The sequence below is a fragment of the Mytilus edulis genome, chromosome 3 (assembly GCF_963676685.1).
Source record: "Mytilus edulis chromosome 3, xbMytEdul2.2, whole genome shotgun sequence".
Classification (NCBI taxonomy): domain Eukaryota; kingdom Metazoa; phylum Mollusca; class Bivalvia; order Mytilida; family Mytilidae; genus Mytilus; species Mytilus edulis.
In genome coordinates this window covers 29,147,722-29,291,900 of record NC_092346.1, presented here as the reverse complement: position 1 = coordinate 29,291,900, position 144,179 = coordinate 29,147,722, and the positions used below count along the sequence as shown (strand labels likewise).

Sequence of the window (144,179 nt, the reverse complement as noted above, 5' to 3'; positions counted from 1 at the left end):
GTACGCATTATACTACTAACCTTTTTTTACTTCTAATTAGGAACAGAGAATGACTTTAACTATTTAATGAGTCGCATGACAAAGTTAGGCCATTCAAAATAGTATTTTTTACATCACCGTCTTAAAACGTCGTAACAATCCTTGGATTACAGAGTATAGCTTATTGCTGTATATCGTTGTGCCATGAACAAAAGGATTCAAATAACTAGAAAAGCAGGAACATTTTACACTTTTGGAACACCTGGGGTCCCCATTTGTTTTTTTTTAGGGTTTGTGTACCTAAATTATTAGCTGTGTGAAGTATTATCGTTATAAGTATGTTGTCCATCTTTCCTAATTTCCCTTCCCCATGGAAACTTTTCCTGTTTATGTCTGTTATAATTTGAATTTAATAGTTTTTTGTGCAAAATGTCACAGAAGAACAAAAATAAAGCCGGTCTCTTATTTTGGTTCGAATCACAACATAAATATGTAACAAATATCAAATAATACATAAAGATAAAACTATTTGATATCTTCTATTTATAAATCTTTGATAAAAATATGATAAACTCGAAACTGAACTTGTATTTTATCAAACATTTCACATACAAATCAAAAGCAATAACAGTGTTTTATTAACAGCACAATGTTAGCGTTTTATTTTCTTTTGTTGGCATCAGCTTACAGCTTTCTTCTAGATCATCCACAAGGAAATGGAGGGACTGCGATCACCAATCAGTACCTTACAATATCTAAATTTTATGAGGAGATGAAGCTCCAGCAAGCAGACACAGCAAACGTGCATCGAGAAACACTGAAACTTCGACATGATACGGACAACTCTCTTACGTTGCTTACTACTCAACTGCAACAGAAGTTTGATCTTCTTGATAAGAAGTTGGCAGAAATTGCAAGACAAAACGATTCTAATTCAGATTTTGTTAATTTGGAACAAAAGTTTATTCAGTTAGAAAAAAAGTATTCGAATCTTGAACAGAATTATATCACCCAGGGACACGAGTTATCGATGTTAAGGAATAAATCGCGCTTGCTTGAAAAGAATATTGAAGATCTTCAACATTTAGGAAGTATCAAACCACTACATGAAATCACAACTTTGCAACAAGTTGTAAAATCGATCTCTGCTCAAACGAGTATGTTAAATATGAAGGAACAAGCGCGAAGCCAGGACTTAATCGCATTATATAGTAAGGTACAGGAACATGAGGTTACCAATAATAGGTCAATAACAGTTTTAAGCACCCAGATGAACACTTTACAAGCGAATCACAATACGTCAATTAAAGATTTAGGCACACAAATTCAGACTTTACAGACGAATCACAATGCGTCAATCACAGATCTAGGTACTGAACTAAGAAATGTTGAGAAGAATCAAAGTATTCATTTCGTTGATGTTGAGTCGAAGATGCGTGCAGCAACTATTATGAATAATCAAACTTTTATACATTTACAGCAACAGATAGACAATAGCACGGAACAAGGTAATTATTGTAACAATTAAGAAATTAAAACTTTTTTCTGGATAATTTTGAATATATCAAACAGTCAAGTAATTTTATATCAAACTTAAGACAACTAAAACTGAGTTCTTTTTTTTTGTAGTAAACACAATGATCTGGGTTTTTTTTAAATGTTTGAGCATCTTTTAAAACTGAATAAATAACAACCGCCGTTAATTGACCTTTAAACACACAATATTTTGATTGGAAAATACCTAATTTCATCACAAAAAAACATATAAGCTATAAATCGAATTCTCTAATCTAATTCAATAGATCGATCGTATATTTTCAACCATAAATCAAAATTATTAACTAGAAAGAAACACAGGTGTGCTCAATTGTTTATTAATTAATGTCTCAAACGACATATGACAAACATTGAAAATGTTATTTACGAATGAGGACTTTCCTTTATATACATGGACTTTTCATGATGATAATTAGATTGAACATGTCCTTTTTCATAACTATGACCAATTTACTCAAATGTAGAACTTTGAAATACAGACGTTTTAAAAAATCACTAACAACTGAAAAATATTTCCCTGAACTATGTGACAAATAACCCAGGCCAAAAAATACACCTAGCTAGCCTTTAAGGAAAAGATGGCGATATTGGTGATGAAAGCTGCTTCCTCTTTTATTTCAATTTTTTCATCAAAAAGAAAGGAATGCTTTTACTCGATGAAATAAACTTTAAGGATCAGTGAATTCATGAATACATCCGAAAGATTAAACATTAATTTTATAAAAATTGATGAAGTAGATTCTTTAAAATAACTTGCTCTCCATTCGTCATATGTATAGGCCTTCCATTTATTATCAACTGTATCCATAAGGTTTATCAGAATACAATACAAAGATTTGTTTTAAACTAACAAATATAAGAGACGTAATGTTATGATAATCATTTCACATAGGTTTCCCATAATAATGAATTTCACTTATTTGGTATTTTATTTCAGTTGCAATGACTGCACATCCTTCATCTTCTTCGAACAAGAATGGTATAATAAAGTTTGACAACGTCGCATTCAGCGTTGGTATCAACAACCTACCAACGTTTAAAAGTAGCGGGAAGTTTGTATGTGAGAAGGAGGGACTTTACCTTTTTTCTGCATCAATCGACTCCTTTACCAATGATGCTCATTTCTACATGTACCTAAATGGTAATTTGATTTCGTACACACGGATTGGTTATAACAGCCACAGTCCTGCTATGGAAAACACAGGCTCTGTTGTTCATACATTACAGTTACGCCTTAATGATAAAGTGTGGGTGCATAATCCAGCTACCTATAATATTAGAGGCAGCTTATGGTCAACATTCACGATTGTGAAAATCAAATAAAATGAACTTTAAAGCAATTTGAGAATTGATGTGATTTTATATGAACAAATATATACAAATATAATAAAACCTTGAAATCTTATAATGAATATCTAAAATCAAATTAATTTAAGTCTACACGAATAAACGTTGGAATACATGTACAACTAATATTTGATCACTGACACGAGATGTGATAACAGTCAGACAAGCTGCGATATGAACTGTAATAATCTTGAATAGTATATATAGATGATATCTATGATTTATATGATATGTATGAGTATGAAAAAAAAACCTGAGTTGACAATTTAGTATGTGTAATCGATGAATAGTTAAATTTCAAACTGCCAACAAAAAGGAAGTGGATGTACTGCAGATCTAAAAGATGTGTTGAAACGACATAAAAATCCTCAAAGCGGAACGAAACAGAAACTTGTTCTGTTACTTATCATGGTAGACTCACATATCGAAAATCAGCGCAAAATCGGAAGGCGTATAAAAAAGTTTGATTTTCAACAATTTTCAAAGCCCAAATCCCGTAATTTAGACACTGTCAGTAGAGAGGAACGAAACTTAAACTTAATCTGCAACTCATAATGGTTAACACACAAGCTAAAAAGCAGTCCAATACCTGAAGGCGTATAATGGTTTGTTGAGGAATGACGGACAAGAGTAAAACTATATTGCCGACAACTTTGTTGCGGGCCATAAAAACAAGTAACGAGTGTCGATTGTAATTGAAATTTCTGGAGGAATCAGTTAAATATACTTTAAAGTTAAAAACCTTGTTTATTTTATTGACTCTTTACTATAAAATAATATAAGCTACAGTAATAAGTACAAAAACTAGCTTATCAAGTCAAGCAAGAAATTCAATTCATAGCAGTAAAGATGTTTTTTTACAGAATTGAATTAATTCAAATGGCTTAAATTCTTATCAAATTAAGCAATCCATTGATTATAAATATAAGTAAAAGGCACATTATTTGTGATATAAATATCCAATTATTAAGGTAAAATAAAGTATACTTTATTAAAAATATGGTATACCAGTTGATACATCAACCTGAAGAGTGGATTTTCAAAATCTATAAAATTCCATGAAAAATTTGGCACGGACTACTAGCTTTTCTAGCTAGTCTAATAGTTGAATTTTACAATAATAATGATTTTAATACTCAAAATTTTGTCACTTAAAATTTAAAGGATTATTTTTTACAGAATTTCTGTCAAGATTTTTGGTATACTTTTTCTGTAGAATATTTTCTAAATTCTAGGCAGTACTGTACTGTTCAGTACAGAAACATACGATTGGCTGAATGGCTTTTTATTTTGAAGAAATTTCAAACTATTGGTCCCACTTTTTAGAATATAAAATGTAAATAATCGGTACTTTTTACTATTTTTATAATATCAAGATGTTTATTTAAATTGGATAAAGTATGTTTTTTTGCATTAAACATTGTAAGAAAAGGAGTATTCAAAAACATTCTACTATGAGTGATCTAGAAAAAAATGTAAAGTAAATTGGATTGACATCTAATTTACATCAATTCAGCTAGGTTTATAAGTGATATTTCTTGATTTTTACCTTTTTTTGTGTCTTTTAATTTGTACTTCTCTGAAAAGTAGGAAAATATCTGTTCTTAATTTTATAATAACATAGTGTAAATCGAATTTCATTTATTTTCTTCTTGATTTTGGTAAAGTAAACTTCTTTTTATTCATTTTGCTGGGTTTTTATTTTCGACTTGTGATTTCGAGGGAGATAACCACTTGCATAAATCGGCAAAAAAAAACCGCTTCCGTGTTGAAAACTGAAAATTACTTGACGTTTGCTTTCCAAAATTCTATTGACTAGATATTCATATCGAGTGTTTGTCTAAATGAGATACTTTAAAAAATTTAAATTCAGCCCATCATTTTTAGTTTCTTCAAAAATATTTAGATTTTTCTATCAGGAGACTCGACAATTTTCACACAAACTTCCAGTTTGAAGATAAAATGAAGAACCAAGGACTTTGAGTTGATGTGTAAGTTTTGACGAGATGAAACTTTGTATATTCAAGATTCTTTTGATCAATAATTTTTTATCACGAAAGAGGTATTTTAGTGAGTGAAAATGAAGTTAGTCTCATCCATAGTTTTACTTAATTTTCAAGGTCACGTGACTCTATTGTTGCTGATAGACTTGGGGTCAAACCGTCACCTCCTGTCCTTACCTTTCATGAGCACCTGATATCACCCCTAGTTTTTGATGGGTTGTTTATTCTTTAGTTTTCAATGCTGTGTCATGTGTACTATTGTTTGTCTTTTTCATTTTTAGCCATGGCGTTGTCAGTTTATTTTCGATTGATGAGTTTGACTGTCCCTTTTGTATTTTACGTCCCTCTTCCAACTCTATGTACGCTTAAAATTTTTACAAAAAGAAGATGTTCTGGTGAAAAGTGTGAGTGTCGGGTATATTTTAAAGAACTTTCTTATGCCGGTTTCTAATGACGAAATGTACATCGTCTCAACCTTTAAACTTAATCAATGACCTATTGAAATGTCGCAATATCGTCTCCTGGTGCTGAATAAACCAATCAAATTAACTCATATTTTCATATCACTTTTTGTATCACACTTCGTAGAAACAAAGAAATAGATAACAGGCCAAAACCATAAATGATTAAAATCTACTGCTCTTTTTAACGCTTATAAGTGATTTTAGATAACAGAAAAGATATATAATTCAAAATCAGAAGGGAGAGATGAGAATGGTGTATGACGCACGGTGCATGATGAAATTATGTGTGGTAAAATCTAATCAGAACGTTCTGCGTTCTGCGTTTGTATTTTATTAGGTTCAAAATATTCAAAAGAGGATGCATTTATTTAGAGTAATCTAAGTCATTTTGTAAAAAAAAGCTGCACAATTAACAAGAAAACACGAAATTAAAATAATGTGTTTGCATACATGACTTAGTAAAGTAATACGTATTTACAGGAAAACACAAACATACAGTTTGTAAAATTTTGTACAGGGTTATCAGTATTTTTATCTAATCATTGTATATGTTTCATAGTTCCCGTAGCATGTGTTTCTGTTCTACATAATGTCCGTTCCATATCTATACAAGGGTTTCTGGTGTAAACAATGATTACGACACCAACCCAATAAACACAAAAAACTTAATGTCATCTAGGTCAAGATACAGTTAGGTGCTTGTACACTATTTTTTTGTTTATCTTTTTCACAATCGCACCGAGTGCGAACAAATCAAACAGAGCCTATACATGCAAAAGTTTCTACCAACACCAATTATGTTGTTACCTTAGGAGAAAGGCTTTCATCTTGATAACCGGAAACTGCTAATCTGTAAATTGTATTATCATTTTTTTCGAAGTTATAGCATGATGTAAGCATTATTTCCTCACTTTTGAACTTCTCATTAGGAATTGAACTTAACTATTTGATCAGACTGAGGCTAGTTAACATCGCATGAAAAAAATGATACCCTTCAAAAATGTAATTTTTTCATTACACTCGACAAAGGGCGTACAAATCCAATAAAATCAGTTCATTATATAACCGAGTAAAGCTAGATATATGACTGTGTGCCATGAACAAAACGATTAAAAGCTACTTGTAAAGCAGAAGCAATTTACACTTTCGGAACACCTGGGGTACCCATTTGATATTTTCATGGTTCTTGTAGCTAAATTATTAGTTGTGTGAAGTGTTATTATTAATAGTATGTTGATAATCTTTCTTCCCCTGATATTTTGCTTATCCCGTGCCATTTTTCCACTTTATTTCTGTTATAGTTTGATTTAATTTGTTTTTGTTCAAAATGTTCGAAGAGATTTTAATCTATGAGTCACAAAGTAAGAACAAAATTAAAGCAGGTCTGAGAGTGACTATTGTTGAATCGATTGGTTTTTGTCGAATCATAACATAAATGTATAACCATTATCAAATAGTACTTAAAGATCAAAGTTATTTGAAAATTTCTCTTTATAAATAGTTGATAATTGTTTTTGTTAAATTCAAAACTGTACTCGTATTTTATCTATCATTTTGTGTACAGTTCACAAATCAAAAGTAATAACAACGTTTTATCAACAGCACAATGTTGGTGTTTTATTTTCTTATGATGGCATCAGCTTACAGCTTTCTTCTAGATAAGCCCCAAGGAAATGGAGGGACAACGACCACCAATCAATACCTTACTGTATCTAAATTTTATGAGGAGACGAAGCTACAGCAAGCAGACACCGTCTGTTTGATATCGTACACACGGATTGGTTCTAACGGCAACAATCTTTCTATGACAAATTCTGGCACTGCTGTTCATGCGATACATTTACGTCTTAATGACAGTCTGTGGGTATCTAATCCTAGTACCTATCAAGTTGAAGGCAGCTTGTGGTCAACATTAACGATTGCAAACATAAAATAAGATAATCCAGAGAATAATTTTACGATCGCTGTGATTTTATGTGAACATATATACACAAATACAATCTTTACTTGAAATCTGATGATAAATATTTACAATCAATCTACTTTATAACATAAGTCAAAATGTAAACATTGGAATGTATGTATAACTCTTATTCTGCCACTGACACAAGACATCTGAGATAACAGTCGGAAAAGAAACATATAATACTGCGATATGAACTGTTTTTTCCTTTAATTTCATACATGATATCTATGATTTTATTATATATATGAAAAAATACCCTTTGTTTCTCTAAATGACAATCGAAACGTATTTTACCAGCAAAAGGATGATTCAGATAATATTTTCATTTTCATCTTGTTTAACATCAGACTCAAACTGTAGGTCTTGAGTTTTTATACTACCGTTTATGGGAATTTATTATGGTATACTGTCCGTCTGTACGTCCGTTGTCGTCATGACGGATAATAACTCAAAAACGCTTTAACCAATTTGCATGGAACTTTGTTGATCTGTTCCTATGTATTGACATGAATAGTTATCAAAGGTTCCAGAATTATAATTTAATCCGCCAGACGCGCGTTTCGTCTACATAAGACTCATCAGTTATGGTAAGATCAAAATAGTTATAAAGCAAACGTGACCTCCTTTTCGATTTTTATTAATTTTATATTTAACGTTTCCGGGTTATTGGGTATCAATCTATTGAAAACATGGTGACATTGAGCAGTTATGAAACTTTGTTGTAAGAAAAAAGTGACAGTCATATCATATGCTCACTGCGCAGTTTTACATTATATCACGTTGAAGATGTAATTTTCTAATAGTTGGATAGCATGAATTCATTTTACATGTTTTATTATTGTCGTCTTTGATTTTTCATTGTATCTTGTTTATTCATTTTATCCGGTACGCTTCCGTAAGTTGTCCGTTTTATGCGTTACTCGTCCGTTGTATGTAACGTGACGGTACCCAAATTGCACCTATTTTGACAGTTTTTTCACCTACGTTTTGTTATGATCAAGAAATAAATGTCATTAATGTGTCTATTTTGTAGCCCTATCCTTCTTTATTGTATAGTTATACCAATTTAGTTTTTAATCCCATTTTGAGTTATAAAAAAATGGGTTTGAATCAACCTCCAAACTTCATGATTCTGTAATGAGGAGTACCCAAATTGCATCCATGCTTGAATTCACATCGTCAGAAGTCTAATAACCGAGCTTTTGTTTAATTTCTTCAAATATTTTGAACAATTGGATATTAGTCTATGCTTACTCTTCATATTTTACGAAATGGATACTTATAATATATTGTATTTGCTAATTTTAAAAAGATGACGTTTTGATGACGTCGCATGATGACGTTTTCGTACATTTTGTTTTTTTTCAGTAAACAGTTCATCTGTTGATACATACTGTGAACGTTTTGTGTATATCTCAATATGTTTACATATCTTGAAAGACGTGCATAATATCAAATCATAAAAATACAAATTGTTAAGTCTCTAGGAAATCTTGTAAGATTTCTGTGGCTATTTTTTCTAAATAGGTGCAATTTGGGTACTCGGTGCAATTTGGGTACCCTTACGTTACGTTCGACATACGTTCTGTCCGGTACGTGTCCGTTTCTCGTACGTTGTATATCCGGTGTGTGTCCGTTATGCATACGTTACACGTCCGTTTTATTCGGTCAGTACATCAACGAACTCCCAACGGATAACAATTTTGTTAACGGGCAACTTTTCATCAGTTAGACGTCCGTTCGTGCTATCCAGTAAGGTGTGACCGAGGTTATATACATTTATATTGATTATTGTCTGTTAAGTAACTTGTGCGAAATATTGCATGCATGCTCAGGACGACAACAAATTAGCAAAAAAGGCATGTTCTTACCATAGTAATAAAAAGTTAAAATTGGAAGTCTGACAAAATGAGGGTATATGGGATAGGGATCATATTTAAGCCTTTCAATAAGTCACCTATGGACCCTCTAAAAGTCATTCCAAGCGTTCTCAACGTCCAGAAAGCGTTACACTCTCTTAATAAGAATTAACAATTTTTATTTTGGCCGAACGTGGCTGCGTATTTATACTTTCCACACAGCAAAAACGAAGGCCTCATTTTGGCAAAGGACCAAAAATAAAATATAAATATATGTTCCGGAGTCAACCTTCAGGTTAATACAAATTATATCTTTCAATCATTTAGTATAAGTCATAAGAGAACATATCTAATCACAATTGATAAGATTATAGTGGAGCGGTTGAGAGTCATTATTTTGAACCTAACAGACCTAAATATCTCATCGTAGACGCTCATTGGAAAGCTTAAATTGTGTCCTTTTTCAAAAATGCGTTAAATATTTAACATGGCGTGATACCTATGTTAGCTTACATTTCATGTATTTCTTAAACAAATAATTGAAATAGTCCGGTTCAGTCGATTTCGGCATAGTTTGAAAGTCAAAATGTTATAAAAATTGACTGCACGAATAACTAAAAAAAAGCTTTACCAAATAGGAAAAACTTGGATGGTCAATTTTGAAAACTTGGTCAAGGTTACTTTTCTTATTTATCTAGCGTATTAATCATTTGCGCTTAGTGTTTTGCAAATAGCAATGAAACAAAACAAAAATGGAGTTTTAGCGAAAACAAACCACAATATGATAAAAGTGGGAATTCCAGAATACCCTGTGACATATAGTAATGTGTTTAATTTTTGTCTTGTGCCGGTCGGCAGTGAAACATTTGCCAAATTGGGACGTCCGTTTGCACGTTAAAGAACCATTACAACAACTCTTACTGGGGATCTAAATATAATTCAACATGAAAATCTCCAAAAGGTGATTTCTCATGGTCCTAAGTTTAGAGAACCCCAACACATCAATTGGAACCATAACTTCAAAATAATTATGGATTCTATTGAGGACTACGCCAGAGCATGGGCTAAGCGAGAGGAAGTTGAACTGGACATTTTGTCAGAATGGGTTAAAACTATCAGGTCTCTGATAAAACGTCGCATTCACAAGTTGAAAAACTGTGTGAACGATCGACCAAAGTCCGTTTTCAGAGACAAAGAGGTCATGAAATGTCTATCAACTCTTCATGATAAGTATGTTGTTGTTCCTGCGGACAAAGCTTCAAATAATATTGTCTTTGTATGTAAATCGTATTACTACGAATGTCTTGTAAAAGAATTGGGTATAACGGAGCACTCAGGTAATCCCACATACAAAGACATATTATTTGACAAGGATGAGTTTTTAGCAAATCATAAGTCCTTCATGGCTTCAATAAACATTACATTGAACACCAAATCGGAGGACTTACCTTGTTTGTATTGGATATCAAAGCTTCATAAAATTCCGTACAAACAACGGTATATTGTTGGCTCATCTTCATGTTCCACTAAAGAATTGTCTATTAGATTGACTAAAATTCTGTCCGCAGTGAAAGAGGGTCTTCAGAAATACTGTGAAACTGTTTACTCGCGTAGTGGTATTAACCATATGTGGATTCTTAAAAATTCTAAAGAACTTCTAGACAATTTCAAATCTCGGTCTCTTTCTGAAATAAGTTCCATCAAAACTTTTGATTTTTCAACCCTGTATACCACCATTCCCCATGTAAAATTGAAAAATCGCCTAAAAGAAATTATCCACAATGCCTTTCAACATAAAAATGGTAGCATACGCTATAAATTTATTACTTTGGGATTTCATAAAGCATATTTCGTTAATAGTGACAAACAAAAAGGTAAATCATGCTACACAGAAGAACAAGTAGTCAGTATGCTGGAGTTTCTTATCGACAACATATTTGTTGAGTTTGGAGGTAGACTTTTCCAACAAGTTGTCGGCATTCCTATGGGAACAAACTGTGCGCCTCTTCTTGCCGACCTCTTCTTATTTTCATATGAATCGGAGTTCCTCCAGACACTTGTCAAAAACAAGAGGATCAAAGAAGCCAGATTATTTAATTTCACTTTCAGATATATTGATGATGTTCTTTCCTTAAACAATCCGAACTTTTCTAATTGGGTTCCATTAATATATCCCCCAGAACTCGAGATTAAAGAAACAACAGACACGGCTTCCTCCGCCTCATTTTTAGACTTATATCTCGAATTTGACTTACACAGTCATCTCAGTACCAGAATCTATGACAAACGAGACGATTTTAATTTCGAAATTATAAATTTCCCCCACCTTAGTAGCAATATACCAACTTCACCTGCATATGGGATATATATTTCCCAACTTATTCGATATTCAAGAGCTTGCAGCTCCTTCTCAGACTTTGTAAAACGTCATCAGTGTCTGAGTAGAAAGTTGATGAACCAGGGGTATGTCAAAGAACGTCTCGTCCTTTTTCTAAAAAAGTTCATCGGAAGGTACCAAGACCTTGTTGATAAATATTCCGTATCAACTTCTCAAATAATACACGATGGTCTTGATGTATAGATTCTGCGTACTGATGTTGTGTATCATCTTAACAACATGTTTTATTGTTCTTTTATTTGTTTTTGTTCTATTATTAAGATTACTTTTACTGTTGAATGGTTTTATGTGATATCCGTTTGACGTGGCTCGGTACTTATACATCTCGTCAATGTGTTTGTATTGGCTTTCATTTTTTGGTGATTTGTTTTGTATATGTGACTCTTTGTATTTCTTTTGTGCTTATAACGTGACTCTGTATTTTAAAAGATCCCGTCAGTATGATATTTGTCTATAATATGTCATTATGATATATTTCTATTATGAATTACTATATACGTTGAACCACAAACGTCAAAATCAATCAATGGCGTAGTGGAATTGACAATTTTTGGATTCTCATAAATTCTATGTATAACTTTTGAACTAGTTTGAATCTCGGTCTATTTCTGTAATTTATTCTTACATACTTTTGATTTTTTAACTCTGTATGCGTACATTGCCTATGAAAAAAATTTAAAATTGTTTGTATGCACATTGAACAACAAATTTATGTGACGTATATAATTTTTCTAACGTCAGACACTCTAATCAATCCATGTGTTCTTAGACAGTAGATGTTATTGTGTCCTGTTAAATTGTCCCCTTTAAAAAGTTTTGGATTCTCATATATTCTATGTATAATTTTTGGACTAGTTTGAATCTCGGTCTATTTCTGTAATTTATTCTTACATACTTTTGATTTTTTAACTCTGTATGCGTACATTGCCTATGTAAATTTTAAAATTGTTTGTATGCACATTGAACGACAAATTTATGTGACGTATATAATTTTTCTGACGTCGGACACTCAAGTAGATCCATGTGTTCGTGGATAGGTTTTTGTGTCCTGTTAAATTGTTCCTTTTAAAAGTTTTGGATTCTCATAAATTCTATGTATAACTTTTGGACTAGTTTGATTTCTGTAATTTATTCTTACATCCTTTTGATTTTTTAACCCTGTCTGCGCTCATTGCCTATGTAAAATTTAAAATTGTTTATAATCCAGGTACTTTTGATAACTATTGTATGCACATTGAACGACAAATTTATGTGACGTATATAATTTTTCTGACGTCAGACACTCAAATCAATCCATGTGTTCGTAGATAGTAGATGTTGTTGTGTCCTGTTAAATTGTTATACGATGATGACTGATGTTCCCATATTTTGACTATTTTATTGATTGTGACTGTTTTTTTTAACGCATCATGTAAATGTAACGGAATTTGATGAGACTGTTATTAAAGTGAGAGGGTTAGCGCTATAGAACCAGGTTTAATCCACCATTTTCTACATTTGAAAATGCCTGTACCAAGTCAGGAATATGACAGTTCTTGTCCATTCGTTTTTGATGCGTTTTGTTTTTTGATTTTGCCATGTGATTATGGACTTTCCAAATTGATTTTCCTCTGAGTTCAGTATTTTTGTGATTTTACTTTTTGATAGTTCATATATGACTTATTGCAAGGAAAAAAATCTAATTTCTATTCAAGATATCATTGTTTTCAGGTGACAGATGTCCAAATTATCTACCCTTCGTCCCTGTCGTTAAATTTTGCTGAAGGTACCTATTCACCCGAATGTGTAAATATCTTGTGGTTTTAAATATAAGATCGATCTACTGAATATCTATTTAAAAAATGTACAGCTCTTTTAAACTTTTGTGAGTAATCTAAGATAAAAGAAAAGATATAATTCAAATTGGGAAGGCAAAGATGGGAATGGTGTATGATGCACCGTGCATGGTGTAATTATATATGGTAAAATCTAATGAGAACGTCCAAAATATTCCAAAAAGGATGCATTTATTTGGAGCGATCTTAGTCATTTTGTTTTATAAAAACGCACAATTAATGAGAAATGACAAAAGGTAATGTATAAAAAGAGGATGTGGTATGATTGCCAATGAGACAACTATCCACAAAAGACCAAAATGACACAAACATTAACAAATATAGGTCACCGTACGGTCTTTAACAATGAGGAAAGCCCATACCGCATATAGTCAGCTATAAAAGGCCCCGATAAGACAATTCAAACGAAAAAACTAACGGCCTTATTTTTGTAAAAAAAAATGAACGAAAAACAAATATGTAACACATAAACAAACGACAACCACTGAATTACAGGCTCCTGACTTGGAACAGGCACATACATAAATAATGTGGCGGGGTTAAACATATTAGCGGGATCCAAACCCTCCCCTAACCTGGGACAGTGGTATTACAGTACAACATAAGAACGAACTATAAAAATCAGTTGAAAAAGGCTAAATTCAAGATAAGAATTCAATTTTGACTGTTGTATCCCTAATTTTTTTACATGTGATTATGATAATTGTTTGTTTTGCTCACACATCGTTAACAATATAATGGAATTTATGCGACTGTCATTAACGTGAGTGGTTTAGCTATCTATAAAACCAGGTTTTATCCGTTATTTTCTACATAAGAAAAGCCTGTACCAAGTCAAGAATATGACTGTGGTTTCCACTCGTGTGATGCGTTTGAGCTTTTGATTTGCCATTTGATTACGTACTTTCGGTTGAAAATTTTTCTCGGAGTTCGATATTTTTGGTATTTTACCTTTTGCATACATGACTTAATGTAATAAGTATTTACAGAGTTGGACATACATGCAGTTTGTAAAATATTGTACTGATTTATCAGTATTTTTATCAAATAATTTTATATGTATCATAGTTCACGTATCAGTTGCAAGTCATGTGTCTCCGTTCTACATAATGTCCGTTTTATATCTATAAAAGGGCATATGGTGTAAACGATGATAACAGTATTAGCCCGCTAAAACACAAACACCTAAAGGCCATCTAGGCTAAGATACCGTAAACGATGACTACGACAACAACCCGCTAAAACACAAACAGCTAAATGTCATCTAGGTCAAGATACTGTAAATTATGATTACGACAACAATCCGATAAAACACCGACAGCTAAATGCCATCTAGTTCAAAATACAGTTAGGTGTCTGAACAATATGTTTATCTTTTTTTCAAAATCGCAGCGAGTAAAAAAAATGTCAATTCATTAAATTAAGACTATGGCACATTTGCTCCCAACACCAAATGTGTTGTTATCTTATGTAAATGGCTTACATCTCGATAATCGAAAGCATGGATAACCAAAAACTGCAAATTGAAATGCCATTTTTGTCAAAGGCGCACTATGATGTACGCATTATACTACTAACCTTTTTTTACTTCTCATTAGGAACAGAGAATGAATTAAATTATTTAATCAGTCGCATGACAAAGTTAGACCATTAATTGTATTTTTTACATCACCGTCTTAAAACGGCGTAACAATGCTTGGATTACAGAGTATAGCTCATTACTGTATATCGTTGTGCCAGAAACAAAAGGATTCAAACAACTAGTACTGCAGGAACATTTTACACCTTGGAACACCTGGGGTCCCCATTTATTTTTTTAGGGTTTGTGTATTTAAATTATTAGCTGTGTGAAGTATTATCATTATAAGTATGTTGTCCATCTTTCCTGATTTTCCTTCCCCATGGAATCTTTTCCTGTTTATGTCTGGTATAATTTGAATTAAATAATTTTTGTGCAGAATGTCACAGCAGAACAAAAATAAAGCCAGTCTTTCAGTTTGGTTCGAATCACAACATAAATATGTAATAAATATCAAATAGTACATAAAGATAAAATTATTTGATAACTTCTATTTATAAATCTCTGATAATAAAAATGATAAACTCGAAACTGAACTTTTATCAAACATTTCACATTACAGTTCAAGAATCAAAAGTAATAACATTGTTTAATTAACAGCACAATGTTGGCGTTTTATTTTCTTTTATTGGCATCAGCGTACAGCTTTCTTTTAGATAATCCCCAAGGAAATGGAGGGACAACAATTACCAATCAGTACCTTACTGTATCTAAATTTTATGAGGAGATGAAGCTCCAGCAAGCAGATACATCGAACATGCGCCAAGAAGCACTAAAACTACGGCATGATACGGATACCTCTCTTACCTTGCTTACTTCTCAATTGCAACAGAAATTTGATCTTCTTGATAAGAAGTTGGCAGAAATTGAAAGACCAAACAATTCTAATTCGGATTTTGTTAATTTGGAACACAAATATATTCAGTTGGAACAAAAGTATTTTAATCTTGAACAGAATTATATCACCCAGGGACATGAATTAGCGATGTTAAAGAATAAATCACGCTTACTTGACACGAGTATTGAAGATCTTAAGCATTTGGGAAGTATCAAACCACTACATGAAATCACAACTTTACAACAAAAAGTAAAATCGATCTCCGCTCAAACGAGTATGTTAAATATGAAGGAACAAGCGCGTAGCCAGGACTTAATTGCATTATATAGTAAGGTACAGAAACTGGAGGTTACCAATAACAGGTCAATAACTGTTTTAAGCACTCAGTTGAACACATTACAGACAAATCACAATGCGTCTATCAAGGATTTAGGCACGGAAATTAAGACTTTACAGACGAATCACAATACGTCAATAAAGGATTTAAGCATAAAAATTAGGACTTTACAGACAAATCACAATGAGTCAATTAAAGATTTAGGCACCCAAATTAAGACTTTACAGACAAATCACAATGAGTCAATTAAGGATTTAAGCACGCAAATTAACACTTTACAGACGAAATACAATACGTCAATCAAAGATCTAGGTATTGAACTGAAAAATGTTGAGAAGAATCAAAGTATAAATTTCGTTGAACTCGAATCGAAGATGCGTGTAGTAACTATTCAGAATAACCACATACTTATACAGTTACAGAAACGGAAAGACAATAGCACGGAACAAGGTAATAACTAATTATTGGTGATTATAAATTTAAATAAATTTCTGAACATAGTTGCAAATCAAACAGTCACATAATTTTATCAAACTCAGAAGAACTTATAACTTATAGAACCTGCATTTTTCTGTGCGCTTAAAAAAACTGACTCATACAAAAAAACATGATATTCCTTTTTTTTAATCGACCTGATATTTTCTGAAATATGTTGGAGCAACTTTTAAATTTATAAAAATTAACAGATGCATTTTAATTACCCTTTATTCACATTCAACATTTACGATATGAAAATACTTAATTTCAACACAAAAACAATAGGTACCAATTTAAGCTAAACATCTTATTCTAGATTTATTGATATTTGAATAAGAGTGTTGTTGTAAGGGACTTAAAATTGTCAATCGGAAGAGAAAAAATTGCGACATTATTTATAAATCAAGGACTGAAAGTGACACGGCACATGAAAATATGTAGGTATATATTTAAAAGAAAATCCAGAAAAACAGACCTAATATGATGCTGATATTGCAAATTCCTCACAACAGAAAGAAAATAATACTTTTAGCGTGCTGGCTGAAATTTTTTTTCTTAAGTTCAGTGAATTTATGAATACACCAAAATATAATTAGCTTCAACATTTATATAGGTCAATTCTATTTGTAAACGATGAAGTTGTTTCTTTCAAATGAATTGCTCTCCATTTAAACCATTTTATTTTTAATATATTGTGAAAATTTCAAAAAAGTAAAAATACATGTGTGTCTTAAAAGTACTTATTATCTATTTCTACAAAAAAGGTACCTTTGTACTTTATTAAGTATCATTTCTATAGATAAAAGAAGATGTGGTATGAGTGCCAATGAGACAATTCTAAATCAAAGTCAAAGTTTTAAAAGTACGGTCTTCAACATAGAGGCTTGGCAAATACCGAATAGCAAACTTTAAAGGTCTCCAAATAAATATTCTGAAACCATTCAAATAGGAAAACCAACGGTATAATCTATATTAAAACCGAGATATATTATTTTGTGTACATGCACCATTGTATCTACAGTGGTAAATAAAACGGTTTTTAATTATTATTATTATATTTCAGTTGCAATGACTGCACATCCTATGTCTTACTCGACAAAAATTGGAATTATCAAGTTTGACAACATCTCGTTCAGCGCTGGCATTAATAACCTATTAACATATAAAAGTAGCGGGAAGTTTGTATGTGAGAAGGAGGGAATTTACCTTTTTTCTGTATCAGTCTACTCCCATACTAATAATGCTTTCTTCTACGTGTTCCTAAATGGTAATGTGATATCGTCCACATTGATTAGTAGTTATAACAGCAACAACAATCCTTCATCAGTGGCAAATACCGGTTCTGTATTCCTTGCACTACAGTTACGTCTTAATGATAGTGTGTGGGTACATAATCCAGGTGACTTTGATGTTAGAGGAGGGTTATGGTCGACATTAACGATTGTAAAAATTAAAAAAGATTAATATAAAGCAACTTTACTATCGCTGTTTTTTTTATTTGAACAAATATATACGAATATAGCAATACCTTGAAATTTTATAATGAATATTTACAATCAATTTACGTTTACTCTAGATGAATAGACGTTTAAGTGCATGTACAACTTGTATGTTATCACTGACACGAAATGAATTTACAGTCGAACATTTAATATATTATACAGGAAGATTGAGAAATGTACCATGAAATGAGAGATATTGTCCTCTTTGTAAAGCTGGTCTTGGGGATGTATACCACTATATATGTAAATGTACCAATTGTGAAGTTAATGATTTAAGGGGGAAGTTCATACCTCCATATTATTTAAAATATCCAAACGAAAAAAAGTACTTGGCATGCTTAAATATAGTAATAGTAATGTGCTGTTAACGTTTAAGCTGTCAATTTTTATTGAAAAGGTAAAACAGATGCTTGTCTATTTAAAACTGTAACTAGCTCAGACTTATTACTGAAGATGTATAGTTTAGAAATGTATACTGTTTGTATCATGAACTATGTTGTAATTAATATTGTGTATAATATGCTCCTGTTACGCAGTCTTTTGCGGCTGAGTTTTCTTTAATAAACTATGAAACTATGAAACTACAGCGATATGAAATGTACTTACATTTTGGATATATGATATTTATTATTTATCTGATATGTATGAATATGTAAAAAAAAAAAACCCACCTGAGCTGACAATGCATCATGTGTACCCCTTCGTTTCTTCTAATAGTTGAGATGTATTTTACCAAAAAATATGCATTATTTTTTTTTCGTCCTGTTTTTCATTTGGCTAACTGCTTAGCTGCTAAACCGTAGCTCTTATGTCCTTATGTTATTTTTTTACTATTTGCGAACCATACCTTGTGTTATTTTTTGACTATTTTCGGACCATATCTATGGTCCGAAAATAGTCGAATATTAACAAAAGGATTTAAGAGCTACGGTTCCGCAGCTAGGTTACTGCTTTGCTGAGTGTGAATTCGCATTAGTATAAGACGTATCACGGTATTTGTGATATTCTTGTACACGTAATGGTATCAAGGTTAATAAATTGTTTATTTCTGTGTCATTTTGGTCTCTTGTGGAAAGTTGTCTTCTTGGCAATCAGAAGTCATGTTGACAATCTGACATATTGATTGATTGTGGTATTCAAAAGCTTGTGTGATGTATTGCATACATGCTCTGGACGATAACAAATAAGTAAATAATGCAGGGTCTTCTCATAGAAAGCAATGGGGGGGGGGGGGGGGAATGAAAATGCCACTAAAAAATAAGGATATATTGGATAGGAATAGAATTTTAGTCTTTCGACAAGTCACCTACGGAACTGAACATGGGTGCGTATTTAATCTTTCCAATGGTTTTCAATATAAGATCGACCTACTGAATATGTATTAAAATGTACAGCTCCTTTTAGCTTTTGTGAGTAATCTAAGATAATAGAAAAATATAATTCGAATTGGGAAGGCAAAGATGGGAATGGTGTATGATGCACCGTGCATGGTGTAATTATATATGGTAAAATCTAATGAGAACATCCTGCTTTTGTATTTTTTTCGGTCCAAAATATTCCAAAGAGGATGCAATTATTCAGAGTGATCTTAGTAATTTTGTTTTATAAAAATGCACAATTAAACAAGAAATCACAAAAGATAATGTGTTTGATTAAGATTAGAATTCAATTTTGACTGCTGTATCCCTATTTTTTTACTTGTTACTAATTATTTTTGTTTGTTTTGCTCACACATCGTTGTCAATATAATGGAATTATGCGACTGTCATTTACGTAAGAGGTATTATAGCTATCTTTAAAACCAGGTTTTATCCGTCATTTTCTACATAAGAAAAGCCTATACTAAGTCAAATATATATGAAAGTTGTTATCCACTCGTGTGATGCGTTTGAGCTTTTGATTTGCCATTTGATTACGTACTTCGGTTGTGAATTTTTCTCGGAGTTCGATATTTTTGTTATTTTTCTTTTTGCATACATGACTTAATGTAATAAGTATTTACAAAGTTGAACATAAATGCAGTTAATAAAATATTGTACTGTTTAATAAGTATTTTTGTCAAATCGTTTTATATGTATCATAGTTTATATATCAGTTGCAAGTCATGTGTCTCCGTTCTACATAATGTCCGTTTTATATCTATAAAAGGGCATATGGTGTAAACGATGATTACAGTATCAGCCCGCTAAAACACAAACACCTAAAGGCCATCTAGGCTAAGATACCGTAATCGATGACTACGACAACAACCCGCTAAAACACAAACAGCTAAATGTCATCTAGGTCAAGATACTGTAAATTATGATTACGACAACAATCCGATAAAACACCTACAGCAAAATGCCATCTAGTTCAAAATACAGTTAGGTGTCTGAACAAAATGTTTTTCTTTTTTTCAAAATCGCAGCGAGTAAAAAAAATGTGAATACATTCAAAAAAGACTATGGCACATTTGCTCCCAACACCAAATGTGTTGTTATCTTATGGGAATAACCAAAAACTACTAATTGAAATACCATTTTTTTCAAAGGCGTACTATGATGTACGCTTTATACTACTAACTGTTTTCTACTTCTTATTAAGAACAGAGAATGACTTTACCTATTTAATGAGTCGCATGACAAAGTTAGGCCATTCAAAATAATATGTTTTACATCACCGTCTTAAAACGGCGTAACAATCCTTAGATTACCGAGTATAGCTTATAGGAATATGACAGTTCTTGTCCATTCGTTTTTGATGCGTTTTGTTTTTTGATTTTGCCATGTGATTATGGACTTTCCAAATTGATTTTCCTCTGAGTTCAGTATTTTTGTGATTTTACTTTTTATTGCTGTATATCGTTGTGCCAGGAACAAAAGGATTCAAACAACTAGTGAAGCAGGAACATTTTACACTTTTGGAACACCTGGGTCCCCATTTTTTTTTTTAGGGTTTGTGTACCTAAATTATTAGCTGTGTGAAGTATTATCATTATAAGTATGTTGTCCATCTTTCCTAATTTTCCTTCCCCATGGCATCTTTTCCACTTTATTTCTGTTATAATTTGAGTTGATTTGTTTTTGTTCAAAATGTTGGGTAAAAAATATTGGTAAAGAAGTAAGAACAAAATAAAAGCAGATCTCGTTGAATCTATTAGTTTTTGTCGAATCATGTCATAAATGTGTAACCAATATCAAATAGTTCATAAAGATAAAAGTTGTTTGATTATTTCTATTTATAATTCTTTGATAAAAGAATATGATAAAATCGAACCTGTACTCGCATTTTATCAAACATTTTACATTTAAATCCATAAATCAAAAGTAGTAACAACGTTCTATTAGCAGCACAATGTTGGCGTTTTATTTTCTTCTGTTGACATCAGCGTACAGCTTTCTTTTAGATAATCCCCAAGGAAATGGAGGGACAAAGATCACCAATCAGTACCTTACTGTGTCTAAATTTTATGAGGAGATGAAGCTCCAGCAAGCAGACACAGAAAACGTGCATCGAGAAACTTTAAAACTTCGGCATGATACGGATAATTCCCTTACTCTGCTTACTTCTCAACTGCAACAAAAATTTGATCTTCTTGATAAGAAGTTGGCAGAAATTGGAAGACAAAACGAATCCAATTCGGACTTTGTTAATTTGGAACACAAGTATATTAAGTTAGAACAAAAGTATTTAAATCTTGAACAGAATTATATCACCCAGGAATATGAATTAGCAGTGTTAAAGAACAAATCACGCTTGCTCGACAAGCATATTGAAGATCTTCAGCATTTGGAAAGTATCAAACCACTACCTGAAATCACAACTTTACAACAAGTTGTAAAATCGATTTCTGCTCAAACGAATGCTTTGGGTATGAAGGAACAAGCGCATAGCCAGGACATTACCGATTTATACAATAAGATAAAGGAACAAGGAGTTGCCACTAATGTGTCAATAACAGATCTAGGGACCCGAATAAACACTTTACAAACGAATCACAATACATCAGTTAAGGATATAGGCAAGGATATTAAGGCTTTACAGAATAAGTATAATACGTCAATTAAGGATTTAGGCACGCAAATAAATACTTTACAGACGAATCACAATGCGTCAATCATAGATTTACGTATAGAACTGAAAAATGTTCAGAAGAATCAAAGTATAGTTTTCTTTGATATCGAGTCGAAGCTGCGTGCAGCAACTATTTGGAGTAATCAAACATTAATACATTTACAGCAACAGATAGATAATAGTACGGAACAGGGTAATTATTGGTAAATTTGAATTTAAATGATTTCTGAACACAATTGCAAATCAAACAGTCACATAATAAACTCGGGAAAAGTTATATCTTATAGAGCCTGTAATTAACACAAACTCAGTTCTACCTTTGGTAGTTCAGACAATATTTTTTCTTTAGGTCGATCAAATCTTTTTTTAAATCAGTCTGATATATTCTGTAATATGTTGGACCACCTTTAAAAATTAAAAGATTTAACAGATCCGTTAATTGACCTTTAAACACGGGCAACTTGTATGATTGGAAAGTACTTAATTTTAGCACAAAACAACGGGTACCAATTTACGTTCTAAATTTAATTCTATGTATATTGATATCTAAACAACAATGAAATACCGACCATTTAAAAGTATTTCGAATGAACTAGCGCAATAAATAACGAAAAAAACGGACATAGCCTTTAAGATCTAACTAGAGGAGATGGCGATATTTGTGATGCGTACCGCTATTACTCCCACTGCATTTTTAACACCAAAATAGAAAGAATTACTTTTAAGGAAGTGGATGACAAATATTTGAAAGTTGTAATTTTCTCAAGTTCAGTGAATTAAGGAATGCATACAAAAGATTAAACATTTATAAGGTGCATTATATTTATAATCTATGAAGTGGATTATTCCAAACAACTTTCCTTTCCTTCCTCATATGTAAAGACCTTCCATTCAATATATATTGTAAGTATGAGGTTTATCAGAATATAGTATATAAAATTATTTAAACTATCAAATTTTAAAGACAGTTCACATAGTTTTTTGCAGGATTCTGAATTTCACATATTCGGTATTTGATTTCAGTGGCAATGACTGCACATCCTTCATCTATTCCGCCCAAGTCTGGTGTTATAAAGTTTGACAAAGTCGCATTCAGCGTTGGAATCAATAACATACCAGCGTTTAAAAATAACGGAAAGTTTGTATGTGAGAAGGAGGGACTTTATCTTTTTTCTGTTTCAATGGAATCCTTTACCAATAATGCTGTATTTCTCATTTACCTGAATGATAATGTGATATCGTACACAATGATTGGTTATAACAGCAACATTCCTTCAGCAATGACAAATACCGGTACTGCTGTTCATGCATTACAGTTACGCCTTAATGACAGTGTGTGGGTACAATATTCAAATTCCTATTATACTACAACCGGCGATGGAAGTTCATTTACGATTGTAAAAATTAAATAGGTGAACTAGGTGAAAGATGTACAATCAATGGGATTTTAAACGAAAATATATATATATATTCAAATATAAACATAACCCGAAAACTTATACCTGATGAAAATTTACAATCAATTTACATTTTTATCACTGACACAAGATGAGATTGTAGTCGAACATTTAACACATTTTACTGCGATATGACCTGTATCTATTTGGAATAGTATGTATGATATATATGATAAATCTTATATATGTATAAATGTACCAACAAAAAACACTTGAACTAACAACAAATAATTTGTTTCTCTTACAAATAGCTATATATATAGTTCAGATATACTTAACCAGCAAAATATGCATGAAATATTTTTTATTCGTCTTGTTTTACATCTCGCGTACCAAATTCTTATTTTATAACCTTGAATGGTGTAATCTTTATTTGATGGATATCATGAATTCATGCGATGAAAAGAATACTTGTAAAACTTACCTAAATCATTTGACATTTGATTTGGTTGAATTGATGTTATAATTGGTAATTTGGAATTCATGAGAATAAGATAATGCGAAATTTATATTTGCTTTGATATTTACGCAATCTTTTTATTTTACAAAAATCGGTCTTGATATTTTGCCTTGGTTAATTGCTAATGTTCTTTTAGCCTGGAATCGTTGATACACATCTCTTCATTCCAAGCAGTTAGCCAGTATTACAGGCCAAGCTACATACGTTTTTTTCAATAGAATGAGAAAAAAAATGGGAACACATTCCGGATAGGGGACAGTATAACATATAGAAGAAACAGTACAGTATCAACAATTATTACAAAATGTTTACGCAAATTTAGGATACTGTGAAGCACTGCGTACATTCTGGAAAGTTTTAACTGGTTTATAATGTAAAAATTAACAAAATATGGCGATAATTTTTTCGTTGCACCTATATGGACATTTCACTATATAAATCGTTGTGAAATAATAGATTTCAGTAATTTAGAAGAGAGTCAAAATGTACCGATTATCAGGTTATCTGCATGTTGATATCGTAAAATATTTGCTGCGAGACATAATATGAAGCATTTTGTTGAGTGAGCGTAGCGAACGAGATCAAAAAGCCTTCATATAATGTCAAGCAGCTGATATTTTACAATATCAATATGCAGATAATCTTGATAAGTTCGGGTCAAAGTTATTAACGTCGGTTCAAATATTATGGCGTCGCTGATATACCCGGGTCAAAGTTATTAAGGCCGGGTCAACGTATTTGACGTCACAAAGACAAGATACGGAATAATATTAAGAGCTAAACATAATGATATAGACAGTGGGACGACCGATAAACCATTAATCACGTTTATGGTTAGTCCGAGATTACTCTGACGTCCAACGGCTGTTTTGCCAGACAAGCTGGGGCCGTGGGACGTCAGAGCTCGTCCCATAACAAAAAGTGGATATTTGCCCACCCAAAATATATTAGCTGCTGTGTCGTTTCTGGTGCCAACTGACAGCCTTGGAATTATATAAAATGGGGCTAGAATCTGTTCATTTTTCATTTATCTCTTCATTTATGTAAGTTTTACCTACCTGTCAACCTTTCATTTTTCCATATTTCAATTGTTTTCACAGAGACTCATCGATTTCATCATTTTGACTTTCACCTTCAAATGGATGTCACAATTATCACGTGACCACGAGATAAAAGTGATGAATTATGCAAATGACCTCGTTCGCAAGTAAGCTAAATGCCCGAGAACTTCCGATTGCTGTTGTGGTTGGCACTCAAAGCTTAATATCGATCTCCTGTAAAGGAGGTGAAAATTGTGGTTGTCTAGTTAAACATTGATCTCCTATAAAGAAGGTGAAAAAGAATAAATATTTGCATATTTGAGTCTCGAGGTCGGGAAATCTCTCGTAACCTGAAGTCCATTTTAAAATAAAATAAAAATGTCTGTATCGATGGGTCTCTGTGAAAACTGTTAAAATATGGAAAAATGAAGGTTGGCAGGTCGGTGTAACTTAAATAAATGAAGAGATAAATAGAAAATGACCAGATTGATGCCCGAATTATATAATTCCAAGGCCTTCAGTTGGCACCAGAAACGACAAAGCGCATCTATTTTGGGTGGGTAAATATCCACTTTTTGATATAAGACGAGCTCTGACGTCCCATGGTCCCAGCTTGCCTGTCAAGACAGCCGTTGGACGTCATAGTAATTTCAGACTAGTTTATAGTGATCATAATGAGTGTAGGATGTCCTTTTACAGGTAATGGTATCATGTGTGTAAATAAATGAGTTGTTGATATCTGTGTCATTTTGTATCTTGTAGCAAGTTGTCTCATTGGCAATGATACCATATACATATAGATTGATTACTGTCTGTAAAGTATCTTATGCGAAATATTGCATGCATGCTCAGGACGACAACAAATAAGAAAAAATATCCATGTTCTGATCATAGTTATAAATGGTGAAAAATTGCAAATACCACTTAAAAATGAGGGAATTTGGGATAGGGATAGAACTTGAGTATTTCAACAAGTCATCTATGAACCCTTTTAAAGTCATTTCAAGCGTTCTCAACATCCAGAAAGCGTTGCACTCTCTTATTAGGAATTAATCATTTTTATTTACGACGAACGTGGCTGCGTATCTATACTTTCCTCACAGTAAAAACGACGGCCCCATTTCGGCAATAGACAAAAAAAATAAAATATAAATATATGGTCTGGAGTCAACATTCAGGTTGATTCAAATTATATCTTTTAATTATTTATAATTCGTCCTGAGAGAACATATCTTATCACAATTGATAAAAATATAGTTGAGCGGTTGAGAGTCAATTATGAACGTAACAAACCAAAATATCTCATGGTAGACGCTTATTGGAAAGCATAATTTGTGTCCATTTTTAGAAAATGAGTTTAATTGATTAACATTGCGTGCTACAATTCATGTGTTTCTTAAACAAATAATGGAAACAGTCCGGTTCAGTCGTTATAGTTTGAAAGTCAAAATGTTTTTCTTATTTATCTGACAAATTTATCATTTATGCATAGTGTTTGAAAATAAGAATGAACAAAATAACAATGGAGTTTTTGCGAGGAAAAAAAACACAATATGTTAAAAGCGGGAATTCCAGAATATCCTTTGATTTCTTAGTTGTATTAAAGACCAATGGTAACTGGGGTATTTTAAAGTGTTTTATTTTTGTCTTGTACCGGTCGGCAGTGAAACATTTGCCAAAATGGGACGTCCGTTTGCACATTAAAGAACCGTACAATAACTCTTTGATAGTTCATATGTGACTTATTGCAAGGGAAAAAATATAATTTGTATTTAACATATCATTGTTTTTAAGGTGACAGATGTTCAAATTATCCGTCCTTCGACCCTGTCGTTCCATCTAGCTGAAGGTACTTATTCACCCGAAGGTGTAAATACCGTATGGTTTTAAATATAAGATCAATCTACTGAAAATATATTAAAATGTATACAGGTAAAAAAAAATTATGAGCAGTTTAAGGTCGATGCCACTGTTGGTCAACGTTTCGTCCCCGAGGGTAATTAAAGATAGTAGAAAGGACGATCATACAAATTGGAAAGGCAAAGATAATTAGGATTAAGCTTACATGTATGACCGTAACTGCATTCACGGTCATCCCAAGATGTCGGATTCACACGGAAATCTTAAATTACTACCGACAAATGTGTATAAAACAGGAAATTGAATTTGAAAAATCGCTTAGCTGACCGTAATTCGTCATCAAAATATTTTCAAGATGACCGTAAAATATAACAAGGATGACCGTGATTGTTAAAACGATGAACGTAATTTGTATAGCATGACCGTAATTTATAAAGGATGGCCGTAACATTTAAAGAATGGCCATCAATTCTAAGAAATATTTGTATTTGTATTACTTTTTTGTATCAAATAGTTAATAGTATTTGTATAAACGTATTTATAAGACAGCATTATCTTACCGGTAGAAAAAAATAAGACGTGCTTCAAATACATAGTTCTCTATACGTGGCCTCCCACTGCAGGCTAAATATTTTTTATTTTTTATTTCTCGGATTCTTTTTCGATTTGAAACGAGTAACTGGTGAAAAATAATGTGTATCCAAATGATTTCTTGAAGCAATGCGTGTAAATATCAATTTGACATAAACTTAGTCATCTGTGCACGAAATTTATAATTTTTGTAGGCAAACGTATCGTAATATCGTCATTTTTTTTTTTTTATCTCTGTCTGTTATTGTGTGAAAAGATGGCAGCTTATTATTTGTCGTATTTTGAATCCGTAGTTAACCGATTTTCACCTTATAGAAAACAAAAAAACATGGATATCGACTGCGTGTTAAACACATGTAGAACCAGATAATAGTTTATTTTAATGACAGATTCATGCGTATTGCAATCATCAGCTTTGTACGAGTAGGGTCATGCTAAGGTCACTTTGCATACGGAAAATATGTCGGCGAATTACTTCCTTGAATCAAGCAATTAAAAAAACGGTAACTCTTCGTATGTATAACGTGCATGTAGTGTACAGGTATACGCTAGACACACGCTTGAGCTGGATGAAAATTTTATGCTGCATGAACATTTTTCCACGAGTTGTGGCGTACACCAAAAGTATACCTAAGTATTTCGACGAACCTCAAACTTATGCAGCGCGCGTCTAACGATTGCTAAGCGTTCCTCTGGCGTGCAACACACGTATACCGACTTTATCTATTTTCTCTGTACCTTTGTTGAACGCCAATGTGTGACGTCGGCATAACATTTTACCGATTATGTATATTATATATATTTATTTTGCTCACACATCGTTGTCATTATAATTGTTTTTTTGGCGACAGTCATAAAAGTTAGAGATTTAGCTATCAAATAAAAAACAGGCGTTGTCCAATATTTTCTACATAAAAAATGGCTATACAAAGTTTGAGTTTTTGATTATACTATTCGATTACGGACTTTCCGTTGTGGATGCTCTACTAAGTTCGGTATTTTTGTTATTTTACTTTTTGTTTACATGGCTAAGAGTGATAAGTTTTTACAAAGTTACTTATTAAATCAGTTTGTAAACTATTGTACTGATTTATCAGTAATTTTATCAAATCATTTTAAAATATGTATCATAGTTCACGTATCAGGTGCAAGTCATGCGTCTCCGTTCTACATAATGTCCGTTTTATATCTAAAAAAAGGGTATATGGTGAGAACGATGATTATAAAAATAACCGCTAAAACACAAGCAGCTAGAAAAGAGGGACGAAAGATACCAAAGGGACAGTCAAACTCATAAATCCAAAATAAACTGACAACACTATGGCTAAAAATGAAAAGACAAACAGACAAACAATAGTATACATGACACAACATAGAACATTAAAGAATAAACAACACGAACCCCACCAAAACTAGGGGTGATCTCATGTGCTCCAGGGTAGGCAGATCCTGCTCCACATGTCGAAACCGTCGTGTTGCTTATGTGATAACAAATCAGTAAAATAGTATAATTCGGTAGGTCACTTAATGAAAGGGAAAGGATTGTAGTTGCGACGTAAGGAACATATCTGATATCATTTGTGAAACGGTTATTTCATAACGGTCAACCAACTCGTGATGGCGTCCGTAAAATTTACGAATGGATGATTTCAACTTCAACATTTGGAACTCCTGGTTTAACAGCTACCTTTTAAGCAGCAACCCTCTATCAAGAAAATCATGATAGGAAATGCAAGCACGGGAATATTGTATCATTTGTGAGATATATACCCCGTATGCAGGTGTCATATAGGTAAAGATACCGTAAACGATGATTACGACAAAACCTACTTAAACACAGACAGCTGAATGTCTTTAAGGTCAAGATACCATAAACGATGATTACATAAACAACCCTCTAAAACACAGACAGCTAAATGTCATCTAGGCCACGATACCGTAAACGATAACTACGACAACAACCCGCTAAAACACAGACAGCTCAATACAATCAAGGCCAAGATACAGATAGGTGTCTGTACAATATTTTATCTTTTTTTCAAAACCGATCCGAGTGTTAACAATTGTGAATTAACTGAACAGAACATATGAAAGATTTGCTACCAACACCAAGTATATTGTAATCTTATGAAAATGACTTTTGTCTTAATAATAGATAATAGAAAGCATAGATAACCCAAACTGATAATCTGTAAATTGTATTACCTATTTCTTCGAAGGTATACCATGATGTAAGCATTATTATCCTCACTTTTAAACTTATTATTAGGAACAGAAAATGAAATGATTTGGTTGATCAGACTGAGGCTAGTATAAATTGCATGATAATACAGCTGATTTGTATATAACTGAGGTAAGCTTATCGCTTGATGGCTTAGTGTCATGAAAAATGAAAAAAAAAAAGACTTAATGCTACTAGTAAAGCAATGCATTTTACCCTTTTCGGAACACCTTGCGTCCCTTTAAGATTTTTTTTAGGGTTTATGTAGCTTAATCATTAGTTTTGTTTAGTCTTGTTATTACTAGTATGTGGTCTATCTTTCTTCTTCTGATGTTTTTACTTTCCATATATGGCATCTTTTCTACTTTAAGTTTGTACTAATTTGTAATAAAAAGTAACAAAATTAAAGCACATCTTGTTGATCCATAAGTTTTTGTTGAGTCACAACATAAATGTGTAATCAATATCAAATAGTACATAATGGTAAAATTATTTGATAATTTATCTATTAAAAAAAATTTATAAAAGAAAATGATAACTTCAAATCTGCACTGTATTTATCAAACATTTTACATTAAAGTCCACATATCAAAAGTAAAAACAACGTTTTATTATCAGGCCAATGTTGGCGTTTCATTTTATTTTGTTGGCATCAGCTTACAGCTTTCTTCTAGATACTCCCCAAGGAAATGGAGGGACTGCGATCACCAATCAGTACCTTACATTATCTAAATTTTATGAGGAGATGAAGCTTCAGCAAGCAGACACAGCAAACGTGCATCGAGAAACACTAAAACTTCGGCATGATATGGATAACTCTCTTACGTTGCTTACTACTCAACTGCAACAGAAATTTGATCTTCTTGATAGGAAATTGGTAGAAATTGCAAAACAAAACGATTCTAATTCGGATTTTGTTAAATTGGAACAAAAGTATATTCAGTTAGAACAAAAGTATTCGAATCTTGAACAGAATTATATCAGCCAGGGACATGAATTAGCGATGTTAAAGAATAGATCCAGCTTGCTCGACAAAAATATTAAAGATCTGCAGCATTTGGGAAGTATCAAACCACTACATGAAATCACAACTTTACAACAAGTAGTAAACTCGATCTCAGCTCAAACGAGTATGTTAAATATGAAGGAACAAGCGCGTAGCCAGGACTTAATTGCATTATACAGTAAGGTACAGGAACATGAGGTTACCAATAATAGATCAATAACAGATCTAAGCACCCAGATGAACACCTTACAAGCGAATCATAATGTGTCCATTAAGAATTTGGGCACGGAAATTACGAATCACAATACGTCAATTAAAGATTTAGGCACACAAATCAAGACTTTACAGACGAATCACAATGCGTCAATCACAGATCTAGGTACTGAACTAAGAAATGTTGAGAAGAATCAAAGTATTCATTTCGTTGATGTCGAGTCGAAGATGCGCGCATCAATTATTGTGAATAATCAAACTTTTACAAATTTACAGCAACAGATAGACAATAGCACGGAACAAGGTAACTATTGTGATAATTTAGAAATTAAAACTTGTTTCTGAATATAATTGAATATCAAACAGTCGCGTAATTTTATATCAAACTCAAGATAACTCAAAATATGGTTCTTTTGTATTTCACACAATGATATTTCTTTTAGTGGATGAAATATTTCTTAAATGGATTTGAGCTGGGTTTTTTAAATGTTGGAGCATCTTTTAAAACTAAAGAAGTATCAGTCGCCGCTAATTGACCTTTAAACACACACAATATTTGATTAGAAAAAACTTATTTTCCACACAAATACAACAGGTATCAATTTAAGCTATAAATCTAATTTTCTAATCTAATTCAATAGATAGATCTTTATTTCAAACCATAAAACAAAATTGTCAATTGAGAAAGAAACAGAGGTGAGCTCAATATTCAGTGAATTCATGAATACATTCAAAAGATTTAACATTATATTTATAATCCATGAAGTGGATTTTTTCAAATAACTTGCTCTCCATTCCTCATTTGTAAAGACCTTCCTTTTAATATCTATTGTATCTATGAAGTTAATCAGAATACAGTTCACAGATTTGATTTAAACTAACAAATATTAGAGAAGTAATGTTATGATAATCATTTCACATAGTTTTTACAAGATTATGAATTTCAGTTTTTCGGTTTTTTATTTCAGTGGCAATGACTGCACATCCTTCATCTTCCTCGACCATGGCTGGTATAATTAAGTTTGAAAATGTCGCGTTCAGCGTGGGCATCGACAACCTATCAACGTATAAAAGCAGCGGGAAGTTTGTATGTGAGAAGGAGGGACTTTACCTTTTTTCTGTATCAATCTTCTCCGATACAAATAATGCTAACATTAATATGTACCTTAATGACAATGTGATATCGTACACAATGATTGGTTATAACAGCAACAATCCTTCTACAATTCGAAATACCGGTACTGCTGTTCATGCATTACAGTTACGCCTTAATGACAGTGTGTGGGTATATAATAATGGTAACTATCATGTTGTGAGCGGCTTATGGTCGACATTTACGATTGTAAAAATTAAATAAGTTAACAGTTTTACTATCGCTGTGATTTTATATGAAAATATATATATATATGTATACAAATATAAACATAACCTGGAATCTGATGATGTATATTTACAATCAATCTTCTTTAAGTCTACATGAATAAATATTGAAATGCATGTACAACTAATATTTAATCACTGACACAAGATGTGATAATAGTCGGACAAGTAATATAGTATATGCTGCGAAAATAACTGTGTTTATAATATGATATCTATGATTTATATGATGCCTATAAATATGTAAAAATAAATGAGCTTATAATATATAATTGGTACACCCTTTTCTCTTAATAATAGTTGAAATGTATTTTACCAGCAAAATATGCATTAGATAATATTTTCTTTTCATCTAGTTTTACATCTGGCGTAGCGAACCGTATATAGCACTTGAGCTTTTGTACGACCGTTTACGGGACGATTTATGGTATACGACCCGTCTGTCCGTATGTCGTCATAAATTCGAACAATAACTAAAAAACGCTTTAAGGATGCTCGCTACTCTGTTTGAAAATAACAAGCTTTTTAAAAGACTGTTATACATTGAAAGTACATAAATAAAGAAACTAAAAAAGCAGAAAAAATGGAGGGGTTGTGTGCTTGTTTTCGTGATATAAGCCGTTGAAAATTTGGCGGGAAATAATTCTATCTAGATTTTTCTTTCACTCAACATTGGCACATTTTTTGTTAAAAAAAACTATGAAAAAATAACAACGATTTCATAAAAATTTGAAATATGGCTTTATAAATAATATGTAATAAAAATATGAAAAGAAAAGTAGGGGTAAGTGGGCAATTTTTTTTAATGTTAATACATGGATAAAACCAGAGGATTACGAAAATCTGGCAAAAATTCAAAAAGTAGAGGAGCAAACATCCTTAAAAACAATTGTCATGAGACTTTGGTTGACTGTTTATATCTATTAAAGTGAGCTCCAATTTGATTTTAATTTATTTTCAATTTTACATTTCCGAGTTATTGGGTTTAATTTATTTTAAAATAGTGACATTGAGGAGTTATGGAACTTTGTTCTTTCAAAAAGCGACGGCCGTATCACGTGCTCTGACATGGCGCAACTTTATCATATATTATGTTAAATATGTTGTTTTTAATAGTTGGATGATATTGATTCATTTGAAATGGATAGATACATGCTAATAGTGTATTTGCTTTGATTCAAAGTGCGAAGCTATCCGTAACGTTCAATATTCACGCCATCTTGCCATTTCAAGCACACCTGGCTCAAAGGGCTAAGTCAGCTTTTCTCATCACTTGGCGTCAGTCGTCTGCCGTTCGTCGTCTGTTGACTTTTTCGAAACTCTTTTCCTCTGAAACTGCTAAGCTAAATTAAACCAAACTTGACCACAATCATCACTAGAGTATCTATTTTGAAAAATTGGTCCGGTTGACAACCAAGATGGCCTATATAGCTACATGACTAAAAATAGAAGATAGGGGTAAAATGCAGTTTTTGTCTCGCCTTGACAGAGTCAAATAGCGAGACATAGGTATGCTGTTTCCGGCGGCGGCGACGGCGTCAACAATGTATTAGTTTGTGATTAGGTCTAGTTTATGGTGAAACACAAGTAGTAGGTCAATCATATTTGGTATGCAGTTGCATAAGTATTGGCATCTTACTTTCATGGAGACTATTTGGCCCTGCCCCTCAGTCATGATCTATTGACTTAGAAACTTTTGATTATTCTATATGTATTAGTTTGTGATTAGGACATTTATGGGGAACCACAAGTGGTAGGTCAATGATATTTGGTATGCAGTTGTATAAGCATTGGCATATCTCATTTCCATGGAGGTAATTTGTCTCCGCCCCCTAAGTCATGCTCTATTGACTTTGAAACTTCTGCATACTTTAAATGTATAAGTTTGTGATTAGGTCAGTTTATGAGGAACCACAAGTGGTAGGTCAATGGTATTTGGTATGCAGTTGTATAAGCATTGGCATATCTTGTTTCCATGGAGATAATTTGGCTCCGTCCCCTTAGTCATGGTCTATTGACCTTGAAAATTTTTCTTAATTTCAATACATGTATTAGTTTGTGATTAGGTCAGTTAATGGGGAACCACAAGTGGTACTCTGGTAGGTCAATGTATAAGCATTGGCATATCTCATTTTCATGGAGATAATTTTGCTCCGCCCCCTTAGTCATGGTCTATTGACTTTGATAATTTTTCTAAGTTATCATGTATCAGTTTGCGATTAGGTCATTTCAAGGGGAACCAATAGTGGTAGGCAAATGTTGATTGGAGATTGTTTAGCCATGTAACTCAGTCATGTTTCATTGACTTGGAGAATATTTGCATAACTTATGTAAGATGTAAAAGTATTGCTATTTTGATTTCAACATTTGCATTATGAAAATTACAAAAAGGCGAGACATATCTCTGTGATAACAGTTTATTTGGCTTATGTTTTTGAAACTAATGCATTTAGAACAAATCTAACATAGGGTTAACCTGGTCATCAGGTTGAGATCTTTCTGCCCTGAATTTTTTCAGATGATTCATACAACCCGTTGTTGAGTTGCTGCCCTGAAATTGGTAATTCTAAGGAATTTTTGCAGTTTTTGGATATATTAATGAATATTATTATAAACAGAGATTAGTAAATTTGGCTATACCTGTAGAAAGCTTATTAAAAATGGTATTTCACATCCTAAATTTTATGGTAATATTGTACTTAAAGCGAGAAAATCACTATGTGATCCTTGTAAACTCATCGAACCTTTAAACAAACTTATAAGTAAGGGTTATCGTACCAATATTGTAATAAGATCTCTGAATATAGTTCACATTGGCACTAATATTGATATTGTCATTAGCAAATTAAAACATAACTAAATTTCATTATCTTTTGAGCCGAGATGTATAGAGACACAGACACGTTAACTTTTATTTCTATAGAAGTCGCTCTTCACTATACTACTACCTGTCGATACATTTATTTTTGGCATTGCACAAGTCATGTCTTCTTTGACTATTAATGACGTTAAAATACTAAATCCCTGTGATGTGTTTTAGTCGATTTTAGTCTCTGATGCATGATTTTTTATTATTAATTGGTTTTGGCTTTTAACTAGCTGTCAGTAACTGCGAGTACTCTCAAATCGTATTTTCTTGTTAATTCGACCTGTTGATACTGTTTATAATGCTTTTTTGTTATTTTTTATTTATATGGATCTTGTCTGTACACCAGCTTTGATTATTTGTAATATCTTCAATTTTTCACTTATTCTTACAACATTTGTATAAACTTCAAGATTATAAAAAAACGGTTTTTTTCTAAAGTGAACATTGATTGGTTAAATATTTCTCAGTCATGTCCTGTGTTTGAATTTGTTTGTTAGCTTTTTGGTCATGAATGTTTGTCTCTAATATTTAATTAACTGTGCATTTGTATTCAGATATCGCAGATCAAATTTATTCGTTCATTGTTTAATCATAGGTTTTTTGATTGAGTTAAGTCTGCCAATTGATATTTTATCGTATGTTTTTCTTTGTTGTGATGTTATGCTATTGTTTCAGAAAAAGGGAGAAGGTTTGGATCCATTAAAACGTTTAATCCCGCTGCAAATGTTTGCACCTGTCCTAAGTCAGGAATCTGATGTACAGTAGTTGTCGTTTGTTTATGTAATATATACGTGTTTCTCGTTTCTCGTTTTGTTTATATAGATTAGACCGTTGGTTTTCCCGTTTGAATTGTTTTACACTAGTAATTTTGGGGCCCTTTATAGCTTGTTGTTCGGTGTGAGCCAAGGCTCCGTGTTGAAGGCCGTACTTTAACCTATAATGGTTTACTTTTTAAATTGTTATTTGTATGGAGAGTTGTCTCATTGGCACTCACACCACATCTTCCTATATCTATAAACTGTAAAAAGAAATGGTATTCAGCAAAGTAACTTCTTCTCTTCTAAAACTACAAGGCCAAATTTAACAAAACTTTACCACAATCATCACTAGGGTATCTAGTTAAAAATAATGTGTCTGATGACCCCGCCCACCAATCAAGATGGCAGACATGGCCAAAATAATACATAGCCAAAAAATACAGTGTTTGGCTTATATCTCTGAAACTAAACCATTCAAACGGAAAAATAACCGGTTTAATCTATATATAAAAAGAGAAATTAGAAACACTTATAAACCAAATCAACAACGACAACAACCGACCATCAGGTTCCTGACTTATGACAGGTGCAACAAATCCAGCGGATTTAAACGTTTTTTAAAATATGTACCAATTTTCGCCTTTACCTGAAACAGTATTGTAACATCAAAACATAGAAAGACACCCTATCAATTGAAATGCGTGTTTGACGTGTTAATATGTCTTTTGATTGAGCAAAGCCAAGTGAATATAAACTGAATGAATAAATCTGATCTATAACATAATGCAAATACATAATAATGTTTCGGGGGACATGGCTTTTATTTGGCCCCTAAACAAATTAGTTTATTTTTATCCTTTATTTATTTCGTTTTTTTTTTTTTTAGGATGACTTTTTGATTATCATCATTTCCCAAAACATGTCTTTGTTTTTAGTATGGGCTTCTATAATATCTATGAAAATCTAATACAAATTGAAAAATAAGTCGAAGTCAAAACCCAACAGTTGAGTTATGTGGTATGGAATGTTGAAAGGCAAATACTACATGCATATTCACATCAATGTGATGTAATTACGAACCCTGGTTTGTGCCAGACAAACAAATACATGTGTAATTTTATAAATGGAAGAATCCAGACATTTTTAAAAGGTGGTTTCAAACTCCGGATGAAGGTGGTCAATCCAATCGTTAAAGCGTTATTACAAATTGTATAATCCGTGATGACAATTCAGATCCGTTAAAATGAACTACAAAAATTGTTTGATACCGAATTTAATTTAATATTTCGAAATAATTACATTAGATGTATGTTTCATTATAATACTTTATTCTGATTGGCTAACTGCACAACACGTGTTATTCCGTAAGCAGTTGAAATGCTCAATACAACTTTTCATTCATGATAACATGTGATCCAACAATAAAGTGCACAGGTGAATAAAAAAAAAATATATATATAAAATTAGTGTTTTCATGATCACAGCTAAAAAATGTAATTATAAGTATTGAATGCTTCTTTTTTGTAACTTTATAGGGTTGTAAAAGCGTTGACCGTGCGCACATTTTTAGAATGAAGCGCTTCCGCGCTTCATACAAAATGTACTTCGGTCAACGCTTTTACACCCCAATAAATTTACAAAAAGAAGCATTCAATTCTTAATTACAAAATCTGTTATTATAAATATTGTCAAAGGTTCGTTGTCACGAATTTAATCTGTTAAAACGAACTGTTAACTGGCATAAAACACAACCAATCTATCTATCATTTTATCTAATTCTTTATTTAATTGGGTAAGTTTCTTCTTCTTTTTGTCTAATTTTCTCTATTAATTGTATATCAGCGCCGCCGTGATATGGGTTTTTATGCTGGTATTGCGTTAAGCTCATCCCAATCAGTGTAATGTAAGCACTCATTTTTTCGTATATTCTTCATATTTTAGCACTGCAATATTTCCTTTTTTTTTTACATATTTTAGCTCCCTATAATTCTAAAAAAAATCAACATAAAAAAGAAGAAGTGGTGTGGTTGCCAATTAGACAACTCTTCACAAAAGACCAAAATGACACAGAAATTAACATTAAAAGAAATAGAACATAATCATGATAATGGAATATGTCGACAGCTCTATCACAATCAAAAAACCTCTCTGGAAACTGGACAAAGACTCAATTTTAGAATGAATGATCATCGGTCTAATGCAAATGATCCTAATAATAACACATTTCTCTATAAACATTTCAATCAGCCTGACCATTCTATTGTTTCAATTAAAGTCTGGATTATAGAGAAAATATATCATTCAACTAATGACCCCATAAATATATCATTCAACTAACGACACCATATCGTTCACAAAGCAAAGAGAAGACTATGGATAAAAGAGTTGGGAACATTCATTCCCTATGGATGCAATACCAAAATTGACGGTGTAGGTATTTTGTCTAGTCCCAGGTGTAGTACAATAACTGTCAATACATTACAATTATTTAATATTTCTGCTCGATGAAATAAAAGTCATGGTCACAGAAAATATATACAACCTGCTGTGCAAACCGTGACAATTGATAGTCTGTTAACATCTGTTCAAAAACCTTTGGGAATTCATCATATTAGAACTAAATTATACTCCATTCTATTGTCAAAACTTTTTTTACTATTTTAAGCGGCCCAACATACTTCCGTTACTGATTATCGTTCTGTTTTGTATAAATTAGTTGCAATAATCATGGACATTGCTAACCATAGACTATTCAAGCTCGTATAGACTACATAAAAAAATGAGAAAAAACGTAATTTTTTTAACGTAGAATTCGCCAATAAAGGGCTTGATGCTATAAATATTAGCAATATTTTCCATCAGAAATCTGTACAAAAAACAAAACCTGATTACTTCAAAAATATAGCTATACCTGTTATTTAATATAGTACTTGCACCAAGTCTATTGAATTCACGATTTTAAACCACAAGAGGGTTTTAGAGGCCTTTAACCTCAAAGATGTGAAATCTAAGCCTCCGGATTGCTCATGTGCATCGTCACAATACAATTGTTGTCCAGCTGGTCATGTTATTAGTGGTGACCTTGGCATCGTTACCAATGAACAGCTAAGAGAGTTGTTAGCCAAGGGACCAAAAATATAGAATTCCCCATTCCATCAACTGGAAAAAGAACTTCAAGTTACTGATGAATGCAGTTGAGGAACTACATGTATGCAATAAATGGGTAAAACGCGAACCAGACGAACCAGAACTGGACACTTTGTCTGAATGGATCAAAGCTATTCGATCATGCATTCAGAAGCGCATTCAAAAACTGCGATGTACTATGAGCACAAGAATTACTACCTTTCAAAAATCCGGATGTTGTGGATGCTTTATCCTGTTTGCATGACAAATATGTCGTTGTTCCAGCAGATAAAGTCTCTACTAATATTGTCTTCATATCACATCTAAAAAACTATTATTTGCAATGTCTCACAACAGAGCTTGGAATAAATAGAACAACTGGTAATCCTACATATACTTTGATATCATTTACCAAGGACGAAATTTTACAAAATCACAAATCTATCCTCCTTTCTCTTGGTATCAACATTAAAGAAAACGAAGAAAACTTACAACATATCCAGAAATCAACGCCACTTTGCTTATTTGCATATTATACTAAAGAAATCGGATACGGGTCACGGAAATTATATTGAAATAATAGGGAATTTTGAAAAAATATCTCTTTTAACTTTTATTTAAGTGATAGACTGGTTGCCGGGGCAGAAAATAAATATACACAACAATATACACCATTGAAACGAAACATAATGACCGTTGTTGCAAAATTCCAGGTTCCTGAGCTATTTTAAAAATCGAAGCGAGAGGCTTTTAACATTGCAGTATAAAATACAGGCTATTATGGCTGAAACGTCAAATTTGCAAACTTCGTGTCGAAAATTGGCTAACAAGGTCATTAGAAAAACAGGTTGCCGGGGTGAAGTTTAAAACTTGAATGTCCAAAGAATAAGCAAGTCCAAACCTTGTATGTGTAGTCGTTAAACTCTAGGTTCCCACGTAAAGTGGAAATGGCCCTATTTCAAGAAGAATTAACTCACGAAAACACGAACAATTGACTAAATTCGCGTTCATTGTTTTGATTTTGACCGCCTGACAACTTTACGAAAATACCAGAGTGATTATAATCAAGGACTCTGTGACGGGCAACTTATAATATCCGTGTTTTAAAGATTTACATATTATGAATATTAATTAGCAAAAGTGTTACTAATTTCTGGCTATGATATCATTATACTGGATACCAAAACTACACAAAACTTCATATAAAGAACGATACATTGCTGGATCATCAAAATGTTCGACTAAACATCTTTCTAAAGTTCTGCAGACTACTAGTCTTTCTACAGTTGAAGATGGGCTTCAAAAATATTGCGATGAGATATATAATACCAGTGGTGTTAACTAGATGTGGATTTTGAATAATTCGAAAGATCTACTGCTTAATCTTCGATCACAATCTTTGCAATTTTGCAGTAACATAAAGACTTGATTTTTCTACGCTTTACACTACTATTCCCCATGCTCAGTTGAAAGATCGACTTCATCATCTCATTAAACAGAGCTTTTTCTATTAGAATGGGAATCGTAGATACAAATTTCTTGTTTTGGGTTACAATAATTCATATTTTGTGAAGAACAATACTAAATCTACCAGAAAATATACTGAAGATGATAGTATCAAAATGCTGGACTTTTTGATCGACAATATATTTGTTGAGTTTTGAGGATTCATATTTCAACAGACAATCGGTATTCCAATTGGTACTAATTGTGCACACCTACTCGTATGAAGCAGAATTCATTCAGAACCTTCTAAAAGACAAAAAGAAAAAGCACCTTGCTAAATTCTTTAGTTTTACTTTCCGATATATTGATGATGTCCTATCATTGAATAACCCATATTTCAGCCAATACTTACATCTCATATATCCCAGTAATTTTAAAACTAAGGGTACTACTGATACTAGAAGTGTGATTCATACCTAAAAGGTTGGCCTTTTGTGTACCCAAGACAGGGCGTAGGAAGTCAACTTAAGAGCGCTGTGATTGGATGTAAGGGTACAATATATTTTTTATTTATCTATGAATAACTGCAGTGTGTATATTTACAATATAAATTTTGAAACCTATTGAAATATTTTCTAGAGAATTATTCGAAAAGACTTGCAAAATTTCATAAATTTGGTACAAAATGACGGTGGGCATGGATAACATAAACAAGCTCCGTTGGAAGTTGGTCATGATACTATTTGGCTTTAATTTTTAAAACACAATAATAAAGTACTAACACAACATATAACTGTTTTATCCAGGTTTTTATCTTAATAAGTGGTAAATTTAGAAAATGTTGATATTGTCGCCTATGGCAGAATAAATAGTACCGTTTTCCCTGTACATAACTCAATTGTAACGTTATTCTCGTGCATGTTCACACTATACGGACTTCATATACAGGAGTGCGCTCCTAACGTAAAAACTGCTCCAACAAAGTAATGAGGAGGACAGATTAAAAATGACACTCCGTAAATTTTACGGACACCATCACGAATTGGTTGATCCATATGATATGTTTTCGTCCAAACTAACTAACGACATTTTTACCATGTGTTAGATTGTGGTTTGTCATTACGTCGTCTGCTCTTTGAATTACAGAACGTGAATTATTCTCGATTGTGACTGTTTTGCTGAGTGCAAATTCTCATTGCTATAAGACGTGTCACGGTACTTTTCCATCCCAATTTCATGTATTTAGTTTTGATGTTATATTTGTTATTCTCATCGGATTGTGTCAAATGTCTTAACGTTTGTAGTTGTAAATCTTTTTTTTTCTGTTGTATTCGTGTGCTATGGTAAAGATAATTAATCATATCCAGTTCATTTATGAGATTTTAGTTTGGATCAACGAAATTTGTACGATATATTTGGTTTACAGTTTGATTCAGAAGAAACACCGACATAGCTAGATAATATAATTAAATATTTAATTACTACCACAATTTGATATTTATAAGTATTGTAATTTTGATAGTTATTGATAAATGTTTCAAAAATCTAATCTTGAATTCTATTCTAATTCTATCATATATTTTAGAAATCTTTTTTGAAATTCAAATGTGACGTCACAAATTGCGTTGATGACTTTAGCTAACTCGGGTGATGTGCTGGTTTAAGTTTTATGTATAAAGGTATCCGTTTTTATTCTGTAGTTAGTCGACACTTCGGTTTTATCATGTATATCTATCATATAGTCATTTTATAAAATTTGCTGTTTGCAAAATTATGAATTATTCTAAATAATAAGGATGTTCTTATCCAAGACAGACCACCTTAGCCGTATTGGTCACAACTTTTTGGATCTTTTAGTCTTCAGTGCTCTTCAACTTTGTACTTGTTTTGGCTTTCGAATTTTTTTTACCCGAGCGTCACTGGTTAGTCTTGTGTGGACGAAAAATCTCGCTCATTATAAACCTGATACCTTTTATTAGGTATTATTCGTGTATTTCTCTGTCCTATATTTTCTCCCATTTATTTGTATTGTAAAGCGGAAGGTGTACATGCAACAAAACCACTCAATATAGTATATATGCCAATACACATAATTAACAGCGCCTGGTGATGTTTCATAGCCCTACGACACAACAGAAACACAACATTAAAATGTAACTCACAAAGAAACGAACTACAATATAACAATGACCATTTTCCTGACTTGGTACAGGACATTTTAAGAGAAACAAAATGTTTGGTTGAACCTCTATAAGGCAATAGACAACTTTCGAGTTCGATGCATTTCCGTCAAAAACTCTGATTTTAGTGAACATTATTCGTGCGTTTAGGGGCATCGTCACTTCCGTTCCAATGTTGAGCGAATGGTTGGAAAACTAATAATATATTGCACGAATTATTCGGCAAATTAAATTCTCATAATTGAAAATCAGAACTGCTGTCATAAGGGAATTGTGATTACGTTTTTACAAAACAAACATTATTTCTAGTTTATCCTGCAAAATGACGATCACTAAGATGCTTGATGAACGTTGATGGTGCAGGGATACAGGCGATCCCCTCTATCTGATAAATGACGTCATAAACGCACGCATAATTGACGAGTTTTTTTTTCGGTAATGGCTGAACTGTTACAGATAGTTTACAGATAGTTTATTCTCATAAAACCATGCAAATAGAAAGGTTACAGAGAAGTTAAAATAATATACATAAAAATAAAAATGCATTAAAAAACTCGAAAGTAGTCTATTGAAAAAAACTTACATTTTTTTCAAAAGAGTTTCAAAACAGTTTTAGATGAAGATTAGGAACATTATTATTTTGAAAAAGACATTTGTGATGTATGCGAAATTTTACAATGGTTGTGGAAGTGCGTGCACATATTAGCGTGAGTCAATTTCTGCCAAGATATGTCTGCATATAATAAATTAACAATCACACAATCAAATTTAATCTTCTGTGCAAAGGGATGCAACTCAAATTTATAATCTGGGTGCCTTATTTTTTTTTTTTTTGTGGACAGACATTTCTGAATACATTATTATACAATTAGTAACATATACATAAATACATCGACAAGTTTTCGAGTCGGTGTGATAATGCCATTGTGACTTAAACTGGAGGCTCTTAAGAGCCTGTGTCACTCACCTTGGTCTACATGGTCTATATGAATATTAAACAAAGGACACAGATGGATTCATGACAAAATGGTGTTTTGGTGATGGTGATGTGTTGGTAGATCTTACTTTACTGAAATTCTTGCTACTTACAATTTTCACTATCTAGAATAAACTTGGCCATTTAGTTACAGAGGAAAATATATTGTAAAAATTTACAATAATTCACTAAATTAATGAAAATTGTTAAAAAATGACTATAAAGGGCAATAACTCCTTAAGTGGTCAACTGACCATTTTGGTCATGTTGACTTATCTGTAGATCTTATTTTGCTGAACATTATTGCTGTTAACAGTTTATTTCCATCTATAATAGTATTCAAGATAATGACAAAAAATGGCAAAATTTCTTTAAAATTTACAAATTGGTGGCAACAACCCAACAACCAGTTGTCCAATACATCTGAAAATTTCCGGGCACATAGATATTGACTTAATAAAAAATTGATCCACTCGTCAAATTTGCTCTCCATGCTTTGGTTTCAGAGTTATAAGCAAAAATCTACATTTTACCCCTATGTTCTATTTTTAGCCATAGCGGCCATCTTGGTTGGTTGGCTGGGTCACCGCACACATTTTGTAAACAACATACCCTCATAATAATTGTGGCCAAGTTTGGTTTAATTTGGCACAGTAGTTTTTTCAGAGAAGAAGATTTTTGAGAAAGATTACAAAAATTTACAAAAAATTGGTAAAAAATGACTATAAAGGAAAATAACTCCTTACGGGGTCAATTGACCATTTTGGTCATGTTGACTTATATGTAGATCTTACTTTGCTGAACATTATTGCTGTTTACAGTTTATCTTTATCTATAATCATATTCAAGATAATAACCAAAAACAGCAAAATTTCCTTCAAATTACCAATTCAGGGGCAGCAACCGAACAACCGGTTGTCCGATTAATTTAAAAATTTCAGGGCAGATAGATTTTGACTTGCTTAACAATTTTACCCTGTCAGAGTTGCACTAAATGCTTTGGTTTCAAAGTTATAAGCCAAAATCGAAATATTGACAATATACAAAAATAATATTGAATGACATACTTTTCTTATCTGTATATGACAGCATAACATATTTGGAGAGGCAATATGTTTAAAAGAAGAAAATACTAAACTAGAGGCTCCCAAGAGCCTGTATCGCTCACCTGACTCTATTTGGGTTTTTGAAATCATACAAAAAAAAAGATAAAATTTGGCTACACATTAACAACACTTGGTCAACACCTGATAAGGAAAGGAGCATTTATGCTATGTTGGGTTTCATTCAATTCAGTGGTTCTCTAGAAGAAGACTTTTGTATGCATTTCCCGTAAAGTTCTATGTTTAACTAAGCCCCTCGCTGGCAGCCATCTTGGATGATGGATCGGCTACAAAGTAACAACACTTGGTCAGCATCTCGTCAGGAACATTCATGCTATGTTTTGTTACATTCCATTCAGTGGTTCTCTAAAAAGAAATGTGTATGTATTTCTTATAGGATCCTATGTTAAACTAAGTCCCTCCACTGAGGGCCATCTTGGATGTTGGATTGGCGAAAAAGTAAAAAACTTGGTGAGCATCGCATTAGGAACATTCATGCTATGTTTGGTTTTATTCCATTCAGTGGTTCTCTGAAAGAAGTCATTTTTATGCATTTCCCATTGGATCCTATGTTAAACCAAGTTACCCCACTGACAGCCATCTTTGATGTTGGAACGACGACAAAGTAACAACACTTGGCCTGCATATCATAAGGAACATTCATGCTAAGTTTGATTTCATTCCATTCATTGGTTCTCTAAAAGAAGACATTTATATATATTTCCCATTGGGTCCTATGTTAAACTAAGTCCCCCCGCTGGCGGCCATCTTGGATGATGTATCGGCTACAAAGTAACAACACTTGGTCAGCAACTCATTAGGAACAGTCATGCTGTGTTTGGTTTCATTCCATTCAGTGGTTCTCTAAATTTAGTGGTTCTGTAGAAGAAGTTCAAAATGTAAAAAGTTTACGCCGACGACGGACGCCAAGTGATGAGAAAAGCTCACTTGGCAGTCCGGGCAATGTGAGCTAAAAATGAGACATGCTAGCATTGAAAAATATGAAAATTCAGAGAACGGTAAATTGGACGCACACTGAAAAATAAGGATAAATCGATAAGATAATTTTCCCTTACAATTTAATTGGTACTTACATACATATATACGGGACCACAAAAAATCTGTTGCAAGGGTTTATAATCGTGCAGATCTAACGTTAAACTTTTACACTTTCAACAAGAGGCAGTGAATTTAACAACCGGATTTTGATCGTTACTGCGTATTTTAACATTCTGCAATTCTAAACGGAATTCCCTTAATTAAAGTGAGGGTATTACTGCCATAAGGAAGAAGTTTATAATTTATACAGCATAAACTATAATTAATACAGCCTATGCAATAGTAAATGCAGCATGTGCTGTAATTAATAACTTATGCAGCTTAAACGTCCAGTTGACGTACCATAAGCTGATAAGGTTCAAAAGAAAATATAGATAACGCTATAATTGTTGAAACATGTACATTATTTCAATTTAATTTATAACAGTCCTGAAAGGATAAAAAGTATATGTTGCATAAGCTGTATTGTGCCATAAGGTTTGGTTACTGTCAATCCTAAATGATGCTACAGTACTGTATTATATATTTAATTATTTACTGTTAACCACTCTTCAACTTTGAAGGCTTTTCACAAATTAGGATAACGCTAATCAGAACCACATTTTGTTTAGGGTGTGTGAAAATTAAAGAGCATTAGGATTAAAGTAATTGATTGTCGAGTTCAGGGAGTTAATGAAATATTCATAATATTTACATGAAATTATCCAGCTTATCTTAGAATTATATTTACGGTAGCACAATACAAAAGTGTTATCTAAACTTACTTATCCTCGATTTGGTTTAACGCCAATTTTCCATCAACCTACGGATTCATAAGAGAATCTTATATCTATACTCTTTCGTGCGAGACACTGGATTCAACAATATAACAAAAAATAAAATCACAAAAATACTGAACTCAGAGGAAAATATAATCGGAAAGACCCTAATCACATGACAAAATCAAATGACAAAACACATCAAAAACGAAAAGACTAGAACTTTCATATTCCTGACTTGGTACAGGCATTTTCAATGTAGAAAATGGTCGATTAAACCTGGTTTTATAGCGCTTAACCTCTCACTTTGTTGACAATATATAACTAAAACAATATACTTCATTTTGAAACACTTGTGTAACAAGAGGCAAATTACATAATCATATGTATGGTTACTACACGAAACAATGTTAACATTATCATATAATTTAGAGTATAATAACAATATTTCAACTAATTTCTAAATGAACAGTGATATTAAGTTCTTTATAACTTTGTTGTTTCCAAATGATAGTTCTCCTTTCATTTTCTCAAGACATGATGGATCAATGCGTAAAATTTCGAGTACCAACCCGATTCAGACAGAACGTCATTGCGTATTTTCCCATTCTGCACACTATTTACAGTAAAAGTTTTACTCCATTTCCAAGGGGCACTCCCGAAGGATAAACACAACCAAACGTACGTTGTAGTTTTACCCTTAATTATCCGGTTACAACTTAAAAATATTAACATTATGCCATGTGTTGTAAATTTATTGAACGTTACATTATTTAATTACCAATACGATCATATAAAATCATAATGTCTAGTAAATTATGCAATATGCCTGTGTATCGAGTACAATATATATATTTTTTTAATTATTAACGAAGTCAACGATTAACTTATAATCGTTGTATAACAAATACCTTCGACAAACTAAAATACATATAGGGAAAATCGGAGATATATATATAGGATTCTCAAATAGCAAACGGATTATTCATTAAAAACGACGAATTACTAAATACGTACTTGAAGGGTAAAAATATATACCGATATTAAAAATTGTGTTTGCTATAATTCAGACCGTCTCTACTGATATAGTGAAACCGTCACCCGTCGCACCAAAGAAAACGGCCGGTTTGCGGGGTGGCCGCTTTGTTGAAAAATTAAATCAACAAGAGTTACTTAAAAATTCATTTTATTATGTGTCTGAGTATATGTAAAAAATGCATCATGCAAATTGTTTGAAGCCAATTTTGATTGATTTATATTTGCTTTACCCCTAAGCAAATACGACCCTGACGAATTTTCATTGCAGAGTTATGTCCCATGTCTTGCTGGCATCTCACATCGCTGTAGTTTAGTTCATTTATATACTAGATCATATATGAAGGCACATATAGTCTTTATACTTCAGCCTATATTACATTCACGTCACTTGTCTCCTTTCATATTGTTTTACAATTGCTCAATCCGAAATTCAAGATGACTTCTTTGTGTTCCAAATTTTTTTTTTTGTAAAATTGGAAATTCTTTTATCAATTTGAACATTACAAAAGTTACCACTTAAATTCCAAATTTCAAAGACAGAAAATCGACAACTGTTGATAGCTCTGTGTGTTCTTACTTTATTGTGTGTCGATATAAGGTCTAGAAATTTACGATTTTCCCCTGATTTCGTTTTTGATTAAACATTAAAATGTGATGAAGCGAGGAGGGCATGGTCTTCTATGGATCTATGATGCATATAAAAAATGAAAGCATTTTTTAAGCTCCGAAGAGATCATAAAATCCAGCCACATTCCATACTTTAAGAGATACATGTAGTATATCAAAAAGATAACTTTAAAAATAAGTATATCATTATAGTGGGTATCATCAATGCAATGTGTATAGTTGCATTCATATGAAACATATTTCAATAATCCTTTCATATTAATTTCTCCCCCCCCCAAATCACGATGTACATTTACTACCCCCCCCCCCCCCCAAAATCACGATGTACAGTTACTATCTAAACCCTAGACTGATTTACAATGTCACAGTAATTTCTTATTTGAACTGTCGTTCAGAAAATTTCCGGTTTCGCAATTGTTAAGTTAAGAATAATGACGAATATGTGTTAAAGACGTCATTTTTAGTATATTTTGATAATTGATGAGATCAGAGGAGACGTACGACGGGTGTAAAAAAGGGGGGGGGGGGGCAATTGTTGATTTTCTATTGTTAATTTTCCTTTCATTAGCGTAAATTAATATTCCTTTGGCCCCATCTTACGGTGTTTAGACCCATACTTGTTTGATATGTCCGTTTTTGTAATGGCGTTAAATATTCGTATAAAAGTAATTTATGTTTCACTCATGGAAATTATTTAAGTCGTGATTTCGTTGCCACACATTTCTTAAAACCGATACTTAAAATTCTTTATAATAAATGCAAATATTTGTTTTTTGGAAGTTTTGCTAGCGCTATATACCTGTAAAAAACTTATTACAAATGAGATTGTATTTCTTTATGTTTACCGAAATATGTTTTGTATAGACTATGCAAACTTGAATACAAATAAACTTGTCGATCCTTGGAATAAACTTATTTTAAAAGGTTAACAATTTAACACTGTAATTTGATGTTTAAATACTGTTTCGTCGGTAACCATGTTATGCTTTTCATTTATTAATACTTTTTATTCTTTTAAATCCTGTCTTTACTTTGGCATTGCATAAGGCCACGGATTTTCTCAGACTGTTTTAAATGACGTGGCAGCTTTCACTTCTCTGTATATATACTAAATCCATTGGATGTGTTCTAATTTTTTGCTAGTTGTTATTAACATCGAAAAAATAAGCTTTCTATATCTGCGAGTATTCTCAGATCGTTTTTTTTTATTTCTATTTTTTTTTTTTTTTTTAAGCTGTATCTTCATAATCGATATGATAAGTCAAGTCCTTCTAGCTTTTGTTTACGGAATTTTGATAAATAACCTCTTTAATAAATCTGGTGACAACGCTGTTCCAGATAAGGGGAGAGTTGGGCTCCAATAAACGGTAAAACAGTTAGAGGAGATTTGGGTTCCTAAACGTGTTTAATTCCTGCACATTCTGTATGTGCCTGATAAAAGTAAAAACCAATTGCTTGTTTATTTTTTTTACCAAAAACAAAAACTAAAACAAAGGTAGTATAGACAAAAACCAACGACAACCCCTGCATTTCAGATTCCTGACTTGGAGCAGGCACACAAAGAGTGTGCTTGTGGTAAACAGTTTGGTAAGCGCTTAATCGTCTTCATAACTCGGGAAAGTAGTGTATAAGCACAACATGGGAACACACAGTAAAAATCAGTAAAGAAAATAGCTCCACTCATAAGATTGATACGCAGCACAAACAACAACTAAAATAAAGACAAAAGATACAAAGCGTATCTATGAGAACTCTCATTTACTGAAAGTTATTTCAAAGCCATTATCAATTTACAGATAAATCATGTTCCACAAGACTAAAGTATCAATCAGTGCACACACCTGTTATTTTCGATTTGAGAGATTTACGCTGTAGAACCATTGTAGATTTCGAAAAAGAGCAGGCTAATTCCGCTACAAGGCAGCACTCGCATCCGCAAAGTGGAAAGGGTATAATAATAATACAAGTTTCAATAACTTGTTTTCCAATCAACTATAAATAAATATGTTTAAAACTAGAAGATGTTCTTTCCGCCATAGCCAATAAATAGTTTGATGATTTTTAGGTGTTCCAACGCAAGTTCTTTTCCAACTTTATTTTTCTCCCGAGAATTTCCAAAGGATGTTCAAAGCAACATGTTTGTTTACTATAGCCGATGATGTATCTTTTTTTCTACGTCAGCTGTTGAAATCGTGTTAATTTAGATTTTTTTTTTAGGTTTCCTTGCATTTAATTGTTTCTTCACATTACTAAATGTACGATAAAATGTTCGTTTACTCGTGGTTTTCCTTAGCGATTACAAAAGAATTATGAATTGATGGTGTATGGAAGCTATAGGCGAGTCGTGATTTTTTTCTTCTCTAGTAAACAAATATACTTAGCAAAACGTTAGTAATCTACACAAGAAAAACATACAGGTAAAAGTAATTACAAAATATATCTATCTTCAATGTTGATAATTGGATATTTTTATACTAATACGATTGTTATTAGATATATTTCACGATTATGAAGTATGCATCTAAAAATAATTACGTGATAATTGACACTGTTAATTAATGTTGTTATAGATTTCTATTCGACCATATGATCAGAAAAGCAGGTAAAACATATAGACTACAATGCTTCACGATCAATAAATGAACAGATGTCGAAAAATGTTATTATTATACCAAGCCATAATTCATTCAGTATTTCTGCTTTCTTTACAAAATATATATAGTACACGTGGAGTATTACAATTATGTTTGTTTGTGTATGATTTTTTACAGTAAAAGTATAGAATGTGAATAATGTGATATTATTGATACATACAACAAAATGCAGCATCTTCTTATGTGATGTATAATTCTGGATGTGTATAGCTAGTTGGGAGTATCATATTTCAGTGTTAAAATTGTTGATTTTTGGTTCGATAGAAAAATGCTTAATGTTGTTTAAAAGGTGAGTGCTTTTGAATGGTAAAATCGATAATCATTTTTGCTATAACAAATTACAATTTTAGCCGTAACTGGATTGAATACAGAACAAATATAGGTGAGCTGATTAGTCACTTTTCATATTTATTTATGCTTAATTTTGTTTACTTATCCTTAGAAATGACTATGCTTTTCATTACTATTTGAACAGAGCAACGAACTTTTTTTAATGACTATTCAAACAACGCGAAACGCTTGATTTAGAATTGCTCTTGAACTCGTGTTACATTATGACTTTTGACATTTTGTTTTCTTCTTTTCTCACTGATTCGTCAAAAATTTGAACAAACAATGTTACAAATCGCAATATCAACTTTGTTACGCAACTGTTTTATCTGCCTACATTTGCTAGCGGCCTTATGGCAAACCTTTGTTGACAAATTGCTTTACCTAACTTGCGACCACGTGCTTTGTCTTATGAGCAACTACAATGTACTGTACGATTATCTGTATTAACTGACACTGGACTAGACTTGATTTACATCGGTGGCCGAGTGGTCTAAGTAGTGATTACTGTAATCACTAGCCAGTTAACACTGAGGTCCCGCTTGTGCGGGTGTACTTGACTCCAATCTTAATTGACTATAGGATTGTCAGTTTTCCTAAAGAAGGTGGGTGGTTTTCTCGGGCACTCCGGCTTACACTCTGCTTTCCTCCGCCAATAAAAACTGGCCGCCACAAAATTGCTCAAAGCGGTGCTTACAAGTGGCATTAAAACACAAAAATCAAATCACTTACACTCTCTAATCACTATGACCATGGAAGTAATATTTTAAATGACTAACAGTCAACCCATTCCATTTCCTTACGCCTAACTTCAAAGTCATCGAGAACGTAGATATTATATAACATTCAAATATAAATACTTTCACATGTTTGTCTTACCATTCAACCTAATTTATTAGTGTTCAATTTAAAATTAAAATTTATTAGTTGTCACAAATTATCTTGTGAGTTTGGGTTCGACTGTACTCTTTTCTTAGTATAAAATTGTTTTAAAAAATATTTATTTGTACCAGAAGTCACCTGAATTTGTTTTTTTGGTATGTCCAATCAATTCGAATAGAGGGAAAACAGTAAATACAACACTGACTTGTACCTTTAAACGAGACTACTATATAGTAGTCTCAGCTTTAAAGTATTGAATTTTTCACGTCAGTTGCTTGGCCTCATGAACAACCATATTACTTACTTTACGATAATTTGTATATACTTAAAATGGAATACATGACCTGATGACCAATCAAATTTCGACCATTACGACCTTACATGGCCTTAATTACGACCAACCACATTACTAACCTTACGACAATTTGTATGAAATTAAGATGGAATACTTGACCTGATGACCAATCACACTCGCGCCTTACTACTTACCACATTGCGAACATAACAACGAAAACAAAAGCAAGATAACCTTCCGACCAACCACATTACCGTAACGTATCCTACGACAAAAAAATAATGTTATGACCAATCATATTTTAAACTTGAGGACGGAATGAATTTCCCAAATAAAAAATAACGCCAAATTGACAAATCATAAAACATTCTGGTCGTCTCATGATGACGAATTCGAAATGCATGAACTAACGACTAATCGTATCACTTATATCTTACGACGAAATACGTACATTTTCGGGGAGGGGCATAAAATCGTCCCTATATATTTGTTTGACTGCGCTTTGATTCGTAGTTTTACATGGTACACATTCAGGTTTGTAGCACCCCTTTTTTAAGATTTGGCGCGCCCTTGGTTGCTAGGTTTCAACAACAAATTTCCACGGCATTAACTACATTACTTTACTACGAACTGTTTTAATGTACACTTAGCTACCAATTAATTCTATTCAAAATACATTTATACTATTTAGATATAAATCACGTCTAGATTGCAACCACCTTAAAAAAATAATGAATAACGATAAAATTCAGGTAACTACATTGATACCTGAATTTTATTGTTATTCGTTATTTTTGATATCAAAAGAGTGAGCAATCTAAATATGTTTTTGGAGATAGTTGTTACAACATATGGAGATAAAAAAAAAAAGATTTAACAGACACAAAAAAAAATGTGTCTCTTGATGTGGCTTGATTTTTTTCTGTAAAGATTTTTTTAAATCTTTTTTCCCGTCATTTATTATTTAACATGCATGTACGTTATCAAAATGGCGACTGAAGTCGGTTAGTCAGTTAGGATTTAAATGGAATCAGTGGTTCCCCATTTATAACTAGCCATTCTGCTAACGTCTGTAAAACGTTATAAAGAAACAAATCTTAAACCCTTTCTGTGATTGAATGTGTTGACTCAATGCACGATTTAAAAATAATTATCTCTCATCAATGAACGTATGAGCTTATATCGTATATTTTGTGCGATTCCAACTACTAGTATATATCAATTCGTTTCTTTGAAGCACCAGCCCTATTGCATGATATTGTGTCAAATAATGTCTGTTAAACACTTTCTGGGATTAAAGTCAAAGAAAAACAAGAATGTGTCTATAGTACACGGATGCCCCACTCAGACGCACAGACCAGAAATTATAATGCCCCTCTACTATCGTACTACTGAGAAATTTTCCGATATGATTTTAGTATATGGAACTCTCGGTCAAATGATGCTTATACACATCCTTGAGTGAGAAGAAATGAGAACGCTGTCTGTTGTAGTTGATCATTTTTCGGATTTTAATCTAAATAAATGGATTGTGTCAAAGAGACAACAACCCGCTCAATTGGATAAAGAGTTGTCTCATTTGTACTCATACCACATACTCAGTCTTATATCTAAGACTAACAAAGGCCAAAAAATGCCAAATTCTCTCTATTTAATGATATATGTAAACACTTTTTTGGGTGAGAGGTAATATACCAAATTCTCTCTATTTAATGATATATGTAAACACTTTTTTGGGTGAGAGGTAATCTGTTTTTCGAATGATTTCTTATGCATGTTCCTCTCTGTTAAATGATTTCTGTAAACACTTTCTGGAAAGATGGGTTACGAAAACACCATGTTTTATATCTTATCATATTTCCGAATTGATTTTTAATTCATGATTCTATCTGTCAATTGAGTTATGTAAACACGTTCTTGAGTGAGAAGTAGAGAAAACATTTTTGAGAGAGAACTTAAGAAACTTCTGGAGTGAGAGGTAAAAAAAATCACCCTCTGAAATCTGAAATGGTAGGTAAAGTGAACTCTTCTGGATTGAGAGGTAAAAAAAAACACTCTCTGAAATCTGAAATGGGAGGTTAAGTGAACTCTTCTGTATTGAGAGGTAAAGAAAACACTTTCTGGAGTGAGAGGTAGAATGAAAACTTTCTGCAGTGTGATAACAATTTTAACATTTTCTGTAGTACTAGTGAGAGTGAAGTTAATGTATTCTGGAGTGGAATCTTAAGATAAATAAAAGTGAACACGTCTGGGGTGAGACGTAAAGATTATGCTTCTAGATTGGGAGGTTAAGTTACTTCTGGATTAAGAAGTAAAGTGATCACTTCTTGAGTGAGAGGTAAGAATAAAAACTTTCTGCATCGAAGGTAAAAACACTTTCTGAAGTGAGTGGTAAAGAAAGCAATGTCTGTAGTGCGAAGTAAAGCCATTACTTTTTAATATGAGAGGTAGATAATCTAAAGACAACACTTTCTGAAGTGGGAGATTAAGTGAATACTTCTGAAAAGAGAGGTAAATGAAAAAGAGATTTAAGTAAATACTCAGAGTAAGAGGTATGCAAACTTTTCCTCGAGTGAGAGTTGAAGAAAACACATTCTCGAGTTCAATAGACCGTGAAATTGGGAGTATAAACTCTAATTTGACATAAGAATTAGAAAGATCAAATCAAAGGGAATATGTGTACTAAGTTTCAAATTGATTGAGAGTTAAAGAAAACACATTCTCGAGTGAGAGTTAAAGAAAACACTGTCTCGAGTGAGAGTAAAGCAACAAATTTATTGGTATCGATCATTTTTTACAATGAACTAAAATGCTTCTAATCAACTGTTGTTTTGAGAACTTTTTGGAATTCTGATATGACAGGCTTCTTGAACGTTCAGATAAAAAAAGGGGTATACAGTGACTCATTTGTGTTGGAGTGTTTTAAAAAGTTTTGTCTGATATTTCAAAGTTGTTTGAAAATTGACTTTGTTTATAGTAAACAAGTGAAAAAGTACAGGTATTGAACGTTACTATTATACTGATATTTTACTTGACTTTTGTATGTAAAGATATATGTCCACTGATTTATTTATTTTTATGTAAATCAACATATCGATGTTTAACATAACATTTTATTGATTTCTTACTGCGTGTACTGTGTAGTGTACTGTATAGATCGATTCTTTTGTTCTTTTGTATGTGTGCGTTTTTAAAAGCAACGACCGTCAACGAACAATATTAAAATGACGCCAGTGTGGTCTTGCACACGGACCTGATATCACTGCCATTGTTTTGAAATATAAATACATATACAGTTCATATATACTGTGTATACATAAAATTGATAATAAAAATGGGGAATATGTCAAAGATTTATCAACCCAACCAAAGAGCAGATAACAACCGAAGGCCACCAATGGGTCTTCAACGCAACCGGAAATGACAGTATCACAATGTGACTTTCTAAGGAATCCAAGACGGTATAAAAATTAGCCATATACGTGAAGCTTGCAACATTTAATCTAAATTAGATATATTTTATTAGTCCGAATGATTCATTATTGGTGTTTGTTGAACGTCCAGTGACAAATATACGAATTTTCGTGCATTTCTAAATACGCCGAATTAAACTGAAACTTAAAACTAAAATTATATGTTGAACTAGATCTAGTAAGACAGTACGATAACTATTCAGTAATATTATAAATCTCGAAGGTGGGGATAACCCCTCTCCCCTCTTTTTACCTCCCCTAAATTCCGATCAAATTTAATTTTTATCAAAAAGTTTTAAATCTTTGTAAATGTTGTGTTCGAGAAAAAAGATATCCCCTATAAAAACTGTAATAATAGTGATTTTATAATATATTAGTGGCTTCAATTTTTTCTTGTGTATAAAATTCGTCATAAATCCCTCCCTTCCAAATAAACAAATAAGGAACATATCGCCGTAATTAATTTCTAACTGTTTAAAAAAAAAATTTTAACAAAAATACCGAACACCAAAGTAAATACAAAAAGGGGGAAGTTCATAAAACTATAAAAATCAAACTTAAAGTGGTACCTAACACTACAGGGAGATAACTCTGTAAAGTCAGCTAAACGTTTTAATTACGTTGTGTTGTAAAAGGATTATTAAGCTTCTCAATGATCAAAATTGGTGTTTGTCAAATTGCTATATAACCAGTGTTATTTTTCTGACAAAACGGTTGGTTCAAAATTTTTGAAATTTTTATATTTTTTGTTAAAGGGTCAAAGTAAATACTTTGACAAAATTTTATGAAAACTGAACGAGCCAAATTAATTTTAGTGCAAGTGTTGGGTACCACCTTAAATTTATATCAACAAACAAAACAAGAAGATACCAAATGTCATTTTAGGTGTCAGACAATCTATTCACTCCCTCAAATTTAGAATGTTAAATAAGCCCTACTTTGACAAAAAGTTACTGCTTTTGATGTCATTGTTGAAACTTTACTTAAACGAATCAACAAATTTACAGAAATGAAACTTTTGGTGAAAGAGAAATATATTTAGACCAGTATGAGCTTACTTTTCTATGAGTTTACATTAAAAATTAAGCACTTATGCACTCCATTGCATAATTTTTATATACTAATTTAAGATTTCCAGAAAACTAGGGTCATTTTCGGTAGTACTTGACTATTGCAAGGCAGTTCTTTATTAAAAAAAACCTTTAAACATTGGTTGAAAATTAGCATGCAGAAAGGTAATAAATGTAGAATCCAGGATATACCTGCTCTTTATGAAGTTAAGCTTAATGTAAAATGTTGAAAAGTCGTGAAAATGGTAACATTTGGTAGATTTTGAATTGGTGGTCTGACACCTGTAACGGACTTAGTACAGGCATATTATGGTTAATAAACACGCTGGATATTATCCGGGGCATTTCGGTGGATATAATTTTTATCACTAAAATGTCAGTTTATACGTTTGAATCGAATCACTTTTCTGTTAAAAACTTACGAATAAAATCCAAAATGACAGTAACAATGTATTTTAAAAATAAAGGACTTCTGCAAATTATGTCTATGTTTCAAAATGTATTCGAATAAAAAAGCGAAAACTCTAACACATGTAGAGGAATCAGTATTTTTTTTTACATTCAAGACTTTATCTATGAATTCATTGCGAATTTGTGTGTAGATGTTTTGTTTTCACCTTTAATCAGTCGACTCAGTATAATATTTGCGGCTTATAAGTAACGTTAAACCAAATGTGTTGTTGCTTTGTTTTGTTTTAGACGAAGTGCTCTTCTTGGCATCTTTCTTTATCAAATAAACTATCTTATATAAACAATAACTCATACTTTCTATTAATCACTGGATTCTAAAGTCAATATAATTTAATTATTTATCTTATTCGACAGATGCTATTTGCTGATACTTAATTTTTCTGCTTTAGCTCTGACCATTAACCTTTATCTTGATAAACAGACATAATTATACAGAAAGACTACCACAACAAGAATGACCTTCATTATTTCTCTTAGCTGATAATATAATCGGGAACTAGATACACCCACTATAGATGTTTACAAACATACTAGTTGGATTTTTCTACGTCACGAAATTAACGTTGTGATCAAGAACGCTTGTTTTCCTTCAGAAAAGACACAAGCGGCTAGTCAGTAGTAATATTAAAGAGACTTCGTTATTGTGCTACTGTTTACAAACTTTGTTTTCGGATTGATAATCATGCACAGAAGCTGAGTGATTTTAAAATACTTATACTAGTTGGATTTCTCTAAGTCACGACTTTAACGTTGTGATCAAGAACGCTTCTTTTTCTTTAGAAAATACAGAAGCGGTCCAGTAATCAGAGCTTTGATTATTGTGCTACTGTTTACATACATGTTTTTGGATTGGTCATCATACACATAAGCAGATACAAAAACACAGACTTTAATTTATATTCCCAAAATGCCTTGCTTTTTTGGTTCTTGCATTATTTTTTACTAAATACAAACACAAATCTCTCTCTGCCTCCTTCTTTTGAATTTTAAGTTTTCAATGCTCTTTTTCTTTAATTTGATTTAATGAAAGATTTGATATAGAAAGGGAAAGATGATGTTTTAATAGTGAATACTGATATCGGTATAATATTTTAGACTTGTTTGCACACACTGGTGCTACATTTTGTTGGAGTTTACAATCGTTGTTCAAAGTTTTAGTTCTATTTTTTTCTCATATTTTTCCTCTGAACGTTTGATGTTTATTCAGTCCAACAGGTAGGGGGTATTAGAATATTTGCCAAAATTTTCACTTCCAGATCATGCTGCAAATGTTTTTTTTAACTATATAATCAACACACTCTTTACAAAGAAAATTATCTCAAGTATTTCACTGCAATCTTCAATCGACTTTTTTAAAATTCAATTAATCTACTTCGTTGCATTAAACAAACCTACATGAGCAAGCATGTTTTGAATTACTCTACATTTAACATGGATATTGTTCTTAGGTCTTTTAAACCCTTAATTCGTGTCAAAATTCTATTCGGTTGGGTAGATATTTATAGTTACGTTCGAATTCTTTTCGGAACACAAAGAAGGTAAATATAAATGTGCATGTTTAAAAATTATCTGTATTTAAATGTACATTTTCTTTGCATGTTTATTTTTTATGACAATTTTTTAATTTGAAAGGATAATGTTGTAATATTGCTTCTGCTTGCTGCATCGTGGTAATCAAGATAATAGATTCCCAAAATATTTACACCCGTACAAGGGGACATAATTTCGCCGGTTTATATTTACACAATATACATGTAACAAGACAAGTGCCAGTAACATGTCTTGACTATGACTATATATCACCACATATTTCGAATTTTCTGTTGACGAGAATTTTTCGCAAAATAACCTGCTTGTATGAACAGCAACGGTGTCATTTTGAGACTAGCTAATTGTAGGTATTCAAAATTCTGTTTTGAGACTAGCTAGTTTTGAGGCATTCAAGAATCCATTTTGAGACAAGCTAGTTTGCAGGCATTTAAGAATCCATTTTGAGACAAACTAGTTGGACGATTGTAAAAAAAAATATTTGAGGCTACCTAGAGTTACGACATTCAAGGGACTATGTCAAAACAAACTAAATTAACGAAATTCAGAAATCAATTTTGAGAATAGTGTCATAAAAAGTATTTTATTTCAATACACATATAAAACACTCGTCTTTTGTAGTATATCTAATGTTGACCTCTAGATGACCTTTTTTATTTGTATCGTTGGATTGCTGTTTCATTGACTTATTCATGCTAACAATTACACTTTTCATTCCTTTAGTTATGGTGAGAATGGACATGTTTTCTTTTTTTTTTAAACCTGGTGATTGTGCTTTTCAACTGAGGTCATAAATAGATTCATCTGTTGCAGCATATTGGAGGGGGGATAGGAGGGGTCCTGATCCCGAAATCCCGGACTTAAAAAACGAAATCCCGAGGTCCCGAATTTAAATAAAGTAAATCCCGACGTCCCGAAATCCGAAAAAAATGATTCCCGGATCCCGAAAGGGTCAATCCCGAAATCCCGAGGTTAAAAACGCCCGACACCGAAGTCCCGATAAAGGTCCTATCCCCCCTCATATTGGGATATCGTTCTTCTTTTGGTTTGGAGATCTTCTTACTTCCTGTTCTCACCAAGTACATTCCCACTGAATCCTTTTTCTCTCTAACATTTAATACCTTTATTGTCATATATTTAAAACATAATTAGTTTTTGAAATAAATACCCAAACAAAAACAAAACAATCATTCATGATATAGCAAAGAAACAACAATTCTTGAAGAAATTAACACATTTAATCATCTGTTATTTTCGCAAATACAACGAAGGACGTTATATACATGTATATAACGGGTTTACAATGATTTAGAACTTTAGAACTAAACAGCAATTTACAGTTTATTAACAACTCTTAGAATAGATTTTCTTTAACAGAGGTATAGCTATCTCTAATATTGTCTTATTTTACAATGATCAAAAGATTTTCTGATCAATTATATAAATTTGATATACAAAAATAATCTATCGTCGCATTTCAGACTATAAATAGGTTGTTTATGTGTATTATCAAAAATAGTCTGACTTTACGAACAATAATATTTATTTACTTTATTGTATCATGTATAATGGTATCAATTTCATTTTGACAATCATGTTTAATTTACATACATTTAAAACACATTATACGTAACTAATTGGGTTAGTCTTACCTTAAAGAGTAGTGCACGCACTTGTTAACGTAAGAAGTAAAAAGTATGCAGAAAGAAGCCAAGGAGACTTCTACGAAAAATTGACAGTCATGCCAAAAAAGGTAAACAAGTCTTTAAAAATCTGAATAAAGAACTAAATATAAAAAAAATAAGATTTGGTATGATTTCCAATGAGAAAACTCTCCACAATAGACCAAAATGACACAGAAATTAACAACTATTATAGGTCACCGTACGGCCCTCAACAATGAGCAAAGCCCATACAGAATAGTCAGCTATAAAAGCCTTGAAATGACTGAGCTGAGCAACACTAACGTAACTAAAAACCGGAGGCGAACTCATGTTCTCCGGGAGGTAAGTAACAGTTTACACACAGTTCCATTGTGCATATCGTTAACTTGAATACGTTTAATATAATGCATCGTTTCAACGCTGAGAAATTTTGACAATGTTGTTTGATTTTTGGGGTACCCTTTTCCGATTATACTTTCCGCAACTTAGCAAACTATTTAAAAGTCCTTTTTGTGTTTTGGGGACAATGATCAAGCTATTTTGATCTTTAATCAGAAATCAAAATTCAAAAAGTAATTTTCAACACTGTGCTTGCGAGGACAAGTAAAATAACAAAAAATATAGCTCCGAGGAAAATTCAAAACGGAAAGTCCCTAATCAAATAGCAAAATCAAATGCTCAAACACATCAAATAAATGGACAACAACTGTCATATTCTTACTTGGTACATGCATTATCTTATAAATGTAGAAAATGGTGGATTGAACCTAGTTGTATAGCTAGATAAACCTCTGCTTGAACATGTATGACATAAAATTCCATTATATTGACAACACTATGTAAACAGAACAAACAGACATAATAGGCCATGCAAGAACAAATGAAAATTGATCAAACATAACAACTCAAAATTTGGATGGAACTATTTTCCAGAATAATTTAGTTAAACACCCTTTAAAAAGATATTACACTTACTTCATTACCGCATCCGTAAAACCTAGATACAATAAAGTAAAGCTAAAGTGATTGTTAGTTTGCTGTTTGGACTGGACATTAGTCGGTATCCAAAGTTAAGCCGAAGTCGTCATTTCCTTCGGTTTCCTTATACCTGCTAGTAGAATTTTTGGCGATGTTTGGTACAGAAAAAAAAACTTAAAAAAACAACGTACAGTACACCCTAGAATTATTTGTAAATTAATAAAACATATTTGTAAGGTGACATTTTAATTTAAGTCGTATGCTTAGGGGAGTAAAGGCGCCCGCTAACATGTTTCATTCTGCTTCATTGATTCTGTATGTGCCTATTCCAAGTCAGGAGGCTGTAATCCAGTAGTTGTCGTTTGTTGCTTTCTAAATCATATTTGTTCTCTCATTATAAATGTTTTGTACACAATCAGGCTGCAAGTTTTTTTCCAGTCTAAATTTGACAGTTTTGGGCCTTCTATAGCTGTCTATGCGATATGGGTTTGCTCATTGCTGAAGGTCGTACTTTGACCGATAGCTTACATCAACTTCATTTAGTCTCTAGTGCAGAGTTGTTTCATTGGCAACCAATCTTATTATATTTTTATATTATTTGAAAGAACATAAACCCCCAACAGGTTCAAATTAAACGGATGTGCAGCTGAAAAAATTGTTTTTGAGCAAGAATATGCGGATGTTGAAAATTGGCGTCCAACTGTTTGCATGTTTAGTTTATTTTGGATATTAATTTTGTGTCTGGCTGGCTGGTTGAAAATTCGATTTGAAACAAAACAAAATAAAAAAAAACATGCATAATTGTTCAAATAGATAAGAGTCTGAACGGTGTGCATAGTATATGAATAGGTAAATAAAATAAAGAATAGATGAAAAAAAAAAGATGCATTTTTTTTTAAAGAATAGAGAATAAAGGGAGTCCGTTGCTGAAATATAAAGAACAGAGTACTATGATGGGGAAAATAGATTTAAAAAAAAGAAGAAAAAAATCGGTTTAGAAAATAAAGAATAAATAAATGAAAGGACCCCATCCATTCCCTCATAGAATAGATTAACCGATTTACGAGTTATCAGTTTTATATAACATTAATTGTCATGCAATCACAACTATTAGTATTGATAAAATTACAGTTTGTAGCTTTCTCTTCTGTGATGTTTTATTACAAAGCTATAAGTTTAAAAATCTGATCACAACACCGTAAAATACAAACAAATTAATGTATTTAATATTGTTTTTTTGCTTGAATTCTATTTGGATCTTTTTTCTTGGAATTGCGATGAATACGATAAAATAATGGGTGAAAAAATATTAAAACATTTTCTTAACACACGACATTGTCATTGGTTTCCTTTTTGTCGTAGATCGACCGATCAAAATTCAAAGGGGATCGAAATGACATTCGTCATTTTCTTCTGATTTTTAACCCAATTCAACAAGGACGCCATTTGGTTTTTTTTCTTCTTTGGATTGCATGTATTGTGGATCTGTAGTTTAATTCTCATTTTTGATATTCATGTTGAGTAATAGTATATAAATACAAGTAGCCCTAGTTGTCCGAATGTAGTCCTAAGACCCCTCCTTAGTATGGACAGTGTGCTACTTGCCAATTTTTTTAATACCCATTCCAAATGTTTTTCTCCATGTGTTATGCCTCAAATAGCAAGTAGGGGATTGTAATGACACTAACAATATTTTGGTCATGAATTTTAAAGTTAAGTAGTGATTTGGTCCAGCTGAAAAAGGTTAAAAAATAGCACTTCGGAAGCTGTCAATAGATTTCAAGTCCCCTTTACATAAAATTGTCCATATTTTGAGTTAAAGCCGATGAAGTTTTCTATAAGTTTGATAGAATATGTCTCAAAAGTAGTACACACTAAAATAATATTGAGAAAGCGAAGGTGGGATTTTTTTTATTTTTTTTATTTTTTTTATTGTCTAAACGAAATGCATTACGAAATAACTGTGTACTCGGACCAGTAGATTGTCATATTGCACGAGCTTGCAGGTTTGGTTTATATTCTACGAGGGATAGTATAATATTTGCCAATATTCATGCAATAACCTTCATTTTTTATAATAGAAAGGTTTAAAAAAAACTTATTACTGATGACGTCACTTATTTGAAGCTTTATTTTTACTAGAACAATTTTATATACTTGCTATAGTTGAATGCAACACCAGCAAATACGAGTCAAAAGGCTTTACCATGGTTTCGCAACTTTTGGCTGTTGTCTACGCTATGGTCGGATTGCTCTCTCTTTGACACATTCTCCATTTCAATTCTAAATTTTAAATTATACACGAACTGTTCAACTTTTGCACACTGTGAAAATTGTTCAAAACCAGCATTACCTCGCCTCGCGGCTGAAATACTGTTCGTTCTGGTGACGACAATTATAAACTTCAGCTTGCATTCGTCACAACTCGGCCGATTCCGTATCCTCATCTTAGACGGAGAGTAGCGGATTCTACCGAGGTTTGCCGAATGCTTCAGCTTACTCATCGGAGTCCGAGAACAAAAACTTGGTGTAATGTAAACCCTTCTATATTCTACCTCACAAAATAAGTAGTTTACTTCTTGAAATATTTTACCCTTGCAGTGGGGATAAAACATTTAAAGTTTAGAGGTCTGATCAAATGCTGTATGTTTATTTAGCAGGAAAATAAACTAAGTAGAACATGTATTTACCACTTTAAAATGTTTGAAAATCGGCATTAACAGGAAGAAAAAGAAAAACACCTGACTTCCTAACTAGAAAACAAAAAATTTAACATTTTATTAAAAATATTTTGTATAATTCTTTATTCCACAAATAACATTTATGTTGCCATTTTAGTAAAAGTGCAAAATATCGAGTCGAAAGTTCATGCTAATTTATCAGATTTTCGTGAGGTAATTCACTTAAACCGCATTGAAGTCACATTGTAAACATAACATGGCCATCCATTGGGAATTAAAGTACTATATGGTCAAATACAAGACAATTAATGCATCATACAGCACATTATTCTTAATTTCGATGATAAAGGATGAATGGTTTTATTCTGATCTAATTCACGTGATAGTATTGTTCATTTCAGAAATTAATTAATTAGAGCAGAATATGTGAAATTGAACATGTCGGAGAGTGACTTTCATTTGCCCTAAGTTTAATTACATATCAGAAAGTCGTTTTCGTTTCTGTGCTTTCAGATGTTGAAATAAAGCGGCAGGGAATTGCAACAGACATGGCTAGCGATGTGAACGTAACAGGAATCGTATTTGGTGCCATTTTTGGAGCGCTTTTTGTTTTTACATGTATTATATCGGCCATTAAAGCCGTCAGGTAAGTGTGCTTTTTTTTTATCATTATTAGTATTAAAACAATCATGATGTGCTATAGATACATTTGTACAACCAAAAAAATATGCAAATATTTGAGCAAAATACTAGGGTGAATATTTACGTGATAAATCAGGATTTGATATTTCTAAATCAATGTACGTACGGTTTATTTTTACGAAAGTAGGTCAGTATTATTGGTGTTAATTACACCGAATTCTTAAGGGATAATGCTCCCACGCAAAATAGTACATATTGAACTACGATGTTTAATAAATAATGAAACGAACTAAGTAGTATAAGATTCCCCCCCCCCCGGCCCCCCTAAACCAATCGGAAACCAACTATAAACAATTGTTATGTACACTTGAATATGCACGAATTACATCATTTCCCTTGCTTTCAAAATTAAACATTTTTTTGGAAATCAAGAAAGGTAGGAAAATACAATAACACAGTCATGACAGTAATAAAGCAAGTACCTGATCATCATTTTGTTTTTTCTATTTGATTTTTTTTCTTTCTAATTCATTTATGCAATACCATATTCGATTGAGAACGTAAATGCTGCTTCTTTTGGATGTATTTCATGAACGCATGAGATATTTGCAACTGGACGTTGAACCTGAACAACACCTATTTTCTGGACATAAAACACTGCCCTTAATGGTTCCGTTAAATCTAAAAGTTACTGTTGTCGCTTAAATTGTTATGGCTTCTGACAGAGTTGCCCAAACAAATGTCATGGTGTTCACTATTTTCAAGTAGTAAATGTGTTCAGACAACATTATAAGTGTGTTAAACACACATACTATTTTTTTTCTGTAAATGATGCATGTGGTTATGAATTTTTCTGTTTTAGTAATACTCGGTGAAGATTACATGTATTTATTTTTAGAATCTTAAATATTCTGAACCTAATTTCACTTTTTGATCTCCTTAAGGTCAGATTTACATCAAAATTAGTACAAATCAATAACTAGATCTTCTCTTAATACATATACATATTTAACCATGTCAGCTTCTTAACGATGAACAACATACTGTTTGTCATCCAGGTTTATTCAAGAGGCCCTGGATGATGGGTCCTTCATTTCTGTATTCTTATATTTGTTTTGGCATTTTTCTATATATTTTTTAAAATAACGCTCTTTCTGTAAAATTCTCATGAAAATAATTTTACTTTTACATTTGTTTTTATTGCCATGATTTTTTTTCGTTCTGTACATGGTTCATTTCTGATAAGTATTTTATTACCTAATATATTTATATTTCATAGCTAGTCTATATATAGATATATACATATTTTTTTGGCACCCTTTCATTCTCTTATTAATGAGGGGGAGGACAGGGGTAAGGGAGACAGGGAGAAAGGGGTAGGAGAAAGGAGAAAGGGGGTGGGAGAAAGGAGAAAGGGGGTAGGAGAAAGGAGAGGAAGGCTGGGAGAAAGGAGAAAAGTTGGAGAAAAAAATAAAATATGAAAAAATAAAATATCTCTCTTTTTTCCGGTAAATTAAAAAAAAATAAAATAAGGAGAAGAGGGGTAGGAGAAAGGAGAAGAGGGGTGGTAGAAGGGAGAAGGGTACCCCCTGTCCTCCCCCTCATTAATTTGGGCCATTCTTATTGTTGCGGTCTTAATGTAACAGATCATAGCTAAATTACACAAACAACATAAATGTTTATGCATTCAGTTGAGGGGGAAACAAGCCAATGCATTAGATCGATTAATTGATTAGTTTTAGCACCACTTTCAACACTATTCTGCTTTTTTTTTGCGGCTTTCTCAACCATAAATAAACTGACAGCCATGACCAGTCACTGTGAGAGCCACCGAAATTTTGCAGAAAAAGTTGCTGATTAAGATTGGAATAACACGTGCGGGATTCGATGACACAATACATGTGTTGGACTACGTAGACAACTAGGTAGGCCACCGAGGCCGTCGCCAAGGAAATTAGAACACTGTTACTCTATGTACAGTAACACGCAAACGGTTCTTTTCTACATGTTCTAATAAATATTTCATAAAAATTCTTATTTATCGGAAATGAATAAAGTGAAAAAAATGAATGTAATTGCAAAAAAGGATCATCTCGTTTCCGTCAACATGCAACATTGTTACACGTACAAGATACAAGATACTTCAAGTACACAGCATTATAAGTAGTACCTTTTTTAATTCTGTTATATGTTACGTTCTGGTAAAGATGAACTTCACGCAAAATGTGATACAGTCAAAGATTTCACAAGAAGTAAAATTAAATGAGATGCGTTCACTTCGTTCTAGTTTTAATAAGTTATAGGTACCAGGATTATAATTCAATATGCCAGACGCGCGTTTCGTCTACATACATGTAACAATAACAAAGTCGAAGAGCATTGCTGACCCGAAATTCAAAAAAGTTGTGCCAACTGCGGCTAAGGTAATTTATATGTATGTCTGGGGTAAGAAAATCCTTAGTTTTTCAAAATTTCAAAGTTTTGTAAACAGGAAAGTTGCACCACAACTGATGATCTTCTGTACAAGGGTAATGCATAATGCAACGCTCGTTAAAATATTACCCAGAATGCAACCCTAAAAAACTCAGATATCAAAAGGGGAACAAAAAAAATTAAATAAAAAAGTTATACTATTATGGCGTATCAGTTGAATTTTAGATAAAAGTATTTTATTTTTACTTTTCAGGGATAGAAAACTTATTAAAGAACGAATTGCCGAGAAAAGACGGACAAAATTAGAAGAAAGTGCATATGACAATTATACCGAGCTAGAGACTCGTGACATTGATCATCCAGTGTCATTGCCAAATATATCCATTGAAGTTCCATTTAGCCAAAGTCCTTCATATAGCAAATCAAAACGAATGGACAAATCATGCACAAAACGTTCAGAAAAGACACAAAAATCTCCCGTTAGATTAAACGTTCCGACGGGTGATACTCGTGAACCTGTACCCCCGTGGAACTATATTCCTTCTCGGAAGGCTACGAAAAACATTATTAGGAGAAATTCGTACGACATGGCCATAGGGCGATATACAGTATTATGCAGTAAATATGGCGGAACGCCTGTAGCCAATGGAACACACACAAACTGTAGTACGATAGCTTACGAAAATAGTGCATACTGTGAAAATTCATCAGATATTGTTTTATAACTTAGAAATCATTGTTTTATCTTCACAACCATAAAAATATTTAAAATTTACTTCAATATTGAATACTTTATTATAGAATATTGTTTATACTCAGAAAAATAATCAGGTCCTCAAAATTATAACATTGTGACTTCATTTTGTTCTCTAGAAACTGTCAATTTAATTGCACTGATGAAATCTTTTAAGAATTTAATGTTACGTGTGTCAGAAGCATCTTATGACCAGTGAATTTACTCATGTAAACCAACTTACCAATTATATCTAAAAAAGTATATTCGCGAAGTAAGTATACTGACAAATTATTTTACACATTCAAGAAGCCCTTGATGTTACATAAATGTATAACTCTTTTCTTAGATGCGGTGTTAGAAATCACCAATCAATCCGTCATTTATTTTCAAAAGATTTTCTGAAATCTTTTTTGTGTATGTAAGATTATAATCAGCGAGCGCAAAACAAATAAGACCTGATTGGTTGGTTGTTTGTTGTTGGACGTTCATTGTCACTTTCGTCGCCCTTTGCTTCATATCGTGGTTGGTAGTTTTTATTTTTTATTGGTGGAGGAAGCCGCGTTGCCTGTGGAAAACCGGAATCCTTTTGCCTTGTAAATTAGAGTCGTATGCATCTGCCACGTGACCATTCGTCCACTGAGTCACCTCAAAGAATAGCTATTTTGAATTGACAATGAGGAAAATATTCTACCACAGTTATATCAAGCGGCCTTAATTGAGTTAACTCCTGTTGATATCACCAAGTTTACATTATGAGTGTTTACCACCAATGTGATACGATATTCAAAGGCGGTTTGCTTTCGTGATCACGATTTTCTTCATAGAGGTTAGCTGTTACAAGGAAGCCACTTAAAGAAGCTCTCGCGGTTAAGTTGCAGTAATCTCTTTAATGATTCTACTTAATTTGGTTAACACCTATGGAATATCTGTTACAGGTGATCATGTATATGTTCCATAGGTCTTAGCCACAATTTTATCGATCGTAACATAGCCGAGCTTGTCCTTCGATTCAAAACTATTGAATACGTCGAAGGAATATGTATTCCATGGTGTTGTTAGCTGTTTATTAAAGATATTTTAGATAAACCACATCATAAATGTTCGAATAATTGAAGGTTTTATAACCGCGTGGTGATTGCAATAATGTTTAGCAAATTATGCTCGATTGATTGGTTCGTTTTGGTTTACCTTACTTCTAAAGTGGTAGATATTTCATATATGTTCAGGGGTTTTATACGAATATTTCAGAATGTTATGTAACATATACCAATTAAATATCCTAATTATAAAAAAGGAAGATGATTGCCAATGAGACAACTCACCACAGGTGACCAAAATGACCCAGAAATTAACAACTATTTGCTAAACATGTTAAACCTACTACATTCTGATAGTATGGTAGATATGTAAAAACAAAAATTCTGAATTCATTGCACAAATGTTGATTTTTTTTAACACGAGGCGACAGCTGTTTACCTTCCAGTTGGAATATACCCAACAAGATGAATAAACTTCAAGCAATAACAGGCGATAGTTGTTTGACTGCTACTTTGAATATACCCAACAAGATGAATAAACGTAAGACAATAAATGGTGACAGTAGTTTTACTTCCACTTGGAATATACTCACGAAGAGGAATAAACATGAGACAATAAGAGGAGACAATAGTTTATCTACCTACTTGGAACATACACAACAAGATGAATAAATCTTGGCAATTAAAGGCAACAGTAGTTTTTCCTTCCCCTTAGAATATACCCACCAAGAGGAATATACCTTAGATAATAAAAGGCGACATTAGTTCACCTTCCACTTGGAATATACCAACCAAGAGGAATAAACCTGAAATAATACGAGGCGACAATAGTTTTAATATCTTCCACTTGTAATATAACCACCGAAAGGAATATACCTAAGATAATAAAAGGCGACATTAGTTCACCTTCCACTTGTAGTATAATTTTTGCTATATACAACCTATTTTATCATGTAATTTTGTAGCTCTTATGGGTTTAATTTTTGTACTTAAAAACAGAAATCAAGCAGTTATATTTAGTCTATCCATATATTCAACATGTCATGTGCTAGAAGGACAAATTCGTTAACAGATTGAACATCATGCCATTGGGGCCTGTGATTGAATTCTACATGCTGACCTTTGTTTTGGTTTTTTTTAACAAAAGTTATGGGCCATACAATCGCCAGCAGTAAAGAAAGCACAAATGACATTCTGATATGCATTATGGACAAGAGTCAACATCATACTTTACATTATTCTAAAAGAGGTTTAAGAACATCAGAGTTGTCTTTCTTCTTATTTAAAAGGAATAAACATAAGAAATTAAGAGGCGATGATATTTTATCTTCCACTTGAAATATATCGACCAAGAGGACAAAACTTAAGCCAAGTAGAAGTGACAGTAGTTTATCTTTCTCTTGGAATATACCCACAAAGAGATCAATAAATTCAATATTTTATGTGCCAGAAGGACAAATTCGTTAACAGATTGAACATCATGCAATTTGGGCCTGTGATTGAATTCTACATACCCACAAAGAGAGAGAGAAAAAACATGAGGCATTCAGAGGTATAAAGTTGACTGAGACCAACACTATGATGTAAAAGTCAAATACTAGTAGTATATATGACATTATCTCTTCGTACAAGTAAATTATTGCCTATCTCTACTTGCTTTTACTATCGGCAAATATATCTTAGGCTCAGACATTATGTTCAAGAGATATACTTAAATATTACTGCCATTACACTTCCTTAAACACTAATTTTAAGTAATTCAATGAAGAAAAAAATTATCAGAGTCAATCTTTATAGACATACAGTATTAACAAAAATACACATGCTTTTTTTGCTATATACAACCTATTTTATCATGTAATTTTGTAGCTCTTAGGGTTTAATTTTTGTACTTAAAAAAACAGAAATCAAGCAGTTATGTTTAGTCTATCCATAAATTCAACATGTTATATGCTAGAAGGACAAATTCGTTAACAGATTGAACATCATGCCATTGGGGCCTGTGGTTGAATTCTACATGCTGACCTTTGTTTTGTTTTTTTAACAAAAGTTAAGGATCATACAATCGACAGCAGTAAAAAAAAAACAAATGACATTCTGATATGCATTATGGACAAGAGTCAACATCATACTTTACATTATTCTAAAAGAGGCTTAAGAACATCAGAGTTGTCTTTCTTCTTCTAAATGCTTGAATTAAAACTCAAACTAAGTGTATATGAGACTTGATCCCGATTGCAATATTCAAAATGTTTCACAGTGTATGGCTATCAGCTTGTGCCTGGAACGGAAAAAATTCCGGAAACCAGAGTAGGCTAATATTATTATCAGTCCGAGTTTGTTTTTTCTTTATTTTGTCGGTTGCTATTCTGAAAATATAGACAATACAACGTTCTGATTTTTTTTTACCTGTGAATCATTAAAGTGAAATATGTGTATTCGAAACATTTCTTTAGACTAAGAAACAAGATCATTTGAAAAATAAAATGTTGATAAATAAATGTTAGCCCTAAAGGAAACTTGACCTTAGTTAAGGGAAGTCTAATTATGATCGTCTTATCCCAAAGGGAAGGTGTCCCTGCTCACAACAGACATGGGCAATTTATGGCAAATATGATGCTTGTTGCAACAACCTAAGCCCGGTGTTAATTTAAACGGAGAATACCGTAAAGTATATTGAAGCTGAATGAAAACAAGAAGACTTAGATCTCCTAGAAAGACATAAGACAAGACAGTTTGAACTACCGAACACAAGAGCTATTATGTTCGGCATATTGGCCGGTAAGTGGTAACACATGTTAGTATGGACACCAACTCTGAAAATATGCTAAAATATTGATCTTCTGATCTGTTCGTGGTACTATGTTGTATAAAGCACCAACGTTTTATTTTTATATAACACCAATGGTTACATTGTATGCCATTAACATGATTAAACCAGGCATAAAAAATAAGCCTTAATGAATAAGGGTTTAAAACATATAAGAACAAAGTAGTAGTGACAATTACAATACCAACGTAATGAAATTGGTTTTGTCAATCTAAGTAATCATCAAAACAAAAGAAAGGACGTACAAGGTTATATCAGAATACGTTATCAAATGTGGACAACATTAAGCTACAGTTTTATCCTACATTGGAAATCAGGAGACGGAGAAAAGGATGTTTGTTTTTATTCAATTAATCCGATAGCTGTCTTCAAAGTGTTTGACTTTAGATCTTCATAACGGAATACCTCTACAATGATATCACAGAAGTAAATATAGTTCATAGTAGTCAGAGTGTTTATAATGAACTCAGTAACAAAACAACACTATAGTGGTGAGATTCGATGTACCTAGACCTTTACCCTCTCATTCAAATGTTATAAACAAAAGGACATGGATGCATTCAAAGGCACGATGGTGTGTGCGTTCTGGAAATACCAGCAGCCCAAGAAGATAAAACATAATGTCAAAATTTTTCAGGACGTCAAATGACCCATAAAATTAAAGTACAACATAAGTATAAAATAGAGATTGGACGGAAAAAAGAGCAATCAGTAAATCAGAACATATTAACTGATTATACGAAGCACTTTACCTGTCTAGAGTGCGTGAATGTTATGAATGTGAAATAGGACACCACTCCAATATGAATACCACAGAGAAATTATGGTCAAGAAAGTAACAACAGATTTGGAGAAACGAATCAATGACACCGCTTTTGGCGACAGAAGAGAAGCAGTTCCATGTTAATCGACCAAATAGAAACATTATGGAGATAGAAACCGGCGGAACCTATAATTAACACAATTCCTTCGCCAATTTATAATCTAAAGGATTATGTAATTGCAAAATATTAAACATTGAACAAACTTGAAAGTTAGAAAAATGTTTGTCTGTTTAATTTGTAAAAGGTATGAACAAAATTACATCAGTGTAAATTCAAAAAAGGGAAGTTCCATTTAACCTGACAAAATCAAACGCGCTACTTTATCAGCCAAAAGAACGAATGAAAAACAATAATCGTATTTCTGACTTAATACAAGAGTATTCTAAAGAAAACGACGGTTTAATCATGTTTTTATAACAATTATAGATAAATAAAGGCATCAGTAGTATACCGCTGTTCGAAATTCATAAATCGACCTGTCACTTGTTTGACACATGTTTATTGTTCAGTTATATTAAAAGACTGGTAGGGTGAGCAATCATTACATACAACATTGGTTAACCTGACAATAATTGAGATCCAGCACTGTTTAATCATACATGACTCCAATAAATATTATTTTCTAGTTGATGGTACATTTATTTAAGTGAAACCGAATTTTATATACACTTTCCAATACTCATTGTAAATACAATGTCGAAATGTCAAATATGTATTATGCATTGTAAGGATGACTTGGGGCACACAATTCTGTATTTTTAGCTTCTAACTTATTTCGGACCATAATAAGAGTGACAAAAAGTAAAATCATAAAAATACTCAACTCCGAGGAAAATTCAAAATGGAAAATTCCTAATAAAATGACAAAAAAATCAAATGATAAAACTTTTACTATGAAGTTTTGAAAAAAATCATATCTTAGAATTGAAAGTATTTTTCAACGGTCAAAATATAGTGCTGTGCGGCATATTTTCAACGTTTATATGCCCTGAACTTCTCAAAGTTTAAACTAACACTAATTTTCTTAACAACCCCCTCCTCGACTGTAGGGCTACCAAATATTTCAATATAAACAATATACACATGTATATTTAATTTTACTGGTAACATTCCCAAGTTATGTCTCTGTAATCATAATTAATATGAATATTATAGATCTCCCTCAAAAGAGACGTGGTTTGAGAAACAGCTGTATTTACAAAGTGCAACATAAAATGAGGTAATGCAGTTTGTTTATGTAATTTATATGTGTTTCTCGTTTCTCGTTTTTTTTTTATATAGATTAGACAGTTGGTTTACCCGTTTAAATGGGTTAACACTAGTAATTTTGGGACCCTTTATAGCTTGTTGTTCGGTGTGAGCCAAGGCTCCGTGTTGAAGGCCGTACGTTGACCTATAATGTTTTACTTTTATAAATTGTTATTTGGATGGAGAGTTGTCTCATTGGCACTCACACCACATCTTCCTATATGTATGATATGAATTATCGTGAAATCTTATTTAATGACACAATAGTCCTCCTATCCGCTTTGATTTTAAGTTTTAGAGAAGATAGTATTACAAGGAATATTTTCATATTTTACTTATTTGTTAAAAAGTCGCCTTAACACAAATATGGCAACAGTAGTATACTGTTGTTCGCAACTCATAAAACGATAGAAAAAAAAAAAAGAATCCGGATATCAAACTAAAACTGAAAGAAACGCATCAAATATAAGAGGAGAACAACGACACAATAGAAACACAACATTAAAATGTAACACACACAAAAACGAACTTAGCATTAGACAAACTTCGATGAGAAAAACAAATATAAGATGAAAACTAAATACAGGAATTTGGGATAGAAAGGTACCGTGACACGTCTCATATCATTGCGAAAGCGCACTCAAATAAAAGAGGAGACACACGACACAACAGAAACACAACATTAAAATGTAACACACACAAAAACGAACTATAATATAACAATGGCAATTTTGCTGACATGGTACAGGACATTTTCTAAAGAAAAACATGGTGAGTTAAACCTGGTTTTGTCACTAGCGGATTAAGGGGGGTGGTCTTAGAAATCTTAAAATATTCTTTGCATTAAACATTTCTTGTTTTAATGTTAGTATCTTTACTATAAATTGAATATCAAACACTGATTAGGGTGACATGACAACGCTACACTCCTTTAGATATACACATGTCATAATTACATTGGCCTGAGGGAAACTTGATGTTTAGAGGATCAAAAGACAATCCAAGGCTGCTATCTCTCTTTTTTATTACTTTGTTTGTTTTATGATTAAAACGACGTTTTCTGTTAGCTTGATTTGAAAAATAATACTTTTTCACTCTATCATATATATCCATAAGATGTTTTTTTTTTTTATAAAATAACACCTGCTGAATCTAAGGATATTGCAAACTTTATTTCCACATCTGTACCTAGTGCTCAAAGGTTTAGCGTTCTAAATGAAAACTGGAATCCACCTAGTTCTTTTCTTTTCATAAACGAGAAATGTTAAAAGGTGCTTCTAATATGCGTGGATGCACTATCCCCCATGGATTGTATATTCAATTTCAAAGGACGGAATTTACTGCTATTTTGCGCTTTGTTCGCTACTGACGACAAACCTGGACAGTTTAAAAAAAAACGTTCAGAATTGAGTAAAGCAAATGGTGAACACAGAATGTTTATCCCACAAACAAACAAAAAAGTACCACAAAACAGCCTTATTAAGATCACCAGCACATATGATAAGACGATTAGTGGTTTAGATGCAAGGGCTGATACAGCAATTGCAAAACGGGTAGATACGATCTGTAATTAAATAGTTGAACTAATCTAAAAAGTTTATTTTGAGTAACAATATGCCGGATGAACAAAAAGTGTGCCAATTATTGGAAAAAACATATTGTTTGGGATACAAATAAATGGGAGAACATATAGGACAGAGAAACACGCGAATAGTAGTTAACAAAAGGTACCAGGTTTTAAATTTAATACACCAGACGCGCGCCTCGTCCACACAAGACCAACCAGTGACGCTCAGATGAAAAAAGTTTGAAAGCAAATACGAAATTAGAATTAAGTTGATATTTTTAGTAATCAATCGGCATATAGTCGAAAGCAACGTGTACGAAAAACAATCATTGGTATGTGTTTATTAAAAATACTGAGGGAAATAGATCTTAGGTTTTTCGTCTTTTATATGCATAGTTCCACATATTCAACTTTCATGCCCGTACAAGAATTTTATTGACCAATGTTATATGTGTTGATTTACTCCCCTTCAGATTCTTGGTTTTTATATTAAGTAATTAAACCATACATAATTAAAAATTAGTTAAAACTAACAAAGAAATTAATCAACTTAGAAAAACTAACACTACGAGTAATCCCAGATCGGTACTTATTGTATTTTGTCTTAATGTTAGTTGAATTTAGTTCTTTTTATGGGTTTTACTCATATTATATTATATTGTATTATAGGTCATACAGTGGCTATATTTGCTTAAATCTCTATCATTTTGATTATATTAGAGAGTAATCTTATTGACAAACTTATCAAGTGATTTTATAACAGGATCTGAAATTTAAATAAGGCTGATACTTGATTTGTTAGTTGAACTACAACTCCAGTAATTATCAGAGGTTGTCATTTAGAAAAAGTGAGTGTGTTTGATGTAGATACCCCCACCCCAAGAGCTCTTTGGACGAATGTGTAAAAATGTGTACTCGTTTACGATAGGGCATTTTAAATTAGAGTGGAACCTCGTTACTAAAACAAAACTATCATTTTCATCATAATGTATGGTGACGTATTTCGTAAGTTGTAACGAAATAATTTTTTAGTACATCAGACAGTTGCAGTAGTTTGCACTGAATTCTCTGGGTTTTTTTTGGAATTGGTCGTTATCGTTTAATGAAAAAGTAATCATTATCATTTCAAACCGCACTTTAATTCACTGTATTTTGACAGAAATAAAGGAAACAGTGGTATGTCAGTGCTCAAAAGCCATCAAAAACACATCAACTATAAAAGGAAAACAAAAGAACTACAAGAAGATTGAAGTTCAACAAAAACAAACACCAACGTACATAGACACGAACTTTTTGATGACAACTACCATATTCTTGACCTGGTACAAATTGTTACGTATAATGTATTTTATTATGCCTCAGTATGTTTTTTTCTATACAAAAAGTAATGAAATAATTGTGCTATTTTATTACACAGACTATTGACTGTAATATTTTATTATACAGTCAATAGTTTCAAAGACTATTACCCCGGTTAATAGTTTCATCAACATATTTCCCGTCCTTTTTCATATATATTTTTCATTGGACAGTAATCACGTCACAATTTTTTCTCTTGAATTTTTGCGCTTGGCAACGTCAATATGATATCGTAATTTGTTTTAATCTGTTTGTGTCTGTTCTAGTTTAAAACTAATGTATCACTTACAAGAAGCAATAAAAAAAAGAATAAGAAAATCTTCACGACGAATTTTTAAAAGATCTAAATATAGTAAATTGTATTTTATGGGTCTGTGTACAGTACTTTAGCTAGTCTAGTGTATTTATTTTATGCATGGAGTTTTTCCTAGTCTTGACTCTTGATTACAGTAAATGAAATATTTATAAATACAACCAAAACTATAAAAAAAAGTTCATCATGTGCATGTTTATGTGACATTTTTCTTTTCTCTCAGATGATTTATGTAAACTTTTTATAAAGTTGATTTGTTCAGTATAATAAAACACATAATGACTGGATGTGCGGGTAATAACAGGTTTGTTGTCCCTTCGCAAACCAGCTGAGTTGGTATCTCAGGGACAACATACTTACTATTACCCTCATACCCCGTCAATAGATATATAATATTCACCTGCGGAACAATTTAAAAGGAAAAGAGATGTTATAGTCACCATTACAAAAACAATATATGAGTATATATTTGGCAGAAAGAGAGGCGACATATACCAAGAGAATGTCAAAGAGAAAAACAGAAACTACGAACTTAAGTTTAAAAAGCATGCAAAGAATAAAAACATTTTTCATTATATTTTTTTTTCACATTGACCGACATAAATCAACAAATTCATATTTAATGTTAACTCTAATAATAAAAATCATAAAATAATCTTACCTGAAATATAATTTAGATAGATCCAAAACTTGATAACAATTTACAAAAGTTTAATCAATATTTCTGAAACATGATCTAGACAGCTGTTATTTTTCATATGAAAACAATATCAATTTATTTATGTTTTGCAAAACTATACCATGACGTATTTTCTCATTTGTTGTTTTTTTTTATTTTGGCAAGGAAAGTTCAAAATAAACTTGAAAAAAAACCTTGTACTTTAATGGACGTTAGTTATAACAAATAAGAAAATATATATATATGTAAAACATAGAGATAGAGTCTGAAATATGTTTGGGTCGTATTGGGCGCAAATGTGTTATGTTTATAAAATTGTATATTGATTTTTTTCATTGTGCACAATAAAACATAAAACTTGTTATACGATTTTGAAGATAATTTATGGTATTTCTGTAAGGCCGTACAAATTGGATGTGTTATAGTGTATATTTTTCGTTGTATACAATAAAACATAAAACTTGTTAAACGATTTTGAAGATAATTTAGGGTTTATCTGTAAGGCCGTCAAAATTGGATGTGTTATAGTGTATATTTTTCTTGTTTGTTCGTCAATTCGTTCTTTCGCACACTGTGTATCAATAACGAAATTCAGCTTTGTCAAATTAAAACCATTTTTTTTCAACATTATATCTCATGAAGCCCCTTTTATGTTTTGATTCTTATGAGCAATCGAACTAATAGTCATATCAGTTTAATCGCTAAAAAAATAAGGCAATTTGTCACATATAACTCAAGTCCAAATCCTACTGATTATTTTACAACATGTAACGTTTTGATTGTTTACAAAACGTAACGATTTGATGGTTTACAAAATGTAGGGTAATATTATGTTTTCCAAAATGAAAGGTTTTATTTATTTGACAAACGTAAGGTTTTAAGAATTACAAGTTTAAAAAATTATTTTTCATGATTCTGAAATGAATTAGTCCAGAGTTAATGGAAAATATTCAAATTAATCAAAAAGATAGACTAATTACATATGCTTTGTGATAACACAATTTGGATACGACTGTCATACAAGTGAGAGATTTAGCTTGCATAAAAATCATTTTTCATTCACCATTTTATATATAGGTAAATATCTGTACAAAGTCGTTGTTTTGTCACTTGTTTAATATGTTTGAGTTTTTATTTTGTCATTTATTAAGAGATTTTCCGAATTAATTTTCCTTGGAGCTCGGTATTTTTGTTATTTACTCTTCAGGTAATTTTCCATATGCTTCTCACATCCTGTGTATGCATTCATTTTTTCTTATGAAAATTTACGTGTAAATTTGTTTCCTTAAAACATTATCAAATCTACATATAACGTTCGCACAACCTAGTTTATGAGCGAGTATAAATGAAGCTTTGTGATTACCATTATTTGTTAAATGTTATCGTAGGATCGTTAATTCTTTTCATACGATGGTCATATCAAGATTCGACTTGTATATATCGTCTACCGCTGGATGTACTTAGACATTTTGATATTTGAATCGCTGTTTTAGGCTTATGTTGATATTGCAAGATCGTCAGTTTATTTACTTCCAAATTTTACCAACCACAATGACCATTAAATACATGTATATATACGCCTTAATTATAGTTAAAACACATTAAATTGAAAATAATACCTAAAAAATAAAATTCATCACGCTTTTTTTCTCTCTACATATTCTATACGGCGTATGACACATTTGACTTTTCATGCATTTTCTGCAAAGCATCAACAATGAAGATTTATGCTTATTTCTTGTTTTTCTTAACGTTTGTAACCAAAGTCATTTGGTGTGACACAGAAGCAAAGATGAAAATCTTGGGGAGTCTTACTGCCACTGGTATGTATTGAATATTTGGCTTGGTAGTGTCTTTATATTGATTTTACTTGCAAATTTATGTTACTTTGTTGGCTCTGGTATTTAAGTTTTAAGATTTAAAAAATGTGAAATCCAAAAGTTACATTTTACTAGACCATATATTGTATAATTTTTTTCATCTTAATTATAACTTTTCCAGTAAAAAAAAATGTAACACAGTGACTATCGTTCAGGTACGGGTGAGGATTGTTACCTTTTAAAACCTATTTAAGCCGTTGCGTTTGTTTACACCTGTCCTATGTCAAGAACCTGATGTTCAGTGGTTGTTGTTTGCTGATGTGGTTCATAAGTGTTTCACGTTTCTCGTATTTTATATAAATTATACTTTTGGTTTTCTTGGTTTTCTAGGTTGAATGGTTTTACATTAGTCATTTTGGGGTCTTTATAGTTTGCTCTTTGGAGTAAGCCAAGGCTCCGTGTTGAAAACTGTACTTTGACATATACTAGTTCACTTTTACAAATTGTGACTTGGATGGAGAGTTGTTTAATTGGCACTCATACCACATCTTCTTATTTCTACCAAATAACTTATGAAAAGTAAATGTTCAAATTATAGACAATAATATCAGCACATTTCAATATCACTATTTTTCTTATACAGGTACAATGAAAAACTTTGCGAAGGACACCCGCAAAACAGTTAAGGTTGCCACCGAAATAAAGAATATGCTGAACGGTATGTATTTTGTTTTATTGTATAGCAATATAATATTTCCCACAGAACGTAACCAAAAGTTAGCGTGCAATAAATTCTAATATTGCACTAGTGCAATAAATCTTCAAAATTCATGACGTCATCAACGTTTAAATCTTAGTTTAAACCAAGTTTTACTTTAAAATATTATATTGCTATACAATAAAAGGGTTATTGCATGAATATTGGGGAATATTGTCCCTCGTAGAACATATATTGCACTCGCAAGCTCGTGCAATATAAAATTCTATTCATGCAATAATCCTATATTATTACTCAGAATTGTTAATCAATGAATATTTGTTCATTCCTTAAATTGTTTTCTATGTAGTACAGGATGTTTCCATCTTTTAAAAACTATTGCTTTATTTTTTAGGAATGTGTTCGTATAGCAAACATCAAAACAGTTACCAGAAGATTGATGAAAAGGTCCAGAATATCTCTACAGGTACTTTCTGTATATTTATAAAACGATGTGAATAGTGCATATGATGCAAAAATCACGTGAAGGGTGAAAGTTGAAGATTTTAAACATTTTTAAGAGTTTATTTTGTATTAATTCCATTCCATATATATTGCATATGACACCCTCTAAATTCAAAGTAAAATGATTTTTAAGTTTTGAAATGTTTAAAGTACAAAAAAGTAAGTTCGAAGGAACAGATACATCTATGAGACTTAGTATGTTGGTCATAGGACCAACAACTAATGGTTGAAGCATTTGATTGAGTTTAAGATTGTGCAAATATTGTTCAAGTTATTATTTGTCAAATCAAATGTTGCATACAGTTACTTTTTTGAATTTGACATCTATAGGTTGCACCTTGTAAATACAGCTGTTGCTTAAAACACGCCTCTTTTGGGGAGAAATTGAATATTCATAGAAAATTAATTTTGTTTACATACTGGTTCCCAGTTATGCTCTCTGTGTTCCATATCGCAGAGACAGAACTTGGGAATGTTACCAGTAAATAAACACGTGCATATTGTTTACATTGAAATATGTGGTAACCTTTCATTCGAGGTAGGGGTAGTTAAGAAAATTAGTGTAAGTTTAAACTCTGAGAAGTCCAGGGCACATAAATGTTGAAAATATGCCGCACAGCCCTATATTTTGACTTTTGAAAAAAATTGTGGTGCATATGAACTTTCAATTCTAGGATAAGATTTTGTTCAAAACTTCATACTGTAGTAAAAGTGGTACAGTATTAGCCGCAAAAGGAGTTCCTATGGGAAATTGCATTGTCAATATTTACAGAAATGCAACCTTAAGGAGGAGGACAACATCTAACATATAGGTTGCTTTGTCTTTTATGTACTTGAAACTGGTTTAGTCTTATGTGAAAGTGTGTTTTCTTGATACTATGTAGCCTACTATCACAGGACTTGATGTGCAAGTGAATTTTGTTAGAATTTTGCAGCATTTAATTATAACAATTAAAAGTGTTTATATTTTTTATGAATATCAATCTTTTTTACGGGATTGTATGTTGGTCTATTAAAGTCCAGTAATATTCATTTAATTTGTAGACATGGAGGTGATTAAAGAAAAACTTGACAAAATACAGAACTTAGTCAGTAACATTAAATGTGAGTAAAGCGTTCATATAGCTTGCCAATATATTTAATAACTTTAGTCCCTATTTGTTTACAAATTATACTGACATCAAAAGGAAGCTTATCAACAGATATAAAACTATATTAGATTTTTGATTAAAATTATATAATTTTTATTTATTAAGTATCTTTTACAATATTTCAAAATCTTCGAATAATGCACTTAAATTAAGGTTAAAGTAATTAAACATATTAACTGTTAAATAGAAGAACCTTTCAGAACGTTTCTTTGTTATATATAGGCAATCCACATGAGGAAGGAGAATGGACTGTAAGTATAAACTAAATGTGTGTATGTATCGAAGAAGTATTATTCAATTATATGTTTTAGAGTTCAGTACGAAATCCAGTATCACTGAACTAGTACACATTTTAGTTTACGGTCAAGCTAAATCACGCCTCCAGGTGCGGGATTTTCTCGATGTGTTGAAGAAAAAGGTAAAATCACAATAAATACTAAACTCAAAGGGAAATGTTAAAGGTAAAGTCCCTATTCTAATGACAAAGCTCTTTTGTCTTTGAAATTTGGTGATGTACATATAAACGAACCAATCTTGGGGAAAATCTGGTCAAACTATATTCATAAGTATCACTAGACAAATATATAATTTGACTTCCAAAATTCAAAATTAATCAAGGTAAGTCACTGCTATTATCAGGTGTTATCCCTTAAATAATGACGAGTTGTGTGCTGATAAAAGGACGCCATTATGAGTTGTATTTAATGAATGGCTATTATCTATTTGGAATTTATTGAACCATAAAACTAGTTTTTGACTCTTCACATTGAATAATCCGCGAAGCGGATTATGTAAAATGTGAAGAGTCAAAAATTAGTTTTATGGTTCAATAAAATCAAAATAAATTATTGCCATTCATTATAAATAAATTTCTATCAAAACTAAGGCTCAAAGAACTTTTTTATTTATATTTACAATAACAACGTACACACATGTTAGCGTATGAATACACAACGTCAAAGTGGGCGTGTCGCCATAAAAATTGACAACATTGGAAATAAAACTAATAATTTTAACCAATCAGAAGACAGTAAAAACACAAAATTTATTTATACCCAGAAAGAATAAACTATCAACACAAGTGGTTTTAAATATCACAAAATGTTTGCCTGTTTTTTATCAGAACTCCTTACATATTTTTTAATACTTTAATTCGAATCAAATTTATAAGTTACATTTCAGATTCATTAGCTACAATTTCTGATATGTTGACAACAGAAAATAAAATGATCGGATTTGTTTACATGGACAATAACGGGTTTTCTTTTGTTATATGTGTTAGGTTATACAAAGACGGTATGATGGTAGTGTTGAATTCAACAGAAATTGGAAGGATTATGAGAATGGATTTGGAGACAAACATGGGGAGTTCTGGCTAGGTAAGACAGATATAAATTTATATAAATTGCAAAGCCTGTGGGATAGTTATACTCTAATTGTTCGTAATATAACTTTTAACTTAAAAATGAACATCATTACTGAAAGACTTTGTTAGCCAATCAAAACATTTCAATGCAAGATATAAAAAAATACCTCACACACACACAATCCTCATATTCTGAAAACGATCTGTGCATAAGACAATTTTCTTCAATTACATTAATTTGTAGATAAAACATACCTTTATTTAAAATATAGTGTTGTGGTCAATAGACATTTGCGGAAACTGGTATATACCAAGGATTACAATTTCGACTTACGATTACAGGTGACAAAAACAAGGGGTCATCTCAAAATACAAAAAAAACTAACAATACATGTACAAAATAGCAAATGGTGTCTTTTATAATAAAAAAAGATGTAATTAAACACGTTAAAATTTCATGTGTCTGAAACGCTTTTCTTGATTTACCATCTGGACCGCACCAAGCCGAATATTTGAAGATAAAAATGTATAAGGACCGAAGGTGTAGATAGATGTTTGATACATACATATTTTCAGCAAGAGCCATAGACTTTCCCCGCGAAACAGGGTACTTTCAATGAAATGGTTAGTGTACGAAAACCAGCAAAAATATTGTTCAGAGGATACTCTACAAACTGTTTCATTTGAAATAGTAATGTTGGTGTCGTTTTTGTTATTCACGTATACAACTTTGTATCAGCAACTGTTGCCTTGCCGACTTAAATAAATTGTGATTTTTTTTTAGGAATTTCTTCTCGCCTGCTACACTTTTGCATATGTTATTCTTAACATTAAATTGAGTAAATTTGCGATAAAACTTTTTAGTTGAATTTAACAACGTTGCAGTAAGAGATCACGGGCTGATCCGGAAATTGAAACACTTCTTTTGTTGCCAAGCAATGTTTTTGAAAAGGGACATATGGTCGACCCACTCTTTTATTTTGGATTGAAATCCCCTTTTGAAAATGTCTGGATAGACCATGCGTTGTCAGTGTACTCTATATTACAATTCCATGAAAATAGTACCAAGTCTCGGAAGAGGGTTTTAAGCTCATGTTTCGAGTATACCAGTCCCACCCAGGTTTATGTGGGATAATTATCGACAACGTAAAAAAAAACCATTCATATTAAATGCTTCATACGATCTCTATTATAATAATTGGATAAAAGGAAAAACGACTTGTAACGCTTTTTTCTTGTTTTGTTTGTTGCTGTTGAAAACATAGATAGCAACGTTTTAACTATTTGAGTACACCTATTCTCACATTTCAAATGTGTCTGGCGAACAGTCTAAAAAATATATTTCCGACAAAAAAGAAGAGGGTTGATAAATGTTGGTTTTTTTTTTTGGAATATTTGTGAAATTTCATCAAGAATAAATAGCTCAAAAAACACCTTTCCACTGTATTTCCTCATTCCCTTTAAAACAAAATGAAAGAGAGAAAGTATGTCTGAGCATAAACATGCTAACAGGCTGCATGGTTGATTGCACCTTTCCTAACACAAAGTATTGCCGATTTTTTTTTCAGCAATTCTCCCAATATAGCTACTGCAACAATGATTGCGATATTGTGTGTGTCTCGTGTTAATTTTTTTTTTTAAATAATGTAAGTTTATTCTATCATAGTTCGTACAATTACAGCATTTTCAACCTGGATAACACCGTATACAATAATTAATGTTAACACATTGCTGCAAATATACCAGAAAAGCAATCGTTGTTCATCTACAGAAGAACATTTCTATCGTTACATTGTTTATATAATTAGGATGAACGGTCTATTTTTTACAGTTTGAGAAAGCCAAAATGATACCTGTAAGTGTAAGTGTAATCCTAATCGTAGGTGTATGACAGTTTCCGCAAATTTCTATTAATACACACATACACATTTCAGGCAATAAGAATATAGCACAACTAACATCAGTCGGAAATCATGAACTTAGGATCGATGTGGAGGACTGGGACGGAAACAAGCGTTATGCAGTTTATAAAAGCTTCTCAATAGGCGACGCATCTACAAAATACCGATTGAGTATCAGCAATTACTCAGGAAACGCAGGTATGGTATAAATATGAAATATTTTACGGTGCCCTGTCATTCGTTCTCCGTGAAACATTGCATAATTTGACATTTAATTTTTTACGTTAACGACAATGTTTTCTTTTGTTATGCATGTCTACTATTAGACTCGGTCACATCTTACCGGATAGCACGAACGGACGACTAACGGATGAAAAAAAAAGTTGTCCGTTGAAAAATGTGTTATCCGTTGGGAGTCCGTTGATGTACTGACCGAATAAAATAGACGTGTAACGAATGCATAACGGACACACACCGGATATGCAACGTACGAGAAACGGAAACGTTCCGGACAGAAGGGATGTCGAACGTACATCAAACGGACGAGTACCGCCTAAAACGGACACCTAACGGAAGCGTACCGGATAAAACGGATGAACAAGATAGACAGAAAAATTAAAGGCGACAATTATAATATATGTAAATCACATTAATATTCTAAATGTTTCTGTGTAACTGGTTTAGGTTTGTTCTTTAAAATGCCGCCAAAGGGCAGTGTCTGGTCTGTATAAGAGCTGCTTGATTGTGAAGACTTGCCCTTACTCTAAGATCAAATAATGAGAATTAATGAACCTTAAGAAATCTGACATACCAATAATTGGCATTTCTGATGCGAAATTTTCAATTGGCATTTTTCCGTTTCAGATCCGTTCATCATCCGTCAGGGAGAAGTCCGTTTCTCATTCGTTCAACATCCGTTTTATCTGTTGAACGTCCGGTGGTCCGTGGGTGAATTTATCTTCCAGACCTCCAACGAATGTATAACGGACACGTAACGGATACAAAACGGAAACGAAACGGACGCCTATCAGACGTTCAACGGACATTTCATCCGTTTGACGTCCGTTCAAAATTTTAAACATGCTCAAAAAATGTCACCGAACAGAACGGACGTCGACGGATAGAACGTACGCTAAACGGACATGCAACGGATATTGACAGACGTCTAACGGATAAAAACGGACGTCTAACAGAAATAAACGGACGTCTAACGGACATAAACTGATTGAAAAAAAGTTATCCGTTATGCATCCGTTCGAGCTATCCGTTAAGATGTGACCGAGGCTTAATGAACATGTCCCATCAACATATACGTTTATTGTTTATGCGTCTGGCGTATCCAATTATAAGCGTGATACCTTTGATAACTATTGTCATAGAGATAGTCATGTTCATAAACCATTCGAATTTAAAAAATATTAAAGCTATATTTGTGCTTAAGGTTATTATCATTGTTTCACCTAATAAATGATTAATGACTCCTAAAATTAATTTAAATAACTTTAGGTACAGAGTGGTAAAAAGTGGCCAAATTTTATAAGAATAATTATGTTTCCGTATAATTTTCAAAACAAAACATTGCCCATCAAAATAACGTTAGAACTGATAATAAATGAATATGATGACCAACCCTAGCCAATCTTGCTATTATCATTTTTGAGCACGATATTTAAATCAAACTCATCGTAAATATCAAGATAGAAATTTTAAATTTGCGTCAAACGAGAGTTTTGTCAATAAAAGACTCACCATAAATACTTGATGAGACTAATGTGGTATTTTGGCAGACTTTTAACGTTTTCGTTAAATGAAGACAAAAGAAAAACGCGTATTTTCTGGAAAACAATAGACTTGGTTTTTAAACTTCTAAAATGATTTAGATATTTTTAAAATATTGTGATTTCTAATGGAGAAGTACAAAAAGTGTCTGTACTTCCTTTTCTCGCTAAAATGAAAAAAAAATTAAACTTTTTTTTACAATAACTAGAGAAAACTCCAAATTATTTTAAAAGCCAATTAAGTGTACTTTAATTTAATTTAATTTTGGTTTTTGTTGTTTTCTATGACGGAGAATCAGAAAATGCAGAGTTGAATACACTTTGATGTTTTGGACACGAAGATCGAAAATCGGACTTTCTCATGGCTAACCAAATTCAAATGATTACTTCAATCTGACGTTACTACGAATAATGAAATAAAGAATAAGCCATATAAGGTTGTGTACATTGATAAAAGATGAAAGGCGAAATACACTAAGTTGACAACATACTGCTTTTGCCAAAGTAAAACAAAAATCTATCAAAAGACAGGCAAGAGTTATAAAAACAAAATATAAAAAAGTAAACACAAAACATCACATTCACGTGTATGTACTGATTAAATCTGGCCGGAAAAAAACATGTTGTGGTTGATTTTGCTTGCATTGAAATCACGTCTCACACAATTTCGTCAGTGTTTCGTCAATCTCCGACACAGCGCTCACTACCGTTCCGTTATTATTTCGTATCTCTACACTAGATATGTATCGTAGTGTACTTAGAATACGGAAATTAACGAGCGCTGTACGGAGATTGTCTTCACTCATGATGATCCATCATTCGTTGAAATAACAGCGTTTTATACATACACAAAGAGTATTTTTATAATCACATTTAATAATTTACCCCTTCGTATAATTGTAAAGGGTATGTAGACCTTGTTAGGAAGAAAGTGCTCTTTCGTTGTAAGTCGTTGTTAAGGATAATACTTTAAAAGGCAGCGAAGTTTCATGCGTTCCTTTCTTTTACAGGTGACGGAATGAGCTTTTTTAATGGGATGAAGTTCACAACATATGATCAAGATAACGACATAAGTCGTATTAACTGTGCTGATCATTCCATCTTTAAAGGTGGATGGTGGTATCATGGCTGTTGGCAAGCTACTAACGCAATGCTAAATGGACATTACACGCATAGAAATAATTCTTCCCAGGGTATTATTTATAAATCGTTTAAAAAAACCTCTCTGAAAAAATCCACTATGAAGATTCGCAAAGTGTAATTACAAGTCTTACTATCAATAAATGGAAGCAAAATAATGTATTTTTAGTGTTGGTTTTCTTTCTCTACACAATTTTATTAAATACGTGAGGTATGATTATATTGATGAAAATATAATTTTATAAAAGAGGGGCGAAAGATACCAGACGTGCACTCAAACTCATAAATCTAAAATAAACTGACAATGACATGACTAAAAAATAAAAGAAGACTGACAAACAATAGTACACAAAATACATCATAGAAAATAAGGACTAAAAACAAGACCGCCACCATAAGCTGGGGATGATTTCAAGGTAACGGGATAGCCGTTACGACATACGGAACATATACATATGGTGCATCCGAACAGCTTTTCTGGATCACACTCTTTATATTATTGAGTTATTCAGTTTATGTTGCTTGCAATGGTCTTTCCTAAATGTCCACTTTCCCTGTCAGTAAATTGGAATAGGAAAAAAAATCCTGTTGGTTCGGGCTTGTTGTTTCCTATTCACATTGGATACTAACTTTGTTACTTTACTTGTTGTTGGTTTTTTTTTTTTTTCCTTTTCTTATTTACAAGCTTCCTACTGTATCTTTTAATGAAGAAGACAATGGAGCAAGAATTATTCTTGAGCTCAACCTCAGCTATATAATTGATACTCATTCATGAAAATTTGGATGACTTCGGTTTAAACAGCAACTATCCTATTGAAATGGGCTGATATCTTTAAAACAGTTGATTACCCGGAAACACATTTCTAAACCTTTTGAAGGGACAAAAATACAGAGATATTGATTATTGTGTTACATGTATTTGTATCCTTTCATATGACGGTAGTTAATATAAAAACAGGGAGATGTTATATGGTGTACAATTATCCATCAGACTCTAATGACGGGGATATAAATAGATATAAGAAGATTTTGTATGAGTGCCAATGAGACTAATCTCCATCCAAGTCCCAATTTTAAAAGTAACCATTATAGGTCAAAGTACGGTCTTCTACACGGAGCCTTGCCCATACCGAATAACAAGCTATAAAGGTCCCCAAAAATTAAAAAACCAATCAAACAGGAAAACCAACGGTCTAACCTATATAAAAACACGAGAAACGAGAAACATGTTTGTGAGTGCTCAGCCCAGCAAATTCTTGAACAATGATTCAATAGTTAACAAGCTACTTCTCAGTTGGAAATATTTTGATTCATGAAGTCGGTTTAAAACATGAAAGCTTTAAACATGAAGACAAACAATACATACTAGTAGTACCGATCTTTAAGGGTACTTGTAATTGTTAAAGCCATTCTTACGCCAATAAAATCTAATGAACGATTCATATTTTCTCAGACAAAATTGTGTCAAAAATGAGAATTCAAAACTTTTTATTTTATTTTATTCCCTTGGTCAATCAGGTCGAGGTGCTATGCTTTGCCAAACACATTTAGTTATTATAGATTGGTCTCCAAGTCGCAAATATTACATGTATATCAGGACGAGAACAAGTTATTGGTGATATGCATACTAATTGACATATAGAGGAGGATTTTAACGAATTTATAGGGAAACAGTCACACAAAATTATTCATTCGAGAAGTCAGACCAGTGTTTGTTTATACTATAGGGTTATTGCGTGAATATTGGGGAATATTGTCCCGAGTAGAATTTTATATTGTACGAGCTTGCAAGTTCAATATATGTTCTACGAGGGACAATATTCCCCAATATTCATGCAATAACCCCATTATTGTAAAGCAATATAATATTGAAAGTTAAAATTGGTTTAAACTAAGATTTGGTCGTTGATTATGTCATGCATTTTGGAGATTTATTGCACTAGTGCAATATTAGAATTTATTGCACGCTAACTTTTGGTTACTTTCTGTGGGAAATATTATATTGCTATACAATAAAACTACATACCGTATTCTATCAACAGTAACTTAATCCAAGTGCTCGTAAGCACTTAACGGTAAAGATTGCTGAAATTTATTAGTGGAAAGTAATATAGGGTTATTGCATGAATATTAGGGAATATTGTCCCGAGTAGAATTTTATATTGCACGAGCTTGCGAGTGCAATATATGTTCTATGAGAGACAATATTCCCCAATATTCATGCAGTAATCCTTTTATTTTATAGCAATATAATATTTGAAAGTAAAAATTTGTTTAAACTAAGATTTGTCGTTGATGACGTCGTGAATTTTGAAGATTTATTGCACTAGTGCAATATTGGAATTTATAACACGCTAACTTTTGGTTACTGTCTGTTGGAAATATTATATTGCTATGCAATAAAATTAAATATTGCATTTTATAATTCGGTGGTTTTAGTTGATTTAACAAAAAATCTGGACAAAGGAAGATAACTTAAATTTTTAAAGATGACTTTAATTAATAGCATAATTTTCATTTTTAGAACATATATTAGATTCCTGCACCTTGCAAAAGTAATGTAATTTTCTTAAGAAGTGTTAAACCATTGTGTGCCTTGAATATCTGAACATATATTACATTGATAAGTTTCTGGAAATGTTCATGGATAGGATGTATATAATTTTATTATCGCTGCACTATATTTTGTGCATCAAAAAGGTAGGGATATGCCTTAGAAGATTTAGATATCAAGTAAGTACCATAAAGTTTTGATTGCATTTCATGCAATCTTTACCCCAAAACGGTTTAACATTTTTTATTTAAAAATAACTGCTTAACCTTAGATTAATTTGTTTTACAATGAACGAAAGGCGATGGTCGTGGACTTTTATACTTACATTCGTTATAGGTCAATTGAGCATTCTGACTTTTCGAAGACGAGTTTTATAAATTAACCAAGAAGATTCAAATTAATATAAAAGACAAAATCTAAACTAATGAAATCTAAAATGAGAGAGCCCGGTGCATCGACAAGAGAAGTACTCATCGTATCAATCGCCATGCATATTCACACTCCATCAAAATTTCACAATCAGTAACAACTATTCTGGTATCACATGTGGAGCAGGATCTGCCTACCCTTTCGGACCACCTGAGGTCAGTCCAAGTTTTTGGTTGGGACTGTGTTCGCAGTCTAAAGTTTTTTATGTTGTGTTTGGTATACTATTGTTTTTTGAAATTTTTTCCTTTTTCAGCCATGGCGTTGTCAGTTTGTGTTCAGCGTACTTGCACGAGCATAACGTATTGAGGGATATATGCATACGCCATGCTGAGAAATTGGAAGTTAACCATTAGAAAGGTGAATTCAATACGTTTGTCATTTATTCTTGTTAAAAGTCGTCAATATGACAATAACGATGAAATCATCAAGATATGACGCAATCCTTTTATGTTTCGGCTTTATATTTAATTTCTAGTTCATTTGGTTATATATGATGCACGCCCGCATCAATATATATCTTTCAGAGATTGAAACTAAAGATCCGTTAAAGATGCTTTTCTATCCGTCTTTGAGAAGGTTATGCATGAATTCTGCATCATATGACTAAAACCTAGCCAGGGTTACAACTCACCCAGGCAAATTTTTAAAATCTTTGTTTATTCGGCTCTTAACATATCTTCGGCATGTGTATATGCTGTAAGAATCATGATATCGGTTGTGCTGTTTTGTATAACGAAGTTTTACAAGGTAGTAACAAAATATGCATGCATGCATGGTAGTATTTTCAAGAAAACATTTAATATATGATTTCTTTTCAATATATTGATAAATGTTTTCTCTAAACATTTGATTAGTGTTTCCCCTTAACTTTTGATGTTTTTGTTTTCTCTAAACATTTCTTTAGTAGTTTTCTATCAAAATATGATTAGTGTTTCCTCTCAATATTTGATTAGTGCTTCATCTCAATTTGTATAAAAAAAAAAAGATACTCGTAAAACAGTAAAAGATTTCTTATGGAGCAACTGATATTCAATGAGTTTAAAATCTATGAAGCATAAGAAATAAAATAAGAAACATTATATAATCTCAGCTACATATGTACAATAATGTTTGTTAAATCTGAATACCAGAAAACACAATAACCCTAAAATGAAGGAATTTATAATAAACCGAGATAGCTTTATCTTTTTTCTGTCAAATCAATATTTTTTTGGCATCCGTCAACAACGATATATATTTAAGTCGACTTGCGTACCCGGTCTCTTTTCTTCATTCTTTTCGTCATTCTCTCCTCTTCAAAGTTTTCTTTTCTACCTCTCTTTTCTTTCGTTTCTTCTCACTGTCGCAAAATACCTCATTGCGGGTGCTTCATTTTATATGAATTAAAAAAATATATGTCGATATTAACAAAAAGAAATATGTGGTATCTTTCAAAAAGACATCAACCCAAAGACAAAAAAAGAAGTCAACACTATCTGTTCAATAATAAACAAGTGGCATTACACTATGTCTAATCATAAACCGTTTTGAGAAATAGTTTAAAATTTTGATTTGGAATATTTAAGATATGTCATCAATTCTGCATTCCCCAGTCACACATACAAACCATTTGGATAAAACAAAGAATAATCACAAATACTTATAGCATTAACAAAATATAAAATAGAATTATTTATGTCCTATATTACACTTCAATTAGACGCCACCCTGTTCCTAGATATTGATTCATTACTCCTTTCCAGTCTTATTGTAACCCCCAATTCTGATTTGGCGTAACGAATCCCATGCTAACATTTAACTGCGCTTTAAATTTCAGTGGGACAGCTTGGTACTGGTACAATTCTGGTGAAGGGTGCTGTGGTATTTTAAAGAATTAATCAACGACATAAACTAAAAGAAAAAAGCAACAAGAATAATCACATTAGAAAATATGTCAAATTGTAATAACGTTATCGAAACTCCTATAACAGTTTACTACACACTCTGTTAAGTGTTATTTGAACCATAAAAGTATTAAAAAAGAAAATTTATATCGTAAACTTAAACACAATATTATGTTCAGTTTCATTGAAGAATATCCTGAAATTAATAATTTGAAAACTGAATGACAGCCTCTTTTTTTCGATATAAGTTATTCCACAGTCAGCAAACTTTTGTTTGTCTCTTAAAAACGCTGATGCTAAGTTTGTTTGTCTCTTAAAAACGCTGTTGCTTAGTTTGTTTGTCTCTTAAAAACGCTGTTGCTAAGTTTGTTTGTCTCTTAAAAAAGCTGTTGCTAAGTATGTTTGTCTCTTAATAATGCTGTTGCTGTTGCTAGATTTTGCGATTTGCTTGTAGTTTTATATAACGAATTAAACTTACACGGGAAAAAAGGTGTAGACAACTGATTTGCCAGACTGACTAACAAACAGACAGAGTGCAAACCTAAAGACCCCTTGGACATTGTCGGTTGGGGACTAAAAATACCGGTACCATTATATACGAAGTGTACTATATCATTGCAGATCAGCCATGTGATTGTACTTTGGGTCACTGTTCCTATGGTATATCTGATTAAAAGTTATTCTATCGAGCACGTTTTCAAATGGTTCGATTAAACCTCTGTAAATCAAAGCGACATTTTAGAATGTAAGGGATTGTGGGTAAATTCTTATTGTGAATACATTCTTAGTGTGGATACATTCTTATTGTCGATAAATTCTTATTGTGGATACATTCTTATTGTGGATTAAATTCTTATTGTGGATACATTCTTAGTTAGATAAATTTAATTTACCAAAGTATCTGATCTATCGGTATGCTCAATCTGAAAATATACAGATCCTGTGTGCTCAAGCTTTGCTAACAAGCACAACTTAGACACAGATTGCTCTACTCTCAGTTTTTGGTTTGATTTGTGTAGCAGTCAATCTTTAGTTGTCTATGTTGTGTTTTGTTTGTCTGTTTGTCTTTTTCTTTTTTAGCCATGGCGTTGACAGCTTATTTTTAACTTTGAATTTCCATTTGATATCTTTCGACTCTCTTTTGTAAGCAGTATATTGGATAGACTCGTCTTACCTTAAGTTCGAATAGGCATAAAAGCAAAAGGGTCAAACACGTGTGTTGGGCCTGTATAATTTCAGGATATTTCTGAACTGTGAAAAAAAGTAAAATCACAAAATACTGAACTCCGAGGAAAACTCAGAACGGAAAGTCCCTAATCAAATGGCAAAATCAAAAGATAAAACACATCAAACGAATGGAAAACAACTGTCATATTCCTGACTTTGTACAGACATTTTCTAATGTAGAAAATGGTGGATTTAACCTGGTTTTATAACTAGCTAAACATCTCACTTGTATGAGAGTCGCATCAAATTCCATTATATTGACAACGATGCGTGAACAAAGCAAACAGACATATTATGTAAAAATGTCAGAAATAGGGTTACAGCAGTCAACATTGTGTTATAATCTTTATCACTAAAAACATGAACAAATATGTAACAAGAAGCACTTCCTACTTTCATAGTGTGAGGACCGTACATATTCAAATCTTGTGGAGGTCTGTAAAAACCGGTGATCTCTATGCAGCTCAAACGACACCCTCGACATGCGTAGTCATTTATCATTTGGTGCAAATGCTGTGTTTGCGTTTGTGTTTGTGGCGATGTATGTGGCATGAATGGACTCCTGTTAGAAATGTTCCAGATTCAATCGACGATTTTATTACTTGCAACGAAAATCTTTCGTCTGGTTGGAATTTTGGTTTTTTCTTTCGGAATGTTGCCTGTGCACGAAGTGTTGTCGTAGATGTCATGGACATAAATCCGGATGATTGAATAGATCCCGGTATTAGGTTGAAGGACAAAAGCCGGTACCCTAGGTCATACATCTGTTTTAGATGCTGTACTAATGCATTTGGATCTGATGTAGCCATTTGCATATTAGGGTTGCTAAGAAAGGATAAGTTCTTTTCAATAGTAAAAGAAATGTTCTTTCTAAGGAATTGGTAATCACATGGAACAACAACTACTTAAAAATGTCAATTAGTACACATCCAATATCCAATGTATTTAGTGTAAGAACGTCATTTCTTCAAAGGAGAGTGGACTATTTTTCAATATTATAAACAACCAGTGTGACCGGTAAAAAGTACAGTTAATGTACAACATGTACTATGTTCCTGAATATCAATACATACGATTTTCTTTTAACATCTTAGATATAAGAAGATGTGGTATGAGTGCCAATGTAACAACTCTCTCATCCAAGTCAGAATTTTTAAAAGTAAACCATTACAGATCAAATTGTGGTCTTTAACACGGAGCCATGACTCACCTCGAACAGCAACCTACAAAGGTCCCAAAAAGGACTATTATAAAAAAAAACATTCAAACAAGTAAACCAGCGGTCTAATCTATATAAAAACAAGAAACGAGAAATGAGAAACACATATACAAACGACAACTACTGAACATCTGATTCCTGACTTAGGACAGGTGCAAATCTTAGTTCACTTTCATACATACGATCTTCTTTTAACATCTTAGTTCAAAAGCACCGAAATGACTAATATAAAACATTTGAAACGAAAACATTAATGTCCTAGCCTGATTTATGTACAAAATAATGAACAAAAACAAATATGTAACACAGCAACACACGACAACCACTGAATTACAAGCTCTTGACTTGGGATAGGCGCATTCGGAATGTGGCAGGATTAAACATGTTAGTTAACTTTGATACATACGATTTTCTCTGAACATGTTAGTTAACTTTGATAGATGCGATCTTCTTTAAACATGTTCATAGTATACATTCGTACATCCGATATTCCCTTTTATTGTTGCGGTTTTATGACAGATCACAGCAACAATAATTACACAATCAACCAAAACGAGGTTTGTGCATTCAGTTCAGAAAGAAACAAGCCAATGAATTAGATCGATTAATTGATTGGTGTTTAACATCACTTTCAACACGTTTGTGCTATTTCGTGACAGACAATTTTTCTTGATAGAGAACGCCACATTGGCTTTCTCAATCATTTAAACTGACCGCCACGACCATTGATATCCACCGACATCCTTGTCAAATAAGATTGGAGTGCCACGTGCGGGATACGTTGATACAGTAGTTAGACGACTTATACAACTAAGCAACCGAGGCCTTCGCAAATGAATTAAAACACTGTTACTCTGTGTGGTATACAGTCAGTAATACGCAACCGATTCTTTTTCACATGTTCAAATAAACATTTCATAAAAAATAATTGCTATTAATAAGTATTGCAATATGCATTGTGTTTAAATGCAATATCAGTGTTTAGTTCTATTTTAATCTTTAATCAATCCTAATTCTATCTTACTTTTGAGATATAGTTTTTCATATGTGACGTAATTTTTCTGCTGTTTCAGAAATTTCATATGTTCAAATTTTTAATGCCTTTTCACCATCGTATGTGACGTAATTTTTAATGCCTTTTCACCGTCGTATGTGACGTCATTTTCATAATTTACTGCGTTGAGGCCTGGACTGAGTCGGGTGTGTCTATTCTGTGTTGGTTATTCATTATGTATTCGTGTTTGTTATATGTAATGAGTTAATACTTCAGTTTCATTATGTATATCTGTTATATTCATTTGATAAAATTTACTGTTTGCAATAGCATTATTTGTTCTAAATAATTAGGATGTTCTTATCCCAAGCATACAAACTTAGCCGTATTTGACACAACCTTTTTCAACTTTTGATCTTCAGTGCTGTACAACTTTGTACTTTTTTTCGCTTTCGATCTTTTATATATGGGCGTCACTGGTGAGTCTTGTGTGGACGAGGCGCGTTTTTGGCGTATTAAATTTTTAAACCTGATGCTTTTTGTTATTCATTAATCATATGTTTCTTTGTTTAATGCGTTTTCCTATTTGTTTGTATTGTAGTCCTGTAATATTGTGTTGTCATTTCTATGTTATATTTAACATTGCCATTAAAGTGCGAGGTTTGGCATGCCACAAAAACAAGGTTCAACCCACCATTTTTTCCTTTAAAAATGTCCTGTACCAAGTCAGGAGTATGGCCATTGTTATATTATAGTTCGTTTCTGTGTGTGTTACAATTTAACGTTGTGTCGTTTGTTTTCTCTTATTTTTGAGTGTAAATCGACATTGCGATAAGACGTGTCACGGTACTTGTCTATCCCAAATTCATGTATTTGGTTTTGATGTTATATTTGTTGTTCTCGTGGGATTTTATCTGATGCTTGGTCCGTTTCTGTGTGTGTTAGTTACATTGTGGTGTTGTGTCGTTGTTCTCCTCTTATATTTATGCGTTTCCGTCAGTTTTAGTTTATTACCCCGATTTTGTTTTTTGTCCATGGATTTATGAGTTTGAACAGCGGTATACTACTGTTGCCTTTATTTAAGTAATTTATGGTAACGATATCCCTGGTTTAATAATTTACCAGTAATACATAGATTACGTTCGTTAAAAAAACCATCAAAAACGTCACAACAGACACGGGCATAGCGAACGAGCTGTGAAATATAAACACCGTAAGATGGTGCCAAAGGAATGCATGTTTCTTGAATATAATATTGAGGTTTATACATGTAATTGATGCCCTTTTAATGCATAATTCGATAACGTTTACACATCATCTTTATTGTATTGAATAAACTTATCATTGATACCTGGATTGAAATTTTGTACGCCAGACACGTGTTTTGTCTATAAATGACTCATCAGTTACGCTCGAATCAAGTAAGGAATACCAAAAAACAAAGAAAGTTCATCCTTCAAAACCAGTTAGAAACAGGAGTAATTGCAAGGTTTGGCCAATTACAAACCAAAGACAATGTATTGTTATGACACATTTTTATGTAGGGGTCAGCTGAGGACCGCCTCCGGATGCAGTATTTTCTCGCTGCGTTGATGACCCATTGTTGGCCTTCGGCTGTTATTTACTCTATGGTCGGGTTGTTGTCTCTTTGCAAACTTCCCCGTTTCCATCCTCAATTTTATGGTTGTTCTCGTTATAACTCGTAAATATACTTATGGTGAAAATCAACGATTTTGAATTTGTTTTCGACATTACAGGTACACATCCTAAGGTACTTTGTTGTCCCGGAACAGAAACAAATTTCATCATCACTTCATAAACTATAAAAACACAAAACACAAAACATAGGGAAATATAAGCACTGAACATCACAATATCCAGTTACGTTATTCATTTTTAAGAGGAATTGGTGTTAATAGATTTAATCTCTATAGGAAAATCCACATCAGATATATATATGGTGATTAGATTCCCGTAAACTTTTTCTAATATATTTTTTTTGTGAGGTTGGGGGGAATCTTAGAACACTCATTTACAAAAGCGTTTATATGCAGCAAAATTCCGACCAATGCGTTATTCAATTCATTTATTATTTCATTCAGACCAAAAAGTAAAGAATAAGTTAAACCAGAACTTTTAACATTAAGCTACTTAAAATGACATGAATGTACATGTAAAAATGGCGGCGAATTTAATACACAGAAAGCTTTTGGCTTAACATTATTTCTATCTAAAGTCACTCTAGTGACTCTCCTAGTTTGGCTGCCGGGTAAAAATAACTTCTCTCTTTGATGATGAAGTGTGATTACTCTTGAGTAATTGGATTGACCAAAGGAGTAAATTATCATCCAAACAGAACCTTATACACAGCAAAATTTAATGAACCAACAAAAGTTTTGTTCACTCGGGTCTCTGACAAGAATAGAAAATTTGGAATACATTTTTTACATATCTTCAAGAAAAAAGTATTTATGACTACATTCTCTAGTAAATTTATTATATATATTATACATGTGTCGTGGATAATTTCTATATTCTTACAAGTCACTTTGTTAAAGTGGCTTCTGTAAAAACAAAATGAGGACTGCTATATTACCCCGAGATTGACATTCTGTGAGGATTTTTCCTTTCTATATTTTCCTTAAATCAACATTCCTAATGTCTCTGTAAAAACAAACATTTTTTTGTATTTCCCTTCATTTGACACTTCTTAAGTCTCTATGAGAATTTTTTTCTTTCTGTATTTCCCTTCAATTGACACTCCTTATGTTTTTGCGGGGATTTTTTTCTTTCTGTATTTCACTTCAATTGACTCTCCTTATGTCTCTGCGAGGATTTTTTTTCTTTCTGTGTTTCCCTTCAATTGATACTCCTTTAAGGCTCTGCGAGGATTTTTCCTTTCTGTTCTTCCCTTCAATTGACACTCCTTATGTTTTTGCGGGGATTTTTTTCTTTCTGTATTTCACTTCAATTGACTCTCCTTATGTCTCTGCGAGGATTTTTTTTCTTTCTGTGTTTCCCTTCAATTGATACTCCTTTAAGGCTCTGCGAGGATTTTTCCTTTCTGTACTTCCCTTCAATTGGCACTCCTTATATTTCTGCGAGCATTTTATTCTGTATTTCCTTTCAATTGACCCTCCTAATGTCTCTATGAGGATTTTTTCTTTCTGTTCTTCCCTTCAATTGACACTCCTAATGTCTCTATGAGGATTTTTTCTCTCTGTATTTCCCTTCAATTGACACTCCTAATGTCTCTATGAGGATTTTTTCTTTCTGTTCTTCCCTTCAATTGACACTCCTAATGTCTCTATGAGGATTTTTTCTCTCTGTATTTCCCTTCAATTGACACTCCTAATGTCTCTATGAGGATTTTTTCTCTCTGTTTTTCCCTTCAATTGACACTCCTAATGTCTCTATGAGGATTTTTTCTCTCTGTATTTCACTTCAATTGATACTCCTAATGTCTCTGCGAGGATTTTTTTTTTCTTTTTGTATTTCCCTTCAATTGACACTACTTATGTCTCTGCGGGGATTTTTCCTTTCTGTATTTCCATTCAATTGGCACTCCTTATGTTTCTGCGGGGATTTTTTTCTCTCTGTATTTCTCTTCAATTGACACTCCTAATGTCTCTATGAGGATTTTTTCTTTCTGTTCTTCCCTTTAATTGATACTCCTAATGTCTCTGCGAGGATTTTTTTTTCTTTTTGTATTTCCCTTCAATTGACACTACTTATGTCTCTGCGGGGATTTTTTTCTTTCTGTATTTCACTTCAATTGACACTCCTTATGTCTCTGCGGGGATTTTTTTGTCTTCCTGTATTTCCCTTCAATTGATACTCCTTTAAGGCTCTGCGAGGATTTTTCCTTTCTGTTCTTCCCTTCAATTGACACTCCTTATGTTTTTGCGGGGATTTTTTTCTTTCTGTATTTCACTTCAATTGACTCTCCTTATGTCTCTGCGAGGATTTTTTTTCTTTCTGTGTTTCCCTTCAATTGATACTCCTTTAAGGCTCTGCGAGGATTTTTCCTTTCTGTACTTCCCTTCAATTGGGACTCCTTATATTTCTGCGAGCATTTTTTTCTTTCTGTATTTCCCTTCAATTGATACTCCTTATGTTTCTACGGGGATTTTTTTCTTCCTGCATTTCCCTTCAATTGACACTCCTTATGTTTCTGCGGGGATTTTTTTCTTTCTGTATTTCCCTTCAATTGATACTCCTTATGTTTCTACGGGGATTTTTTTCTTCCTGCATTTCCCTTCAATTGACACTCCTTATGTTTCTGTGAGGATTTTTTTCTTTCTGTATTTCCCTTCAATTGATACTCCTTATGTTTCTACGGGGATTTTTTTCTTTCTGTATTTCCCATCAATTGACTCTCCTTATATTTCTGCGGGGATTTTTTCCTGTCTGTATTTCCCTTTAATTGACACTCCTTATGTCTCTGCTAGGATCTTTTTCTTTCTGTATTTCCCTTCAATTAACATTCATTATGTCTCTATGAGGATTGTTTTCTCTCCTTATTTCCCTTCAATTGATACTCCTTATGTCTCTGCGAGGAGTTTTCTTTCTTTCTGTATTTGCTTTAAATTAACATTTCTTAGGCCTCTGTGATGATCTGTTTTCTTTGTGTATTTCTCTTCAATTGACACTTCTTATGTCTCTGTGAGGACTTTTTTCTGTGTAAATTACCAGAGAAACATACATGTATCTTCAATATGACACCACATTGCACAAAGCATGATTACAATTATGTTTTTTTTTTTATTTCTTGATCTGCTGTTGTCTGTTCTATAGTCAGGTTGTTGTCTCCTTGGCACATTCCCCATTTCCATTCTCAATTTTATGTTTTTTAAAATGTGTCTTTGTTCACTTTGACGAATCTTTTGTAAAAAAAAACACACACGTTTTGGGTAACACGCAAAAGCCTACTTTATGCATTACTAACTAATTTTTTTTTCTTTATATTGAACCTGTTTATTGACTCATTGACGTATCTCCATATTGTTGTTTATTCTTATAGTAATATGTTTAATGTATTCCAATTATTGCTAGGTTAACGGTTTAAAAAAAAAAAAGAAGTCAGCTTCTGAGTTAGGTTTCAGGACTAAAAGTTATCTTCCGTGTCATCTGACGACAAGTGTTTGTACTGTTATCAGTAACTATCCATCTCGTTTTTATATAAATAGAAAGTGGGGAAGTTTTTATCAAGTGTTCTTTTTTCCTTTAAACAGGAAGGTTTTCTCTCTATTTTTGATATAAACTACAGATACTGTTATCCATTGCCAACAGTGATGAAAGATAGTAAAAACCCAGCGTATTTCATTTATCAATAGAATTTATCAGACAAAATACAATATTCGTTCATGATCTCAGCGGAAATAAATCATCAAAAACAAATCGGGTCCTCCTTTTTTTTAAATTTACTATTGGTTGTTATCCCTTTTCTTTTGTATATGATGTTTGGTCTAATAAAGCCAAATAACGATCTAAGTTGGGTACGGATACGTAAAACAACGTCTCTATAGCTTTCAAAATTAGGTTTTTCAATTAGCTATGGCCTTCCACCATGTTTCTATTATTCTCCTATTTTATTTATATGCATTCAATTCTCTTTTGAAATAGATGATGTTGGATCCTGATAATAACGTAGCCAATGTCAACTATATTATGTGTGTTATCTCTAGAAAATATTTGTATACATTTATGTGAAGTAGTATCAATTACTTCTTATGTCATACCAAATTCAAGAACAGCGGGAGAACTAGTGCAAAATAAATTATTGATTAGAAAGAGAGGGGGAATACACACTATCAATAATAAATTCACTGTATACAAAACTTTGAATTTTGAAATACTAAGGCCTGTATATCCAAGGAATAGATTACCGTAGGTGTATTTTGCTAACTTTTTAGGAATCTAAGGTAAGATAAATGTGTGAAATCTCTGAATAAAACTGAAAGTAAGCAAGATTCTATTTTGAATCCCCGCCGCTGTCTTTTAGAAAAAATACTGCAAGAGCTAAAAGGAGGGGGGAATAACGGGGGGAGTCTTAACATAAAACATGACAAAAGCACTAATAAAAAACGTGATGTGATGCAAATGAAATATTTCCCTGGTTTAAATTCAAAAAATACTTTATTTTCATAGTACATTGGAATATTTGTCACAAAAGGTCCCCAAAGGTCCCCCTCTGTTTAAAACAGTATTAACAAAAATGCAACAGTGAACCGAAAGGTAAATTTAGAAGAGAAGGAAATTAAGATTGACAAAATCAAACGCTGGACTATTTCAACCAACAAAAGGAAATATATCTACTGTAATATTCTAACTTGGTATAGGATTTTTCCGTAGAAAGTTTTTGAATTTAATAGATTCAATGAAATAGTCACCAACAAAGTTTCCAATTTCATGTGAAAATACAAACGAAAAAAAATGTAATTCATTGTTTACAGCAACATAAGATATTTTTCATTGCTCTTAAGGGAACGGGGCATGTAGCAGGAGACGCTTACCATGTCGAAACATTCGCTTACCCTATCGAAACATTCGGTCTAGTTTCTTATGGAAATCAGGCAGTAATTCCCTCAGGTTTTGTTCAGTTTGTCTTGAGACATAACCTTTTATGGTAAATTAACTCATCATAGATACGAGGATTGAAATATTGTATTTGAGGCAAACGCGTGTTTTGTCTACAAAAGACTCACCAGTGACGCTCGAATAAAAAAAAGTTAAAAGTGCCAAAAAAATACGATGTTGAAAACCATTGTGGAGCAAAACTTCCTAAATGTTTTGCCAAATACACCTAATGTAATCTTTTCCTGAGGTAAAAAAAAGCCTTAGTATTTCATAAATTCAATGTTTTGTTAACAGATTAATTTATAATTATAACCATATCAATGATAGTTCTTGTCGACCCAGTGGTTGTAAATACACTCATCATAGATACCAGTGTCGAAAGTGTGTATGCATGTTTAAGAAGGGAACCTGTTTGACTATGTAGTACTATGAATTGACAGTATTTCTAATTCGGTACATTTAATCTGATGCCCAAACTCAGAAGAGACTGTGGAAACTATTTGTCTTTCTGCAAGCATAACAAAAAAATTATAAAATTGCTATCGCAAAAACAGAGTGAGTACATAGAAAAACTCAAAAAAAATGTAGTTGTAGACACAAAAACTTTCCCAGCTGATATTTGAAAAACAAACTTAACTTGACTGAATCATTAATTTTTGTTCCAACATGTTGTGTTTTGGTTATATGTATGTCAATGATATCTTGTGTCTACAAATTACCATAACTGAACAGGCAATTCGCTGAATTCTGCTTAAAAATTTCAGTCAGATGTATCTCAATGATATCTTTTTTTTTTCTACAAATTACCTAAATCAGGCAATTTGTTGAATTTTGTTATTTTTAGTAGTTTATATAGTGACTAGCAAGATAAGGCTTTTTATAAAATGCCTAAATTAAGAAAATGCCTGTAAAATGTAAATGGGGTGCTCTTACTTTTAGAAGGCGGTACTACGACCCATTGTTCCTACCATTTACGTCATTTGGATAACTGTCGCATTGGCAATTATATCAAATCTCATAAGTAATACATATATGTTTTACATATTAATTTAGTAAAATTACTAAAATTAGACTGCCTGTAGTAATCTTGAGTATTATATTATCAGTACAAACTATTGACAAACAAATTATCTACAGCCAGCTGACACATTTTCAAACTGAAAGAAGTCATAAATCCGCCTATATTACCATTACACATTTGTACCTGTTGGGTCTGTTTGTTTTATTAACACATTCTTGTCAATATAATGGATTTTTACGGTCATACAAGTAAGAGGTTTAACTAGCTATGCAACTAGGTTTTATTAACTCATTTTTACAATAAATGATTTACCAATCAGAAACTTGACAGATATTTTCTATTCGTTTGATGTAAAATTGAGAATGGAAATGGGGAATGTGTCAAAGAGACAACAACCCGACCAAATAAAAAACAACAGCAGAGGGTCACCAACAGGTCTTCAATGTAGCGAGAAATTCCCGCACCCGGAGGCGTCCTTCAGCTGGCCCCTAAACAAATATATACTAGTCCAGTGATAATGAACGCCATACTAATTTCCAAATTGTACACAAGAAACTAAAATTAAAATAATACAATACTAACAAAGGCCAGAGGCTCCTGACTTGGGACAGGCGCAAACATGCGGCGGGGTTAAACATGTTTGTGAGATCTCAACCCTCCCCCTATACCTCTAACCAATGTAGAAAAGTAAACGCATAACAATACGCACATTAAAATTCAGTTCAAGAGAAGTCCGAGTCTGATGTCAGAAGATGTAACCAAAGAAAATAAACAAAATGACAATAATACATAAATAACAACAGACTACTAGCAGTTAACTGACATGCCAGCTCCAGACTTCAATTAAACTGACTGAAAGATTATGATTTCATCATATGAACATCAGGCACAATCCTTCCCGTTATGATGTGTATGAGCTTGAGATTTTGCCGTTGGATATTAAAGAGACTTTTCGTTTTCTGTTATTCTTTCAGTTAGATATTTTTGTATTTTAATTTTTAGCATCATATCAATATGTAATGCCAACCATTTAAGATAGACATTTCAACATTAATTAACTATTTCAAAAATAATGGATGACTGTGTTTAGTTATCCTGGCAATGCGTTTCTTTTAAAAGCTGTACCATCAAATGATAAAAATTAGCAATTTTTTTATGGTAAATATTATTCACCTATTGACTGGGTGCGAGGGTAAAAGCAAGAGTGTTGTCCATGAGATACAATTGCTCGAGGCAAAGCCGAGAGCATTTGTTGGTAAGCGAAGGGACTACTTTTATCCGCACTACCAGTCATTCGGTGTTTTATTATACTGAATAACACAGTCATTAAATGTTTGTATATACCAAATTAACCAATTTTCTAAAAGTGTACATATATCATCTGAAAAAAAGAAAAATGTTTCATAATTTGACATGCAAAAGATGAGCTATACGGGGTTTTTTTTATAGTTCGTGTTAAATTTGTAAATATTTCATTAACTGCAATCAAAACTAGAAATAAACTTTCTGTGCCTATAATAAATTCTAGCTTAAGTACACCAAACGCAAATACAGTTTTTGAATATGACGATCAACCCGTATTATAAAAAGGTAATAGTTCGAATTTTTCGAAAAACTAAGGATTTTCTTATCCCAGGCATAGATTACCTTAGCCGGGTTTGGCACAACTTTTTGGAATTTTGGATCCTCAATGCTCTTCAACTTTTTACTTGTTTGGCTTTATAAATATTTTGATATGAGCGTCACTGATGAGTCTTATGTAGACGAAACGCGCGTCTGGCGTACTAAATTATAATCCAACTATTTACACCACTGGGTCGATGCCACTGCTGGTGGACGTTTCGTCCCCGAGGTTATCACCAGCCCAGTAGTCAACACTTCGGTGTTGACATGAATATCAATAATGTGGTCATTTTAATAAATTTCCTGTTACAAAACTTTGAATTTTTCGAAAAACTAAGGATTTTCTTATCCCAGGCATAGATTACCTTAGCCGGGTTTGGCACAACTTTTTGGAATTTTGGATCCTCAATGCTCTTCAACTTTTTACTTGTTTGGCTTTATAAATATTTTGATATGAGCGTCACTGATGAGTCTTATGTAGACGAAACGCGCGTCTGGTGTACTAAATTATAATCCTGGTACTTTGATAACTATTTACACCACTGGGTCGATGCCACTGCTGGTGGACGTTTCGTCCCCGAGGGTATCACCAGCCCAGTAGTCAACACTTTGGTGTTGACATGAATATCAATAATGTGGTCATTTTAATAAATTTCCTGTTACAAAACTTTGAATTTTTCGAAAAACTAAGGATTTTCTTATCCCAGGCATAGATTACCTTAGCCGGGTTTGGCACAACTTTTTGGAATTTTGGATCCTCATTGCTCTTCAACTGTTTACTTGTTTGGCTTTATAAATATTTTGATATGAGCGTCACTGATGAGTCTTATGTAGACTAAACGCGCGTCTGGCGTACTAAATTATAATCCTGGTACCTTTGATAACTATTCTATATTTTCTTTAAAAAATGCGCGCGAAGATTTTCTTTCTCTGTTATAGTTGCTTTTTGTGTGTTAATTACAATCGACACAAACAGATTATATCATTTACGATATTAGAGTTTGACGTTGTCAAGCACACAAGTCCAAGCAGAATAGTCCATGACATCATTATTGTCCAATGAAAAATAAGCATGAAAAAGTACGGGAAAGATGATTATAAAACTATTAACCAGGGTAATAGTCTTTGAAACTATTGACTGGCAAATACTCTGTGGAATGAAATAGCACAACAATTTCATTATATTTTAAATAGAAAAAAACATACTGAGGTACAATTAAAAATTTTAGTATCATGACGAGTGAACGAACTTCACATTATTACTTCAAACGTGAAATGTTTTATTAGTTTATATGTTATTCTTCCTTATTGTAACTATAAATATATAGGAAGCTGGAAATACAGTTTCCTTCACTTTACATGTTATAATTGCGATATCATATTGTATTGTTTATATGGCATCCATTGAAATGTCTGCGTATGAGGACATTAAACGGGAAGACCATACTTACGAAAATATTAAGAAACAAATTGAAACAAAACATGAATTCAAACCATCGTTGAAGCAATGTTTATTTTTATTTCTATTAATACTGACATTGTTAGTGTTGTCAGGTGTTGTAGTTTGGACGGTGACATATTTTACGGTTCGTGGTAAGTCAAAATGTATAGCATTAAATGTCTGTCATGTCTTACATAAATTTTATCCATTTGTTTAGCTATTTCACTCATTTTCAATAACTCTTGATGTATAAATGATATTTAGCCATTTATATTTTTTTTATATTTAGATGCAGATGAACGAGTACTTATAGCAAAATTCAAAACAGGTCGCCAATCAAATGGGGAAAAAATCAAAAGCACTAACATATCAAACGAATAGATAATTTCATTCTGTTGATTTGGGTTTATTTTATTTTTTGTTTTACCTTTAGTACACAGGGACCGTTTGCCTTCCGTCAAACTTTTTAGTGGTCAAATATTATTGAAAACGATCCCTTATTCTTAGTTTTGACATTGCGTGACATAAAATCAATAATAAGCCATATTGCGATAGTGTATCTTTTTAATATAAGCAAAACCTCAAATAAGATTTAGCAATTGCTCGAAATGGAACATACATCATACTAATTCCGATCTATGTTGCATAATAGAATATATACGGGATATTTTTTATTAACTTAAAATTTAACAATGTTTATATAAGTAGTTAATCTTTGTTTTCACTCAGATATATATGAGCATTGGCTTATTCTTGCTTCATCAAATTTTCATCTTCAGTAACATAACTATTTTTTCTGAATATTATTATATCCTTCGCCCTGTATTTTTTCGTCTCAAGATATCTGGTATATGATTTGTACTAATAAACAACTTTAGTAAAACAATTTCTAAGTGAAAATATCGATTTATCTTTTAACTTTATGTTTTATTAATATTCAACCAACAATGTTGATTTGATTCCAGACAGTTATACTGGGGTCAAAATTGAAAGTAGCATTCTTTACATGATTTTGCATATTGTTTTGTTAAAAAACAAAGTGCATACAACGCATTGAATTGATTACATACATGTATGAACAAAATCTTACATCTCCCTCCCAAAACAAGATAAAGAAAGAAGTATAAAAAATGATGTAGTGTGATATATAACTCATTTACTTTACATAGTATATGCGTATGATCAAAAGATTTTAAGTCCTTGTATTATGTTATTGAAAGTGAGGTTGTGACCGAAGGTAATTTTGACGTTTTAGATTTCGACCGTTGCTATACATTGATATTGGTACATTATTATTCATGGGGAATCTCTAATTAAGGTTTCAATTAATATGATCTTGAAATTTTTAACTAGGAGTGTCATTATGTAATCCGGAGGTTGCATTTTTTTGGATTGACTGGAATAAGTTCGAGATCATTTTTTTTCTGACAATAAAGGTCCGTTTTTTTTTATCAAAATCTTCTAATTTTCAAGTGGATGTGGTATTGTTAAAAGACCACGAATTGTTATTGGACTTGTGGTATCTGATAAGGTCATTCTACTCTTTGTTAAAAGACATTTTAATAAAAAAAAAATGTGATTATTATCGATATTTTCTTCAGGAAAAATGCTTTGCTTGTGCCGCTTTTTTTGTTTTTCAACTTTTCTAATAGTACCTCCATGTATTTTCTTGTAATCAGTATGTTTCCACAATATTAATAGACATTGAAAATAATATTCTCCATAATTGTTCGTTGCATCGTCCTTACAGAGAAATGCGGAGACTAAATATGAGGGCTAAATACCTTTATGTATTCAATAGAAGTGAGACGCAATTTTTTCCCAAACCATAAGTGTAGAAACCTTAAGTCTTTTTCATTTGAGGTCCTTGGTAAAAAAAAAACATAACGAGGATAAGGTCACAGTCAAGGCCATGTTTATTATTTTTTTTTTTTTTGTTTGAACATATCTTTAAGGACAACATTAAGGTTACAATGACGTTGGAGAAGAAACGCGAGTCTGGCGTATAACATTTAAAATATGGTATTTATAATGAGTCTTTTTAAAGAAAGGTATCAGAATCATGCAAAGGGGGATTCATCTCAAAACATGAATTAATGACATCTTTGTTTTAAATGATGCAAAACAACAAACTTTTGGGTATTCGATCATTGCATACTGTATATTATATTTTGTTATAAAGATAAACAAGTTCATAGCAACACATATTTTGACATTCAAACATGTCTCACTCCTTGGTTGACAGGCATGTTTTTTCTGAGCAACCACTTACTAGAAAATTTGAAACAAAATACATAAAAGATACTTAAACAATTCCAATATAATCCTTAATGATAATACAAAATCATTGTTATGTCTGAACAGCTTAAATACAATACATTTTTCTAAAAAAAAATGTACCAGATGCATATACATAAATTTCTCCAGAAAATACCATGGAAATTTACCAAATTTTCAAAACGCACATTTTTAGTAGTATTCGCCATGTGATATTGATAAAGCTCTTGGTAAATGGTAAATGGTTAATATCTGCCATTAGAGCATTTTTTACATTTTCAATTGTTTAAAATTTAAAAATTCATTAGTCTTTTTCAGATTATTTTGTCGCAAGGTTTAGACTCATTGTTAAACTACCCAATGACCTGTAATTGATATTTATATTGTCATATTACAAGGACAGTTGTCTCACTGGAACATCATTATTATTATATAATAACTATTGATTCTGGTGTCCTAAACTAAAATTGCATAAGATTATGCTGCTTACCAATTACTATTGCCCTTGTAATCAAAAACACTATATCATGTTAAAGCTGACAAAACCAACATGACCACCATTGCTAAAAATAAAATATCAGCTTACAACAATTAGCCAATGTTTAAAAGATCAGACAGCTTAAACAGTTAAATTCGAAGTGATGGTATATATGTATTACGAGAGGTTTAGCATGCCACAAAACCAGATTCAACCCACCATTTGTTTTTCTTAAAACGTCCTGTACCAAGTCACGAAAATGGCCATTGTTATATTATAGTTCGTTTCTGTGTGAGGTGCATTTTAATGTTGTGTTTCTGTTGTGTCGTTGTTTTCTTATATTTGATGTGTTTCATTCAGTTTAAGTTTGTAACCCGGATATGTTTTTTTCTCAATCGATTTATGAATTTCGAACAGCGGTATACTACTGTTGCATTTATTTATATACTCAACAAAACAAGTAAAACGCAACGTCTTCCTATCTACAGTAACTTCCATAATTTCTTTGTTTTGCTTAAAAATAAAATATAACTTTTTATCTGTGTTAATATCATATAAGTACAGTCGGAAACCCGGTTGAAATAGAACAAAAGAATCGAAGCTCTTTGTTAGAGAAGGCGATAAATGCTTACTGTAATGTTTACTATAGTGACAAAAATTTTAAAAGTTAATAGAAACAAACAAATTACAATTTTCTTCTCAATTACGAAGTGTTTTTTTTTTTTTAAAACACCATTTGCATAAGTTTTCAATTTATTTAGTACATAGTTAAGCAGAACAATTAAATATCAAGTCGACGACATGGGTATCTTTCAAGTTGGATGTAGAAAATGAATAACCTCCGATTTAAATTTTTTTTTACCACGGACGGAAAACATATCAATCTATTAGTTCAGTAATTTTCGTGTCTGCCCTTCAATTATGTGACTCAAGAAAAAATTCCAAAAAATGGGTAACAATTGAATCGAAAAGAGAAGATCGAGTGCACCTTTTTTAAGTAAGGGCGTGTTTGAGTTGAATATTTTGTCTTGATATCTTACAAAGCAAGAATATTTTTCATACATCTTTTCGCTTCAGATTCTATCATTTTTATATATCAAAGCTACAGGTTGACTTTTTAATATAAAAAAAATCACAGTACTGTACTAAATGATGAAATATATGGGTCAAGTGAAATACCTATCTAATGAATAACAAAAACAGAGTAGGTGTGTTCGAATAGCTATTTTTTTTACTGAAAGTACTTGACGACAGTCTTTTAAGTTGGATGATGAAAGTGCATATCTTCGAAAAATTATAATTTTTTTGTGTGTGATAACTAGGATTTATAGTCTTCAACCACTAAAAAAATGTAGTCTGCCCTTCCACGAAATGTTTAATTAGAATTTTTTTTATGTTTATGAATTTTCGAAAATTCCACCTGACAACCGATCAGACAATAATTTTAAATTGAATCAATGCAAACAAAATCATTAACTTATGCTCATTAGATAGTTGATACATTTGTCTTTTAAAATACAACTGACATATAAGGATCGTAATGGTGCAATGTTGATAAATTGTTCGGTTTCCAAGAGCAAAATTGGCAGCGTGTCATCCCTACAATGGCTTCCATTTCTACGATTGTGAAAATGAACTGGCATAATGGGGAGATAATTTTGACGAAGTAGAATCCTGACTGAGTATATGCGTGAAACATTGAAATGAATCTACAGGTTTACCGTGATATTTTCGTTTTAATTGTCTCAATTGGTTGTTTTTTTTAAGTCAGTACCAAATTGTCAAAAAAAAATGATTAATAGACATAAGTTAGGTTACTTTGTTTTCACATAAAATATACACTCTACTTCTGACAGGTGTCAATAATTTAGTAAATAAAATAGATTTTGTTTGAAAATGTGAAAACTAAATTGTAAAAATCATTTTCACAGAACTAGATTTAGTAATATTGTGTCAAAATTTTACTAATTTCAATCCCTTTTTTAAAAAGTTGGTGCTTTTTTGTTGTTGTTGAGTACATAGTTCTTATGCAATATCATTTGTATTAAGGTAGATCACAAATATATATTTTTTTAGACAGAATTTTTTTATAATTTGCAAAAATGAAGATTTTACTATGCTCTTTTCAAAAATTTAATAAAAAGTATGGGTCACCGTGCTATTTTTTAAGCTATGAGTCGTTGATCATGAAAAAACACATTAGTGTGCATGCAAAAAATTCTATGAGATAGAATTTTGAAATAAATTGTGAGAAGAAAGGTTGCATAATATGTTTTTAGAAAATAAAAAGAAAACATGGTCACCGAACTTGTTTTCTTGCTACAAGTAAAAATAAAAATATTCCCTATTAGCCCAGTGTAAATTTTGTACTAAAAGAGTTATCTTCCCTTAAATGGCTCATTTCAAAAAAAAGATTTTAAAACCAAAAAAAATCATATTTGTTAAAATATGTTGTATAAAACGATAAATTAACAAGTTTTCGTTAAATAGAAAACACAGTCTAACCATTGAATTACAAATCTATCTCTAAATTTGCAGATTTAGGCAAATAACAAGACCGATATTGTACTGTGATTGTACAATCCAAGATGGCGGTATACCATGAATCTACCTTAAGGACATTATGTACATTCTTATGCAAATTATGAGTTTAAAACATCCATAGCCTCTAGAGCGTCAATTAAATAAAGGGCCAGCTCCAAGTCTTCATCCTCAATTGTTTGCGGTTTTGTATTTCGGGACATAACACAGACGAGAAAAAAAAAGAAGCAATCATTATCTGACCAGGTTGAAGGCATCCCTCTTGAATCATTTTCAGCGCTGTTCTTGGTTGTGTATCTGTCTATGCAAAGTAGTCATCATTCTGTGAGAAAATGTTCTATAAAACAAATAATCCTTAATACAAAACATTTATCAATTCATGTTTGCTTGCTTAATATCTAGTGGAAAATAGCTCATGCATGCATATTCAGGATGAGAAAAATATATGACATTAACCTTTTGTTTAGTTACCTTAAATCAGTAAGGATTATCATTTAAGAATCATATTTGCCACTGTTTGTTATCCAACATTTTTTATACTGTATTTGAAAAGTGGCGTTTAGCTATGTTTTTATTGGCGGGTACTATCAAATACAATTCTGTTCATTTTATCATTTTATCAAATTTTATTAATGTGTTTTTGATTTTAATGAACATAGCTTTATATGAATAACTGATAATTGAGTCAGGGGTTTTATTACCACAAATTAATTAAATCCAATACCAATTTTTTTCATAGATGTAACCATTTGGCTTTGAACTTCCATTTAGTAACTGCAAGTAGTTTTATACTACTGTTTTAAAGTCAGTAACTTTGGTGCATTGCAGAGATCTTTTGAGACAAACCCATTGCAATTAGGTATTACAGTTTCTTTTTGATGTTGGGCTATCACACCACTGTCCTGGATTAACACATTATACTTGCCACCTTCTTGGTATGTCTGTCTTACGTCAGGACCCTGTAATTCAGTGGTTGTTTGTTCATGTCTGTTATATATATTTATTTCATCCTAAATTTTTATGATATAAATCTCTCTTTCTTAATTGATTTTTTCTTATTTTTCATATAATGGCCTTTATAGCCCACTTTATGATATGGATTTTTCTCATTGTTGAAGGCTGTACAAATGCTGACATCAATTTCATTTGAATTTTTGTGGATATATGTCTTATTGTCATACAATCTCATCTCCTTACTTTTATACTTACATCTTGACTGAATGTCAGGTGTCAGTTTCAGCTGTACTTTGTTGTACATATGTCTTTGCAGAGGATTCATAGTCCTGTAAGAAAAAGTTTCATTAAACATTAATATTTTTATGTTGTTCAAGATGAGAAAAATCCAAATAATAAGCCAATATCAATATTTATAAAACAGTTATGGGGATCAACTGGGGAATTTAGTCAGTAATTATACTACTATTTGAACCAGTGTACTTGATTTACTTTAAAATGCACTCACAAAACATGTGTAACCCTATCACATTAGTTATGTGCATGTACCAAGCCAGAATCATGTCATCCATTAGTTGTAGGTCTTTGTTTACCATAATAATTTTATTGTCTTTTGAAAAGCTAATTTTTTTTTCTCTTCAAGGCCTTTTATCTAATAAGTATTTGTCTATTGTCAAAGAATGTATAACAAGATATTCAAATTTGACTTTTGGGCTGTCATGAATATTAATATTATAGGCAATGTATTGTACCACTAGATCCCTTACATGCATATCTTAGAGATGAGTTTGTTATCAACTAATAAATGTGTTCACTTATCAGGGTAAAAAGGTATTGTTTGTGTTTCAACTTTTCGGATTTTTAATAAAATTATCATTAATACATTAATTTTTTTCCATTACCTTAATTCAGCAGAAGAAATTGGAACATAGACATATTTTACTTACAATATTCAGTATGCTTAAACAGCTAGATGTTCTGGGTTTTTTTTCTTTCTCTGTTGTGTCCAAACCTGGATGCAGAAATAAATGAGAAATATTTAAATCTTAAAGTAAATACAAATAGGATTTACAAAAAATATCAACATACGAATGAATAACAATATAAAACATCTCAAATTCTTTTTCAACAATTTTGTACTTGTTTGGCTCTTAAAATATTTTGATATGAGCGTCACTGATGAGTCTTATGTAAACGAAACGCGCGTCTGGCGTACTAAATTATAATCCTGGTACCTTTGATAGCTAGTTCGTTACATTCTCAGGAACTTTTGGCATATTTGGATCGAAGCGATTTGATGAAATTTTATAGGAGTTATCTACCTTTACCAAATAAACTTGTCGGTATGTTTTTGTAATTCATAAACCGTTAACTCTATAACCCTGGAATCTTTTTGTTGGAGACCTATGTCCTAACTTAGAAAATAAGGTCAAAGGACAAAGTCAAGTTCTTAATTTTGACTTTTATTGTTTTTTTTTTTTCATTTACTCCAAGACTTTTTAAAGATATATATATAGAAGAACAAGTGCAAAAAGCTTGTTTTATTGTAATGTAGATATGTTACATTTGGTCTGAAACAATTTCATGACATCTTATAGGATTTAGTGCCCCTGAAATGTCTTATTATAAGGTTAATTGATAATTACTCCAACTTAGTTCATTATAAAGCCTTATGACCTTTAACAACAGGTATGGTGACATATGACCTTGACAAATGAATATCGGAAGTCATTTTGGGAAAACCGGAAGTAGCCATTTTTGCACTTTTTTCTTGAAAATTACTCAGAATCCATATAATTTGTATTTTACATACATGAACCTAAGACCTACAGTCTTAAAGTGACTTTCGATAAACCAGAAGTGGCCAAATATCTCCTGGTTTACAAGCAAAAGTATATACAAACTTTATTTTTTTGGCATCAGTGTGAAAAAAAACCATCATATGAGACCTAAAGTGACATTAATTTTAACGGAAGTAGCACATTATCTCCCTTATTTCACTAAAAAGTATATAGAATCCATTTATTTATCACATCAGTATAAAGAAACTTATGATTGGATGCCAATTCTAACTTCGAGTTAAAGTCATGAAACGAGTGACTGGTGAAAAATAATTTTTATCCAATTCTTGAACCAATGCATGTATATATCATAAACTTAGTCTCTTGTGCCGGTTTTATAATTTTTTACGCATATATATCGTACAATCGTCTTTTTTTCTATCTGTCTGTTATGAGGTGAAATATGGCAGCTACTTAATTGTCGTGTTTTGAAGCCGTAGTTTACCGATTGTCACCTTATAGTAAACAAACAACAAAAAAACATGGATATTGAGCACGTCTTTAATATGTACAATCAGATAAATTTTCTGCTTTTTCACCAAAATGGGCTGAATACTACAATGTGTATGTGAGAATAACGTTGAAGTTTTAAAACGGTTATTATGTGATATTGTTAACTGGAAATTGAATCCAATTACTCAAAAATTAATTCAAAAAAGTTATAGATATTTTCCAGAAATCAGTGATTTTTAGATATTTTCCCTAACTTTCCCTCCACAAATGAAGTTAGATACCACAATATTTATGAAAAGTGTGCCTCAATTTTTGGCAGGTATTTTTTTTATAATGTTCACTTAACATGAATTCATAGTAGTCAATATTTTCCAGAAATCTGTGATTTTTTTTTTTTACTTTTACCACTTTCCCCAAAAAAATGAGATACAATTCCCAAATCAGTCCAAAAATTAAGTCTGCATAGTTTGTATTAATTTTACCTAACAATTTATTATCAAAATTAAATATTTTAAAACATACAAATATTTTCAAGAAACCAGTGATTTTTTAAACTGTTTACATGTATCTATCCAGAAATCAAATAAAAATTCTATGTCTTTCGTCTGATTTTCTTTTTTTTTATATTGCGTCAACTGCGTGTAGAAAAAGAATGTTTGTAAACGTTACATTATTTTCTAGACCTATGGTTCTTCTAGATATGACAAAAATAACAGTCAAACAGAAAATATGTAAAAAAGATATCTTGATGTACTTGTAAACCAACTTTAAAGACTAGATTAGTACTCAACTGTCTTAGATTAATTTTATAGCTCAATAAATTTCATATTGGGAAAGTTCATAGGAGCCAAAATACAAAACCACACCCTAACTGTGTATTGCTACCAAGGAATCATATGCGTATGGATAGATACCAGGACTAAATTTTGTATATACACCAGACGCGCGTTTCGTCTACAAAAGACTCATCAGTGACGCTTGAATCCAAAAAAGTTAAAAAGGCCAAATAAAGTACGAAGTTGAAGAGCATTGAGGACCAAAATTCCTAAAAGTTTTGCCAAATACAGCTAAGGTAATCTACGCCTGAGGTTGAAAAGCCTTAGTATTCCAAAAATTCTAAATTTTGTAATCACTTAATTTATAAATATAACCATATCAATGATAATTCATGTCAGCCCAAAAAGTGCTGACTACTGGGCTGGTGATACCCTCGGGGAAATAAATCTCCACCAGCAGTGGCATGAGATACCAAAAAGAATATCAGTGAGAAAAAATAGAAGGTAGAATTTCAAGTGGGATAGGCATGCAAGGAGTAATAGCATTTTTCATATCACATATTTTATATTTTTCACCTTTTGCGTTGAGGCCTTGACTAAGTCGGTGGTGTGTCTATTTTTTGTGTTGGTTTATGTAATGTATCCGGGTTTTGTTTTCTGTAATTAGTTAATACTTGAGTTTTATCATGTATATCTTTTATGGACAAGGAGAGCTTCTGGCGTATTGAATTCTAAACCTGATGCCTTTTGTTAGCTATTATTCATGTGTTTCTTTGTCTAATATGTTCTACTATTTATTTGTATTGTTGTCCTATAATGTTATGTTGTCCTTTTAATGTTATATTTAACATTGCCGTTAAAGCGCGATGTTTGACATGCCACAAAACCAGGTTCAACCCACCATTGTTTTCTCTTTAAAAAATGTCCTGTACCAAGTCAGGAATATGGCCACTGTTATATTATAGTTCGTTTCTGTGTGTGTTACATTTAAACATTTTAACGTTGTGTCGTTCGTTTTCTCTTATATTTGAGTGTGAATTCACATTACTATAAGACGTGTCATGGTACTTTTCTATCCCAAGTTCATGTATTTGGTTTTGATGTTATATTTGTTATTCTCATCGGATTTTGTCTAATGTTTAGTCCGTTTCTGTGTTTACTGTTTGCAATAGCACAAATTGTTCTAAATAATAAGGATGTTCTTATCCCAAGCAGAAAACCCTAGCTGTATTTGGCACAACCTTTTTGAACTTTTGATCCTCAGTGCTGTACAAATTTGTACTTGTTTTGACTTTCGAACTTTTATATCTGGGCGTCACTGGTAAGTCTTGTGTTGACAAGGCGAGCTTCTGGCGTATTGAATTCTAAACCTGATGCCTTTTGTTAGCTATTATTCATGTGTTTTTTTTGTCTAATATGTTCTACTATTTATTTGTATTGTTGTCCTATAATGTTATGTTGTCCTTTTAATGTTATATTTAACATTTCCATTAAAGCGCGATGTTTGACATGCCACAAAACCAGGTTCAACCCACCATTTTTTTCTCTTTAAAAATGTCCTGTACCAAGTCAGGAATATGGCCACTGTTATATTATAGTTCGTTTCTGTGTGTGTTACATTTAAACATTTTAACGTTGTGTCGTTCGTTTTCTCTTATATTTGAGTGTGAATTCACATTACTATAAGACGTGTCACGGTACTTTTCTATCCCAAGTTCATGTATTTGGTTTTGATGTTATATTTGTTATTCTCATCGGATTTTGTCTAATGCTTAGTCCGTTTCTGTGTGTGTTACATTTTAATGTTGTGTCGTTGTTCTCCTCTTATATGTAATGCGTTTCCCTCAGTTTCAGTTTGTTTCCCCGATTTTGTTTTTTGTCCATCGATTTACGAGTTTTGAACAGCGGTATACTACTGTTGCCTTTATTTATCACATCGACCGAAACAAATCAACATATTCATAGCAAATGTTTCATAATAAAAACCACAAAAAATCTTACCTGAAATATATTGTACATAGATTCCACACTTGATAAAAAATCTCAAATGTTTAATCAATATTTCTGAAACATGATAAAAACAGCTGTTATTTTTCATATGAAAACAATATCAAGTAATTTCTGTTTTGCTAAATAAATCATCACGTATTTGTCCAAAAAAAATATTACAAAGGAAATATATTAATACTTTAAAATGCAAAATAATCTTGATAAAACTTTGTACTTTTAAAGACGTAAATTAGAAAGAGATATAGAAAAAACATTGATTGTTTCCAAATTCTCTATAAAAAAAAGTCTTCGAATTGCTAATGAAATTATCATATTTAAAAGATGGCATTTAAAAAATTATAATAGTGTATTTTTTCCTGTTTGTTCGTCCAGTCGTTCGTTCGCACACTGTGTATCAATAACCAAATTCTGTTTGTCAAATCAGAAATTGTTTTATTCACAAAATAACGTCTCATGAAATACTTCTATGTTTTGATATTATCAAAAGCAAAAGTCATAGGAGTTTAATCCCTTAAATAATAAGACAATTTTTAACATACAAAGCAAGTATGCTCCTTCAAATCCTAATGATTATTTTACAAAACGTAAGGTTTAATTTGATTGTTTACAAATGTAGGGTTTTATTTTGTTTTCCAAGATAAAATGTTTTATTTTTTATTCCAACGTAAATTTTTGTGAATTACAAGTAAAATTTTATTTTTCATGATTTTTCAAATGAATTTACGGGTATTCAAATTAATAAACAAAGACTAATGTATATGCTTGGTGATAACACCATTTTGTTCCTACGAATACAAATGAAGTTTTGTCAATTTCACAAACAATAAAACATCCTTCTTTTTCATTTTGACTGCTTGTAGATAAGTCATCCACAGTAATGGGAATTGATACAACTGTCATACAAGTTAGAGGTTTAGTGTGCTATAAAATCAGGTTTAACCACAAATTTCTACATAGGGAAATGCCTTTACTAAGTCGTTTATCCATTCGTTGGTATGTTTGAGCTTTTTATTTTGTCATTTGTTAAAGTATTTTCCGTTTTAATTTTACTTAAATTCGATATTTTTGTTATTTACTTTTCAGGTAATTTTTCATATCTTTCTGACATTCTTTGTATGCATTCATTACTCCTTATGAAATTTAACGCGCAAATTTGTTTATCAAAACATTATCAAAGCTACATATAACGTTCGCACAATCTGTTTTACAGACGACTATAAAATGCAGCTTTGTGATTACTAAATTTCTTTAAATGGTATCGAACGATCTTTATTTCTGTACATACTAGGTTATGTTTAGATTCCACTTTTACAAGTTGTCTACTGCTGGATGTTCTGGCATAGCTTGACTTCTTTTATCAAATACCATTTAAGGTTTATGTTGATATCATAAGAGTGTCAGTTTATTTAATTCCAAATTTTACCAACCGTCAGGACAGTTATATATATACGCCTTAATTACAGTTAAACACATTAAAATGAAAATGATACCGGAATCAAATTCATCACGCTTTTTTTCTCTATATATTCTATACGCTATGCGGCACATTTGACATTTCATGCTTTTTCTGCAAAGCATCAACGATGAAGATTTCTGTTTATTGTTTATATATACGTTTGTAACCAAAGTCATTTGGTGTGATACAGAAGCAAAGATGAAAATCTTGGGAAGTCTTACTGCCACTGGTATGTATCGAATATTTGGCTTTTTTTCTTTTGAAGTCATTTTAAAATTTTATGTTCTTGTACATGTGTTGAATCTGGCGTTTAAGTTTTAGGAATTTTTTTATCTTTATGAGAAAAGTTACTTTTCCAGTAACAAAAACAATGTAACACTATCGTTTTAGATACTGGTGAAGTTTGGTACCTAATAAAGCCTTTAGGCCACTGCGTTTGTTTGCATCTGTCCTGATTCAGGAACTGATGATAAGTGGTTGTCGTTTGTTGATGTGGTTCATAATTGTTTCTCGTTTCTAGTATTTTATACAGATTAGACCATTGGTTTTCTCGTATGAATGGTTTTACACTAGTCATTTTGGGGTCTTTAACAGTTTGCTGTTCGGTGTAGGCCAAGGCTCCGTGTTGAAGACCGTACTTTGACCTATAATAGTTTACTTTTTACATTTTGGATGGAGAGTTGTCTCAATGACACTCATACTACATCTTCTTAAATCCACCAAATAACTAATGCAAAATAATATTCAAATTAAAGACAATAATATTACCATGCACATTTTAATATAACTATTTTTTTATACGGGTACTATGAAAAACTTTGCGAAGGACACCAGCAAAACAGTCAAGCTTGCCACCGAAATTAAGAATATGCTGCACGGTTTGTATTTTGCTTTATTATTGAATGTTTGTTCACCACTAAAATTGTTTTCTAGGTATTAGCCCAGTAGTTAACATTTAGGTGTTGACTTGAGTTTTCATTGATATGTTCATAATTGTTAATTAACTGTTAACAATATTTTGAATTTCTGAAATTCTAAGGCTTTTCTACCTCAGGAATAGATTACCTGGCTTCGCTGTATTTCGAAAAGCTTTTTCGGAATTTTTGGTCCACAAAGCTCTTCAACTTCGTACTTTATTTGGCCTTTTAGCATTGTTTGATTCGAGCATCTTTTGTAGACGAAACAAGGTGTTTGGCGTAAATATAAAATTTCAATCCTGGTATCTATGATGAGTTTATTTACAGAATCTTTGCATCTTTAAAAAACTATTGCTATATTTTTTAGGAATGTGTACGAATAACAAACATCAAAACAGTTACGAGAAGTTTGATAAAAAGGTCCAGAATCTCTCTACAGGTACTTTCTTTATAATTTTAAAAACGATGTGAGAAGTGTATATGATGCAATATATTTTTATGTTTATAAATCACGTGGCGGATGAAAGTGCTAACCTTTGAAACATTTTGTCAAAGTGGGTTATTTCTGGATACTCTGTAGTCTACTATCACGTGACTTTATGTGATAGTGAAGCTTGTTAGGATTTTGCGGCATCCAATCTTAAATTAAACACCTAAATCTTCATTTCACTATGTCGAAATGATGTTAACACCTAAACCACAGCAAACATACATCACTTTACATAATGATATAATAAACAAAAGTGCACACACATTAATTCATCGCAACTTTTTTGATATTTATGTCACAGACGCTTGGGTATTTGGGAAAACGGTAGTATTTCATTTTCCTAGCATTAGGTTGGCCTTTTGTGTACCCAAGACAGGTGAAGGAAGTCAACTTAGGGGCGCCGTGATTGGATGTAAGGGTACAATATATTTTTTTATCCTGCAATTGGGTGTCCTACTATACAGATACAGCCCTACAGATATCGCTATGCTGTATCTGTATACTATACAGATATCGCTTAAAAGCTCCGCCCACTGCCGGACTGAGTATTGTTTGAACCTGTGTGACCTCAGAATCTGTATTCCAGTTGCATTCCAATGACGATGACAATTGTCGATTTCAAAACTTGAATGTGTATGATTGTGTTACAAAATCAACCATGTCAATTTCAGCATGCATGTTTATAGTGAATGTCAAGTCTGAAGCGTAGGACAACTCGTACACTTCTGTTTCAAATTTGACAATGTTTTGTTATTTGTTTTTACTGTTGAAATTAGTTGTTATGTTAAAATAGATAATTATTCACCTTGAGCGATGTATTATTGTTGACTATTCGAGATTCTTTTTTTGCGAACCCGTCTTCAGCGTAATGTGTGATTTTGATATTACTACGCGGGCCTCAAGGGATTACAAATCGAAAATAAATGCTAAATAAGTTAGTTTTTGTGTCTTTCAAAACACAAACAATATACAGAATTAATTGTAGGATAAAGACAATAACTGTTTAGTGTCTTTAAATATCAGCTGTATTTGTACTCGGCTCGAAACAGGTGTAGTAGCTCGCTAAAAGCTCGCATACACCTTGTTTCCTAGCCTCGTACAAATACAGCTGATATTTAAAGACACTAAACAGTTATTGTCTATGTATTTATCTATGAATAACTGCAGTGTTTATATTTACAATATAAATTTTAAAATCTATTGAAATATTTTCTAAAGAATTATTCGAAAAGGCTTTCAAAATTTTATAAATTTGCTGCAAAATGTCGGTGGGCATGGATAACATAAACAAGCTCCGTTGGAAATTGGTCATGATACTATTTGGCTTCAATTTTTAAAATAGAGTAATAAAGTACTAACACCACACATAACTGTTTTATCCAGGTTTTTGTTATAAAAAGTGGTAAAATTAGAAAATGTTAGTATTGTCGCCTATGGCAGAATAAATAGTACCGTTTTCCCATATATCTAACCTAAGTTTCGAGTGATTTTAACGACTCAGAGACGAACCCGAATTTTACTTTTACTAAAAAAAATATGGATTGAAAAAGTCGGGTAAACTAGGTGAGCAGTGGTAGATAAGTAATTTAAATATAGAAAACTGAATATTTTGAATCAACAGCAAAACAAAATTAAAAAAAAAACAAAATATCTGCATCATACACCCAAGTGCCCGTGATTTATCTGCCTGAAAAAGAAAACTTGTATTGATATTCACTCTTAATAAAAGCAATCAAATGTCATAATACTCATGATATACTATCGAAACATCGAAACAACATCGATCCATCGAAACAACATCTGATAAACAAATTTAATAATACTTTTAGATATTTGGATGATATTTTGGCTCTCAATAATGACGACTTCAGTATGTATATTAATGAAATTTATCCTGTTGAACTTACTTTAAATAAAGCTAATACTAACAATGACCACTGCCCTTTTCTCGATCTTGATATCTATATCACTAATGGAAAGCTGAATACTAAAATTTATGATAAAAGGGATGATTTTTCATTTCCTATCGTTAATTATCCGTTTTTAGATGGTGACGTTCCCTTGTCACCATCTTACGGTATTTATATATCTCAACTTGTACGATTCGCTCGTGTATGTAACAATGTTTTAGATTTTAACGAGAGAAATTTATGTATTACTGAAAAAATTATTACACCAGGGTTTTCGATATCACAAACTAGTCAAAACATTTACTAAATTTTATCATCGGTATAAAGACATCATTCGTAAATATAGCTCAACATGCAGACTTCTAATACGTTCAGGTATTTCACATCCAATTTTTTTATGGAAATATTCTTTATAAAGCACAAAGGTGTCAGTATTCATCTCAGAAACTTAAAAAACCTTTGAATAGACTTATTAAGAAGGGATATAATTACGATACTGTTGTCAAGTCATTAAAGATTGCATATTTTGGCGTTAATATTGAGTCACTGATAAGGTCTTTGCATCGGAACTAAACACATTTATTCTAAAAACAGTTGTTGGCATGACACGGGTTATGTTCTTCTCATATATGCTATGATGGTATGATACTAAACCCCTAACGGGAAGGATTGTGCCTGATGTTCATATGATGAAATCATAATCTTTCAGTCAGTTTAATTGAAGTCTGGAGCTGGCATGTCAGTTAACTGCTAGTAGTCTGTTGTTATTTATGTATTATTGTCATTTTGTTTATTTTCTTTGGTTACATCTTCTGACATCAGACTCGGACTTCTCTTAAACTGAATTTTAATGTGCGTTTTGTTATGCGTTTACTTTTCTACATTGGTTAGAGGTATAGGGGGAGGGTTGAGATCTCACAAACATGTTTAACCCCGCCGCATTTTTGCGCCTGTCCCAAGTCAGGAGCCTCTGGCCTTTGTTAGTCTTGAATTATTTTAATTTTAGTTTCTTGTGTACAATTTGGAAATTAGTATGGCGTTCATTATCACTGGACTAGTATATATTTGTTAGGGGCCAGCTGAAGGACGCCTCCGGGTGCGGGAATTTCTCGCTACATTGAAGACCTGTTGGTGACCCTCTGCTGTTGTTTTTTATTTGGTCGGGTTGTTGTCTCTTTGACACATTCCCCATTTCCATTCTCAATTTTATGATACACAAACAGAGGTAAAATTGTATATTCATTGTGGATCATTTATTATCAGAATTAAGCTCCTTCAAAATGGGGAAAAACGCACATCTCAATTTGCATAGCAAATGTTTTTTCTTATAGGTTGTAGTAAAGGCATTCATAACACTCAAATACATTTTATCTTTTTTTAAACATTTTCTTTTTAAAGAAAGGCCGTAGGGGGTGCTTGGGACGTAAGGTACTTGTATTTTTATCATATATATACTATTTATATCTATATGTTGTGTTAAATCAGCTGTACCAAACGTTTTCTTTGCCTGTGGTTTGGGTTTCTTCTCTTTTCTTTTTTTTTGGGGGGAGAGGTGTATCTCTCCTCCTTTTTGCTGTTATTGGCGTTTTCTGTTGTTTTTTTTCATTGTGGCTGATCATTTTATATTTTGTCATAGGGTTTCGAGAGTTAACTTTGCTTACTGGAAAAGAAATATCTTCAACTATTCGAAGGAAGTAAATCTAAAAAAAAAACAACATGTAACTATATCAATTAAAAGTGTTTTATTTTTCATGAATATCAAACATTTTTACGGGGTTGTTAGTTGTTCTATATTTTTCACACAATATACGTTTACTTTTTAGACATGGAGGTGATCAAAGAAAAACTTGACAAAATACCGAACTTAGTCAGTAACATTAAATGTGAGTAAAGCTTTCACACAGTTCGCCAATATATTTGGTATCTTTAATCCCCCTTTTTTTACAAAATATCAATATTTTTTATAAATATAATGTGTTCACTGTTCATGACATTTAAATAAACATCAAAAGAAAGCTTATCATATGGAAATGACAACAAAAATAAAACTAAATTTATCAGATTTATTATTTGAATAATTTTAATAAAAATAAAACACCAATTTTATTAATATCGTCTAGAAAACTGCAATATTTCAAAATCTTCGAATAATACCTTCAAGTTAAAGTTGAAATAATTAAACATATTTACTGTTAAAGAGAAGAGCCTTTCAGAAAGTTTCTTTTTTTTATGTAGGCAATCTACCTGATGAATGGACTGTAAGTATAGACTGAAATGTGTGTATGTGTCAAAGTAGTAGTATTCAATTATATGACTTCGAGTTTACTATGACGTCCAGTATCACTGAACTAGTAAACATTTTTGTTTACGGTCCAGCTGAAGCACGCCTCCGGTTGCAGGATTTTCTCGATGTGTTGAAGAAAAAGGGAAAATCACAAAAATACTAATCTCAAAAGAAAGTTTTAAACGGAAAGTCCCTATTCAAATGGCAAAGCTCTTTGGTCTTTTAAATTTGGTGATGTACATATAAACGAAGCAATCTTGGGGGAAATCTGGTCAATTTATATTCATATTTATCACTAGAAAAATATATAATTTGACTTCCAAAATTCAGAACTATTCAAGAAAAAATAAACTATCCACACAATGGTTTTATCTATCACTAATTGTTTGTCTTTTTTTATCAGAGCTCCTTACATATTTTTTATTTCTTTAATTTGGAAATTATGTTCAAATTTATAAGTTACATTTCAGATTCATTAGCTACAATTTCAGATTCATTAGCTACAATTTCAGATTCATTAGCTACAATTTCAGATTCATTAGCTACAATTTCAGATTCATTAGCTACAATTTCAGATTCATTAGCTACAATTTCAGATATGTTGACAACAGAAAATAAAATGATCGGATTTGTTTATATGGACAATAACGGATTTTCTTTTGTTAAATGTGTTAGGTTATACAAAGACGGTATGATGGTAGTGTTAAATTCCACAGAAATTGGACGGATTATGAGAATGGATTTGGAGACAAACCAGGGGAGTTCTGGCTAGGTAAGACAGATATAACTTTATATAAATTTCAAAGCCTGTGGGATAGTTATTCTTCAATTGTTCGTAATATAACGTTTAACACACAAATACACATCATTGCTGAAAGACTTAATTAGCCAATCAAAATATTTCAATGGAAGATATAAAAAAATACCTCACATACACACAATCCTCATATTCTGAAAACGATCTGCGCATCAGACAATTTTTTTCCATTACATTTATTTGTGTCCGAAGCGCTTTTCTTGATACACCATCTTGACCGCACCAGGCCGAATATTTAAAGATAAGAATTTATAAGGACCGAAGGTGTAGATAGATGTATGATAAATATATTATCAACAAGAGCAATAGACTTTCCCCGCGAAACAGGGTACTTTCAATGCAATGGTTAGTATACGAAAGCCAGCAAAAATATTTTTCAGAGGATACTATACAAACTGTTCCATTTGAAATAGTTAAGTTTGTGTCGTTTTTGTTATGCACGATAACAACTTTGTATCCGTAACTGTTGTCTTGCCGAAAATTTTGATTTTTTAACAATTTCTTCTCGCCTGCTACACTTTTGCATTTGTTGGTCTTTGTTATTCCTAAAACTAAAACTGAATAGATTTGCGATTAAACTTTGTAGTTGAATTGAACAACGTTGCAGTGAGAGATCACGGGCTGTTCCGGGGACTGGAACACTTTTTTCTTGCCGATCAATACTTTTCAAAAGGAACATATCGTCGACCCCCACCCCACCCCCTCTTTTATCTTGGATTAGAATTCCATTTTGAAAATGGCTGGATCGACCCATGCGTTTTCAGTGCACTCTATATTACAATTCCGTGAAAATAGTACCAGTCTCGGAACAGGAGTTAAAGCTCATGTTTCGAGCATACCAGTCCAAACCCAGGTTTATTGGGCAGGAGATAATTATCGACACCGCAAAAAAAAAACCAATCATACTTAATGATTCACATGATCTCTATTATACTAATTAGATAAAAGGAAAAACAACTTGGAACTCGTTATTCTCACATTTCAACTGAGTCTGACGAACAGTCAAAAATATATTTCCGACAAAAAAGAAGATGGTTGATAAATGGTTATTTTTAATATTTGTGAAATTTCATGAAGAATAAATAGCTCAAAACACCTTTCCGCTGTATTTCCTCATTCTCTTTAAAACAGAATGAAAGAGAAAAAGTATGCCTTAGCATAAACATGCTTACATGCTGCATGGTCGGTTGCACCTTTCCTAACACGAAGTATTGCCGAATTTTTTCTCAGCAATTCTCACAATCTAGGTACTGCAACGACATTTGCGATATTTTGTGTGTCTCGTGTTAAATTTATTTTTAAAATAATGTTAGTTCATTCTATCATAGTTCGTACAATTACATCATTTTCAACCTGAATAACACTGTATACAATAATTAATTCATCTACATAAGAACATCACTATTACATTAATTTATGGTTAATACATATCTTTAGTTAGAATTTTGTAATTTGTTGTAGTCATCTATATACACACATACATTTCAGGCAACAAGAATATAGCGCAACTTACATCAGAGGGGAATCATGAACTTAGGATTGATGTGGAGGACTGGGACGGAAACAAGCGTTATGCAGTTTATAGAGACTTTTCAATAGGCGGCGCATCTACAAAATACAGATTGACCATTAGCAATTACTCAGGAAACGCAGGTATATATAATAAAATATGTCGTGGTGCTAAAGAGCAAGTGCCCTGTCTATCCTTCTCCAGGAAACATTGCATCATTTGAAAATTCAAACTTTTAAATTAAGGTATATAGAATGATGATTCCCATGCACAATGTGCATTTTTGTGTTGCGTACTAAAACAAAACTCTTCGACTTCCCAATTGTGAATTTTCTATTTCTATGTAGCAACATTCCAGCAGCGCCTGCATACGGAGTATGCATCTCCCAAATGATACGATATTCCCGGGCTTGTATTTCCTATCATGATTTCCTTGATAGAGTGTTGCTGCTCGCAAGGAGGCCATTAAACCTAGAGGAACAAATCGTGAAGTTGAAGTCTTCCTTTTGTAAATCTTACGGACGCTATCATAAGTTGGTTGACTGTCATTGAATATCCGTTTCACCAAATATGCGATAGATTACTAATTTCCTAACTACAATTCCGTTCCCTTTTCACGAATGTGATATATCGAATAAGACTTTACCGGGTTTGTAATAACATGAGCAACACGACGGGTGCCACATGTTGAGCAGGATCTGCTTACCCTTCCTGAGTACATGAGATCACCCCAAGTTTTGGGTAGGATTCACTTTGCTTTGTCTGTAATATTCTTTGTTGTGTTTTGTGTACTTTTGTTTTTTTGTTTATTTTTAATCCATGGCGTTATCAGTTTGTTTTCGATCTATGAGCTTAAATGTCCCTTTGGTATCTTTCGTCCCTCTTTTTTCTAATGGACATGCCCCATCAACATATTTTTACAGTTTTAAAGATTTTGTCATAGAGATAGACATGTGTTTGGATTTTGTTTTAAGTTTAAAAGGTGTATGTGTGGTTTTGGTTCATGATCATTGCATCAAATAATAAATGGTAAAGATGACTTCTAAAATTAACTGTCACAACTCCAGGTAAAGAGTGGTCTTCTTTTATAAGAATGATTAGCTTCTGTGTAATTTTCATAAAACCGTCATCGCCAATCAAAATAACGTTAAAATTGATAATAAATTGTTATATTGACCAATTCTGGTCAATCTTATATACCATCAGAATCTATTTGTACGATATCTAAATAAACTCATCATATAAACGTAATGAGGCTGATGTAATAATTTAACGGATTTTTAACGTTTTCTTTTAATGACGACAAAATGAAAAACGCGTATTTACTTACTTTGTTTCTCAAACAACTTATGGTTTCGATAATTTCTAGTGCAGAAGTACAAAATGTGACCGGATTTTTTTTTCTCGTAGGAATAATTTTATAAAATTAAGAAGTTTTTAAAGGCCTTTATTATTACAGCTAGAGAAACACTAAAATCAATTTAAAAGGCACTTGAGTATATTGTACTTTAATATCCTTTAATTTTGGTATGGGTTATTCTTTTATGCCGAAGCATCAAATCTAAAAACAATTATTCAGCAGAAAATGCGGAGTTGAATACACTTTGATGTGTTGGCCATTTTGCATTTATATCTAACATTCAAAGGACAAGGTACGATAAGGCCTGTTTTTGGCTCCCCTATTTTCTCATTTTTCGAATTCTGTTTTGGAAAGCTACTTATTATGTTAAAACATTCCCTAAGGTTTGAAGTTTGTATATCTGAACTTCAAAACCACTAATTTTCGCAATTGGGTGATGTGAGGGGGGTAACTTTCTGTTATTATTCAAATATTGTAATTATTATTAATTTTGCAGGTGATTTTACTACAATTTTTTTAGTGCCTGCGCCAACGTGACCCAGGAATATGTTTTTATTCCAATGTCATGAGAACTGTTTTCGCTGTCTTAATCGCCATAATTTCCTCCGGGTCACGTAGGTGCACGCTATTAAATTTTATAAACAATGGCCAAAAATCGTATTTTTTCACTCTTTTGACATTTTTTATGCCCTTTTACCCCCTAACCTCACTAATTTTGAAATTAATGGTTTTGAAGTTCATCAAAACAAACTTCAAACCTTTTAACATGATAAGTACCTTTCCAAAACAAAATTTAGAAAATGAGAAAATAGGGGGGGGGGCAAAAATGGGCCTCATCGTACCTTGTCCTTTATATCAGGGTCTTATGTATCTTTTTAATCAAAATCAATCCCAAACTAATAAATGATTGACCTATGAACCAAATATCTCAAAAAGGAATTTTATAACCCATCAATATTTTTAGCTTATTTTGTTTCATTATACTAATTCACTACTGACTTAAAATATCAATTTACAAATTCTATATTTTTATAATTTCTCCTAAGTTCATCATTAAGAAACATTATCACCTACTATTATTAACCTTCACACAAGGGAAGAGCTGAAATCGGTCTTTTAACGCTTCTCATCGATACATGTACCTAACCATATTCAAATAACTACCTCGTTACTTTGAATAACGAAATTAAGAATAAACCATTTAAAGCCGTGTCCATTGATACAAAACTGAGAGGCAAAATATACAAGAGGGATATTCAAACTCATAAGTCGAAAACATGCTACTGATGCCAAAGCAAAACACAAAAAGGACCAAAAGACAAATAAAAGTTACCAAAACAAAACATAGAAACTTAAAGACTGAACATCACGAACAAGTATATGTATTGTTTAAATCTTGCAGGAAAAACATGCCGTACGTGGTTAATATTTCATACATTGAAATCTCGTCTCACACAATTCAATCAGTGTTCACTTGTATATTTTCTTCACTCTAATCTATGGCGCAGAGTTCACCACCGTTCCGTTCGTACTTCGTATCACTATACTAAATATGTATTGTAGTGTACTAAGTGTACGGAAAGGAAACGATCGCTGTACGGAGATTTTCTTCACTCATGATGATCCACCACTTGTTGGCATAACACCGCATATAGACAAAGAGTTACAAAGATTACATTTAATAAGTTAACATTATACTTTCTTCTTCGTAGATTTGTATAGGTTATGTAGGACGTATTAAAAAAAAGCCTCGGTTCGTTGTTTTCTGATGTTAGGGATGATTCGGCCGATCAGTTTCTTGCTTTCTTTTTCTTTTTCAGGTGACGGAATGAGCCAATTTAATGGAATGAAGTTCACAACATATGATCAAGATAACGACATGTATGGTAGAAACTGTGCTTCTCACTGCGGTGGATGGTGGTACACTAACTGTTGGAATTATTCATCTGTTGTCGCCATTCTAAATTGCCGATACACACAAAGAAATGATCATCATCAGGGTATTATATATCGCCCATTCGGAAAAACAAATCTGAAAAAATCCTCTATGAAGATTCGGAGATTGTAATAACAAGTCTTACTATCAAAAAATGCAAGCAAAATAATGTATTTTTAGTGTTGTTTTTTTCTCTACATTATTTTATTAAATACGTGTGGAATAATTATATTGATGAAAATATAATTTTATAAAAGAGGGGCGAAAGGTACAGTAAAACTCATAAATCGACAATAAACTGACAATACCATGGCTAAAAACAAACAGACAAACAAAAGTGTACACAAAATACAACATAAAAAACAAGCAACATGAACCCCATCAAAACCTGGGGTGATTGTAAGGGAACATGATAGTAATTTCGACATAAGGAACATTTATAGCGCATCCAAAGAGCTTACCTGGTCACACTCTTTATGTTAGTGATTGTTTCAGTTTATGTTGCTTGCTGTGGTCTTTCAAAAATGACCGCTCCCCTGTCAGTAATTGAGAAAGGAAAAATATTCTGTTGGTTCGGTCTTGTTGTTTACTATTCACATTGGATACTAACTTTGTTACTCTACTTGATTTATTTTTTTTTTCCTTTTTCTTATTTACAAGCTTCTACTGTATATTCTAATGAAAAATACAATGGAGCAAGAATTATTCTTGGGCTCAACTTTGTGATACTCCTTCATAAAAAATTGGGTGACTTTGGTTTAAGCAGCAACTATCCTATTTAAATGGGTTGATATCTTAAAAAAATAATATTTCCCCGGAAACACATTTTTACGCAAGAGACGATGTCAAAGTATTACTAGATTTATTTCACTTGACTGGGCTGGGTTTAACCGGTTCGCTTATAACAAACCAGTCCATCTATAGACAGGTGTTTTAGGATAAACTCATCAATGAAGTCATTCTTTTGTAAAATCCTTTGATGACACTGATAGGTGATTAGAAATCCATAATAATTAAAACGGCAATCATCCTTATCACACACATCTTCAAATAGACTGTCCTTATGCAAATTAAAACTTAAGCTCCGCCCGATCAGTTGAAATAACATTGGTAATAAATCAGTCAATAAACGTCATTAATCTCGAGATGAACTCTTTAGATAACTATATCGGTTATATTGACAGTTAATAATGTGCACATTCTGTAATTCATTTTTGGGGATTGTAAACCCTTTTTCTGGAATAATCGTCATGCGTAGATATGATAAAGAATTATGTGTCTACATCAAATATATCGGGACTCAAAGTCGTATTCCTCGGCTTTACATTCTTATTTGATATAATGCAAGCGCATTCATTGCAGCTAGTGTTTTCTATTTTAACAAATGTTTCTGCATACTTTGACCTTTCTTATCCAGTAATTTTTAGTTCTCATCTATAAACCTTCTGAAGAAAACAAAATACAGAGACATTGATATGTTGTGTTGCATAAACTTTCCTATCACGGTAGTTAATATTAAAACAGGGAAATGTTGTATGGTAGACAATTATCCATCAGACTCCAATAACGGGGATATAAATAGATATAAGAGGGTGTGGTATTAGTACCAATGAGACATCTCTCAATCCAAGTCACAACCATTATAGGTCAAAGAACAATCTTTAAAACGGAGACTTGGCTCACAACGAACAGCAAGCTGCAATGGGCCTCAAAAAATACTATTGTAAATTGTAAAACACTTCAAACGAGAATACCAACGGTCTTATCTATATAAAACACTAGAAACGAGAAACTTGTCTGTGACCGTTCAGCCTACCAAATCCTTGATCATTGGTTTGATATCGAACAAACTACTCGGTTGAAAATGCTTCGATTCATTAAGTCGGTTTAAAACACGTAAGCATCTAACATGAAGACAAACAACACTTACTAGTAATACCGATCTAAGGGTAATTGGAGTTGTAAAAGCTTGTCCGAGGTTAATAAATCTAATAAATAGATCATATTTTCTCAGACAAAATCAAAGTGCCAAAAATTAGAACTCAAAACGTCTTCTTTTATTTCATTGCATGGGTCAATCAGGTCAAGGTTCTGCGTTTTACCAAAACATATTTAATGATGATAGATTGGTCGGCCAGGGAAAACATTACAAGTATATCAGGACGAAAAAACGTTAGTGTGATATGAATATGGATGCGCTTAAATACCTGTCCTGTCTATCTAGAACAATTAAAAACGGTGAAAACATACTTGTCATATCTAAATTAACTGCATAACTGTCGATTGATATGTTTTACAAGTGACAAAAAGCTATGGTAGCTACAATATACCTGATTTTTATACTTAATATTACGTCGGTCCGTTCATCATTCTGGCCTTTCCAGGGTGAGAATCATATAATTTGATTAAGAAGATGAAAATAAATATAACAAGTAAAATCTCAGTTACTGAAATCTTAAATGAGTAAGACCGGGGCATCTACGGGAGAATCATTTCTTGCACCAATCTCTAAGCATATTCACACTCAATCAAAATGTCACAATTGGTAAAATTATAGATCAAAGAACTGTATCACATGTGGAGCAAGATCTGCTTACTCTTCCGTTGCACCTGATATCAGCCCCAGTTTTTGGTGGGGTTCGTGTTGCTCAGTCTTTAGTTTCTATGTTTTGGCTTGTGTACTATTGTTTTTCTGTTGGTCTTTTTCTTGTTTAGCCATGGCGTTGACCGTTTGTTTTCAGCGTACGAGTTTGCATGTCCCTCTGGCATCTTTCTCCTTTTTTTTCAAAGACCTTAGACTGTGAAAGCATGTATTTCCTTGTTGATTAAAAAAAACTAATTCATGATGGTAAAGACTCATTTCGCTGTTTGAGATGTTTTTTGTAAGAACTATATCTCTGTTTATGAAGTCTGAAAAATGTGAACTTGCATGAGCATAACGTGGTTAGGAGTGATATATGTAAACGCCATACGATGAAGCAGAAGGTTTGTGACTGCTGAGAAATTGGAATTTGACCATTAGAAAGGTGTGGTCAATACATTTGTCATTTAGTCTTGTTTGTAGTCATCAATATCGAAGAAACTTTCTATATATGACGCTTGCAATCCTACTAGTTACGGCTGTATCCTTAATCACTAAGTTCATTGGGCACATATATGACACAAGCACTCACTTAAATGTGGATTATTGATAGAATAGAATTCATCAATATATCTATCACTTGAGAGTTAAACTTAAGAACCGTTTGAGATGCTTTTTTCGTCTTTCAGAAGGTTATGTATGAGTTCTGAATCTTATGACCAAAACGTAAGGTTGCAACACACTCAGGCAAAGTTTTGAAATTTGTAGTATGCGACATTCAATTTGTCGGCCATTTCAAATGTTTGATCTCTAGCGTACCTCGTAAACATTATTTTAGAACAAGTTTTGGTTAATGGAGACATTTTTTAGGGTACCAAAAAGATCAAAATCCTGACAATACACCTTGTTTTGAGTCCCCGAGGGTATCGCATTCAAGTAGCTATAAGTATTAAAGAGACATACGGGTAAATGTTTATTTTTTTGGGAAAAACCATTAGAATATAAGGAAAGCTTCTCCCTCATGCATAGCTCCGATTCCTTTATTGGATGTGGCCCAATTTTGATTCCGTTCTGTTCTATCAGCTCTTCGTGTTTACACTCATTCGAATCAAGCATCAATGAAAAGAAAAAGTTGTCGACTGATACGGTGCTTTTTGTCCGCGATTTGCTTTTTGTCCGCTTTTGCTTTTTGTCCGATTATTTTGCTTTTTGTCCGATACTTTTGCTTTTTGTCCGTTGCTTTTTGTCCGTTTTGCTTTTTGTCCGATAATTTTGCTTTTTGTCCGATACTTTTGCTTTTTGTCCGTTGCTTTTTGTCCGTTTTGCTTTTTGTCCGATAATTTTGCTTTTTGTCCGACACTTTTGCTTTTTGTCCGTTGCTTTTAGTCCGTTTAGCTTTTTAGCTCACCTGGACCATAGGACTAAGTGAGCTTTTCTCATTTTCTCATTATTCGTCGTCGTCATTAATTTTTACAAAAATCTTCTCTTCTGAAACTACTGGCAAAATTAAAGCAAACATGGCCAAAATCATCCTTAGGGTATTTAGTTTCAAAAAAGTATCCGATGACCCCGCCCAATAATTAAGATGGCCGCAATGTCTAAAAGAAGAGCATCGTATAAAATGTAGATTTTGGCTTATATATCTGAAACAAAACCATAGAGACAATCTAACAAGGGATAAGAACATTTCGCCTCATAAAATAATGTGGACCAGTCAGAACTTTTCATGTGGGACAATATGAGCTCTTAAGGTCAAGTTACAGTAAATGAACGCCGTCTACCGGATTCCGCGAAATATTGCGACGTTTTGTACGAATTACGTCCCTTTGACTAGATTTTGCATTGTTGCAACCGGCGACTGTCCGACGGGACAACGGTAAATATATGATGTAAAGTATGCAACTTCTAGGAGAATTAACTTGCATGTTTGCTAAAATTGAAGATGAAGAAATACTGCAGAATTTTAAAAATGAATATGAAAAAAGTCATGAAGAAGATCTTCAAAATGAAAATCGCCAACTTGACGGGTATAGCATAATAGAACTTTGATAGCTCGCTAAGCAATTTAAACAGTGTGCATTTCTTCCTAAGTTGTGATTAGAAAAAAAAAACAGTATGGTCTCGGAAGTATTCTATATGTACGTAGTATGTCAAAACTGTCCAAACAAAAACCCTATATTCACTGGGAAAAGACATCGTTCGGCAGAAAATAAGCAGAAGGGGGGTACAAGTTTTAGACATTAATCATAAACTTTGTATTGTACGATTATACTAGATATTCCTTATTTTGAGAATTATCACTGACCAGTCGGAACAAGTAAAAACCTTTTCAAATTTAAGAAAAGGAAATGAACCGCATAAATATATACTGAGCATAAATTCTCCGCTGCGTGAGTCGTCAGTCAGTGAACGACGACAGATGACACAAAACGATTTTACATTTAAATTAATTAACCTTCGCCACGGTTGCAACAATCATTTAATATTTATACTTAATAAAAAAAAAATTGTATAACAAATAAACTATTAACAAAAGTGATGTTTCACGATTATTAACCCATCGCTACATTTTGCATTCTCCGTTTTTGTTTTTTGTAATGGTGTTTTCTTTCACGTCCGCAATTTTGTGGAAAGTTTCGAAGTCAAAAATAGAACACAAATCTTTAAATAGATACATGTATAAATAGCACATTGTTTGAAGAGTTAAACATGGAATATTTTCCTAATAAAAGAACATTCAGTGGATCCTTAAAAGAATTAATTTTTCTTAGTTTTGATTCGTATGGTTGTCTCCTCAAAGGAAATTGTAATATAGCCTATATGGGTAAGAAATTAACCGAATAAAAAATACACATGTACCCTGAAAGTCTATCGATCATATTACTATATGTATATCTACTAAAATCTACTAAAAAAATATGCACACACACTTTCTGTACGAAAGTAAAATGAAAATCCCGTAAGTAGTCAGTACTTCAATAAGACAATGCATCTAGACAACAACACCAGACAGAATAGAGAGGGTTGGAGGGGTCAGTCCTGATCCCGAAATCCCGCGCTTAAAAACATGAAATCCCGAGGTCCCGAATTTAAAAATTAATTAATCCCGACATCCCGAAAAAGAAATCCCGAATACCAAAAGCGTCGATCAATCCCGAATACCAAAAGCGTCGATCAATCCCGAAATCCCGACGTCCCGAAAAAAGGTCCTGCCACCTCTCAATAGATATGTACCCTGAAAGTAGCATCTCAACTTGAATATAAAATAGGACTGATTTCAATTCTATTTCACTCATAACTTGAAGGTCCAGAACGAGATTCTATCGATCAGGTCTATATCATACTACTTTTATATATCTACTAAAATCAACTAAAAAATATACACACACACTTTCTGTACCTAAAGTAAAATGAATATCCAGTAAGTAGTCAGTACTTCAATAAGACAACAACCAGACAACAACACCAGGCAAAAAAAAAATCAAAAGGAAAAGACATCGATGACGATATGCATATGTGCAGATGTACTATAACAAAACACACAATTTCCAGTCGTGTCTCAGCCTGTGTTTTTGTTGTTTTTCAGGGGGATTATTCTGGTAGGCAAATTAAACATAAATATGTAAATCTGTTTTTATGTCATGTCTCAACCTCCGTATGTTTTAAGTTTTCTTGTAAATGTTTTGCACGATGTATCACCTAGAAAATACAATGTACTACAAAGACAACGTCTCGAGAGAAAGCGAGATTCAGAGACAGAAGCACATTCCGGCATTTATTGTCACATGTAATTAAATCTAAAAAGGGATAGCAAATGATACTGGCGAATGAAAAAAATGAACAAAAGAAATAAAGTTGGCAAAATTATAAAGAATAACAATGGAAAATAAAATAATAATTTAATATAATACTGATCACAGACAAGAACCATGTACAGATTAAAGAAATAATTTAATGATAGAAGAATTTTACATTTTGTTTTGGAGGATTTCACAGAATAAGCGTTATATTTAAAGGTAAAGAACATTTAGGTACACACTTCATGTAGAAAAAAAAATGACTGGTCAATTCAAATGTTGTTGTAAGTGATGCAATATTTATCTTTTCCTGTTCCCCTAACTTCCATTTTTATTGAAGTTTACATCAATCAAAGCCTTACTTTAATTTAGTTTCCTGTTATTACTACCCCCTTCCCACCCTTTTTCGTCGCATGTTGTGTATCATGTACTGGTTCTGTATATGCTTCGAGCATACCCGTGAACGCTTTTGGAGTCAGAACCATTTAGTAAACTTCAACGTTTCCATAGACTTGTATACAATAAATTTTATACTGATAAAAAAGTTGTCAGTTTGTATGCGTGTTTCACTTGTTAACTTGCAGATGTATAAATAAACAAGAATTTGTAGAATCATTGATATAATGTTGTTTATATATGCGATGTTAAGCAGCAGTTTATGGACAGAACACGTTCTGTCGTGATATAGTACCGAAAACAAGCTTTTACATGTTCCGCTGCTTAAGTTACCAGTTTTTCAAAAAGTGGCTAAATCATATATCGGAACGGAGAAAAATGGAAACAGATGACATGCAAGATAGTCAACGAGATTTACGAATTAGTTACCCAAAAAGTTCAACTTTCTCCCATAAGAGCAAATATTAATAAAAATCAAAACCCTGACCACATGCACACCTTTAGTATTTGTACAAACGGACAGCAATGTGAAAACTTCCTAGGATTCAAACTGTACGAGGAGTTTTGCGGGAAAACTATATAGGTATAGAAAAATATGTATATCCATAATGGGACGGAAGGACGGAAGGACAGACGGACAAGGGTAACACAATATGCCCCCTACCCCCATTTTTAGTTGCTCAAATTTACTGAATTTTATCTTTGAATAATTAAATCAATCCATAATAGGAATGACTTTTCTATTTTTATGTTTTTACTATTTTTTACGTGTATGTACTTACAAAGTATTTTTGTCTAAATTAGTATTTGTCTTAAACATGTACATATTGATAATGAACATATTATTTTTTCAACATTTAATTTTCTTTAAAATACGTGGACATAAACGAGGGTCTGATTTAGGGTTTACGGAATACAGTATAACGGGCAAAAATTGCAAAATAAAAGGGGGAAAAAAGAAAAGAGAATAATGGGGTGGTAAAATATAAAGAATAAAGAATACTGGTAATACAAAATAAAACTAATGATAATTATCCAGACTCTTTGATATGATAACTAGCTACCATATTAGAAAACTGGGATTTAAACGCTAGTATTAGAGGGATATTTCCAGTGGCGAATCCAGAAATTTTCATAAGTGGAGGCCCACTGACTGCCTAAGAGAGGGCCCACTCTGATCATGCTTCAGTGGTTCTCTAAATAATCAACCATTTTTTTTCCAGACAAGGGGGGGGGGGGGGCTCTTCATTCGCCTTTGATTTCATTGGTTGTAATTTTTATTTTATCATGAATCAGATTTGAACAGGACTTGGGGAATGAAGGTAAAGACTGAATGTCAGTTTTAGTCTTATATATGTACTTTAATTTTAGTCTTACGTGTACATATATCACTGATTCAGTGGCGATGGTGAATAGCTATATATAGACACTGACAAGTCTTAGATACAATGTAACATTTTATAGTTTTGAATGTTTCTTCATCAGTTGACTAAAATTAGGTAGAGGTATGTTTTTATTTCCAACAGAGGAGCACTCATGCTCAACCTAGTATATCAGTTTGTGCATGAAGCGATTGATAGTTGCCAGACACTGAATGATTATACCACAAATTTGTGAAAGTTTTAACCTATGCATATATACTTTAAATACGATAAAAAAAATCATGTCTTTTTCAGGACTTCTGATCCAACCATGTAGAATGGCATGTTATTGAGATATGGTTCTGGTTGATGGATGTTCATGAAGGACCTGTAGTACAAAGTATATCACTAGATTGAGCTCTCTGTCAAAGTGTATTATTAAAGTGCTTTGCTTTGAGCTCGGTTCATTGTTATGCAATTCATTCTTTGTGAAATAAAGATTTTACAGACAACTCTCATGTACAAGGATGTCTCCAAGTATTATCATTTCTATGTACAATGTAAGTAACAGGGAGATAAAAGCATTTTTTGTTTGTTTGAACCAAACATTATTATACCCCACGCAACGAAGTTGCGGAGGGTATAATGTTTTTGACCCGTCCGTCCGTCAGTCCGTCAGTCCTGTTTCTTGTCATCGCAACTCCTCTCAAACCACACAACAGAATTTCACGAAACCTTTTCAGATAATAAGGACATACTATGTAGTTGTGCATATCGACGGGAAATTGCGATTCAATTTTTTTCTAGGAGTTACGCCCCTTTGAACTTATTTACTTTAATGTACTACTGCAACAGTTTGTCATCGCAACTCCTCTCAAACCACACAACAGAATTTCACGAAACCTTTTCAGATAATAAGGACATACTATGTAGTTGTGCATATCGACGGGAAATTGCGATTCAATTTTTTTTCTAGGAGTTACGCCCCTTTGAACTTATTTACTTTAATGTACTACTGCAACAGTTTGTCATCGCAACTCCTCTCAAACCACACAACAGAATTTCACGAAACCTTTTCAGATAATAAGGACATACTATGTAGTTGTGCATATCGACGGGAAATTGCGATTCAAGTTTTTTTCTAGGAGTTACGCCCCTTTGAACTTATTTACTTTAATGTACTACTGCAACAGTTTGTCATCGCAACTCCTCTCAAACCACACAACAGAATTTCACGAAACCTTTTCAGATAATAAGGACATACTATGTAGTTGTGCATATCGACGGGAAATTGCGATTCAATTTTTTTTCTAGGAGTTACGCCCCTTTGAACTTATTTACTTTAATGTACTACTGCAACAGTTTGTCATGGCAACTCCTCTCAAACCACACAACAGAATTTCACGAAACCTTTTCAGATAATAAGGACATACTATGTAGTTGTGCATATCGACGGGAAATTGCGATTCAATTTTTTTTCTAGGAGTTACGCCCCTTTGAACTTATTTACTTTAATGTACTACTGCAACAGTTTGTCATCGCAACTCCTCTCAAACCACACAACAGAATTTCACGAAACCTTTTCAGATAATAAGGACATACTATGTAGTTGTGCATATCGACGGGAAATTGCGATTCAATTTTTTTTCTAGGAGTTACGCCCCTTTGAACTTATTTACTTTAATGTACTACTGCAACAGTTTGTCATCGCAACTCCTCTCAAACCACACAACAGAATTTCACGAAACCTTTTAAGATAATAAGGACATACTATGTAGTTGTGCATATCGACGGGAAATTGCGATTCAATTTTTTTTCTAGGAGTTACGCCCCTTTGAACTTATTTACTTTAATGTACTACTGCAACAGTTTGTCATCGCAACTCCTCTCAAACCACACAACAGAATTTCACGAAACCTTTTCAGATAATAAGGACATACTATGTAGTTGTGCATATCGACGGGAAATTGCGATTCAAGTTTTTTTCTAGGAGTTACGCCCCTTTGAACTTATTTACTTTAATGTACTACTGCAACAGTTTGTCATCGCAACTCCTCTCAAACCACACAACAGAATTTCACGAAACCTTTTCAGATAATAAGGACATACTATGTAGTTGTGCATATCGACGGGAAATTGCGTTTCAATTTTTTTTCTAGGAGTTACGCCCCTTTGAACTTATTTACTTTAATGTACTACTGCAACAGTTTGTCATCGCAACTCCTCTCAAACCACACAACAGAATTTCACGAAACCTTTTCAGATAATAAGGACATACTATGTAGTTGTGCATCTCGACGGATAATTGCGATTCAATTTTTTTTCTAGGAGTTACGCCCCTTTGAACTTATTTACTTAAATGTACTACTGCAACAGTTTGTCATCGCAACTCCTCTCAAACCACACAACAGAATTTCATGAAACTTTGTAGATAATAAGGACATACTATGTAGTTGTGCATATCGACGGGAAATTGCGATTCAATTTTTTTTCTAGGAGTTACGCCCCTTTGAACTTATTTACTTTAATGTACTACTGCAACAGTTTGTCATCGCAACTCCTCTCAAACCACACAACAGAATTTCACGAAACCTTTTCAGATAATAAGGACATACTATGTAGTTGTGCATATCGACGGGAAATTGCGATTCAAGTTTTTTTCTAGGAGTTACGCCCCTTTGAACTTATTTACTTTAATGTACTACTGCAACAGTTTGTCATCGCAACTCCTCTCAAACCACACAACAGAATTTCACGAAACCTTTTCAGATAATAAGGACATACTATGTAGTTGTGCATATCGACGGGAAATTGCGATTCAATTTTTTTTCTAGGAGTTACGCCCCTTTGAACTTATTTACTTTAATGTACTACTGCAACAGTTTGTCATGGCAACTCCTCTCAAACCACACAACAGAATTTCACGAAACCTTTTCAGATAATAAGGACATACTATGTAGTTGTGCATATCGACGGGAAATTGCGATTCAATTTTTTTTCTAGGAGTTACGCCCCTTTGAACTTATTTACTTTAATGTACTACTGCAACAGTTTGTCATCGCAACTCCTCTCAAACCACACAACAGAATTTCACGAAACCTTTTCAGATAATAAGGACATACTATGTAGTTGTGCATATCGACGGGAAATTGCGATTCAATTTTTTTTCTAGGAGTTACGCCCCTTTGAACTTATTTACTTTAATGTACTACTGCAACAGTTTGTCATCGCAACTCCTCTCAAACCACACAACAGAATTTCACGAAACCTTTTAAGATAATAAGGACATACTATGTAGTTGTGCATATCGACGGGAAATTGCGATTCAATTTTTTTTCTAGGAGTTACGCCCCTTTGAACTTATTTACTTTAATGTACTACTGCAACAGTTTGTCATCGCAACTCCTCTCAAACCACACAACAGAATTTCACGAAACCTTTTCAGATAATAAGGACATACTATGTAGTTGTGCATATCGACGGGAAATTGCGATTCAAGTTTTTTTCTAGGAGTTACGCCCCTTTGAACTTATTTACTTTAATGTACTACTGCAACAGTTTGTCATCGCAACTCCTCTCAAACCACACAACAGAATTTCACGAAACCTTTTCAGATAATAAGGACATACTATGTAGTTGTGCATATCGACGGGAAATTGCGTTTCAATTTTTTTTCTAGGAGTTACGCCCCTTTGAACTTATTTACTTTAATGTACTACTGCAACAGTTTGTCATCGCAACTCCTCTCAAACCACACAACAGAATTTCACGAAACCTTTTCAGATAATAAGGACATACTATGTAGTTGTGCATCTCGACGGATAATTGCGATTCAATTTTTTTTCTAGGAGTTACGCCCCTTTGAACTTATTTACTTAAATGTACTACTGCAACAGTTTGTCATCGCAACTCCTCTCAAACCACACAACAGAATTTCATGAAACTTTGTAGATAATAAGGACATACTATGTAGATGTGCATATCAATAGGAAATTACGGTTCAATTTTTTTTCTAGGAATTATGCCCCTTTGAACTTATTTGCTTCAATGTACTTCTGCAACAGTTTTTCATCTCAACTCCTCTGAAAACACACAACAGAATTTCATGAAATTTTGTAGATAATAAGGACATACTATGTATATTGACAGGAAATTATTATTCAATATTTTTTCTTATATAATTTTTTTTTTTCTTATACTTATTTAATTTCTCCAATGACAATGTGGGGACGTGGGGTATGTGAGCGTGCTCACTAAGGTTCTTTAATTTGTCCATTGACCAAATTTGTTTTGCTTTCACCAGCTTTGAAGGAGATATTATCAAAGAATTGATAGAAAACAGCACAGAAGCTTACTTTCTAGCTCATCAGGCCCAAGCATCATGTTAGGCATTGTCATTACTGAAAAACAATAAATGTCTTCTTTTGATGCGTTTTGTTATTTGATTTTGCCATGTGATTATGGACTTTCCAATTGATCTTCCTCTAAGTTCAGTATTTTTGTGATTTTACTTTTTTCTAATCTGAGGATCAATTCAACATTTTAAAGTGTTTTACTAATGATACTGACAAGCCACCACAAAGATATACTGAGTGCCAATTAAAACGCAA

The 144,179-nt window shown here is 32.4% G+C and overlaps 2 protein-coding genes and 1 pseudogene across 2 annotated transcripts; 2 read left to right on the top strand and 1 right to left on the bottom strand.

Annotated features, from left to right (window-relative positions):
- The first annotated feature begins 51,319 nt into the window (after positions 1–51,319).
- Positions 51,320–68,258, top strand: LOC139516159 (uncharacterized). Its single transcript, XM_071306056.1, has 3 exons — positions 51,320–51,398; positions 64,922–65,054; positions 67,737–68,258. Exons 1-3 carry the CDS (start codon positions 51,320–51,322, stop codon positions 68,206–68,208), a joined length of 684 nt encoding a protein of 227 aa, XP_071162157.1. The 3' UTR covers positions 68,209–68,258.
- An 11,499-nt stretch (positions 68,259–79,757) lies between these two features.
- LOC139515151 (angiopoietin-related protein 1-like) lies at positions 79,758–131,566 on the top strand. The gene is made up of 8 exons (XM_071304714.1): positions 79,758–79,899; positions 80,540–80,614; positions 121,495–121,566; positions 125,351–125,410; positions 125,763–125,785; positions 126,487–126,583; positions 128,117–128,281; positions 131,319–131,566. Exons 1-8 carry the CDS (start codon positions 79,794–79,796, stop codon positions 131,564–131,566), a joined length of 846 nt encoding a protein of 281 aa, XP_071160815.1. The 5' UTR covers positions 79,758–79,793.
- Positions 93,122–95,356, bottom strand: LOC139518148 (uncharacterized; annotated as a pseudogene).
- Positions 131,567–144,179: the final 12,613 nt, after the last annotated feature.

Excerpts from the sequence above, each read along its gene's own strand:
- LOC139515151 (XM_071304714.1), top strand. The coding sequence starts at position 79,794 with ATGAAGATTTATGCTTATTTCTTGTTTTTCTTAACGTTTGTAACCAAA. Across the intron at positions 80,615-121,494 it reads AATAAAGAATATGCTGAACG|GAATGTGTACGAATAACAAA; the intron begins GTATGTATTTTG and ends TATATTTTTTAG. Across the intron at positions 128,282-131,318 it reads CAATTACTCAGGAAACGCAG|GTGACGGAATGAGCCAATTT; the intron begins GTATATATAATA and ends TTTCTTTTTCAG.
- LOC139516159 (XM_071306056.1), top strand. The coding sequence starts at position 51,320 with ATGGTAAAATCGATAATCATTTTTGCTATAACAAATTACAATTTTAGC. Across the intron at positions 51,399-64,921 it reads TGAATACAGAACAAATATAG|ATGTTGAAATAAAGCGGCAG; the intron begins GTGAGCTGATTA and ends CTGTGCTTTCAG. Across the intron at positions 65,055-67,736 it reads TCGGCCATTAAAGCCGTCAG|GGATAGAAAACTTATTAAAG; the intron begins GTAAGTGTGCTT and ends TTTACTTTTCAG.